At 48.9% G+C, this 115054-nt stretch overlaps 1 protein-coding gene across 6 annotated transcripts; it reads left to right on the forward strand.

Moving 5' to 3' along the window:
• Positions 1-11003: 11003 nt before the first annotated feature.
• Positions 11004-102504, forward strand: PALD1 (phosphatase domain containing paladin 1). Of its 6 annotated transcripts, none has more exons than XM_060199925.1 (21): positions 11009-11457; positions 35984-36086; positions 60961-61159; positions 65073-65175; positions 67739-67918; positions 68697-68861; positions 70419-70579; positions 70764-70839; positions 73473-73624; positions 73959-74058; positions 74227-74331; positions 77050-77145; positions 77572-77700; positions 78430-78546; positions 78639-78794; positions 79307-79489; positions 81425-81565; positions 81808-81879; positions 84068-84208; positions 98655-98810; positions 100709-102504. In XM_060199925.1, exons 3-21 carry the CDS (start codon positions 60975-60977, stop codon positions 100859-100861), a joined length of 2571 nt encoding a protein of 856 aa, XP_060055908.1. In that variant the 5' UTR covers positions 11009-11457; positions 35984-36086; positions 60961-60974; the 3' UTR covers positions 100862-102504. The 6 variants fall into 6 exon arrangements, with proteins under 6 accessions (XP_060056227.1, XP_060056094.1, XP_060056157.1 ...); XM_060199991.1 differs by having other exon boundaries at positions 35987-36086; XM_060200111.1 differs by lacking the exon at positions 67739-67918 and having other exon boundaries at positions 11007-11457.
• The last annotated feature ends 12550 nt before the right edge of the window (positions 102505-115054 follow it).

Below are 115054 nucleotides of genomic sequence, written 5' to 3' on the forward strand. Positions count from 1 at the left end.
CTGCTTCATCCCATGGGGATGGGAGTTCCTGGCAGCACTCAGCTCTGGGGGGACCACGATGGGGAGTACTGAGCCCAAACACCACTCTCCCAGCAGTGGACCAGCAGCCTGCTGTCTTTCCACCAGGCCAAGCAGCGTCACCGGATCCAGAAGGCAGAGCCCCTTCAGTCCTCCTCTGCCACCATCACCACTGCCCAGCTGCTGGCCACCCTGGGGTACTATGGGAGTGTAGTTCTCTCTCTCTCTCTCTCTCTCTCCCCCTTCCTTTCTTTCTCTCTTTCCTTTCCTTTCCTTTCTTTTGTAGTGAGATTTAAAAAGTATTATTTATTAGTGGTTGGATAGAGACAGAGAAATTGAGAAGGAGGAGATAGAGAGGGAACGAGACAATGAGACACCTGCAGTCCTCATCCACCACTCCTGAAGCTTTCCCCCTGCAGGTGGGAACCAGGGGCTTGAACCCTGATCCTTGCACACTATGATGTATATAGCTTAACCAGGTGCACCACTGCCTGGCCCTAGGGGGCAGTGCTTTTCTTTTCTTTTTTACCTTCGGGGTTATTGCTGGGGTTCAGTGCCTGCACCATGAATCCACCGCTCCCAGCAGACATCTTTTTTTCCATTGGTGTTGCTGCTGCTGTTGTTGAATAGGACAGAGAGAAATTGAGAGAGGAGGGCAAGACAGAGAAGGGGAGAGAAAGACACCTGCAGATCCCCTTCACCACTTGTGAAGTGACTCCCCTGCAAGTGGGGAGCAGGGGGCTCAAACTGGGATCTCTGCGGTGGCTCCTGCAGCTTGCACTATGTGTCTTAACTCAGTCCGTTATTGCCAGGCCCCTGAGCTGTACTTTTCTTTTTCTTTTTAAAAAATATTTATTTATTTATTTATTCCCTTTTGTTGCTCTTGTTATTATTATGGTTGTTATTGATGTCTTTGTTGTTGGATAGAACAGAGAGAAATGGAAAGAGGAGAGGAAGACATAGAGGGGAAGAGAAAGATAGACACCTGTATACCTGCCTCACCACTTGTGAAGCGACTTCCCTGTAGATGGGAGCCAGGGGCTCGAACCGCAGTTCTTAGGCCAGTGCTTGTGCTTTGCGCCACGTGTGCTTAACCTGCTGTGCTACCACCCTACTCCTGAGCTGTACTTACCTAGCTCGTTCCTTACTGGCCTGAACTGATGCTTAGAGGCTCTGCAGACTGGGAGACTCCGCAGGTGACATAACATTGAGCCTGGGAATGCAAAGAGACTCTCATGCCTGAAGCTCCAAAGTTCCAGGTTCAGTCCCCTGCATCACCAAAAACCTGAACTGATCAGGGCTCTGGTAAAAATAATAAATAAATAAATAAAAAGCTTAGATGGGTATTTGCATTTTAGTGTGAGTCACTGTCCCCATAAACAAGTGACCATGATGCTAATTTGAAGGGAGGTATGCAGTCCTGTGTTTATTCATAATAGCCAAAGAGTGGAAGCAGCCTAAATGCCCATCCACAGATGACTGTATGAAGAAATGGTAGGGCCTATATTCAATGGAACAGTGCTCCGCAAAAGTAATAAAAAGATTATGTTGTGTTCTACAAAGCAAAATGGGTCTTAAAACAAAAGATTCAGCCCTCAAGTCAACCTGGGGGAGAAAAGGGGTAGGAAGTGCAATTAAAAAGAAGGCGGTAGAAAGTCAGGTGGTAGTGCAGTGGGTTAAGCACAGGTGGCACAAAGCGCAAGGACCAGAGAAGGATCCCAGTTCTAGCCCCTGGCTCCCCAGCTGCAGGGGAGTCACTTCACAGTTGGTGAAGCAGGTCTGCAAGTGTCTGTCTTTCTCTCCCCCGCTCGCTCTGTCTTTCCCTCCTCTCTCCATTTCTCTCTGTCCTATCCAACAACGACGACAACAATAATAACTACAACAACAACAAAAAAAAACAAGGGCAACAAAAGGGAATAAATAAATAAATATTAAAAAAGAAAGCTCTTTATAAAAAAAGAACAAAGGTCAACAAAAAGGGGAAATAAATAAATACAAAAAATGTTAAAAGAAGAAGAAGGAGAAGAAGAAGAAGGGAAAGAAGAAGAAGAATGCGGTTGTAGTGGGCTAATCGCAGTTGGCACAAAGCTCAAGGATAGGCATAAGGATCCCGGTTTGAGCCCCCGACTCCCCACCTGCAGGGGAGTTGCTTTACGAATGGTGAAGCAGGTCTACAGGTGTCTATTTTTCACTCCCTCTCTCTGTCTTCTCCATCTCTCTCCATTTCTCTCTGTCTTATCCAACAATGATGACAACAATAATAACTACAACAATAAAAAACAACAAGGGCAACAAAAGGGAATAAATAAATAAATAAATATTTAAAAAATAAAATAATATAAAAAGAAGGCTGTTAGGGACCTAGTTCAAGCCCCCAGCTCCCCACCTGCAGGGGGGGTCACTTTGCAAGCAGTGAAGCAGGTCTGCGGTGTCTTTCTCTCCCCATCTCTGTCTTCCCCTCCTCTCTCTACTTCTCTCTGTCCTATCCAACAATGACCACAATAAGGGCAACAAAATGGGGAAAATATCCTCCAGGAGCAGTGTATTCGTAGTGCTGGCACCAAGTCCCAGCAATAATCCTGAAGGAAAAAAAAAAAAAAACAAGAAGGAAGTGCCTTGTCATGTGAAGTGGCACATGCACTGAATGAGGGGTTATCCAGAGCAGTCTTGCTGACAGGCCTGGGGACAGGTCAGAGTGACATAGGATGTCTTGTTTGGTTCCTAGAGCATGGTGGGGGAGGGTGCAGCCAAATCTTTTGTTCTGCAGAAAGTTGAGCTTTGAGGTCAGGCTGCCTGGTGGGAGAGTCAGACCTCCCCTTACCTGCCTGAGGCAGGTCAGTGCCAGTCTTCCTGATGTCAGCTTCTTCAGTCGCTAGCTAACAGAGGCTAATACAGTCTGCCTTCACCAAACCCAAGGGGCCAGCAACTGCGGACTAGTTGCACAACGAATGTTTCAGTTTTCAAGAGAAGAAATTCTGCCTCTTGGGGGGAAGGGTGAGGCTTCAGTAAACAAAGTTAAACGGTGGCACCCGAGCTGGGGAGATAGCATAATAATTATGCAAAAAGCATTCTAATGCTTGAGGCTTCAAGGTCCTCCAGTTCAATTTCCAGCACCACCATAAGCCAGAGTTGAGCAGTGCTCTGATCAAAAAACAAAAGCAAAAAACCCTGTGGCACAAAGTAAATGCTGAGTGTGTAAAATGTGGCTCAGCGTGAAAGCTCAGTGTTCTTCCTCTCTTCCCCCTGAAAGAAGGAAAACAGAGCAGGGAAGAGACAACATACTGTCTCTGAATCCTCTGTGTCTAGTCCCGGAAGGCACTCTGCATTTAGGTAGGCTGCATGTGCTGTTCTAAGCCTTTTTTTTTTTTTTAAAGATTTGGGATTCAGCTTTTTAAAAAAATATTTATTTATTCCCTTTTGTTGCCCTTGTTTTTTTTATTGTTGTAATTATTGCTGTTTTTGTTGTTGGATAGGAGAGAGAGAAATGGAGAGGGGAGGGGAAGACAGAGAGGGGGAGAGAAAGACAGACACCTGCAGACCTGCTTCACCGCCTGTGAAGCGACTCCCTTGCAGGTGGGGAGCCGGAGGCTCAAACCAGGATCCTTCCACCAGTCCTTGTGCTTTGCGCCACGTGCGCTTAACCCACTGTGCTACCACCTGACTCCCGAGATTCAGCTTTTTTTAAAAAAAATTTTTTTTTATTGACTTTATTTGTTTATTGGATAGAGACAGTCAGAAATCAAAAAGGTGGGAGGGATAGAGTGAGAGACAGAGAGATATCTGCAGCCCTGCTTCACCACCTGTGAAGCTTACCCCCTGCAGGTGGGGACTGGGGGCTTGAACCTGAGTCCTTGCACATTGTGAGGTGCGCTCAAACAGGTGCGTCACCACCCAGACTCGCAATTCTAAGCCTTAACCAGCTCTCTTAAAAACTATTATTGGAAGTCGGGCTGTAGCGCAGCGGGTTAAGCGCAGGTGGCGCAAAGCACAAGGACCGGCATAAGAATCCCGGTTCGAACCCCGGCTCCCCACCTGCAGGGGATTTGCTTCACAGGCGGTGAAGCAGGTCTGCAGGTGTCTATCTTTCTCTCCTCCTCTCTGTCTTCCCCTCCTCTCTCCATTTCTCTCTGTCCTATCCAACAACGACAACAATAATAATAACTACAACAATAAAACAACAAGGGCAACAAAAAGGAATAAATAAATAAAATAAATATTTTTAAAAAATTATTATGGGAGTTGGGCGGTAGTGCAGTGGGTTAAGTGCATGTGGCACAAAGCATAAGGACCAGACAAGGATCCCGGTTGGAGCCCCTGGCTCCCCACCTGCAGGGGAGTCGATTAACGAGTGGTGAAGCAGGTCTGCAGGTGTCTGTCTTTCTCTCCCCCTCTCTGTCTTCCCCTCCTCTCTCCATTTCTCTCTGTCTTATCCAACAACGATGACAACAATTATAACTACAACAATAAAAACCAACAAGGGCAACAAAAGGGAATAAATAAATAAATAAATATTTTAAAAATAAAATAATATAAAAAAGAAGGCTGTTAGGAGCCTAGTTCGAGCCCCCAGCTCCCCACCTGCAGGGGGGGTCACTTTGTTTCTTCATGCTTGAGAGCTCAGTGCTTTATTCACTGCACCATCTCCCTGACTAAGACTTTGTTTCTTGTTCTTTGCACTTGCTGAAGCCAGGTGGTGGGACACCTGGTAAAGCACATATATTACCATGCAAAAGGACCAGGGTTCAAGTCCCCAGTTTTCACCGGCAGGGGTGTGTGGGGGGCAGGGGAAGCCACACAAGCAGTGGAATAGTGCTCTTTTTTCTCTTTCTCCCTCTCCCTCAGAGCATTGCCACATCTCAGAGGCAGGGTGGGCTTGTTCCCAGGTCACAGCACAATGAAGGGAACAGAGAACATCACACAGATCATTTGAATTCCCAGTGCGTGTAAAAGTTGGCACTATGTTGTTCTGGGGTGTGCAATGTTGCTAGTGCAATCACCTGAGACACTGGAGGCCCCAGTTACAATTCCTGGCACCACCGTAGGCCATGGCTGAGCAGCACCAGCAGTAACAGTAGCAGCAGTTCACATCAGAGAGCGGTGAAGCAGGTCTGCAGGTGTCCATCTCTCTCTGCCCGTCTCCCTTCCCTTTGCAATTTTTTTCTGTCCTATCAAATAGCAAAAAGAAAGGAAAATAAGGGAGTTGGGTGGTGGCACAGCAGATTAAATGCATGTGGTGGAAAACACATTGACCGGCAACAGGATTTTGGTTCGAGCCCTGGCTCCCCACATGCAGGGGAGTCATCGCTTCACAAGCGGTGAAGCAGGTCTGCAGGTGTCTATCTTTCTCTCCCCCTCTCTGTCTTCCCCTCCTCTGTCGGGAAATCGTGTAGATGTGGTTGAGCATGGCAGGGCTCACAAAGCACCCTGCATTCCTGATACTATGGCCTATCTACATAATCATTGTTTTGCCTGAAAGATCCCCACACATTCCATTCCTTTGATCTATCTTCTTTCTACCCTTGAGACCCTCCCTCTCTGCAGGGTAATATTAATCCTACCAGTTAAAACCCTTGCAACAGTTGCTAAGGAAATTTCTACCTTCCCAGCCCCATTTTGCCTTTCTCCGCCCCTTTCCTAGCTATTTCCATTTCTGACTTGCCACTTCTGGTTCTGCCTTTTAAAAGCCTTGGCTCTCTTATCAATAAAGACATTGCATTGCCTTGCCACGAGCTTGGTTCCTGAGTCATCTCCCTCACGTCCCTGAGTAGCAGCCCAGGTTGGCTCCGGTTGAGTTCTCTCCAACCCAGAGAGCACATGCCTGGGAAGAGGCACCCCCACACTAGCCTGGCATCCTCTCTCCATTTCTCTCTGTCCTATCCAACAACAACAACATCAATAACAACAACAATAAAACAACAAGGGCAACAAAAGGGAATAAATAAATATTAAAAAAATAAAAAATGGGAGTTGGGCTGTAATGCAGCAGGTTAAGCGCAGGTGGCACAAAGCACAAGGACCAGAGTAAGGATCCCGGTTCGAGCCCTGGCTCTCCACCTGTAGGGGAGTCGCTTCACAAGGGGTGAAGCAGGTCTGCAGGTGTCTATCTTTCTCTCCCCCTCTGTCTTCCCCTCCTCTCTTCATTTCTCTCTGTCCTATCTAACAACAACGACTACAATACTAACCACAACAATAAAACAACAAGAGCAACAAAAAGAAATAAAGAAAAAAATAAATTCAAAAAAGAAGAAAATAATTTAAAAAATAATTAAGGAAAATAAAAAGGGAAAAAAATGGCCACTGGGTGCAGTGAATTAGTCATACAGACACTGAGCCCCAGCAGTAACACTCCACTACTGTGGACAATATCATCCTATCTTTTTTCTGTATTCCCTTGTGAACCTTATTCCCAACACTAAACACCATCTTTTATCAGTCCACATGTATGTATTGAAGCAGCTGGGCGGCATTTCTAATTACTGTATGTTTTCACCAGAGAAATAACTCACTTGGCTAGTAAGCTGCTTTGCCATGTGTGTGACCCGGGTTTGAACCCGACCCCCACAACATCGATGAAAGTCTTGTTGCTGTAGTTTCTATGACTCTATCCCACTCCAGCTCTATGTTACAAAATTCTAGGTGTTTCCTGGCTTATCTATTCAGCCACCTCTCTATTGACAGATACCTTGGATGTTTCCCACTTTCACCACTGTGATCAATAAATCACCTGGTGCAGCTGTCAATTTGTGCACGGGCTAACATGTCTCTAGGCTGAACCCCTAGAAATGGAATTGCAGAAGCAAAGAGTGTGCATATGCCCCTTGGGCGGATACTGCTAACAAGTGTGAGTGTGTGAGCATGTCTCTTTCCCACTCCTCATCAAAGCCACCTTGTAACATTCATCCTTTAAGCTCAGAGAAAGTGGGTGACCTGGCTGGGAATCACACGGCCTGTGAGTGTTGACTTAGAAGCTAGAATTCAGGATGCTGGGCCTGGGCCAGTGACCTTTCCATGGCACTTTGCCAACTCCCATGTGTCTCAGGACTTCATGGAGTCTGGGCCCATCCCTGTAAAGACGGTTTGGCTCCTCCAGCGATGTTCCTGGTAAGCAAACACTCACTCTGCCTACAGGTCTGCTGAGGAGTGTGCCCTAAGACTCCCCTCATGAATGCTTCTGGGTAGCTGGGAGGGTGCTATGTCAGACCTCCTTCCACCACCCCCTTGACCCCTGGCCCGTCCCCCTCCCCGGCAGCATCTTCATAAATGCTTCTGTTAGAGTGAGACATCCTTGGAAGTCTAAGTGGCGTTGCTTGGAGACCACTGGGCAACAGCTCTGGGTTATTTAAAGGAGAGCTGGGGTGGGTGGGAAGGAGTGACAGCCTGTTTATTCAGGGATGGATACTTTTCCTGCTGTAGGGGTTGGCAAACTCCCTTTCAGCTCCCTTCTCTGCAGCATTATTCCCAGTGTCTGGGGCCTGGGATTCTGTGGTGAGACCAGGCAGAGGGCCATCTTTCTGATAACAGTGGGGGCAGGGATTTTCTGCATGTTCCATAGGGATACGAGACAAGAGCTGGCTGGGGGCGGGGGCAGTGGGAGGTGGGGCAGAGGAACAATGCCTCAGAGGGGCTCATCTCAGGACAGTAGCTGCAACTATCATATCAACTGCATTGAGTATTCTCTTGAACAGCTAGTTAAGAAGGGTTTTATTAATTTTTTTCCTGCCACTAGGATAATCACTGGGCCTTAGTGCAGACATGTTTCCACCATTCCTGGTAGCTATTTCCTTTCCTTTCTTTCTCTCTTCCTTAAAAAAAAAAAAAAAAAAAAAAAAAATATATATATATATATATATATATATATATATATATACACACACTGCTTTTGGAATCAATCAAGGAAAGATTTGATAGGTGCTATGGTCTTTTTTTATATTTTATTTTATTTTTGAGAGAGATTCAGAGAGAGAGAGAGAGAGAGACAGAGAGAAACACCAGAGCATTGCTTAGCTCTGGCTTATGGTGGTGTGGGGGATTGAACTGGGACTTATGAGCCTCAGGCATGAGAGTCTGTTTGCATAATCATTATGCTATCTCCCTTGCCCCCTTTTGTTTTTCCTTTGATAGAAATGAGAGACAAAAAGCGAAAAGAGGAGAGAGACAGAGAGAACAGACAACCGTGGCCCTTCTCTACTTTTTTCAAAGTTTCCTGTGCAAATGGGAATCAGGGGTTTGATCCCACGTCCTACTAAGTGAAGGGTGCAGGTGCTGGAGGTGGGGAGGCAGACCTCGGAGAGCAGGTGGCCACTGCCACATTCGGAAGCAGCCAGCGTAGATGGGGTTGAGTCTGATTAATATTCAGGCAGCAGGAAAGAGATCTTTGAGCTCAGAGACTGCCTGGCTTGGGGAAATTTGAAGAACCCTAGACATCTACCCCCACAGTACTCATATGGGTTCCTGGCAGTAATGTAGCCAGCAGGATTCAGGCCAGGGCAACTCCCTGGCTGCCACTGTCCATTCTTTCCTCTGGCTCAGTGCTGTCCTAGCCTATGGTGGGCTCTGCACAGGTTAAGGAAGACAGAAGAGCAACAGACCTGCTTCTCACTTGTTGTCAAGTTTCTCTTTCTTTCTTTCTTCTTCTTCTTTTTTTTTTCTTTCCTAATTTGAACCAGGTTCTTGTGTTCTGATAAGTCTATTGTGTGTGTCAAGTGAAAATTCTTTGCTTGAGCATATCCACATGTGAATAAGGGTTTGGCCTCTTTCTTTCTTCCTTTTTTTTTTCTTTCTTCTTATTCTTTATTTTTGACTATTTGTTCATTTTTACTTTTTAAAATATTTTATTTTATTTATGAGAAAGCTAGGACAAGAGAGAAAGAACCAGACATCACTCTGGTACATGTGCTGCCAGAACTGGAACTCAGGACCTCATGCTTGAGAGTCCAGTGCTTTACCCACTGCGCCATCTCCCGGACCTGACTATTTATTTTATAGGACAGAGAGAACTCGAGAGGGCAGGGAAGAGAGAGAGAGAGAGACAGACACAGACCTGCAGCACTATTTCAACGCTTGTGAAACTTCCCTTCTGCAGGTGGGGACCAGGGGCTTAAACCTGGGTCCTTGCACATAGTAATGGCCATAAGGGTTCAGTTTCTGTGCAAGGACTGGACTTGGAAGCTTTCTTCCAAGAGCACCAGCGCCTTGCTTGCTTCAGAGGAAGGGACTGTGGACAGTCGAGGGCAGTTCTCTGGAAGAGCAAGCAAGAGGGTGTTTATTATTCTTTGCAATAGCAGCTTGGCTGTGCAGCTATGGTGTGTTGGTTTGTGTGTCCATTACGTGAACCCATGTAACACACTCAATCACTTGCATAACCATACTCCTATCCCCTGGACACTTGTCCACATGTACACACTCTAAGTCACATCTCTGCAAACCTGAGTTCCCACAGGCATAGCATGAACATCTGTGCATGGGTTGATATACCACATGCATAGCATGAACATCTGTGCACGGGTTGATATACCACATGCATCTGTGCAGGGTTACCCATGAGTGTCTGGCTCTTTGGATGATAAAGTAGTATCTTTGGGTGCTCTGGAGATGTGGGTGGTTGTTGGGGGGCTGATGGGCTGCTGAGAGAATGAGGCAGATTGTAAGCCTTCTGGTTTCTGAGACCCTATTCTGGAACCATGGATCCTTTCTCGGGATCCAGTGGCTTTTGGACTTCTTCTCTGAGCTGCAAGTCTTCTCTGGCAATTTGAATGAGTAGCTATCTTCTGCTGGACTCTGGGGAGTAAGAGCAGTGTGTTCGCCTGGGTATCCCCTGGGCTGCTCTGGGCCCCTTCTTTCTTAGAAAAAATTCTAAGAAAACCATCCACTGAAACACATGGGACTCAGGTGCTGGTGAGAGCACTTCAAATGACAGCCAGCCCTGCTGACTTGGTTCCTTCCTATGGTTGACAAGGGCTGTGCACCTACCTGCCCCCTCTCCCAGCCCAGGCCCCTCTGATGGGACCTGCCCTATCTCCTGTGAGGGTGAGTGAGGTAGGGACAGGTGAGGAAGAAGGATTTCTCACTGTGGTTCCAGGAGGGAGGAAGTGACTCACCAAATTCAACCGAGCTTGTCTCCCTCAGAGGAAGCAAGTCCACATGTGTGTCTCTGGGGTAACAGGCTCAGTTAAGGGACCACGGAGTGCAATCCGGGAGGTGGGGACAGCGGGGGGAGGATGGGGATTGTGCGTGTCACTACCCAGCTTGCGGTGGGGGCAGAGGAACCCCCTCCCTTGTCCGTTTCTACCCTGTTCTTTCCCTTTCTGGATGAGAGACAACGTTTCCCTGGGTGTTTGGGAGAACAGACTTTATGGACTAGGTCTCAGAAAGCAATCTCACCTACCTTGGGTTGCACAGCACGGTAAAGCTGGTTCCTGTACGTGGTTGCAGCTTGCCTTGGTCCCGCCAGGTCTGGCTTGGCTTTGGGAAAAAAAAGCAAAGAGGGGGTCAGATAGCGGCATACCAGGTAGAGGGAGCACTTTATGGTGCTCAAGGGCCAGGGGTCTAGCACCCGCCCCCCCCCCCCTTGCAGGGGGAAGCATCACAAGTGATGAAGCAGTGCTGCAGTTCTCTCTCTCTCTCTTCTTTCCCTCTCAGTTTCTGTCTCTAAAAAACAACAACAAACACCAAGCAGAGAGGAGGGAAGGAAGCCTAGGCCCGAGAGCCCCGGGGGCGCTGCAGGCTGGGCGGTGTGTGTGTGTGTGTGTGTGTGTGTGTGTGTGTGTGTGTGTGTGTGTGTGTGTGTGTGTGTGTGTGTGTGTGTGTGTGTGTGTGTGTGTGTGGTGTGTGTGTGTGTGTGTGTGGTGTGTGTGTGTGTGTGTGTGTGTGTGTGTGTGTGTGTGTGTGTGTGTGTGGCATCTTCCAGAGCGAGCAGAGCTAATGACAAGGGAAGAGGAATTGGCAGTCTCCGCGCCCCAAACTTTTCCTCTTGGGGGAGGGTGGGCGGACTGCAGGAGGGAGGAAGCGCGCGGGAAGGTGAGGCCAGCCAAGCTGGGGGCCTGCGAGCTCCGGGACGCTGCTGGGGTGAGTGTGACTTTAAATCCGAGCCCCCCGCCCCCTCGGAGGCAGGGGCCGGGGCTCCCGCGGGCAGAGCCGGGCGGCGGCGGGCGCGGTGATTGGCGGCCGGTCGGGGCCCGCCCCTCAGCGTGGGGGACGCGGGCCCGGGGCGCGCTCGGCCGGGCTGCAGCTCCCACCGCCGGGGCCCGGACTCGTGCTCTCTCGGCCTCGCCCGGCCGCGCCCGCCCGGCCCGCAGCGCCCGGAGCCGCCGGTGCCAGCCGATGAGCTGGGGAAGTTGCGAGGAGCGAGTCCCGCCGCCGCCTGATTCCGCGCCCGCAGTCGGGGGCGCAGCGCGCCGGCCTCTGGAGTGCGGATGCCCCCCCGGAGCCGCGGCTTGGCAGGTACCGACCTGGGGCTGGAGGGGGAAGATCCGGGACTCCCCCCCGCCCCCGACACCCCGAGCCTGAGGCTGCTTCAGTCGCACACTCTGGGTCCCGCGGAGCGTTAGCCTCCTTGGGCGCCCTGGAGAGGAGAGGTCCTGGGTCCCCCACCTGCACCCTCACGAGTTGGGGAAGAAGCGGGACCTCACATAGGAAACATCCAGCAGGACTAAGACTTTGGGCTCGTGGGGCTACCTATTCCCGCCTCTCGGACACGGGTTTCCCTCGGACCCGAGTGTACTGGGCTGCTGATCACGCACTTCATGGTTAGGCTCCTGAGACACGACCCACGAGCTAGTTTTTCTGCAAAGTTGGAGGGAGGAGATCATCTCATGATCCACATGTGAGGTCCCTGAGCTCGTCTCTCGGGGACTTGGGGCTTGTGTAGTACAGAAAAGAGACCGCAGTGAGTGCGAGCTGCGGTTCCAGACCCCTTTTCTCTGTGGGCCTGGGTCTCCCACGGGGAGGTCCCTTTTCATCTTCGGACTTTTTTCCTCAAAGGGCAGTGACGCGTCTCAGCAACCTGTTGTTTAAAGTGGCCAGGTTGTTTGGAGCATACCCTTCCTGCCTATGGCGAACAAAAAGCTTCTCTTCCTGGACTTAGAGAACTTCTATACTTCTCGGCTTTCTCTGCGGGCTTTCTCAGCCAGAGTGCAGGCTCCCAGACCCAGAGAACTAGCATCTCTTAAATGTCAGCCATTGGGTCTCTGCCCATGGAACTGTGGTTATATTGAGAGGATTTGGAAGGTTCTGTTCTCGGGTAACTTAGCTAGTGAAGACTTATCTAGTGAAGACTAGATGAACATACTGATAGTTGACCAATACAATATTTAAAAAAATCTTTCACACATTTATTTTAATGAAAGATACAGAGAAAGACCAGAGCACTGCTCAGCTTTGGCTTATGTTGGTACTGGCGTTTGAACCTGGGCCCTCAGTGCCTCAGGCATTAAAGTCTTTGCAGAACTAATATGCTAGCTTCCCAGCCCACCAGTGCAGCTTTTAATGCCAGTCCTGAACTAGTAGTAACCCTGGAAATACCAAGTGGCTGCCTGTGATTAATTGCTAAGTGAGGGACAGAGGCTGTGATCGCTGGGGCTGCTGAGATCCAGTCTTCATGTGGCCATGCAAATATGTTTCAAATGTTTCAAGCCTCTACTCTTCCTTAGGGACAGGGAGCAGCAGGGGGCTGAGATGTGAGCCTGCTTCCAGGTTGTTTTTTCCTGCCTGAGCATTTCTGAAGAGTCCCATTTGGTTTCTGGTTTAGGCAGAGCTCAGGATTCTCCCAGCCACCCCAGGAGTCCTGAGGCTTGGGGTCTAGAGATAGCTTGCTAGGAGATTCAGAGGCCAGCAGGGAGGAAGCTCACTTCCTTTCTGAGGAGCCTCTCTTGCTGGGGGTTGGGGATGAGGCTGGGAGACTGCAGACCCTGAGCCTGACGCAGCTTCCTGTGAGCACAGACAGGCGCGGTCCCCTCCCTGGTCACCCTCATCACAGCGTATTGGAGGTGGGCAGGCAGGGCTGGGCAGGGCTGCAGTTTCTGGGAATTTGCCCCTTCCCCAGCACCTCTGCAAGAGTTTTGCTTTCCTGGAACACCATGGAGATGATAGAGATGATAGTGTGCTCCCACCTGGGGCCTGCCTGAGGTGCTGAGCTCACCCTTCAGCTCTTGGCTAGCTCTGTGAGCATTTGAGTGAACGCACCCACCCACCTCTGAGCAGGTGGCACCCGCAGGGTCAGCCAGGCACAGGTAAGGGTACTGGTGTGGGCAGGGATATGTGTGCACACTCACAGTACACTCACTTTACATTTTTGTGGGCAGAGACTAAGAGGAACTGGACACAGATGCGCCGAAGACACACAGAAAGACCACAGGCACTTTTGCAGGGATAGACATACGTGAGCATACACACGTGACCCACACGTGGGCTGCAGACCCTGTAGGCAACATTTACACTGTCACAGGAAATGGAACCTCCCAGATGGGAGGAAGGAGAAGTCCAAGTGGACAGACATACGGTGGACCCACTGGAGCAATGACATATGACATTCATGGACACAAGTTATGGAGCCATGTGTAAGTGACTCAAGTACCTGGGCAGACTTGGAGCTGGGCTGTGGGAGCCTGACAGAGATGTGTACTAAGGTGCAGCCTGAGGTGGGAACTGCTGAGTTGACCCTGTCTGCCCCTCTGTGTGGCAGCGGTGTCCAGAGGCTGTCCTATGTGGATAGGGGGTGGTAGTGGTGGTACAGGTTGTGGTACGTGGTGTGCCTTCCTTTCCGGACTCCCACTTTGGGGATCCCAAGACCTAACGAGAGTTGATCTGTTTTTTTTTTGCCTCCCTTGTTATCATTATTGTCGTTATTGCTTTTGTTGTTGTTGGATAGGACAGAGAGAAATCGAGAGAGGAGAGGAAGGCAGAGCAGGGGAGAGAAAGATAGACACCTGCAGACCTGCTTCACCACCTGTGAAGTGACCCCCCTGCAACAGGTGGTGAAGCAGGTCTGCCGGTGTCTATCTGTCTCTCTCCTTCTCTGTCTTCCCCATCTCTCTCGATTTCTCTCAGTCCTATCCAACAGTAATAACAACAGCAAGAAGGGCAACAAAAATGGAAAAAAAAAATAGCCTCCAGGAGCAGTGGATTCAGAGCTCCCAGCAATAACCTTGGAGGCAAAAAAAAAATAATAAGGAAAGGAAAGGAGGAATAAAGGAAGCTTGTCCATTTTACTTTCTCTGAGAAGCCACTGCTTTAATCCTACATAAAATCAGTTCTTTTTTAAAAAAAATTTTAAATATTTGTTTATTTCCCTTTTGTTGCCCTTGTTTTTTATTGTTGTTGTAGTTATTGTTGTTGTTATTGATGTCGTCGTTGTTGGATAGGACAGAGAGAAATGGAGAGAGGAGGGGAAGACAGAGAAGGGGAGAGAAAGATAGACACTTGCAGACCTGCTTCACCACCTGTGAAGCCACTCCAGACTCCCGACTTTCCTGCATGCATGTGGGAGCCAGGTGGGCAGGCGGGCGCTCAAACTGGGATCCTTAAGCCGGTCCTTGGGCTTTGCGCCACATGCGCTTAACCTGCTGTGCTACTGCCCAACTCCCCATAAAGTCAGTTCTTTTTCTGAAGCCCAGGGTTGGGGAGAGAAGCAGTCTACACCAGAGAGCAGCAGTGACAGACATCAAAGATCTCATTGCATAAGGACTCTTTCTCACCTTAGGAACTGTCCTGATGCTGGGAGTTCCCAGCCAGGCACCTCCTCTCCTTGCAGCCCATGGCCCCACTTAGGAAGCTCTGAAGGCCCAGAGAAGGTGAGATTAAAAGGTCCAAGGAGCCCGCATCCAGTCCTGTAACCCAGGGAGTGGGAAAGCCAAAGGTTTATACCACTGAGTGCAAAAACAGGGAATGGGCAATAGCATGTCAGGTTAAGTGCACATAGCACCAAGTGCAAGGACCGGCATAAGGATCCTGGTTCGAGCCCTCCCAACTCCCCTCCCCTGTGGTCCCCCCTCCTTTCCTATCTTTCCTAGAGCTAATGCTGTCAGCTGTTTGCTGAATAGCTCTTGGTATACACAAACTTGTATAGTTTTTGATTTCAGGATGTGAATGGAACTATACTTAACCCCCAGCTCTGGGGTATGCCTTTTCACTTAGCCAGTCATAGGGAGTCTCCCCAGCATTATTATCAGCATTCTAACTACATTCCCTGGGAGCTGTACTCCTGACAGGCTGGGGGATGGGGTGGGCCTGAGCTGGGGCTCAGCAAGCTTCCTGGAGCTGATCAGTTCAGAGCTGGACCTGGGCTAGGAAGGTGGGGCATGGAGGGAGTATTTGGGGCGGGGTGCCTTTTGGCTATGATTATCTCTATTCTGCTCAGCCTGGAGATTGGGGGCTAGCTCAGAGCCTAGATACAGTTTACCACTAATTTGCTATGGGATCTTGAACAGGTCACTTAATATCTCTTAGCTTACTCAGTTTTCTTACCTGTTTATTTATTCTACCCTCACCCCAGTTCTGCTCAGCTCTGGCTTATGATGGTGCTGGGCGGTGGGGGTGAGGGAGACTGAACCTGGAACCTTGGAGCCTCAGGCATGAGAGTCTTATGTATCACAGCTATATTGTCTTCCTGGTCACCTATTATTATTTTTTTCTATGGATCAATAGTGTTTGGAATGGGACAACCCAGGGCTTTTTGCGCATGTGCTCTGTTGTTAAACCACTTCCCTGGACAATTTTTAGATTTTGTACTTTAAATTAAAAAAAAAAATTTTTTTAATATTTATTTTTTTTCCCTTCTGTTGCCCTTGTTGCTTTTTTTTTTTTTTTTTTTTGTTATTGCTGTTGTTGATGTCGGCGTTGTTAGATAGGACAGAGAGAAATGGAGAGAGGAGGGGAAGACAGAGGGGGAGAGAAGGATAGACACCTGCAGACCTGCTTCACCACCTGTGAAGCGACTCCCCTGCAGGTGGGGAGCTGGGGGCTTGAACCAGGATCCTTACGCTGGTCCTTGCTTCGCGCCACGTGTGCTTAACCTGCTGTGCTACCGCCCGACTCCCTAAAAATTTTTATATTTATTTATTTTCCCTTTTTGTTGCCCTTGTTTTTTTTATTGTTGTTGTGGTTGTTATTGTTGTTGTTATTGATGTCGCCATTGTTGAATAGGACAGAGAGAAATGGAGAGAGGAGGGGAAGACAGAGAGGGGGAGAGAAGGATAGACAACTGCAGACCTGCTTCACCACTTGTGAAGCGACTTCCCTGCAGGGGGGGAGCCGGGGGCTCGAACCGGGATCCTTACACTAGTCCTTGCACTCTTTTTTTTTTAAATTTTTATATATTTATTTATATATTTTCCCTTTTTTATTGTTGTTGTTGTAGTTATTATTGTTGATGATGTTGTTGTTATATAGGACAAAGAGAAATGGAGAGAGGAGGGGAAGACAGAGAGGGGAGAGAAAAACACCTGTAGACCTGCTTCACCGCCTGTGAAGCGACTCCCCTGTAGGTGGGGAGCGGGGAGTTGGAACCGGGATCTTTATGTTGGTTCTTGCACTTTGCACCACCTGTGCTTAACCTGTTGCGCTACTGCTCAACTCCCCTAATCTTGTTTTTCTTTTTAAATTTTTAAAAAATATTTATTTATTCCCTTTTGTTGTCCTTGTTGTTTTATTATTGATGTTGCTATTGTTGGATAGGACAGAGAGAAATGGAGAGAGGAGGGAAAGACAGAGGGGGACAGAAAGACACCTGCAGACCTGCTTCACTGCCTGCAGGTGGGGAGCCGGGGCTCGAACCGGGATCCTTGCGCTTAACCCGCTGTGCTACTGCCCAACTCCCTTAATCTTGTTTTTTAACTTATATTTTTTAGATTAAATAAAATTATTTTTATTATTTATTTTCCCTTTTCTTGCCCTTGTTTTATTGTTGTTGTAGTTATTATTGTTGTTGTTGTTTTTCAACTTCTATGAGTGAGACCACTCCATATTCTTCTTTCTCTTTCTGGCTGATCTCGACATGATTTGTTCAAGCTCCATCCAAGAGGAGGTGAAGGTGAATTTATTTTCAATAGCTGAGTAATATATATATGTCACAACTTACTCAGCCACTCATCTGTTGTTGGACACCTGGGTTGCTTCCAGGTTTTGGCTATTACTAATTGTGCTGCTAAGAACATATGTGTACACAGATCTTTTTGGATGGGTGTGTTGGGTTCCTTAGGATCTAACCCCAGGAGAGGAATTGCAGGGTCATAGGGTAGGTCCATTTCTAGCCTTCTGAGAGTTCTCCAGACTGCTCTCCACATGGGTTAGACCTGTTTACATTCCCACCAGCAGTGCAGGAGGGTTCCTTTATCCCCACAACGTCTCCAGCATTTGCTGCTGTTACCTTTTCTGATGTATGACATTCTCACAGGAGTAAAGTGATATCCCATTGTTGTCTTTATTTGCATTTCTCTGACAATCAAAGATTTGGAGCATTTTTTCATGGTTTTTTTTTTTTGTCTTTTGGATCTCTTCCGTGGTGAATATTCTGTTCATATCCTCTCCCCATTTTTGGATGGGGCCATTTGTTTTTCTGTTGCTGAGTTTGGTGAGTTCTTTATACATTTTGGTTATCAGCCTTTTGTCTGATTCTTCTTCTAGCGTTTGCCCTTCTTCCGTAGCCAGTCAACAGCGTCAGGTTGAGCCTGATGTCTGCTTGTTGCTGGCTTTGAAAGTGACTGGGATCCATGTGGATTCAGTCAGCTAGAAAGGATCGTCAGTTTCCCCAATGAATGGGTACTCACGGGATGCACCACGAGAAGGTCGATCCAATGCATCCCTTTTGTCTGATGTTTGGCATGGAAAGATCTTCTCCCATTCTGTAACGGGTCTCTTTGGGAGGTGGTTTCTTTTGCTGTGCAGAAGCATTTTAATATGATGTATGGCTTATTCTTGCCTTAGTCTTCTTCGTAACTGGATTTGTATCATTGAAGATGCCTTCAAAAATTTATATGAAAAAGAGTTCTGCCGTGAGATTATTATTTTTTGCCACTAGGGTTACCTCTGTGGCTGGCAGCCATTTCTTCTTTCTTTTCAGTAGAGACAGAAATTGCAGGAGTGGGAGAGAGCTGTGGAGAGAGAGAGAGAGAGAAAGAGAGAGAGACCTAAAGCACTGCTTCGCTGCTTGTGAAGCTTCCCTGTATGTGAAGACTGGGGTGGGGTGGTGGGTTGAACTGGAGTCCTTGTGCATTGTAATGTGCACCACTGCCTGGCCACTTTAGCTCTTGATTTAAAAACAATTTTTTTTTTGCCTCCATGGTTATCTCTGGGGCTCATTGTGGGCACTACGAATCCACTGCTTCTGGAGGCCACTTTTAATTTTTATTATTTTAATTTTTCTGTAGGATAGGGTAGAGAGAGACTGAGAGAAGAGGGAGAGATAGAGAGGGAGAGAGAAAGATAGACACCTGCAGACCTGTTTCACCATTTGTGAAGTGACCCCCCCTGCAGGTGGGGAACCGGGGACTTGAACCGGGATCATTGCATGAGTCCTTGCACTTTGTACTATGTGCACTTAACGTGGTGCACCACCACCTGGCCCCCACTCCTGATTTTAAAAAAATATTTACTTTCCCTTTTGTTGCTCTTGTTATTTTTTTTATTGTTGTTGTTATTGATGTCGTCTTTGTTAGATAGGACAGAGAGAAATAGAGAGAGGAGGGGAAGATAGAGAGGGGGAGAGAAAGAGAGACACCTGCAGACCTGCTTCACTGCCTGTTAAGTGACTCCCCTGCAGGTGGGGAGCTGGTCCTTGTGCTTCGTGCCACGTGCGCTTGACTGATTTTTTTATTTAATGCTTTTATGAGAAGGCAAAAGGAAGAGACACCAAAGCATTGCTCCCCCATCTGTGGAGTTCCACCTGTCTCTGTCATTTATGTTCCTTTGTGGTGTGGTAGATCAAAGCCAGGGCCTCATGCTTGAAAAGATTGCATTCTGCCCACACAGCCAACTCCCCAACCCCAAACTCCAACTTCAAAATGAATCCTCTAATCTTTAAACTGTGGCCAGTAACCTCCCAGCCTTTGGGGGGTTCTGTGGCAGGGGAGCTGATAAGTGAAGAGCATGTGACTTGGGACCTGGCTCTGCGAGGGCACTCACTCAGCAGGACCATCCTCACAGTGGGCCCATGAGCCCAGCCTGGCCAGGCAGACAAGCAGACAGGCAGGTAGGCAGGCAGACACCTCTGGTTGAAAGCTGGAGGACTTTGTCTTCACACACACACACACACACACACACACACACACACACACACACACACACACACACACACGCCAGCCAGCCAGCCAGCCACCCCTTAGCCATTTAGGACCTCCACACACAGGGTCAGGAAATGGCAGGCAGGGTGTGTGGAAGCTGGGACTACCACCTGCCTGCCTGCTGGGGCTCTGGGAGGGGAGCCAGTGGTTTGCTAAGAATAGCCCCAAATCATGGGTCAACCTCCCAGCGGGCAGCTGTGCGCCTCCCTGGTCCCAGCCGTGGCGCTTGCAGACAGGCCTTTCATGTTTCCTGGAACAGGCACTCAGCATGGGATGGGCCTGGGAGCAGCGAGCTGGGGTAGGAAGATGCCCAGCTGCTCTTCTTCCTCCTTGGCAGGAACTCGGGAAAGAAAAGTCCCAGGAAGCACTGCCTTTGAGGTCTCCGCTGCTTCAGAGTCTGTTTCTCTCTCAGCTTGTCTTGACAACTATCTCCTTGACCAGCTATCCCAGCAGGACCTGTAGTGATTAAAAAACACTCAGCCCTGGAACCACACCACTAGGCCCTGAATTTCAACTCCTCCCTTTCAGAGCTCTGTGCCTCTGGGCAAGGCACTTAAACTCTTTGTGGCCTACTTCCCTGGGTTACAGGCTTAATACTAGTATCTTTATTTCTATTTTATTTTATTTATAAAGAGAAGCATTGACAAAACCATAGGATAAGAGGGGTACAACTCCACACAATTCTCACCACTAGAACTCTGTATCCCATCCCCTCCCCTGATAGCTTTCCTATTCTTTATCCCTCTGGGAGTATGGACCCAGGGCCATTGTGGGATGCAGAAGGTGGAAGGTCTGGCTTCTGTAATTGCTTCCCCGCTGAACATGGGCATTGACAGGTCGATCCATACCCAGCCTGTCTCTCTCTTTCCCTAATAGTGTGGGGCTCTGGGGAACCGGAGCTCCAGGACACATTGGTGGAGTTGTCTGTCCAGGGAAGTCTGGTTGGCATCATGTTAGCATCTGGAACCTGGTGGCTGAAAAGAGAGTTAACATAGAAAGCCAAACTAAGTGTTGAAGCTAGTTTCTTTCTTATACAGTGTCCCAAGGGGATGGGGAGATAGCTTACCTGGTAGAGAGAGTGCCGGCAGATGGGAGCACTACAGCACCTGGGGAGCGAGTACTGTGGTCTCTCTCTCTTCTCTCTCTCTCTCCCCTCCCTCCCTGTACACACACATATACAAATCCTTTACATATGTGAAAATTGACCTGCCAAAGAGAGAGTCATACATCATGAGTGAGGCTCTTATAGTGCAGAAAAACAAAACAAAAACAACAACAACAAAACAAGCAAATACATGTCACAGGGATAAAAGGAGGTGGGAGAATCCTGGGGTAGCATGTGGTTTGTAGTAGAGGCTCAGTGAAGACTACGTCTGCTGTCATATATATATGTATAGCTGGGGCTCAGCGCCTGCACTACTAATCCACAGCTCCTGGAGGTCGTTTTTCCCATTGTTGTTGCCCTTGTTGTTTGCTGCTCTCATCGTAATGCAGTTCTTTCACACCTGAGAGGCCAGGTGCCTCTGGTCTGGAAGCACCAGAAAGGCGGCTTGTGCTGGATTGCTGGCCCTCCTGAGCGCTGGCCCTGCGTTGAGTAGGAGGTCAGAGGCCCAGAGGTGAATGAGGCTCAGCCTCTGCTGGGAGGTGAGAGCAGCTCACCTCCCCATGTCTCCTGGGCCCTTTCCTGGCCTCTGCCAGCTGTGACTGGGGTTGCAGTATGGTTTTTACTTTTAGGTGTTTTTTTGCTTGTTTTTGGTGATATCAGAGAATTACACCTGCTGGCGATTTCATTGCTCAGGGCTCCTTTTTCCTCACTCAATGGTAGATAGATAGGTAGATAGATAGATAGGTAGGTAGATAGGTAGGTAGGTAGGTAGGTAGGTAGGTAGGTAGATAGATAGATAGATAGATAGATAGATAGATAGATAGATAGATAGATATAGGGGGCCGGGCCGGGCAGTGGCGTACTCGGTTAAGCACACATATTACCAAGCTTAAGGACCTGGGTTTGAGCCCCCACTCCCCACTTGCAAGGGAACACTTCACAAGTGGGGAAGTAGGTCTGCAGATGTTTATCTCTCTCTAATTTATTTACTTATTTGTTTGTTTACTTATTTATTTACTTAATTTACCAGAGCACTGTTGAGCTCTGGCTGATGGTGATGCAGGGGACTGAATCTGGGATCAGTGCCTCAGGCGTGAGAGTGTCTTTGCATAACCATTATGCTATGTACCCCGGCCCTCTGATTTACTTATATATTCATGAGAAAGGAGAGAGAGAGAGAGAGAGAGAGAGAGAGAGAAAACCAAACATCCCATCACTCTGGTACATGTACTGCCAGGGATTGAACTTGGGACTTCATGGTTGAGAATCCAGTGCTTTATCCATGAAGCCATCTCCTGGACCACTCTCTCTCTCCCTCTCTCTATCTCCCCATCCTCTCTCAGTTTCTCTCTATCCTGTCTAAAGAAAAGGAAAAAAGAAAGTGGCTAGTGGCGGATTTGTAGTGCTGGCATGATTTGTAGTGGTCAGCTTAGCAGCAATAAAAGAGAGAGAGATAGACACAGAAGGGGAGAGAGAGAGAGAGAGAGAGAAAGAAACTAAGCACATTGGCAAAACAGCTCACTTGAATAGTGTTTCTCTATCTCTCTATTCCTAGATAAAAGAGAGAGAGCGAGACCCCACAACACCACAGCTTCCTCTGTTGCTATGGCACCCCCTATGTGGTGCCAGGGCTTACATAGATGGCAAAGCAGCCCCCCTACTGGAGCTACCTCTCCAGCACCCAGGTAGTTTAAAGGCTGGTTGAGAATTTGCAAGGATGGGGGTGGCTTCCCAAGCAGAGAAATCTGCGCCGAGGGATGTTGGCTTGGTGTGTGTCAGGAACTTGAACAGGCCCACCGTCAGCACCTCCCCGGCCTGTCAAGAAAGACTTTCTGGGAGTCGGGCGGTAGCACAGCAGGTTAAGTGCATGTGGTGTAGGATCTCGGTTCGAGCCCCGGATCCCCACGTGTGGGAGAGTCGCTTCACAGGCGGTGAAGCAGGTCTGCAGGTGTCTGTCTTTCTCTCCCCCCTCTGTCTTTCCCTCCTCTTTCCATTTCTCTCTGTCCTTTCTTTTTTCTTTTCTTTTTCTTTTTTTGCCTCCAGGGTTATTGCTGGGGCTCAGTGCCTGCACTGTGAATCCACTGCTCCTGGAGGCCATCCCCCCCCTCTTTGTTGCCCTTGTTGTTGTAGCCTTGTTGTGGTTATTATTGTTGTTATTGATGTCATTCATTGTTGGATAGGACAGAGAGAAATGGAGAGAGGAGGGGAAGACAGAGAGGGGGAGAGAAAGACAGACAGAGACCTGCTTCACTGCCTGTGAAGTGACTCCCCTCCAGGTGGGGAGCCTGGGGGCTCGAACCAGGATCCTTACTCTGGGTGCGCTTAACCCTCTTTGCTATCGCCCGACCCCCTCTCTCTGTCCTAAGAATGACAACATCAATAACAACAATAATAACTACAACAACAATAAAAAAACAAGGGCAACAAAAGGGAAAATAAATAAATAAAATAAATCAAAAAGAAGAAAGCTCTTCTATACACAGGAGGAGGTGTCTGTCACTCCTACACTGGCTGCAGAGGCAGTCCTGGTTGGTTGCCCTGTCAGAACTCAGAAGCTGGAGGTCTGAGGGATTCCGGTCTCCCTCCTTCTAGGAATCACAGCCTCTGTTTCTCCAGGAACACCCCCAGGTGAGCTGCACCCCTTTGTATTTACTCTCAGCTGGGATGCCTACAGGCTAGCCTTCCCCCTCATCTTGAGTGAACTAAAGCCTGCTAAACCTCCCCTAAGGAATGAATAGCGGATACTGGGATTCCTGGAGCTCCACAGGTGTTTTATGCATTTTCTGTAACTGGCATGGGCTGCCTTTAAGTCCACGAGGAGACCCTGCCTAGAGCTTGGGGCTGGGACAGTAGGATGAGAGGGACATGGGGCATCCATTTTGGGAACTGGGTGTGCCACAGCTAACTGGCCTTGTGGATTCCCACAGAGCTGGGACTTTAGGAAATTCCAGAAAGGGAGTGTGGTGTTAGGAAGGTCCTGTGGCCATGGCTGGGCTTCCTGCCCTCACTGCCACAGGGCAGGGCGGCCACATCTGGGAGAGAGATAGGTGCCCTTAGATGACCTTGACCTTCTGTAGCCTGTTGAGCCCCAAGTCTGCCTGTCTGTAGAGTTAGCGATCTCTATCCAGGCATTTTCCTCTGTGGAGGGCAGTGATATTTGGATATTTTGAATATTCTGCTTTAAAAAAGTTTTTTCTTTAAAGACTTATTTTCCTGGGGTGGCAGTAGGTAGCATACTGGTTATGCAAAGAGACTCTCAAGCCCGAGGTTCCCAAGTCCCAGGTTCAAATCTCCCATACCACCATAAACCAGAGCTGAGCAGGCTCTGGTAAAAAAGAAAGGAAAAAAATTTTTTTTCCTTTTTTCTTTTTTTGCCTCCAGGGTTATCTGTGGGGCTTAGTGCTACAAATTTACTTCTGCAGGTGGGGAGCCGGGGGCGCCAAGCGGGATCCTTACATAGGTCCATGCGCTTTGCTCCATGTGCACTTAACCGGCTGCGCTACTGTGTGGACCCCTCTTTTCTCCTTTCCTTCCTTCCTTCCTTTTTTTTATTTTAATATTTATTTATTCTCTTTTGCTCCCCTTGTTGTTTTATTGTTGTCGTCGTTGGATAGGACAGAGAGAAATGAAGAGAGGAGGGGAAGACAGAGAGGGGGAAAGACAGACACCTGCAGACCTGCTTCACCGCCTGTGAAGCGACTCCCCTGCAGGTGGGGAGCCGGGGGCTCGAACCGGGATCCTTATGCTGGTCCTTGCGCTTTGCACCATGTGTGCTTAACCCGCTGCGCTACCACCCGACTCCCACCTTTCCTTCCTTCTTTCCCCCCTCCCCCCTTTCTTTCTTTCTTTCTTTTTTTTTTTTTTTTAACATTCTCACCCCCCAGCTTGGGTCCATCCATCCTTTTTTTTTTTTTTTTTTTTAGATTTTATTTATTTATTAATGAGAAAGATAAGAGAGAGAGAAAGAACCAGACATCACTCTGGTACGTGTGCTGCCCGGGGATTGAACTCAAGACCTCATGCTTGAGAGCCTAGTGGCTTAGCCACTGTGCCACCTCCGGACCACATCTGTCTTCCTTCCTTCCTTCCTTCCTTCCTCCCTCCCTCCCTCCCTCCCTTCCTTCCTTCCTGCCTTCCAGAACTTGGTTTTGATTTGGGGATTTTCCTTTAGCCATTTTGCTGGGGACACTCCCCAGCACATACCCCTGGGGACTATCTCCTGAGCTGAGGCCTGAGAGGTGGAGGCCTTCATCTGAGCTGGAGTTCAGTCAGGCTTCTTGGAGGTGGGAGGAAGTCTTCCTGGTGGTCATCAGTTCTGAAGAGGCTTCCAGAAAGGAGAGATGCTGTAACAGGCGCGGGGCAGTCTGTCTAGGAGGGTGGTCATGTTGAGAACTGGCTGTCTGGGTAGACTGTGAACCCCACTTCCTGCTGGTTTCACCACCACCTCCCACTCAGAGCCTGGACTTCCTCTTCCTGTCTCCGTGATGTGTGGCTGGCGGGGAGTGGTCCCAAGAGAGAGCCATTTTGTGGGTCCTCCTCGAAACCGATGCTTTGGAGAAGTTGTCAAAGAGTGAGAAACCCTAAAGCATCACACCACCATCCATGGAGTTCAACTTTTCTCTGTCCTTTGTGCTCTTGTGTGGTGCCAGGGATCCAGCCTAGGGCGGCAGGCAGAGTAAAACAGGCGCCCATCAGCCCATCAGCCCATCAGCACCCCCCCCCGCCCCCCCCGCCCCGGCTGACTTTTGCAGCAGTTTCAGGTCTCACTTATGGGATCCCGCCTTGGTGCGGTGTTTGTTTGTGTGTGGAGGCTGGAGATGTCTGCCACATTCCTGGCTTTGCTCTCACCCGCCGCATGGGTCACCGAGGCTGTGAGGCTACACTGTCAGGCTTCTCTCCTTGGCACTGCCATCTGGGGAGAGACGGCTCGTTCATGTTACTGACTTAAGCTGTGTCCATTTTTTTCCAGTTGAGCACTCCAGAGTAGTGGCTTGCTCCTGTCACAGGGAATGGCTTTAAGGAGCTGGGGCCCCTGTGCTGCTCACCCAGGTGGACTTGGCTTGTGACTTAGGACATCACTTCAGCCTCTTTTTCTTGGCTCTTGGGGGCAGTTCAGGGAGAAAACAGAAGCCTGGAAAGGAAGCTGTGCGGGGTAGGAGTGAAGGTGGTTTTATTCATTTCCCAGTGGGATCTCTAGCTTCTTGTTGCTCCCAGGTGGGCAATGCATTAACTTTTTCTTTAAATATTTATTTATTTATTCCCTTTTGTTGCCCTTTTGTTTTATTGTTGTTGTTATTGATGTCATCGTTATGGGATCCTTACGCTGGTCCTTGCGCTTTGCACCATGTGCGCTTAACCCACTGCACCACCGCTCAACTCCCACAGGGGTACAATTTCATACCTTCCCCAAATATGTGCCCTCTACCACAGGGCACAGTGCCCCCTACTTCCTGTTAGCCCCCACCCTCTTGCTCACTGTGACCTCATGTCTGCTGGGAACATGTTTGCTAAAACAGATATACCAACACACACACACACACACACACACACACACACACACACACATTCATTGATGAGAGACAAGGAGATGGAACCAGAGTGTCACCCTCATATATGCATTGCTGGAGATCAATCTCAGGGCCTCATGTCAGGGGATCCAGCACTGTCCACAGCTCTACTTCTCAGGCCACCTTTCCTGTGTTTTGTTTCTTAAATATCATCTGTGAGTGAGATGACCTGGGATCTGTCTCTCACCCTCTGCCTTACTTCTCCTAGCATTATGCTCTCCAGTTCCATCCATGTTATACCTAGTATAAGATAAAAAGTTCATTTTTTCTTTTCTTTTTTTTATTGTTGTAGTTGTTGTTGTTCTTGATGTCATTGTTGTTGGATAGGACAGAGAGAAATGGAGAGAGGAGGAGAAGACAGGGGGGAGAGAAAGACAGACACCTGCACCACCACCTGTGAAGCGACTCCCCTGCAGGTGGGGAGCTGGGGGCTCGAACCTGGATCCTTAAGCTGGTCCTTGCCCTTTGCGCCACCTGTGCTTAACCCGCTGCGCCACCGCCTGACCCCCAAGTTCATCTTTTCTTATGGCTTAATTCCATTGTGTAATACAGTAATTTTTATAACAACTTGATGATGTTTGCTTCATGGACCCTGCCCCTCACTCATATCAAATATATAGTTCAGCAGTTTTTTTTTGTATATTCACAGAGTTGCTCCTCTGTCTCCACAATCTATGTTCACTGTTTCCATTAGCCCCCAAGAGCTTCCTTCACCCATCAGTTGTCACTCCCCCTGAGCCCACTAAAAATGAAAATGTGTACTGATTTAAACCAGAAAGGTTGCTTTTTATAATTATAAAGCAAATATGAAATACTAATAAAACCAGAAAGCCAATCCATCTCAAATGAGCAGTGTGGATTTAGTGGGATGATGGAAGTCACAGCAAACTTGCCAGTGGTGGCTTGGTAGCAAGACTCTGTGTCTTCCTCGTTCCCGGCTCCATCAGTCACATGAGCCAAACTTAACACTGTCAGGCTGCTTGGGTGGTTTGGCTGATTCTGATGACACACACTTGAGCCCCATCTTCCAGTGAGTTACCACCAAGTGTCTGTTTTAGTAGACCACCACTTAACACTGGGCAGGCTGGCCTGTGTACTTGCAGTGTTGGGTAGAATAGTGGTGTTATTGAAATCTGTATGGAGTCGCTCTTAAACCACGCCTAGTAGGAGCCAGGAACCTGGCTTGGATGTCGCCGTCTCTCAGTCCACACAGATGCTATCAATATGAACGCGATTGTTCGCACCGGGCATATCCAGGCTGCTGTGAACTTTGGGGGGGAGGGCTCTGCTCTTCACTCACCCTCTCTCCCGTTTAAACCGCAACCTTTGTGCTGTGGTGATTATGTCACTTGGCCCTCGTGGAGAAGGAACTGGATCATAAATGCAGAACAGAGTTGAGCCTGAAGTTGCATGGCATTCAGATGACCCGGGCGGTGCCTGATCTGATTGTTCTTTTTAAAACTGAGCTGAGATTTCCACAACATAACAGCAACCATTTGACTGGGTATAAGCCAGTGGTATTTAGTAAACCCACGGTGTTGTGCAACCAGCACCAATTTTATTGAGTTCTGACCATTTGAAATGTTTTATTATTATTATTTTTTTTTTATGGTAAGGACACTTGACCTGAAATCTATTCTCACAACAAAATTTTAAATGCACGATGCATGATTATTGGTTACGGGGAGAGTGTTGGTCAAGCAGGTCTTTAGAACTTCACATTTTGCTTAACTGAAAAACTCACACCTGCTGACTAGGGAGTTATTGTGCCCCTCCCCTCCGTCCCCCCAGCTGCTGTCAATCTTTACTCTGAATGTAACTGTTTTGGATACTTCATATACTTGGGGCCATGTGCATGGCACTTAGTGTAATATATTGTAGGTTTATATGTTTTGGAAGGCTGAATAATATCCCATTATAAAGCCCACTAAATTTAATTAATTAACTAGTTAATTAATTAATTAATGAGAAGCAGAGTATATGTGGTGCCCCTCTGGCATATGTGATACCACCTCCTGGGCCACATTTTTCCTTTGTTCATTCCTCTGTTCATGGTCATTTGGGTCGTTTTTACCTCTTGGCTACTGTGAATAGTGCTGCCATGAACACAGGCATGCAGTCTCTGTAAGATCCCTCTGTGTTTTAATTGTCTTGGATAAATACTCACAATTGGGACTTCTGGATCATGCGGTAGTTCTGTTTTTAATTTTGGGAGGAAACCGAACTTTTCCCATAGTATGTCCTTTTATATTTCTGCTAATAGTGTGTAAGGGTTCCAGTTTCTTGCATCCTTGCCAACAATCACTGTCTCTATTTTTTAAATTATTATTACCGTCATTTTTTTAAAAAAATATTAATTTTATTTATTTATTCCCTTTTGTTGCCCTTGTTGTTTTATTGTTGTAGTTATTATTGTTGTTGTCGTTGTTGGATAGGACAGAGAGAAATGGAGAGAGGAGGGGAAGACAGAGAGGAGGAGAGAAAGATAGACACCTGCAGACCTGCTTCACCGCCTGTGAAGCGACTCCCCTGCAGGTGGGGAGCCGGGGTTCGAACCGGGATCCTTATGCCCGTCCTTGTGCTTTGCGCCACCTGCGCTTAACCCGCTGCGCTACAGCCCGACTCCCTACCGTCATTTTTATGACAATCATCCTGACATAACCAGTGCAAAAGCTATGGGGCAGGGCAGCTCAGGGAGCCACAGCTAGGGCTTTCACCCATTAGAACACTTCCTTTCTTTTAGTGCTCACTTGGGCTTCACCATTCCAGACTCACTCTACGAGGTCGAGGCAGAGGGAGAGAGGGAAAGAGACCACAGCGCCAAAGCTTCCTCCAGTGCTGAGCTCAGAGCTACCTGACACAAAAGACAATGCAGATGAGCTGTTTGGCCAACCCCAGCCCAGGGCTCTCCTGCAGAGCGAATATTTCTACCTCCTTCCTGAAACCCTGCTTCTGAGGCCAGCCATGGGACACCCTGTGGGTCTGAGAGTGTCAGGCCCTCTCTCTGTTAGCATGGTAATTGTGGAACTGGCAGTCACTTCTGGGATTTGTTTGAATTTTTTTTTTACCAGAGCACTGCTCAGCTCTGGCTTATGGTGGTGCAGGGGATTGAACCTGGGATTTTGGTGTCTCAGGCATGGGAGCCTTTGCAACCTCTGGGGTTTGAGTGGCAGACAATGTGGCAGCCTGCTTCCACTTGTCCAGTACTCACCCTGTGCTAGAGGGACTTCTCATTTAAAACTCACAGCATTGTGAAGAAGAGCTGCCACCATTTACTCGATTCTGTAAGTTGTTTGTGGGGAGTTTTCATATTGTCAAAACTGACTTCTTGGGAGTCGGGTGTTAGCACAGCAGGTTAAGTGCACATGGCATGAAGCACAAGGACCTGGTACAAGCCCCCCGGCTCCCCACCTGCAGGGGAGTCGCTTCACAAGTGGTGAAGCAGGTCTGCAGGTATCTTTCTGTCCCCCTCTCTGTCTTCCCCTCCTATTTCTCTCTGTCCTATCTAACAAAAGATGACCTCAATAGCACTAACAATAATAACTATAACAACAATAAAAAACAAGGACAACAAAAGGGAAGATAAATAAATATAAAAAAAACAAAACAAAACTGACTTAGATAAGGGGGATGGGGGATGGGCGTGAGACACAGGCCCTCTTAAGCAACTCTGGCTGATGTAAAAAATGCTATAACCTTTTGGAAAAGCATCATGGCATTGTTTCCCACATGTCACTATATTTTATTTGTTTATTTGTCTTTTTATTTTTGCCTCCAGGGTTATTGCTGGTGCTCAGTGCCACTGTAGGAATCCATTGCTCCTGGTGGCCACCCCCCACCTCATTCCATTTTATCTGATAGGACAGAGAAATTGGGACGGGAGAGGAAAGTAGTGAGGGAGAAAGAAAGACACACCTGCAGACCTGCTTTACCACTTGTGAGGTGTCCCTGTTGCAGATGGGGAGTGGGGGATTGAACCCCATCTTGTGTGAGTCCTTACACATAGTACTATGTGCGCTTAGCCAGTTGTGCCACTGCCTGGCCCCCTACTATATCCCCTCTCCCCCCTTTTTTTAAATGCACATGCTTTTTTTTTTTTTGCCTAAGCAGCATACTTTTGGTAGCCTGTCTTTAAGACGCGAACCTGTCAGAATGTGAGACTGTGTGTGTGAGGATTTTGTGGCACCGCCCTGAAGACCACACTGTCTCCTTTCAGTTCCTCTCCTCACACTCCTGGGGCATTTGCCCTGGCCTGGCATGCTTTTGCCACATGCCTGGAGTCTTCTGGTTCTGCAGATACCAGCATAAACCTTCTGTGATTCTTATACTTACATGTGCCCTTGTCCTACCTGACTGACGTTCTTTTAAAATTTTTATTCATTCATTTTTTGGATAGAGAAAGAAACTGAGCTGGAAGGGAGAGGCAGGAAGAGAGAGAGAGAGAGAGAGATTGGTTGATTGATTGATTGATTGATTTACAGCATTGTATCACTGCTTGTGAAGCTTCACCTCTATAGGTAGTGACTGGGCTTGAACCTGGGCCCTTGCATTTTTTTTTGATATTTATTTGTTTATTTATTCCCTTTTGTGGTCCTTGTTGGTTTATTGTTGTAGTTATTATTGTTGTTGTTGTTGGATAGGACAGAGAGAAATGGAGAGAGGAGGGGAAGACAGAGGAGGAGAGAAAGATAGACACCTGCAGACCTGCTTCACCGCCTGTGAAGTGACTTCCCTGTAGGTGGGGAGCTGGGGGCTCGAACTGGGATCCGTATGCTGGTCCTTGTGCTTTGTGCTATGTGCGCTTAACCTGCTGTGCTACTGTCGGACTCTCGCATTTTTAAAAATGATTTATTGATTTATTAATGAGAGAGACAGGGAGAACTAGTGTATCACTCTGGTAAATGCAATGCCAGGAATTAAACTCAGGCCCACTGTACCAGTCTCCAGATCCCTACCTGCCTCACTTGCTCTGTAAGCATGTCAGCCCCTAGTAGTACATTTAACAATATATCCAGTGTCACTCTTTTATTTCTTTGCGGGCCCCTCCCTTCTCTCTCTCATTTCTCTTGTAATACATCCCCTATCAGGGGCCAGGACTCTGCCTGTGTCTTTTACATGGTTGATTCTTAGCACCTACTTGTTGAATAAACAGGAATGCAATGAAATAGCACCATTAAACCAACACACTGGACTGGGGAATTCCTTCACCAGCACACTGGATTGGGGAATTCCTTTACCGAATAGAGCATGTAACTTATCATGTTGGAGGCCCTGGGCTTGAGCTCCAGCACCACGAGAGAGCACCATAGATGGTGTAGCAGTGCTGAAAAGTCTCTCCTCCTTTTGTCTCACAGCCTCCTTTCTTCCCCTGCCCTCCTGCTTGCTCACTCTCTTTACATAAAAAAGAATGGAAACAACTGGGCTTTGCACAAACTGTCGGGCTAGAGTTTTGCGATTAATCGGGAGGGCTGCTTGTGATTAATAAACAAGAACCAGAAAGTAGGAATAGACAGAGCAGATGAGAATAGTAGGAAGAATCTAGGAAATCTATTTTAGACGTGTTGCTAGGGACCTGCAACTTTCGTAGTTTTTGCTGAGCCTGGTAGCTAACATGGAGGTAGACTGAAAATATTGTCTGGGAAGATGGTGTCAGGGTTGAGAATAGGGCTAGAAAGTTGGATTAGGGGAAAGAGTAGCTCCCAAACTTAAAGGAAATCTATAAATAAAAAAAATATAAATATAAATCTATAAATAAAACCATTTACCCCATCCACCTAACCCAGGGTCCATAAAATTGTTATAAAATTATTATAAAATCTATAAATAAAATCGTTTACCCCATCCACCTAACCCAGGGTCCATATATATATATATATATATATATATATATATATATATATATATATGTATTTAACCCAGGGTCCATAAATATATATATATATTTAATTTTAAAAATTATTTATTTTCCCTTTTTGTTGCCCTTGTTTTAACATTGTTGTGGTTATTGATGTTGTTGTTATTGGATAGGACAGAGAGAAATGGAGAGAGGAGGGGAAGAGGGAGAGAGAAAGACAGACACCTGTAGACCTGCTTCACCACTTGTGAAGCTCCCCTACAGGTGGGGAGCCAGGGCTCGAACCGGGATCCTTATGCTAGTCCTTACGCTTTGCGCCACGTGCGCTTAACCCGCTGCACCACTGCCCAACTCCCTACATATTTATATTTAGCACAGGAACCTCTGAGTCCCTGTCAGTTTGAACCCGCAGTCATAGCTGGGAACATTCTAGGCGTTCTCCTTTCAGGCAGGACCAGTCTTCTTGAGTGGCAGAGTAGGATGACCCAGCCTCCCTTTGGAGAGTGGGGGAGTCCTTACCATTGCTTCTTTATAGTGAGGACAAGTTCCTGGAGTGAGCCAAGAGAGGGCTTGTGCTGACGTTCCTGATGGAAATGACCAGTGATGGTGGAAAGAGGGATCTATTAGAGGTCTAGGCCGATCATATCTTTGTGGTAATCCAAGGATTCCCTGACTAGGGCCCTTGATGGTGAGAGGTGGTCTTGTATTAACCAAAAAGGCCATTATTATCTGAGCCACTCTCTTGCAAGGGCTTTTGTAATCTTTTCTTTATCCAATGAGCTTAGACTTTCTTTTTTTTAATATTTATTTATTCCCTTTTTTGTTGCCCTTGTTGTTTTATTGTTATAGTTATTATTGACATCATTGTTGTTGGATAGGACAGAGAGAAATGGAGAGAGGAGGGGAAGACAGAGAGGAGGAGAGAAAGACAGACACCTGCAGACCTGCTTCACCGCCTGTGAAGCGACTCTCCTGTGGGTGGGGAGCCGGGGGGTCGAACTGGGACCCTTAAGCCTGTCCTTGCGCTTTGCGCCACATGCGTATAACCCACTGCACTACCACCCCACTCCCGAGCTTAGACTTTCTACCACTTGCCAAAGTGTTAAGCATCATCTGTTTTATCCAACCGATATTAGGTTTATAAACCCATACTTTAAAAAAGAAAGTTGATGCAAATATACACACCATAAATTTGCCCTTTGAGTCATTAATTTTTAAAACATGTATCTGCCTTAAAATATTTTAATGAGAGAGAGAGAAAGAGAGAGAGAGAGTATGAAATAGAAGAGAAAAAGATTAGACCACTGGTTTATGGTGGTGCTGAACCTGGGATTGAACCTGGGGCCTCAGAATTTCAGGCATGAAAGTCTTTTTGCATAATCATTATGCTGTTTTCCCAGAGCTATTTAAAAAAAAAGCATTTTTACTAATTTGACAGTGATTTAGAATATCCTAAGGTGTTCAGGGGCATAGTTCCACCCCCATGTATGTATATGATTTGTTACAGTGCAGTGACATCTCATTACTGTGTAGTCATCACCTCTGTCCTTATCCAGAACATCTTCATCTTCCCGTGTGGAGCTTCTGTGCCAACTACGCGCTGGGTCCTTGTCCCCCTCAGTCCCTGCTGACTCCTTTAAGGTACCTGATATATCTAGGTTCCTACAATATTTAGCCTTTTGTGTCTGGATTATTTAAACATCTAACATAACCTCTTCCAGGTCCATCCCTGTCTCCAAACTTTCATCCCCTTTCACAGCTATAGTTTGGCTTGTGAGCACATGTTAAAGGCACTTCAGATCTTTCAGTTAGAGTGAGGAGGTCCGCTTGATGGTGAGAGTAGGAATGAGCAGTATTTATTTACACGAAGTTGGCGCTAGCCCTGCCCCTCTGTTGCTGTCGCCTTATGAAGTGTACATACTAGTATCACCCATTTACAGACAAGGGATTAGTTTCAGATGCTCAGTGATGGTCCAGGCCACACAGCAGGCTGTCATGGGTTAGTCAGGACCGAACACCAGGTCTGCTTGATTGCACAGCCCCTGCTGAGTTCCCACCCCAGTTAAGCTTCAAGTTTCCTCCAATCCTCTTTTTTCCCTCCGTAGCTGATTGGAGCTGGTGGATGCCAGCTCCTATTGAGGCAGCCGTGGCAGCAGCCCTTCCTCACTTGCCCCCGATTCCCTCTTCCTGGACCCTGGCTTCTGAGAGCCCTTTTGTAGCTGCCTCCGTGGGCAAGGCGGGAGCTGCGGGGATGTGGGCCTCTGTGCCCCCAGTGCAAGGCTGGTAGGGGCTGCCTGGCCCAGGGTGGCCAATGGCAGGATGTCACTCTTGGCAGCACTTTCCCTGAATAAACAAACTACCAGGAGCTTCTGGATCAAGAGGACAGATAAACAGGAAGAGGGAGAAACTTAAAAATATTTTGCTTTCCCTCCCGTGTTCTGGCATTTTCTCCTTGCCCTTCCCTTTGCCACTGGGTGTTTGGGGGTCCTGGAGCCTTGTGATGCAGGAAAGCATCAAGCCTGGAGAACCACATCTGTCAAGTTTCAGGTGTTAGATTTTTAGATTTTGTTTTGTCTGATGTGCTGGGATGAGCCAGGGTATTGGGCCAGATAGACCTAAGTTAGAATCTTTGATTTGCTGTTTCCTCCTCCTTCTTTGTCCTCCTCCTCCTCCTCCTCTTCCTCCTCCTCTTCTTCCTCCTCTTCCTCCTTTTTACTTTCCCTCCTCCCTTCTTTTTTCCTTCCTTTCTTTCTTTCCCTCTTTCTTTCCTTTTTAATTATCTTTATTTATTTATTGGATAGAGATAGCCAAAAATTGAGAGGGAGGGGGAGATAGAGAGGGAGAGAGACAGAGAAGCACCTGCAGCTCTGCTTTACCAACTGCAAATCTTTCCCCTACAGGCGGGGATCAGGGGCGCAAACCTGGGTCCTTGCACATTGTAATGTCCGCTCAACCAGGTATGCCACTACCTGGCCCCCCCTCTCTTTTTTCCTCTCTCTTCCTCTTTTTCTCTTTTTCCTTTCTTTTCTCTTTCTCTCTTATTAATAATTAATTATTGGATAGATACAAAGAAGTTGAGACGGGTGGGGGAGATAGAGAGGGAAAGAGAGAGACACCTGCAGTCCTACTTCACCACTCATGAAGCTTTTCCCCTTGCAGGTGGGAGCTGGGGGCTGGGGCTTGAACCTGGGTCCTTGCACACTGTAATGTGTGTGATTAACCAGGTGTATCATTGTCTATCTCTCCTTCCTTCCTTCCTCCCTCCCTTCCTTCCTTCCTTCCTTCCTTCCTTCCTTCCTTCCTTCCTTCCTTCCTTTTCCTTTCTCGAGGGTTATTGCTGGGGCTTGGTGTCTGCACAGTGACTCTACCTCTCCCAGGAGCCCTTGTCTCTTTCTCTCCCTCTGTCTCTCTTCTTCTCTGATATAGACAGAGGAAAATTGAGAGGGAAGATGAAGATAGAGAGGAAGAGAGAGACCTGCAACACTATTTTACTGCTTTTGAAGCATGCCCCGTGCAGGTGGGGACCAGGGGCTTGAATCCAAGTCCTGACACACTGTAATTAATGTGTGTGCTCTACCAGTTGTGCCACTGCCTGGGCCTAGATCTACTTCTTCTTTTAATAATAAAAAAGCTTATTTACTTAATTTCACTAAAGAGAGAGACGAACAGAGACAGAGACAGAGACATAGAGACCAGAGCTCTGGCATGTGGTCAGTTTTTATCTGGGTAAGCAGGGCCAGGGTTGAACCTGGGGATTTGTGAGGTGTCAGCCATTTAAGGCTGATGTGCTCTTACTGTGTTGCTTCCCCTGCTGTGTGTTCTGAGTCAGTTCAGTCAGCCTCTGTACTCAGCAAGGCCAGGGGAGCAAGCCCGTGGCAGTGTTGGGAAACAGTATATAGCGCCTAAGAGTCGTTGAACCCTGGATATAGTGCCAAGTGTGTGTGTGTGTGTGTGTTTGTGTTCGTGCAAGGACTTTTCAGCTGCTTCTCCTACAACTCTGAGATGGCTGTGGTCCTTGTCTTCAGGTGACAGATCTTAAAGAGGTCATACACTTCTGTGATGGTCAGTCGCTGGGGGTAGTGGAGCTCAGGCTTGAACCCTGATATCTGGTCCAAAGCCTAGCACAAGGCAGCTCTGGTATTAATGGATTCCTTCCCCTTCTCTTTAGCAGAGATGCCAGTTTTAGCCATGGACAGTGGAGTGGTAGAGTGAAGCCTGCCCCAGTGATGCCAAAATACTAGCTTTTGCTAAGGTGGGTCTCTATACCTTGCGTCTTCCATGTGGCCCTGTTGGGTTGGACTCTGGGCATCATCATGTTTCTCTCCTATTATTCTAGACTGAGCAGCTTATCTTATCCCCCAGAACAAAAGCCTGATTCCCTGGCATAGTCCCCAAGGAATTCACTCACCCCACCCCATCCTGTTTTCTGACCTCCCATGTACTTTAACGCCGCTGGGAGCTCTGCGCAGTGCCAGGCATTTCTCTCTCTGTGCTGTTGCCTCTCTGCCAGATGCTTTCCTTGTCTGTGCAGTGTTGCTCATCCTTCAAGACCCAGCTTAGGGGTCTCCTCTTCCAGGAAGTCTTCCATAAGCTCCAGACCCTGACTTTACCCTTCCTTCCTTAGGAAAGGGCCTCCCCTGTCCTTAAGCTCTCTGAACGTCATTGGGGGGGCAGAGAATAGCTGGATTCTCTTGCCTGGACTGTGAGCAGTTGGTGAGGGCCATGTGAGGCCTCAGGCTTCTGGGGGTTAATTCCCTGCTATGCCAGGGTGGAAATGAGGAGCACACAGTGTGAAATGAAGTCACTTCCCCAGGACCTAGGGTCTGCCGTGTGCTTGGCCTTCCGCAGCTGATCCTGTTTCCTACTTGGCCTCACTGTGCCCACCCACTGCTGGCTCCCATGACCCTGAAGGGCACCAGCAGGTGGGGCTCCCTGTGGGAGGTTGGCCTATCATTCATCCGGCGAGGTCACTTCCTGTCTGGATAAGCTGTCTGCCTTTCCTGCCACAGCCTTTCATGGAAATGAGGGGTGTGGGGTGAGAAGGAGGCAACCCAAGGTCAGGCCTAATGCTCAGGGTGCTGTTTAACCTGGGGCCTATAAGGCCCCGAACAGGCTACAAACCACCCTCCAATTGTAGGGACTGTGTGGTCCATCCTGGAGTCACAGATCTGAGGGGGAGAGGGTGGTGAGGTAAGAACACAGCTAGTCCACTCTGTGCCCCACTTCTTCAGTGAAACCTGGGAGTGCCTGTGTGTCAGATTGGATCACTTTCTTGGTCAGACTGGGTGTTCTTGGCCTCAGTTAACCTTCACTCCACTTTAGGGAAACTGAGGCTCACAGAGACTAAACAACTTGTTGGGCATCTGGAGGACAGCGTGAGGAGTCTCTCCAGGGCTTCTGGACTTCAGTATCCTGGTGGCTTCCACAGGAAGCTCTGTGGCTTTCTGTCAGCAGCAGCTTGGGAACCTCTCACTCCTCCGGCCTTGCCCTGAGGGGTCAAGGGCTCTTTGGGTTGTGCGATTGATACAGAACCCTGATTACTTTAGGGACTGAACTGTGCAGTTCTTTTGTTTGTTTGTTTGTTCATGAGGTACCTGGAATCGAACCCAGGGCTTCTCACATGCAAAGCATGTGTGCTAACACTGAACTATTTCCCTGGCCCATAATGTCATGCCCACTCTCATTTTTCGGTAGATTGTTTTTCAGTAGGGAAGTAAAAATACTGACATGCAGGAAGATGAGAATGTTCATCTGGGATCCCCCTTCCAGTGGCAAACAGTGTCAGTGTTTTGAGGTGTTTCCTTCTAGACATCACTGGTGTGCACTTGTACACGGCAGCACTTTTTCCTTTTTCCTTTTTGTTTTTTGCTACCAGGGATTCACCAGGACTTCACATCTACATAGTTACACCACTCCCGATAGACTCTTATTTTTTAAATGCTTTATTATTATTGTTATTATTTTTAGTTTTTTTAAAAGAGTTATTTACTTATTATTATTATTTTTTGCCTCTAGGGTTATCACTGGGGCTTGGTGCCTGCACTGCTCCTGGAGGTCATTTTTTCCCCTTTCATTGCCCTTGTTGTTTATTGTTGTTGTTATTATTGTTGTCATTGCTGTCACTATTATTGGATAGGACAGAAAGAAATGGAGAGACGAGGGGGAGAGAAAGACAGACACCTGCAGACCTGCTTCACCGCCTATGAAGCGACTCCCCTGCAGGTGGGGAGCCGGGGTCTCGAACCAGGATCCTCACGCTGGTCCTTGCGCTTTGTGCCACCTGCGCTTAACCTGCTACACTACCGCCCGACTCCCTCTCTTTAAGTTTTATTAGTGACTTAATACCGATTTGCAAAATTGTGAGATAGCAGGGTTCCCACCACCAGAGTTCTGCGTCCCCGTTTCCTCCATGGGAAACTATACAAGTTCTCTCACAGTCACAGATATGGGCTGACTGTTATCGCTGTAACTGTCTATATTTATATATATATATATGTGTGTTTATTTTTTCTGTGATCCTGCATTTTTCTTCCTTTCTAAGTCACACCCATACCTGTTACCACTTCTGAATGTTCCTCTTTTTTCCTTCTATTCTCTCTGGTTCATGGTGGAATTGGAGCTCAGAGCCCCTAACAATTCAGTGGGCTAACCTGCCCTATCTTTTTTTTTGTCACCATTCCAGAAACTTTTCAGCTAGAGACAGAGACAGAGACAGACAAAGAGGAAAAGCCGCCACAGTAAGCTCCCCCAGTGTGTGCGGGGAGCTACCCTCACGCGCATGGCGAAGCAGAAGCACTACCCAGTGAGCTGTCTCACCAGTCCTCCTCATTTCTCCTTTGTAATGGGACCGAACTCTAAAATGTTTGGTGCCTTTTTCTTTCTCCTTCCTCCTCCTCCTCTCCTCCTCCTCCTCCTTCTTTCTTCTTTTTAAACAGCTTCTTTTTTTTAAAAAAAAAATTATTATTATCCTTATTTATAGGATAGAGATAGCCAGAAATCAAGGGGGGGGGTGTTAGAGAAGGAGAGAGACAGAGAGACACCTGCAGCCCTGCTTCACCACTTGTAATGCTTTCCCTCTGCAGATGGGGACCGGGGGCTCGGACCTGGGTCCTTGTGCACTGTAACACGTGCGCTCAACCAGGTGCGCCACCCCCCGCCCCCTCTTCTTTTTCTTCTTTTAAAATTAAATGCACAGTAATTATGGATTATTTCCCTTTGTTAATAACTGGCTACTTCTTTATTTTTATTATTTTTAAAGTATTTATTTATTTATTCATGAGAAAGAGAGGAGAGAGAAAGAACCAGACATCACTCTGATACATGTGCTGCCAGGGATTGAACTCAGGACCTCACGCTTGAGAGTCCAATGCTTTATCCACTGTGCCACCTCCTGGACCACAACTACTTTATTTTTTATTTTATTTTATTTTATTTTTTATTTTTTCTACTTCTTTTTTTTTTGTCTCCAGGGTTATCAGTGGGGCTCAGTGCCTGCAGTACGAATCCACTGCTCCTTGAGGCTATTTTTTCCCCTTTTGTTGCCCTTGTTGTTTATCGTTGTTGTTATTATTGTTGTTGTTGCCATTATTGCTGTCGTCGTTGTTGGATAGGAGAGAGAAATGGAGAGAGGAGGGTAAGACAGAGAGGGAGAGAAAGACAGACACCTGCAGATCTACTTCAGTGCTTGCGAAGTGACCCCCCTCCCGCAGGTGTGGAGCCGGGCTCGAACTGGGATCCTTACGTCGGTCCATGTGCTTTGCACCATGTGCGCTTAACTCACTGCGTTACCGCCTGGCCCCCTCTTTTGAAACTTTTAAATTGAAGGTTAACATGCACAGAAGAGTCTGTGTGTGACAAAGCGTGGTGATTGCACAGAGTGAGCCCAGCCTCCTGAAACTCACCCTGGTGGGGGTGGTAGTGAGGGAAGGAGGGAGTTCTTCTGGTGTTCAGGATCCGCAGGTCCCATCCTCATTCCTCCCACCCCTCTCTTGCTTGACTTCCAACACCCCAGACTAGCTTGGCCTGCCCCTGAGTTTTCACTGAATAGAACCGCCCAGCACTTACTTTTACGGAGTCCTCATTTACACCACCTTCTGTTGGTGACCATTCCACATGATGCGGCTCATGGTACCTTCCACTTAGGCCAGTGTTCATGTAAAAGATGTTCCCGGTCCTTGGCTGCTGTAAACAGTGCTGCCTGAGCACTTTTTTAAAATATAATTTTTAAAATTATCTTTATTGGATAGAAACAGCCAGAAATCGAGAGGCATAGGGAGAGAGAGGGAGAGAGAGACAGAGACACCTGCAGTCCTACTTTACCACTCGTGAAGCTTTCCCTGTGCAGGTGGGGACTGGGGGCTTTAACCTGCCTGGGTCCCTGTGCACTGTAACACATGTGTTCAACCACATCTTTGTTTCCTTTAATTAAGAGCATGCAGGAGGCGGGCAGTAGTGCAACCGATTAAGTGTACACATTACCAAACGGAAGGACCCAGGTTCAAGCCCCACTCCCCACCGGTGGGAGGAGGCTTCATAAGTGGTGGAGTAGGTCTGCAGGTGTCTGTCTTTCTCCTCTGTCTCTTCCTTTCCTCTCTCTCTTGTCATTCTTTAAAAAAATATTTTATTTATTCATTTTCCCTTTTGTTGCCCTGTTGTCTTTTTTGTTGTTGTTATTGTTGTAGTCATTATTGTTGTTGTTATTGATGCTGTCATTATTAGATAGGACAGAGAGAAATGGAGAGAGGAGGGGAAGACAGAGAGGGGGAGAGAAAGACACCTGCAGACCTACTTCACCGCCTTTGAAGTGACTGCCCTGCAGGTGGGGAGCCGGGGGCTCGAACCGGGATCCTTATGCAGGTCCATGTGCTTTGCGCCACGTGCGCTTAACCCACTGCACTACCGCCGGACTCCCTCTTTTCATTCTTTTAAAAAACTGTATTAATTGGATAGAGATAGTCAGAAATCGAGAGAAAAGGGGATGATAGAGAGGGAGAGAGACAGAGAGACACCTGCAGCCCTTCTTCACCACTCGCAAAACTTTCCCCCTGCAGGTGGGGACTGGAGGCTTGAAGCTGGGTCCTTGAGCATTGTAACATCTGCACTCAACCAGGTGCACCACCACCCAGCCCCTCCCCCTCTCTTCTCCATTTCTCTTTGTCCTAGCAAAACAAAAGAGAAAGAAAAGGCAAAAACAAACAAACAAATAAACAAAAAGCCTCCAGGAGCTGTGGATTCATAGTGCTGGCTGGCACTGAGCCCCAGCGATAACCCTGGTGGTAATGAAAAAAAAATTAAAACTAAAATCAGTCAATTAATCAATCAATAATTCAAAGCACTCACCTAGTTCCCTGTGTGCTGTAGGGCATATTGCCTCAATCCTCTGTCCCACTGTATGAATGTGCTTGAAAATGGGAAAGATGCCAGTCTAATCACCAGCTCCTGAAAGGGTCCAATCATAGCCACCACACGCTTTTTCATTTCAGTATTCTCATCTTTTAAAGTATTAAAGTATCCTGGGGATATTTTTATCTAATTAATCATTTTTGTTGTTGTTGTTGTTTTTTTAACTTTGTGGTTTTGTTAAATGCTGACCTTTTACTTTTTCTTTTTGTCACCAGAGTTTCCTCTGGGAGTTTTCTGCTCCCAGAAGTCTGCAGACTTTTTTTTTTTTTTGAGGGGAGGGGTGCATAGAGGCTACCATGGTAGAGGGAAACAGAGAGACAGACACAGCACTGCCCCACTACTCATGAAACTTCCCCTATCTATGTGTGTTGTTCCCACGTGGTGAGCGGTGGCTCCCTCGGGCCTGTGGTTGGTAATGTGTGTGCTCTACCATGTGGCCCCTCTTCTGCCTCCAGATCATGATCACTTAGTAAGTAGTTTGAGCTATTGAGAGGAAACGCTATGTCTTCTCTTAGGATTATAGCTTTTCTTATATTCTCTTCTTTTCCATCTATGTTCTTTTTTTCCTCGTCACATGCTATCGTTCATCCTTCTGGGAGGATAATGTTGGGTGGCGGACAGTTTAGGATGAAGAGCGAACGTCTGGGGAGCCAGGCAGTAGTTTAGCGGTGGCGCGCAAAGCACAAGGACTGGCATAAGGATCCCAGTTTGAGCTCTGGGCTCCCTACCTACAGGGGCGTCAATTCACAAGTAGTGAAGCAGGTCTGCAGGTGTCTTCTGTCTTTCTCTTCCCCTCTCTGTCTTCCCCTCCTTTCTTCACTTCTTTCTGTCCTATCCAACAACAACGACGTCAATAATAACAATAAAACAACAAGGGCAACAAAAGGGAATAAATAAAATAAAAAAAAAATAAAAAAGAGCAAGCGTCTGGTTTCCTGTGTGCTCTGGGGCCGGTCACTTAGATCCTCTGCCTCCTTGCCTTATTGAAAATGGAAATAATGTGAATACATAGTCACCATATACGGGGTCAAGTCAGAGCTACCGTATGCTTTTTAGTATTAAGACTCCATTCTTTATACTCGTTTTTTCTTTTTTTCTTTTTGCCTCCAAGGTTATTGCTGGGGCTTAGTGCGTGCACTACAAATCCACTGCTCCTGGTAGCCACATTTTTTCATTTTGTTGTTGTTATTATTGTTATAGGACAGAGAGAAATTGAGAGAGGAGGGGAAGACAGAGAGGGGGAGAGAAAAGATAGTAGAAAAAATAAAATAGTTGTGGTCAAGGAGGTGGTTCAGAGGATAAAGCACTGGACTCTCAAGCGTGAGGTCCTGAGTTCAGTCCCCAGCAGCACATGTACCAAGAGTGATGTCTAGTTTTTTCTGTCTCCTATCTTTCTCATGAATAAATAAATAAATTCTTTAAATAAAGAAGATAAAATAAAATAAAAAAGATTAATAAATAAAGGGAGTTGGGCGGTAGTGCAACGAGTTAAGCGTGTGCAGGTGGCGCCAAGTGCAAGGACTGATGGAAGGATCTGGGTTGGAGCCCCTGGCTCCCCACCTGCTTCACACAGGTGGTGAAGCAGGTTTGCAGGTGTCTATCTTTCTCTCCCCCTCTCTGTCTTCCCCTCCTCTCTCCATTTCTCTATCCTATCTAACAACAACTACATCAATAACAACAACAATAATAACTAAAACAAAAATAAAAGACAACAAAGGCAACAAAAGGGAAAATAAATATTAAAAATTAAAAATAATAATAAAAGTTCAACACATAGTTGCTTCTTAAAGATTCATTAAGATGTGGAATTTGGGGGTCGGGTGGTAGCTCAGAGAGTTAAGCGCACATGGAGTGAAGCTCAAGGACCAGCGTAAGGATCCTGGTTCAAGCCCCCAGCTCCTCACCTGTAGGGGAGTCGCTTCACAAGCGGTGAAGCAGGTCTGCAGGTGTCTGTCTTTCTCTCCCCCTCTCTGTCTTCCCCATCTCTCTCAACTTTTCTCGTCCTATCCAACAACAAAGACATCAATAACAACATCAGTAATAACCACCACAACAATAAAACAACAAGGACAACAAAAGGGAAAATAAACAAATAAATGTTTAAAAAAAAAGAGATGTGGAATCTGAAAACATCGGAGTGAACTCGTGTCACTGCTGTATTTTGTCACAGTGAAGTCCATTGGGCAGTTTTTGCGCTAGGATTGAATCTTGGACCCAGGCATGACATGGGAACACCGCATGTAAAGCAGGAAAAATTGTGTCTGCTGTTTGGGAAGCTGTCAGAATCACAGTGTCGGATGCACATGTTCCAAAAATTCCAACCTCCCTATGCTGTCAGTTGTTTCCACTCAAGGGAAAGCTCGCTTTGTCCGTTGCTTTGAGGAGCTGGCTCGAAACTTTACATCAGGCTCAACCTGACGCTGTTGACTGGCTACGGAAGAAGGGCAAATGCTAGAAGAAGAAGAAGGAGCTGGCTGCCAGATTCCACTTGTGAGTCCCTATCTTTATCGCTGTTGCTCTGAGCGGCTCAGTTCAGCCAAAGCCGAGGCAGGCTCACCAGTGCTCTTCCAGAGACTGCCCTACCTAGTAGGCAGCCCAGATCACACTGCATGCTGCTGCACATTGCAAAATATATACATATATTAAACTTCTGTTTATTTTATTCAGGAAAGAGGAAAGTCAAGAGGGAAGGGAGGATAGAGAGGGAAGGAGAAACAGACACTTGTTCATCAAGCTTCCCCCCTGCAAGTGGAGATCAAGAATTTAAACCCAGGTCCTTGGGTATGGTAACACCTGTGCTTAAGCAGATGTGCCACCACCTGCCTCCCTTAAAAAACAAAAAAACATTTTCTTGTATTTTAATAAGAAAGAGAGAAATTCAGAGAGAGAGACCAGGGCGCTGCTCAACTCTGGCTTATAGTGGTGGTGGGGATTGAACCTGAGTCCTTGGAGCCTCCGGCATGAAGGTCTTTTGCATAGCCATTAAGTTGTCTCTCTAGCCTTCACTGGGAACCTGGGAGTCCGGCGGTAGCGCAGCAGGTTAGGGTTAAGCGCATGTGGTGCAAAGTGCAAGGACCAGAGAAGGATCCTGATTGGAGCCCCCGGCTCCCCACCCGCAGGGGAGTCGCTTCACAGGCGGTGAAGCAGGTCTGCAGGTGTCTTTATCTTCCCCTCTCTGTCTTCCTCTCCTCTCTCCATTTCTCTCTGTCCTATCTTACTACAGTGACATCAACAATGAAAAACAACAAGGGCAGCAAAAAGGGAAAATAAATAAATATAAAAAGAATAAAAAAACAAAGATGGGAACTCAAGGACTGATATTCAGTGGAATTGTTTTTATGGCTTTGTCAAGGATATTCTTTTTTTAAAATTTCTTTATTGGGGAATTAATGCTTTACATTCAACAGTAAATACAACAGTTTGTACATACATAACATTTCCCAGATTTCCATATAACAGTACAACCCCCACTAGGTCCTCTGTCATCCTTTTTGGACCTGTATTCTCCCCCCCCCCCCCACCAGAGTCTTTTACTTTGGTGCGATATGCCAATTCCAGTTCAGGTTCTACTTCTGTTTTCTCTTCTGATCTTGTTTTTCAACTTCTGTCTGAGAGTGAGATCATCCCATATTCATCCTTCTGTTTCTGACTTATTTCACTTAATGTGATTTCTTCAAGTTTCATCCAAGATGGGCTGCAAACAGTGAATTCACCATTTTTAATAGCTGAGCAGTATTCCATTGTGTATATATGCCACAACTTGCTCAGCCACTCATCTGTTGTTGGACACCTGGGTTGCTTCCAGGTTTTGGCTATTATTAATTGTGCTGCTAAGAACATATGTGTACACAGATCTTTTTGGACGGGTGTGTTGGGTTCCTTAGGATATATCCCTAGGATAGGAATTGCAGGATCATAGGGTAGGTCCATTTCTAGCCATCTGAGAGTTCTCCAGACTGTTCTCCACAGAGGTTGGATCTGTTTACATTCCCAACAGCAGTGTAGGAGGGTTCCTTTATCCCCATAACTTCTCCAGCATTTGTTGCTGCTACCTTTTCTGTTGTATGACATTCTCACAGGAGTGAAGTGGTATCTCATTGTAGTCTTGATTTGCATTTCTCTGATAAAGATTTGGAACATTTTTTCATATGTTTCTCGCCTGTCAAGGACTTTCTTTCTAACTTCCCCTTTCTTTCTTTCTTTCTTTCTTTCTTTCTTTCTTTCTTTCTTTCTTTCTTTCTTTCTTTCTTTCAGGAGACATTAACAAAACCGTAGGATAGGAGGGGTACAACTCCTCACAATTCCCACCACCCGATCTCCATATTCCATCCCCTCTCCTGATAGCTTTCCCATTCTCTATCCCTCTGGGAGTATGGACCCAGGGTCATTGTGGGTTGCAGAGGTGGAAGGTCTGGCTTCTGTAATTGCTTCCCCACTGAACATGGGCATTGACTGGTCGATCCATACTCCCAGTCTGCCTCTCTCTTTCCCTAGTAGGGTGGGTCTCTGGGGAAGCAGAGCTCCAGGACACATTTGTGGGGTCGTCAGTCCAGCGAAGCCTGTTCAGCATTGTGCTGGCATCCAGAACCTGGTGGCTGAAAAGAGAGTTAACATACAAAGCCAAAAAAATTGTTGAACAATCATGGACATAAAGGCTGGAATAGTGCAGATGAAGTGTTGGTGGTACTCACTGCAGACTATCGTGTACTTCTGCTTTCAGGTATATATTTGCCCTGGTTTATGGATACATGTGAACGTATGCTTTATCTCAGGGGACCTGGTCTATATCTAGGTTTTGGGACTTTGTTAGGAAATGAACCACCTGGGATGGAATTAGAGAATACTATGAAAGGAAAGGTCTCACCTGAGTAATGAAGCTGAAGTGTTGTCATTCCACACCTGAAGTCTCTAGACACAGCATAAAGTGAAGCATGCTGAGGTGGCACTCGTTGTGTTGATTAGGTTGTGATCGGCGGATGCAATATTATTTCGTATGAATTGAGAAAAGCATGCAGGAAAGTGGGCCCCATCCTAAGGTTCCAGTACTGGGGGAAATATAGGCTCTATATTGGAAATGTGAGGTTCCTGCTGTCTTAGGGTTCAAGAAGACAATGGATAGTTATTGTTATCATCACATTATTTGGTAATTGGGTTAACTTTGAAAAGTCCCTTTGTTAGGGTTTGCTGTATATATCAAGGACATTCTTAAGTGACATTGGCAGATCTTATCTCTGGGAGTGCCCAGCACCCAGTGGGGGACCATTACTTCTGCCCTGTGACTTTTGCACCTTGAAATATCCTCATGGCAAGAAAGACAATGATACTTTGTATTGCCCTTAACGTTTTTTTTTTTTTTTTAATTGTTTTTATATAGAGACAGAGAACTAAAGAGATCACTGAAACTTCTTTTCATGCCTTGGAGACCAGGCTGGAAGCTGGGTTCCTTCCATGACCAAAGAGCGCACTATGCTTGTGAGCTGTTTAGCTGGCCCGTAAAGTAGTTTTATCCTTGTAGGCCCCTGGAAGATGCTGGGAATCCTTGGTCTCTGCAGAGCTCGTTGTCTCTGAGAACTGTGGATTCGATGCTAGGTGTGTGGCTTTGGCATGGGCGCCTGGGCTTCTCATGCTTAGGGCATTTGTCCTGTGGGCAAGCTATTCCTCACTTCATAGTACAACACGGGGAAGTTGTGCTATCAGCTGCCTAGGGCTATAAAGGAAGACTGCCCAGTAACTGGAATGGGAGTAAACTGGATAGAGGGAGCAGGCAGGACCAGGTGAAACGAATAACTGTGGGTCTGGCATACGGCTCTGAAACTTCATTTGCTTCTTGGCAGAAGAGCCCATGGTGCTAGTTTTATTAGCACCATGGGAAAACTGATTAGGTTGGACTGATTGAGAGATGGCTTAGCCTTGCCCTTCATGGACTTTTTTTTAAAAAAAATTGCCACTAGATGACCTCACTAATGTATCCTGGAACCCCACTTCCCCAGAGTCCTGCCCTACTAGGGAAAGATAGAAACAGGCCGGGGGTATGGGTCGACCCGTCAATTCCCATGTCCAGCAGAGAAGCAGTACCAGGATCCAGACCTTCTATCTTCTGTACCCCATAGAGATCTTTGGTCTATACTCTCAGAGGGATAAAGAATAGGGAATGAGATTTGGAACTCTGGTGGTGAGAATTGTGTAGAATTGTACCCCTCTTATCCAACAGTCTTGTCTATCACTATTAAATCACTAATAATAATAAGAAAAAAAAACAAGCTGAAAAATAAGAAAACACAAAGCAGAACTTGGTCTGGGTTTGGTATATATTGCACCAAAGTAAAAGACTCTGGGGTGTGGGGGCGAGGGTTCAGGTCCTGGAATATGATGGCAGAGGAGGACCTAGAGGGGGTGGAAGTGCTATGTGGAAAACAAAAAAAGTTACACATGTACCAATGACTGTGGTTTTTTAAAAAATTTATTTTTCTTTTTGTTGCCCTTGTTGTTATAGTTATTATTGTTGCTGTCATTGTTAGATAGGACAGAGAGTAATGGAGAGAGGAGGGGAAGACAGAGAGGGGGAGAGAAAGACAGACACCTGCAGACATGCCTCACCGCCTGTGAAGCGACTCCCCTGCAGGTGGGGAGCCGGAGCTTGAACCGGGATCCTTAAGCTGGTCCTTGTGCTTTGTGCCATGTGCGCTTAACCCGCTGCACTACCACCGGACTCCCGCAATGACTGTATTTTACTATTGACCATAAACCATTAATTCCCCCAATAAAGAAAAAAAATTTGCCACCAGGATTATTTATTGCCGGGGCTTGGTGCTAGCATGGCAACTACCATTCCTGATGATGTATATATTTTTCTTTTTCTTTGTTTTCTGATAGAGGCAGAGGAACTGGGGGGGGGGGGGAACAGAAGGAAAGAGACTCCGCAGCACTTCTCTGCTGCTTGTGGAGCTTTTGCCCTGCAGCTAGGGACCAGGTCTTTGTGCATGGTGGGGTGCGCTCCACTGGGTGTGTCACCACCTGGCCTCTGTGGGCTGGGGGCCATGCTTATTTATTTTTGATAGAGACAGGGAGAAACTGAGAGGGGAGGGGGAGGGGAGGGAGAAAGAGCGAGAGCGCGAGAGAGAGAGAGAGAGAGAGAGAGAGACTTATAGCACTGCTTTACAACTTGTGAAATTCACACCCCCCCATCCGCCCCGTAGGTGGGGAGTTGGGCCTTGAACCCTGGTCCTTGTGCATGATAAAATGTGTGTTCAACCTGGTGCACCAGCACCCGGTCCCCTTCTATGGGCTTTTTGGAGGACATTCAAAAAACACAATTTCTCTTTCTGATAGAGACCTCTAGGAAAACTGCCCTGTGCTTTATTGTTTGTGTTATTTTGTCCTTTTTAATTATTTGCAGGGGTTTACTGATAGATATTTTTGCAAAGGTCTCTTGAGATGTCTGTTGTAGGCACTATAAAAAGTCCTGGGGAGTTGGGCGGTAGCGCAGTGGGTTAAGCGCATGTGGTGCAAAGCGCAAGGACTAGCATAAGGATCCTGGTTCGAGCCCCTGGCTCCCCACCTGCAGGTGGGTTGATTCATGGGTGGTGAAGCAGGTCTGCAGATGTCTATCTTTCTCTCCTCTCTGTCTTCCCCATCTCTCTCTATTTCTCTCTGTCCTATCCAACAACAACAACTATAACAACAATAATAGTAACAACCACAACAAGGGCAACAAAATGGGAAAAATAGCCTCCACGAGCAGTGGATTTGTAGTGCTGGCACTGAGCCCAAGTGGTAACCCTGGAGGCAAAAAATAAAATAAAATAAAATGTCCTTTTCGGTTCCTTTAGAGTAGGGAGCAAACAGTTGGCAGGAGAGTCTGGACCTGCTGGAGGGGACTTATCTCCTGTTTTGCTGGTTCCACTGAGGTCTTAATACTGGAATTGTCTCCCCTGCTCCATGCTCTTCACTCTCTGCAGCAGAACAGTTCTTCCTGGCCCTCAGGGAAGGAGATGAGCAGGGAGTTGTGAGTGGAGAGATGGGAGACTCCTGGCCTCACGCTGCTGTGATGGTGGGCAGGTTTCTGGCCCACCTTGGACTCTAGTTTCCTCTCCTATAAAATGAGAAGAGTGGGGCCGGGTGGTGGCACACCTGGCTGAGTGCACGTTACAATATGCAGGGACCCAGGTTCGAGCTCCCAGTCCCCACTTACGGGGGAAGCTTTGCGAGTGTTGCAGGTGCCTCTCTGTCTCTCTCCTCCTCTCTCTCCGCCTTCCCTCTTGCTTTCTGGTTGTCTCTAGCCAATAAATAAATAAAGATAATAAAATAAAATGAGAGGAGTAGACTAGGGCCTTAAAGGAGTTACTCTTTTTAAAAAAGTTTTTTAAAAAAATATTTATTTATTCCTTTTTGTTGCCCTTGTTTTATTGTTGTAATTATTATTGTTGTTGTTGTTGGATAGGACAGAGAGAAATGGAGAGAGAAGGGGAAGACAGAGGGGGAGAGAAAGATAGACACCTACAGACCTGCTTCACTGCTTGTGAAGTGGGGAGCAGGGGGAGTGTATGGGGGGGGTGGGGGCTCGAACCGGGATCCTTATGACACCAGTCCGTGTGCTTCCGGCCACATGCACTTAACCTGCTGTGCTACCGCACTCCCTAAAGGAGTTACTCTTAATCTATGTTAGTGTCTAGGAAGAGGATGCTGACTCTGCTGTGTGTGTGTGTGTGTGTGTGTGTGTGTGGCACTCAAGTCATAGGGTGAGGCCAGGGCAGGGGCTCACACCAGCCCCCATGTACTAGAGAGTTTTTGTCCCTGTCTGTCCCCAGCCTCCCAACCCCCCTAGGCCCCACTCCTGGGCCCCTCAGTAGGGGAACCCTGCTGTGGGGTGACTTCCTCCATGTTTGTTCTGCAGCTGTGGCAGATGTTTCCTGCAGCTGGTCACTCAGCCTCCCGCCCTATTTTTAGCTCCATTGTTACTCTTCCCAGGCATCTGGCTGCCAGGGGCCCTCCTTCCCCATGCCCAGCTGGTTCTCTGCCTTCTGCCAGGCCTCTGGTTTGAGTGTCCTGCTGTCACACGGGAGAGGGAGGTGACTTCTGGAGAAGGGGAAGAGTGCTGGTGTGTGATGCAGATGGAGGGATTGTGGAAGGCAAGGCCCTGCTCAGTCCTTCTGGTGTGTAATGAAGGTGGCGCGCCCCAGTTTCCTCAGCTGCTGAAGGCTCACTGCTGAAACTCTGCCTTCCTCATGGGGCTGTTCTGAGGCTTAACATGAGATTTGAGTTGGAGCCTACAACTACAGTGGGCTGCAGAGGGGCAGAGGGACAAGCTAAATGCCACTGTAGTGGGCCCAGAGTCTGGCGGTGGGCACAGGTTACAAATGGAAGGCTTGGAGTGGGAGGGGGCATGTCCCCTGGACTTTGCTGGGTGGAGTGAAGGGGTGAGAGTGGGCATTGAATGTGGCTGAGAGAGGACAGAGGCGGTGGAGGACTGGCTGTGTCCTGGGAGGTCCAGGCACTCTGAGCAGAAAAGGGCCTTAAGTCCTTTGGGGGGGGCTGAGGGAGATTCTAGGGACCAGAGAGACTCTGCACCCCCTTTCCTGAGCTGTCAGCAAGTGCACAACTCTGGTTTTGGCTCTTTCACACATTGAGCTCCCAGGAATGATTTATTTCATATCAAGGTTCCAGCTGCTAAAATACCTCTTGGCCAGCTCCTGCCTCCCCAGGTGGAAAGGAAGTGGGGCCCAGAGAGGGCTGAGCTGATTCCCCAGGCCCCCTGAGGTGTCCATTGTCTGCTGGGCTCTTCCTACTTCACATCCCAGGGGAGCCAGGCCTGGGTTTGCCTGGAATGCTGGGGGTGTGGGGCGCAAACAGGGGCTGCTAAGGGGCTAGGGGGGGTTGTCTTAAAGGACAGGCATCAGCAGCAGCTAGTCTGGTGACCACAGGGGTGGCAGACCTGAGGATTGGGTCGTGGTTTCCCCAGCACCTTGAAATTATGCTTCAGGTCTCAGGGACATTGCTGGAGACTGGAAGTGGGGTTCAAGCCTGAGTTGCTTTTGACCCTTTGGGACCTGGCCTGTGGAGCAGCTAGGAGAGTGCGGCCAGGGCTGGGTCCCAGGCACTGTAGGTTTCTACTGACCTGCAAGTGCCCCAAAGGCCCAATTTTTTGGAGTCAAGCAGGTGAGCGGATTCTCTTAACCCTGACTTCCCTGGGGTCCTCCCCAACAGTACTTTCCCCCCTTGTGAATCCCGGGCTGCACAGAACCTGGAGGTGGACAGGAGCTCTGGGCTCTTCAGGAGCAAAATGACTGTCCCTTCCTGTGTTTCCAGGAAATAGCCACTCAGACAGTAGCTTTGTGCTTTCCCGGGAGTTCCCTGCTCAGAAACTCCCTCCGCTCCCCCCACTGGGGACACAGAGAAATTCAGGTAAGGGCTGTTGTAGTCTCTCTGCTTTGCTAGACACCCTCTGCTATATCCTGAAACAAGCATCTATTGGAATGTTGGAAACATCACTGTGCATTTTTTTTTCCATGCAGAAATGCATCATGATTTTTCTGACAGCCCAGGATGTAGCCAGTTGAGACGTTCTCATTTTCTGTAGTTCCCTCCGGGCAGCTCAAACTGTCCACCTGGTGCTCTGATGATGTCCTGAGGTCCCTCCCCTCCCACACTGTCCTAAGGTCCCTATGTCACTTCGTTCTGTGTTAGCCCAGGCTGGGTTCACAGGAGCCTGGCCTTGCTTTGCCTGAGCACAGAGCCCCAGCCCACAGTGAGCCTGGCTTCACCCAGCAGGGAAGCTGTGTAGTAAAAGTAAGTTCAGTCCTGTTGCTATGTGGCATGTGGTCACTGTGGGTCAAACCCCCAAATAATCTTGCATTAGTCAGGATTAGATTGGACAACGGTAATAGGAAAAGCCAAGAAGCAGTGGTTTACACAAAGCTGGAAGTTTATTTTTCTGTCCTGTCCAAGCTCAGAACTTTGCAGTCGTCCAGGCCCACAACTTTGTTGTGCGGAGTCCACTCACATTCCTCAGAGGACTTGATCTCCACCATGCCTAGGGTGTGGCATCCTGTACTCATGGCTCAAGATGGCTGCAGAAGTCAGCCATCACGTCTGAGTTCCAAGCAGCGGGAGGGAGGAGGGGGAGGGAATGGGGTTCATGAGAAGGATTTTTTTTTTTTTATGGAGCTTGCCACTTGCCCCCAGGTAGTTGCCAGGGAGACTGAGAAGGCCATGCCATGTTGTCTTTGGAAAGTCATGTGTCTGTATTGTTTAACTGACAACAGGAGGGAGGGGGGAATGATGGTCTGATGAGTGTTTAGATCTGATGTAATGACTTTCTCAGGTTGAACAGCTGGGCCACAGTTTTGGGGATGGCAGAGTCTCACTCTGGGGGACTTTCCAGGGGAAAACCAGTCCTGCTGTCGAACTTGAAAGCCATGTGGCCCCGGATAGGAAGGGGAGCCAGGATAGGCTCGAGGGGGAGTGGTGAGGGTGGGAGCTCTTGGGGGAGGCTAGGTGTCAGCTCAGTGGCAGCATTAGACCAAAGGAGGGAAGCCTGGCCTTTCTGGGCTGCTGGGCCCGAGGGGACCCTTACAGGAGAGTCACATCAGCTTTCACTGGGCCAGGGGCATCACTGCAATGCCTGGAGGCAGCAGGACAGGGGCAGGGCAGGGGCCAAGGCAGCTGGCAGGCATGTGTGTTCCTGGGCAGGCTAGGTGGTGAATATATCCTGTTCCTTTGATCAGAAAGCTGTCACTTTTTTCCCAACAAAAGAGTGATGACAAATTGCTGGTGCTTAAAAAAAACTTTCTTGCGCAAAGTGCAAGGACCGGCGTGAAGATCTAACTACAAGGCTACAACAACAAAGGCAACAAAAGGGAGGGGGGAAGGCCTCCAGGACCAGTGGTTTCATGGTGCAGGCACTGAACCCCAGCAATAACCTGCAGACAAAAAAAAAAAACCTTTCCTGAAGGGAGTTGGGCGGTAGCGCAGCAGGTTAAGTGCAGGTGGCACAAAGTGCAAGGACCAGAGAAGGATCCTAGTTCGAGCCCCCGGCTCCCCACCTGCAGGGGAGTCGCTTCACAAGCAGTGAAGCAGGTGTCTATCTTTCTCTCCCCCTCCGTCTTCCCCTCCTCTTTCCATTTCTCTCTGTCCTATCCATCAATGAAGACAACAGTAACTACAACAATAAAACAACAAGGGTAACAAAAGGGAATAAATAAATAGATAATTTAAAAAATAAAAAAAAAAACTTTCCTGAGGGATTGTGCCGTGCCACTGTAGGAAAGTCAGAAGCACCAACTAACCTAGAAAGAGCCAATTAGGGCTCCATTCAGCACCGAGCATCCTAAGGTGTAAGGAAGCATCTCCCCAGTCTTTTGTGCCTAATTACGAGTTGAGTGCCCTCCTTGGGCCCATCTGCTAGGAGCCAGGCAGGGTGGGATGGGGAGCTAAAGGGGAGGGGTCAGCTCATTCCATCTGTAAATATGTGTCCAGCTACCCCTTCCTCCCCCAGGAGCCAGACTGGCCCCTGCTGGGAACAGCGTGCAGCCAGAAGGGAATGGAATGTCCCATTTTTGTGATGCTCATCACAGGCTGTGGGAGTTGAGAGGTGTTTGTGTGTGTGTGTGTGTGGGGGGGTGTGGGTTGTGTGGGTGTGTAGACAGGGAGGGCTTCCTGGAGGAACTGAACTTTAACCTCCAAGGACAGATGGAATGTGAGAGGGTTGGGGACAGAAGGTGAGAACTCAGCACTGCGCTGAGACCTGCTCCTGGCGTTGCCGTCCACTCCTTGGTGGCCCTCACACTGGTTGTTCACGTAAAAAGACTTACTGGGCACCTGCTGGTCCCAGGGGACCATCCTGCTGTTGGGGCCACAGAGCAGACGTCAACACTGTCCCTGTTTTGAGGGCGTGGGGAGCGACTGACACTGCAGTGCTGTGGTCAAGAGACCAGAGGGCTCCTGCAGTGCAGCACTGTAGGGGCACTGTGAGTAGTACTGGGACCTCACAGATGCCCCCTGGGAAGAGGGAGCAAGATGACAGGAAGGGGGAATGTCCCAGAGGGGTGCAGGTGTGAGGCCTTCTACAGGAGGAGTGGGCCTGGGCTGGAGGCCTCAATGAGAGGAGGGGGTGTGTTCTGAGAGATGGACCCTGTAAACTGTGGAGAGACCCCTGGGTGTTCCAGTGTGATGGAAGGAAGGTTTTAAAAGAGCCTTCTGGTTGCTGCATGGAGGATGCTATGTTTTTTTTTTTTTTTGGTGGGGGGGCTGGGGGCATGTTGGGGGACAGGAGGGGAGCAGACAGACTGGCTGGAGGCCACTGCAGTGAGTTTAGTCAGGAGCTGCTGGGTGGTGGCAGAAGAGTTAGAACTGGTCCCACAGAGGGAGGACAGGACTTACCTCAGACCCCAGAGCAGAACTGGGCTCTGCCCAGTCTCGATTCACACAGGAGCAGATGGAAACCTCCCTACGTGGCTCCAGGGACTGAGGGCAGTGGGCAGGGTGCTAAGTTGATGCTTCTAGACGGGCAGCTGCTGTGGCCCGCCCCTTCTGTCCAGTTGTTTTCCAGGATTAGTGCCAGAGAGCTGCTGGGGCCCACCGCTCCTCCAGACGCTCTGACTCTGGTCAGGGAGGGGGCAGATCTGGGAGCACTGACCGCTGGCATGGGGTGTGGCAGAGAAGGGCCGGGGAGCTGGGTCCAGCTGAGATGGAGGGCACTGGGGGGTTTGGTCTGGGTAAGTGTTGCTCTGTGTACACTCGCTCACTCACTGCACTGTAGTACAAGCCACCCAGGGGAGATGCAGTTGTGCTCTTCAGTTTACAAGAACCCCCCCCCCCCCAATTCTCCAGACATGTTGAGTTAAACTCAGTTGTCAGAATCTGAGATCCTGTTTGGTCGGGAGAAGGCCATTGTCCACAGGCCCAGAGTTACCCCAGTTGATCTGTCTGGCCACCCTGGTGTCTGGGAGCAGGGCCTCCAGCTTGTGGCCCCGTGGAAGCCTCTCTGGTTTGAGAGGAGTGACGTGTGAAACAAATCACACTTGCAGAGACCCCTGTACAACTGCAGTGTCATCTCTGGTGACCCCCGCCCCTGCTCCTTGCTCTGCTGACATCACAGGGGTGACCTTCACTTGTGATTGAAGGAAGTTCTAACTTGTAGTTAGAAATTAGGAAAATGCAGGCATGATTGTTTGCCAAATATCAGGCTCCCAGCCTCTCCACCATTCAGTCTAGTCTCATTCTGGCCCCCTCTCCCCCTAGTAGAGGTTTGAGCGCTGGGAATCCCAACTACACTTCTGTCCTTGATGGCCGTGGCCGCTGTCCTTGATGGTGGACAGCAGTGGCGCATCCATTGGACCTGCTGAACTCAGGAGCCGGATTCTTCTGAAGCTGGAAGGACTTTCAGGTCACCGCATCCCTCACTGTCATTTCCAGATGAGGACATTGGCATTCAAGGCCCTGCAGGCAGGATGAAGGTTCTGTGTGGTGACACTTGCTCTGGGCAGGATCCAGAGGGTTTTTGGGGTGATGGCGAGAAAACGGGGGGACCCTGAGCTTGCTCACTCCTCCAGACATTTTGGAAGCAGGTCAGCGTTCAAAGGCTGTTGTCCCTGGTGTACATCTGCATGGTCTCCTGGCTGCTCAGGTGGGGCCTGGTGGGGTTCCTCATCACTGCCTCTTCTCTCTCTTTCTTTTAAAAAATATTTTATTTATTTATTGGGTATAGTCAGAGATACTGTGAGAGGAGGGAAATAGGGAGATCGAGAGACACCTGCAGCATTGCCTCACCACTTGTGAGCTTCCTCCCTGCAGGGGGAGACGGGGGCTTGAACCCAGGACCTTGTGCAACTTGTGCCACTGAACTGGGTGCACCACCACTGGCTCCTTCTCTCTCTCTCGTTTAAAAATATATTTTATGGGGGTCGGGCGGTAGTGCAGCGGGTTAAGCACATGTGGTGCGAAACACAAGGACCGGTGGCAGGATCCTGGTTCGAGCCCCCAGCTCCCCACCAGCAGAGGAGTCGCTTCACAACCCATGAAGCAGGTCTGAGGTGTCTATCTTTCTCTCCCCCTCTTTGTCTTCCCCTCCTCTTTCCATTTCTCTGTCCTATCCAACAACAATGACATCAGTAACAATAATAATAATAATAACCACAACAATGGTAAAACAACCAGGTTAACAAAAAGGAAAAAAATGGCCTCCAGGAGCAGTGGATTCATGGTGCAGGCTCCAAGCCCTGGCAATAACCCTGGAGGCAAAATATATAATTTGTTTTATCTTAACCAGTGAGAGAAAGATACAGAGAAGATGACAGATAGGCAGGCAGACAGACAGACAGACAGACAGACAGACAGACAGACAGATAAGGGTAGCCTAAGCTCAAGCTGTGAGGGAGGAGGTGGGGGGCAGAGGGCTGGAGCTGTCTGGTCCATCCCAGCCAGGGGGAACAGGACAGCTATGGCCAGCTGTGCCCTTCACTTTCCTGCTTGTCACATCCTTCTCTGGGACAGCCGCACCTGCTCCCAGTTCCTGGCTCAGGCTGCTGAGAGGGGCCTTGGAGAGCTTTGGGGAACTGTGTTGAGGATCTGCCAAGTCTCCACCTGAAGTGGAGAGCCGGTTCTGGCTCTGCTGACAGTCCACTGTCTCTGTTTGGGAATATTCTTTCCACCTTGGCCAGAAGGCAGATTTGGAGAGAGCTATTGGACCGGCTGTCGAGTCGTGATAGAGCTCTTGTAAACACAAGGTGTGTATGTTAACAGAGCTGGCGTGAGAATTCCCTGGGGATTCTCAAGGATGACAAGACTGGATGGGAGGGAGAGAAGGAGCCCTTTCCAGACCTAAGAGTGACAAGAGGGCCGGTGGTGACTCAGGGAGACTCTGAAGGGGCGCTGAGTGGGGTGGTCAGTCATTCTGTCTTGGAGTGCTTAGGACGTGCACAGCCATCGGGAGAGGCCTGGGAAGTAAGTGCTGCTGCCTGGGGCCAGGAGCTCTGACATGGATCTGAAGGAGAGCTCACACTCTAATCTCAATCTTCAGTCTGACCTGCTGTACCATCTGCTTCCCCAGGTGTCGTGTCGCTGTGGGTTAGAGCGGGCTTGGATGTGGGGGCATGCCGACGGTGTGGCAGGCCAGTCCCAGAGTGATTGCTGTTCTCTCTGGCTGCAGGCAGCTGGGGGTGGGGGGCGCGGGGCGCGGGGTGTGTTAAGAAGACAGCCTGCTGTCCCAGCACCTGTGCAGAGAGGACCAGTCCTAGGCTATAGGTGGAGCTGGGGCCAGCAACACAGGTTGCTGCTTCTCCCTTTGGATCCTGCACGGGCAGTTAGTTATGCGGGACCTCTCGCTCTTGGCCTACTGGGAAAGTCCCTGGGTCTCTGTATCTTAGTTCTGTTGCCCCGTCTCTCTCCCCTCACCCCTTTTCCACTAGGGTAATCACGGGGGCTTGATCCCTATATGAAGAATCCGTAGCTCCTAGCAGCCTCCCCCCACCCTACCCCTGCCTTTTCACAGAGACAGAGTAATTGAGAGGGGAAGGGCGGGTACAGAGGGAGAGATAAAAAGACACCGCAGCACTGTTTTCACTGCTCGCTCGGGAAGCCTGCCCTCTGCAGGTGAGGGAGGACTGGGAGCTTGAACATGGCAGTGTGTCTGCTCTACCAGCTACATGGCAGTGTGTCTGCTCTACCAGCTACATGGCAGTGTGTCTGCTCTACCAGCTACATGGCAGTGTGTCTGCTCTACCAGCTACATGGCAGTGTGTCTGCTCTACCAGCTACATGGCAGTGTGTCTGCTCTACCAGCTACATGGCAGTGTGTCTGCTCTACCAGCTACATGGCAGTGTGTCTGCTCTACCAGCTACATGGCAGTGTGTCTGCTCTACCAGCTACATGGCAGTGTGTCTGCTCTACCAGCTACATGGCAGTGTGTCTGCTCTACCAGCTACATGGCAGTGTGTCTGCTCTACCAGCTACATGGCAGTGTGTCTGCTCTACCAGCTACATGGCAGTGTGTCTGCTCTACCAGCTACATGGCAGTGTGTCTGCTCTACCAGCTACATGGCAGTGTGTCTGCTCTACCAGCTACATGGCAGTGTGTCTGCTCTACCAGCTACATGGCAGTGTGTCTGCTCTACCAGCTACATGGCAGTGTGTCTGCTCTACCAGCTACAAACCCGTCCTGTCCTTGTCCTATCTCTTTTCTCTCTCTTTAAAAATGTTTTATTTATTTATTGGGTATAGTCAGAGAAACTGTGAGAGGAGGGAAATAGGGAGATCGAGAGACACCTGCAGCATTGCCTCACCACTTGTGAGCTTCCTCCCTGCAGGGGGAGACAGGGGTTTGAACCCCGATCCTTGTGCAACTTGTGCCACTGAACTGGGTGCACCACCACTGGCTCCTTCTCTCTCTCTCTCTCTCTGTCTCTCATTTAAAAGTGTATTTTATTTGCTTTATTTTAACCAGTGAGAGAAAGATACAGAGAAGATGATAGATAAGTTCTGGCTTGTGGTGAAAAGGGTTGAACCTGTGACCTTGGAGCCTCAGGCTTGACAGTCTTTTTGCATAACCGCTATGCTATCTCCCAAGCCCCCTCCTATCCTCTTTTTCTAAAGCCCCTGCTCTCAGACCCCCAGCCAGTCCTCCCACAGGTGCTCGACAGTCTCCCAATCACCTTGTCCAGCTTTAAATAGGTTTATAACTTTATTACTTAAGTCCTCAGAAGGAAGGAACTCAGAAAAGGCAGATGAAGAAAACGGAGAAGATAAACTGTTTAGAACCTTATCGCAGCCCGTGCTTGCTTTGTCCTGCTTCAGGCCCCTCCTCCCACTCCTGTCTCCAGATATCTGTCCACATCTGTCAGTCTGATCTTTTTTTTTTTAATATATGTATATTTATTTATTCCCTTTTGTTGCCCCTGCTGTTTTATTGTTGTAGTCATTACTGATGTCGTTGTTGTTGGATAGGACAGAGAGAAATGGAGAGAGGAAGGGAAGACAGAGAGGGGGAGAGAAAGATAGACACCTGCAGACCTGCTTCACCTCTTGTGAAGCGACCCCCCTGTAGGTGGGGAGCTGGGGGCTCGAACTGGGGTCCTTGCACTTTGCACCACCTGCGCTTAACTCACTGCGTTACAGCCCGACTCCCAAGTCTGATATTTTTACTGGCTCTCTAGCACTCCTATCATTTAGTCATCGCTTTTCCTGTGGTTGGCTGGAGGCTGTTTCCAGAATTTTGCTATTAGAAACAGCACCAAAAATCAAAAAAACACCCTTCATGTTTTTGCGTGCACCCTTCCGCAAGAGGACTCACAGGATGCTGGGCGAGCTTTATGTGTGGTGTTGGATGGCTTTGCCTGTTGACACTTCAGTGTTGATGTTGAGGTTGATGTTGAGTTGAGGCCCCTGGGACCGCCCCCAAGCCCTTGGTCTGTTGAGAGCTCACATATGCTTCCCTGTCCTGTGACTTCCGAGATTAGAATACTCTCTTGTGGGGCCGGGTGGAGCGCAGTGGGTTAAGCACAGGACCAGCGTTAAGGATCCCAGTTCGAGCCTCTGACTCCCCACCTGCAGGAGGTTACTTCACAAGTGGCGAAGCAGGTCTGCAGGTGTTTATCTTTCTCTCCCCTTCTCTGTCTTCCCCTCCTCTCTTGATATTTCTTTGTCCTATCCAGCAACAACAGTAGCAATAACACCAATAACAACAAGGGCAACAAAATGGGATAAATGGCTCAGGAGCAGTGGAACGGTTCATAGGGCAGGCACTGAGCCCCAGCGATAACCCTGGAGGAGGCAAAAAAAAAAAAAAAAAAAAAGAATACCCTCTTGTACTGTGTCCTGTTGGGATCCTTCAGGTTCATACTTGTCTTCTCTGCGTCTGGCCCTGGCTCTCCCTTGGGTGATGGTTTCCCAGTTCTCCCCTCATGGGGGTGGGGGGGGTGGCCTCCGTGTGACCTGATGCTGCCACTAAGTCCTGACCTGGTATAGAGGGTTAATGACTTATTTTTGCTGGAGGGAGATGGATTATGGATTATAAGGGCTTGAGCTATGTCTTTTTGACTTTTTTTTTCAATTCTTTAAAAATTTTTTTTTGCATTTATTTATTTATTGGATAGAGACAGCTAGAAATCGAGAGGGAAGGGGGTGATAGAGAGGAAGAGAGACACCTGCACTGCTTCACCGCTTGCAAAGCTTTCCTGTGCAGGTGGGGTTGGGGGCTCAGATCTGGGTCCTTGTGCATTGTAACGTGCGCTCAACCAGGTGCACCACCACCCGGCCCCTCTTTTTGTCTATGTCCATGCTTCCCCCCACCCCCCAGATGTCAGTGAAGGGCCAGAAACAGTAGGCACTGTGGGAGGTGGTATGCGTTCTCTGTTTTCCCGCACGCTGGGCTTGCTGATTTTCACGGGGCCTCGGATTTGGCGTCTGTGGACATGGGTGGGAAGGTGAGAGTGGGTTGGGTCCTGTGGCTTCTTCTTCCATTTTTTTTCTGGGGCTCAGTGCCTGCATGTCAAGTCCACTCTTCACAGTGGCCATTTCCCCTCTTTTATTTCTTTTTTGATAAAGACTGAGGGAAATGGGAGAGGAGGGAAAAGGAGAGGAAGAGAGTTACCCACAGCCCTGCTCCACCGCTCATGAGGCTTCCCTACGGAGGTGGGGACTAGGTGTTTGAACCTGGGTCCTCAGGTGTGGTGACGTGTGCTTCACTGGGTGTGTTACCACCTGACCTGACCCTTCCCATGCCCTCTCTCCCACAGGTCTCAGGTCCTGAGGCTGCCAGCAGACTATGGGTACGACGGCCAGCACAGCCCAGCACTCAGTTTCCACGGGCTCCTCCTTGGAGGGCCTCCAGGGCAGTGGCAGCATGGATGGTCGGCACTCGCTTAGCGTCCACTCCTTCCAGACCGCGAGCTTGCACAACAGCAAGGCCAAGTCCATCATCCCCAACAAAGTGGCCCCTGTCGTGATCACGTGAGTGTAAGGGGGGGATTGTGGTTGTGGGTGCTGTCTGGTGTGGTGGCGGCAGACGGCACTCAGTGCCTCCAAATTGCCTTCGCAGTGGAAGACAGCGAGGCCCAGAGAGCATGAGCCACTCGTCCAGAGCCACACAGCAAGGTCTGGTTCGAGGTTCATTTAGATGTTTACTTACGTGTCCACAGTGCCAGGGAGCCTGGAAGGGGTCAGATAACTGGGGGAATGCCCCTTCTGAAAATAATTTTTGGTTAAATATTTTCAAAGGGAGTTTAGGTGAATAAAATTTAGATAGATAAAATTCAGAGAGTATTTTCTTTCTATCTATCTATCTACCTACCTATCTATCTATCTGTCTAATTTGTTTATTTATTTTAATGAGAGATACAGAGAGAGGGAGGGGGAGAGAGCCCTGAGCATTGCTCAGCTCTGGCTTATGGTGGTGCTGGGGATTGAACCTGAGACCATAGAGCCTCATGCATGAAAGTCTTGGGGCCAGGCAGTGACGCACTTGGTTGAGTGCATATGTTACAGTCCTCAAGGATGCGAGTTCAAGCCCCTGGTCCTCACCTGCAGTGGGGGAAGGTTTACAGGTGGTGGAGGAGGCCTGCAGGCTCTCTCCCTCTCTGTCTTCCCCTGCCTTTTTAATTTCTCTCTGTCTCTAGCCAGTAAATAATAAACATATATATGAATGGTTACAAACTGAGGTTAGCAGAAGGCTAAGGATCTTGGATTGGGGAAACTGGAAGTTGTTGGATGATTTCTCTAATTAGGTCCTTCAGTGTCGTTCTAGAGGAGCTTGGGGCACCATGTTTGTTTTTTTTTTTCTGTGTTTTAGATTTTATTTATTTCTTTTAAAGATTTTTGTTTATTTGTTAGAAGGGGTGGAGGAGGAAGAGAAAGAATCAGATATCACTCTGGTACATGTGCTGCCAGGGATCGAACTCAAGACCTCATGCTTGAGAGTCTAGTGCCTTAGCCACTGCACCACCTCCTGGACCACTATGTTTTAGATTTTTTTTTTAATCTAAAAGATTTAGAGATATAAGAGAGGTAGAGTTAAGAGAGATAGAGAGGGAGCCAGAGCATGAATGGACATGCCATGCTGAAGATCTAAGTCAGGGCCTCATGCTTTTAAGTCCAGTGTTCCAGCAACAGTGTTACCTCCTGAACCTCCTGGCACCATGTTTTGAGAGAGCTGGGAGAGGGGAGGAAAGAGGTCTTTGAGAGCCTGCCTGTTGAAAGGGCAGGTGCTGGGGAAACTGCTGCTCGGACGACGGAAGGAGCATGAGACCATCTCTTGGTGAGCCGGGCAGCCTTGTGTTACTTTGCTTTTCCTGCCATACTCCTCGGAGCAGAGGAAATAGGACAGGTTGAGCTAAGAGTCCAGTATGTTCCACACACAAGTTTGGCAGAGGCCAAGGAGAGGGGACTTTCTGTGGAAGGAAGCTTGAGAGATGAGAATGATAAATCCAGCCTTCTGACTTTGGGGTCTGAGGAAATGGTGATCTTAATACATTGTGTGCTCCTAAAAAAGAGAAGGGTGGTTTAGGAGGAGGAAAAGGAAGTTCTATATAAGAGACTTAACATGGTGTCTCTCTCTGCTGGCAAATGACAAAACCAGGTTTGGACCTGGAGGGCAGTAATGGAGAGGAGACATGTCCCAGGCCTGGTCCCTGCTATTCCTGGTTCTGTAACCTTGGTGAATCGAATAGTTGTTGCAAAGATTCAGTGGCCCCCAAAGCCTAAAACACTTACTTTTTGGTCCTTTATATAAAAATTTTATCAGTGGGGCTGGGTGGTGGCACACCTGTTTGAGCACATGTTAACAATAGTCAAGGACCCAGGTTCAAACCCCAAGTCCCTACCTGAAGAGGGAAAGCTTCACGACTGGTGAAGCTGTCTCTCTCCATTCCTTTCAATTACTGGCTATTTCTATCCAATTGATAAAGATAATAAAAAATTAAAAAAAATTATCAGTTCCTCTTCTTTTTTTTTTTTTTTGCCTCCAGGGTTATTGGTGGGGCTTGGTGCCTGCACCATGAATCCACTACTCCAGGAGGCTGTTTTTTTTCCCCTTTTGTTGCCTTTGTTGTTTTATTGTTGTGGCTATTATTATAGTTGTTATTGATGTCATTGTTGTTGGATAAGACAGAGAGAAATTTAAGACAGAGAGAAAGGGGGGAGAGAAAGACAGACACCTGCAGACCTGCTTCACCATCTGTGAAGCGACTCCCCTGCAGGTGGGGAGCTGGGGGCTCGAACCAGGATCCTTCTGCCAGTCCTTGCGCTTCGCGCCATGTGAGTTTTTAACCTGTTGCGCTACGGCCCGGCCCTCTGTCAGCTCCTCTTCTAATACCTTTTATTTTTATTAATTTGTTTTGATATCTTTAAATAAGATGTGATAACTAATCTGGACTTAAAAATACTGAGTTTAGGGAAGTAGGGGGGTTGCCCACCACAGTTCACGTGGTGAGACAGAAGCACAGCTGGCAGCAGTCACCAAGGTTTCTCCTTTCCTCCTCTCTATTTGCCTCTCCTCCCTCCCTGCCTCCCTTTTCTTTTTCTTTCTTTTTTTTTTTTCTGATAGAGACAGAGAAATAGGGAGAGAGAGAGGGAGAGAGGGAGAGAGAAAGAGAGAGAAAGATTCAGCACTGCTTCACTACTTGTGAAGCTTCCTCCTGTAGGTGGGGACTGGGGGCTTGAACCCAGGTCCTTGCACATCTAACATGTGTGCTCTACCAGGTGTGCTACTGCCCAGCCCCATTCCCTTGACTTCTTATTGAGACTTCCCCAGCCACCCTCCATCCCACCACCTTGCTCTTTCTAATGGCAGATCGTTCTTCTGTAAAGAGGGTCAGACGCCAGATCAGACTGTGAACTCGGGAAGACTGTGTCTTCTTCATAGTTAGCATCAGCACAGTAGCTTTTTGGCATCCTGACCCCCCCACTTCTGCAGGAGTTGAACCTGTTCAGAAATATAGTTTTATGCCTGTGGGCTATGTCTGAAATGGCCCTTTGTAGAGGTAGAACTTCTAGTGCTAGTAATGAGGTTCCCAAGTGCTTCCTAGGCCCAAGCAGTTGGGCTCAGTTTATGTTTATTGAATTCTCCCAGTCGCTCCAGGACATGTGAATTACTGGAAACTGAGCCTCAAAGCCACTTCTCCAAGTGCCCAGCCCATGGAGCTGGATTCCCACCTAGCCTCTCAGCCCCTAAAGCCTGTGCTCCAAGCCACCTCGCTGTGCTGTGAGGCTGCCAGTGTGGAGCATCCTGGAAATGAGCTGGAACCAGAGTAACCCCTCCCTGCACAGAAGATCTCAACTAAGACAGAAACACCTCTCTCTTCCTTTCTCTCTCCTTCTCTCCCCTCCCCTCTCCTCCCCTCCCCCTTTCCCTCCCCTCCACACACACACACACACACACACACACACACACACACACACACACACACACACACACACACACACACACACAGTAGGTGCTGCTTCAGGCTGGTATGACCACTGCATGATGAGAGTCAGACTCGTCTCCTGTGGCCCCCGCAGCAGCAGCTACCTCCCACTGAGCCATCTGGATTAGTCAGCAGGGCAGGTGGAGAGGAGACTATAGAAGGCCTGTACTTTCCCCCAGGGAGCGGCATCTGCTCTTCTCCTCACACACTGGCCATCACAGGACTACTCTAGCTGCAAGGGAGTCTGGGAAATGCAGTCTTCAGCTGGATGGCCCGGCCACAATTCTAGGGTTTTGTAGAAGAAGGAGGGGGAAAATGGAGAATGGGGGCAAAGGGAAATCTGCCACCAGTGGGTAGCTGTCTGGGCGGGTGCTGGTTGGCCCTGCAGTGGCGTCTGGTGAGAGGGGAGGTGGGGGCTACCATAGAGGTTGTCTGACGTGCCTGCCTTCCGCCTCCGGCAGGTACAACTGCAAGGAGGAGTTCCAGATTCACGATGAGCTGCTGAAGGCTCATTACACACGGGGGCGGCTCTCAGATGCCACTCCGGAGCATTACCTGGTGCAGGTAAGACCAGGTCAGGCCCTTCCCGCCTCTCCCCGTTCTCCTTCCTCCGGGGCTTCTTCCCGAGGTCAAGCCCTCTTCGTGCCGCCTCCCTCTGCCCTCTGAGGATCTGATCCCCGTTTCTGCACATACCCCCTCTCCTGCTGTCCCTCCTGTCCTCATCTGTCCCGTCTGCCCCAGCAGAGCACCAGGGAGAAGAAATGGCCTCAAATCTCCAGCTCATTCTCTTTTGAAGTTTCAGAACTTTTCTCACTGAGCTTTTTTTTTTTCCTTTTTAATCTTTTTACCTGAAACGTCCCCTAGAAAGAAAAAGCTCCTGGGGACAGATGTCTCTTCATCTCTCCTGTTCACTGCAGACCTTAACCCAGGGCTTGGGCAGTGTAGATGCTCAGTGAGTGTTCCGTGAATGCACAATCATCATGGTGACTGTGCTCGCTGAAAGAGTAGCTGGGAGTATCCAGCGTCCCACAGTTTCCCACCCAGCAATGCCAGTGCGGGTCCTCCCGGGAGCAGCGGGTGGGCAGGTGCCCTGAAGATTCCTTTCTGCTCACAAATGGCCTTGCTGGCCCTCCTGCTCTCACCTGCTTCCTGAGCCTCGTTTTCCTTCTTGCCACTTGTTGTTATGTCTGTCCATCTCAGCTGGGGGGGGAGAGGCTGAACCATCCCCAGAATGGCAGTGCGCTAGACAACAGCTCGCAGTTTCCCTTTGAGGAATGCCTACAGTCCTACAGTCTCAGCTGTGACTCCCTCCTCCACCCCTTCTCGGTCATTCTCAGAGGCCACCTTTGGTCCTTTTTCTTTCTTTTGATGGGAGAAGAGAGAGAAGGGGAGGGAGAGGGAGAGAGATAAGAGAGACACAGACTCCTGCAGTATTGCTCTATTGCTCATGAAGCTTCCTCCTTGTGTGTGGTAACGTGTACACTCTACCAAGTATGCTGCCACCTACTCGCTCTCTTTCTTTTTTAAAAATTTATTTTGCCACCAAGTTGATGCCTGCAGAACAAATCCACTGCTCTCAGTGGCCATTCCCCCCCCACCCCCTTATTTGAAAGGATGGAGAGGAAGCTGGCTGGTGGCGTGCTCAGTTAAGTGCACATATCATCATGCACATAAAGATTTGGGTTTGACGGGGCTGGGTAGTGGCGCACCAGGTTAAATGCGAACAGTACTAAGCGCAAGGACCCCGTGCAAGAATTCCGGTACAAGCCCCTGGCTCCTTCACAATCAGTGGAGCAGGTCTGCAGGTGTCTTATCTTTCTCTCTCCCTCTCTGTGCTTCCTGTCTCTATCCTATTAAAAAAATGGCTATCAGGAGCAGTGGATTTGTAGTGCAGACACCGAGCCCCAGTGATAACTGGGTTTGAGTACCCACTCCCACCTGCAGGGAGGATGCTAAGAGTGGTGAACAAGGTCTGCAGTTATCTTTCTCTCTCTCCCTCTCTATCTACCTTTCCCTCTCAGTTTTATCTGTCCTGTCAAAAAAAAAAAGTTAAAAAAAAAAAGAAAAAAGAGAGAAAGAGAAAATTCTCCACCAGGTGGGGACTGGCGATAGGAATATGGGTCCTTGCATGTGATAATGTGTTTACTAAACTGGATGTGACACCAAGCCCCTATTCCTTTTTTGTACTTTTTATTATCTTTATTTATTTATTGGATAGAGACAGCCGGAAATCAAGAGAAAAGGGGGTGATAGAGAGGGAGAGAGACAGCGTGCAGCCCTGCTTCACTACTCACAAAGCTTTCCCACCCTCCTGCATGTGGGGACAGGGATCTCAGATCCCAGTCCTTGCACACTGTAATGTGTGCCCAACCTGGTGCACCACCACCTGGCCCTCTTATTCCTTTTTTTTAAAAAAAGATTTGTTACCTGTGAGAGAGAATTTTGCATTAGATAGAGGGGAGAGACACACGCCAGAGCACCACTCTGGTACAGGTGTTGGGGGACTGAACAGGGAGCCTCAGGCATGAAAGTCTATCATCGAGTTATTTCTCTAGTTGTTTACTGTGCCCCCCCCCCTCCAGACCAGCTTCTTCAGATAGAGAGAAAGACGTCAGCCCCAACTGGTGTTTTTATTTTGTTTGTTTGTTTTTTTAACCAGAGTACTGCTCAGCTCTGGCTTACAGTGGTGCGAGGGGTTGAACCTGGGACTTCAACGCCTCAGGCAGGAGTCTCCTTGCATGAATTTCCCCTGCCCACCCCCCAATGTTTTTTTCAATAAGGTGGGGGCTCAGGCTAGAACCTGGGTTGTGTCTTTGGCAAAGCAAGTACACTATCCATGTGAGCTGCTGTTGTGCTGGCCCTAGAATGCCTTTCTGTGCTCTTTCAAGAGCTGGCTCAGATGCCTCCTCCTACAGGAAGCCTTCTCTGATATCTCCTTAGGACTTATCTTTCATTTTTGCACACTCTGTGACATAGTCCCTGGGATCACAGATGGCCATATGTCTTTCGCTCCCCCATGAGCCCGCAAACAACTTGAAGTCCATGACCCCCCCCCTGCCTCCATCTTACCATTCCCTGTCCCCTGTAGACAGTGTCCTTGAGAGGCCCCGTGGCTCTCTCCTGACAGGGCCGCTACTTCCTGGTGCGGGATGTTACTGAGAAGATGGACTTACTGGGCACGGGGCAGAGCTGTGGGGCCCCCAACTTCCGGCAGGTGCGGGGCGGATTAGCCGTGTTTGGCATGGGACAGCCCAGCCTCTCAGGGTTCAAACAGGTCCTCCAGAAACTCCAGAAGGATGGACACAAGGTAAGCATGGCCCCTGTCCAGGCAGGGGTAAGCCCCCCAGATCTGGGGAGATGGGCAGCTGGGAGAGGCATCTCCTCAGGTTCTTGCAGGCCTGCCCTGTGTTGAGCGTGCAGCCTGGAGCTAAGGTGGGGTGTCCCCTGTGTGGCAGAGTGGGCTGGGGTCGGCTGTGCACAGGACCAATCCTCCTGGCCTGACTGCAGGTCTTCAGGGGACGAGGTCCTCCCTCTGCCCATGCAGTGCTCAGCGAATGAAACATTGCCTGGTGCTGGAGGGCCTCCATTCCTTTTTTTTCTTTTATTTATTTTATTATCTTTATTCATTGGATAGAGACAGCCAGCAATGGAGAGGGAATGGGATGACAGGGAGGGAGACAGAGAGACCCTTGTAACACTTGTAAAGTGCAGGTGGGGAGCAGGGGCTCAAACCGGGTCTTTGTGCATTGTAACATGTGCACTCAACCAGGTGCGCCACCCCCTGGCCCCGGGCATCCATTTCTCTATCTGATGTCTGCTGAGCCCCCCGATTTATCCATTTATCCACAGCTCTATGCTAGGGATGGTAGGAACATGGGAAAGACCAGGACCTGCTTTTATCTGTGAGAAACTTGTGGGACATGATGGGAGCAAAGATGTGTTTATTGAAAGTAAGGACACAGTGGGAATTAGCAGCTTGACGTTCAGGTGGAGAGCTGCTGCCTGCGAGGAGGGGTCCGGAGGAGGTGGCATTTAGGCCGAGCTGTGTTCTGTGGGCCGATCTTTCCCTCCGCTCTGGCCGGCAGGAGTGTCTCATCTTCTGTGTGCGGGAGGAGCCCGTGCTGTTTCTTCGCACTGACGAGGACTTCCTGCCCTACACACCCCGTGAGAAGCAGAACCTGCACGAGAACCTCCGCGGCCTTGGGCCTGCCAGCCAGGCCGAGAGCTGGGAGTTGGCCATCCGGAAGGAGGTGGGGTTGGTGTTGGTGGGAGAGCTTGGGAGGGCAGCTGATCTGAGACCCGGCCTGCAGGCTAGTCTGCTTTCTCTTTCCTGGCCCTGGCTGTCCTCCAGTCCCCGGCTTTGCTGCCCTGCTGGGTGACAGTTGAATGCAAGGCCCGCTCATGTGCGGACAACAAAGGGATTGTCTGCTCCTAGCTCTGCCCCCTTTCCACTCCGCTCTTCTCCCCCACACTTCTTACTAACGGAGAGATCTGGTCGAGGTTGCCTGGGGGTGGGGTGGGGTGGGGGCGGCGCGCCACTCGAGAGGAACTGGGTCTGTGCTCTTGCTCCCCATCCGCAAGGGAAAATCTTCATAAGTGGTGAAGCATGTCTGCAGGTGTCTGTCTTTCTCTCTCTCTAGCTTCCCCTCCTCTCAATTTTTTTTGTCTATCCTATCAAATAAAATAAAAAGAAAAAAATAAAGGGAAGAAAAATGTCCCCCCAGTAGTTGTGGATTCATAGTGCCGGCACTGAAGCCCAGTGATAATCTTGTTGGCAAGTACAAAAAAAGAGAGAGAGAAAGGAAGATAGGCAGAAAGAGGGGTCGGGCAGTAGCACAGTGGGTTAAGTGCACATGGCACAAAGCGCAAGGACTGGCCTTAGGATCCTGGTTCGAGCCCCCGGCTCCCCACTTGCAGGGGAGTCGCTTCACAGGTGGTGAAGCAGGTCTGCAGGTGTCTATCTTTATCTCCCCCTCTCTGTCTTTCCCTCCTCTCTCCATTTCTCTCTGTCCTATCCAACAACAATGACATCAATAACAACAATAATAACCACAACAACGATAAAACAACAAGGGCAACAAAAGGGAAAAAATAGACTCCAGGAGCATAGGACTTATGATGCAGGACCCGAGCCCCAGCAATAACCCTGGAGGCAAAATAATATATATATATATATATATATATATATATATATATATAAAGAAAGAGAGAGGGAGAGAGGGAGAGAGAGAGAGAGAGAGAGAGAGAGAGGGAGAGAGAAATAAAGATCTAGTAGGGTGGAAAGAGGACCATGAGTCCTTGAACTACAATCTAGCCCCTCATGAGCTGTGTGGCCTAGGATGTCACTTTGCTCCTTGGTCCTCTGTTTTAGAGCTTCCTGTCTTCCCTGAGGTTCGCTGACACGGCAGAAAGAAATATAAATTAAGTGCAGAGGTCACAGTGTCCGCAGAGGCTTGTGGACAGGAATGATGGCCACTGGTCATTTTTCTCCGCCATTTTCCTTTTTCTGCCACCAGAGTTACTGCTGGCGGCTACCACCCAGCCCCTTCCCATGTTCCCTTTAGACTTACTCTCTTGTAGCATCATTCTGGCCAAGCCATGCCCCATCCTGAGGTCTGGTGGCCCCAGAGGGAGCCATGTCAGCTTCTGCACGAGTGACTGCCTGTCCCCTTTAGATTCTGTGGGTATAGAGTGCAGCCCCTGTCTTGCTGTCTTCTGTGGCCTGGTCTCTCCAGAGCTCTACCAGGAAGACGGCAAGGGCCCCAAAACCCATCATGGTCCCCTGATCCTTCTGCTCCTCCATCCAGGTCCACGACTTTGCCCAGCTGAGCGAGAACACCTACCATGTCTACCACGACACAGAGGACCTGCGGGGAGAGCCCCACGCTGTAGCCATCCAGGGCGAAGATGATGTGCACGTCACTGAGGAAGTGTACAAACGACCCCTGTTTTTGCAGCCTACCTGCAGGTACCGAGGACCAGCCCTGCCTGGCTGATCACAGTCTTACCTGAGACCCCCTGGAACTCTGGGTGCTGGGACTTGTATGCTCTCTGCCATCTCAGTCTTGCTACTCTTAGACTGAGCTGAGTTCTCCCCTGGGGAGAGGCGGGTGTCGGGTCTGCCTGATGGCCTTCTCCCCCTCACCTGGCAGGTATCATCGCCTTCCCCTGCCTGAGCAAGGAGCCCCTCTGGAAGCCCAGTTGGATGCCTTTGTCAGTGTCCTTCGGGTAAGCAGGGGCAGAGCAGGGCAATGCCTGGACCCTGTCTCTGTGGAGATGCCTGCGGTGGCCGTGGCCTTTGGCTTCCCTCGGAGGAAGACCTCATTTGGTGTGTGAGGGATGGAGTGTGTCAGGGGTGCTGGTGTGTCTGTGTGGGTGTCTGCATGTTCCTTGATGACAGAGGTGAGCACCGACAACCTCCTTGTCTTGGCTGCCAACTTGCTGTTCAATCTTGAACAAATCTCGGTCTCTTTTTTCATTTTTTTTCTTTCTTTTTCCTTTTGTTGCCCTTGTTGTTTTATTGTTGTAGTTATTATTGTTATTGATGTCGTCGTTAGATAGGACAGAGAAAAATGGAGAGAGGAGGGAATGACAGAGAGGGGGAGAGAAAGACAGACACCTGCAGACCTGCTTTACCACCTGTGAAGCGACTCCCCTGCAGGTGGGGAGCCGGGGGCTCAAACTGGGATCCTTACGCGGGTCCTTGCGCTTCATGCCACATGCTCTTAACCCACTGCACTACCGCCCAACTCCTGGTCTCTCTTTTTTCTTTGCCTCCAGGGTTATCACCAGAGCTCAGCTACGAACCCACCACTCCCAGCAGCCATTTTTTCTTTTTTAGACAGGATTGAGAGAGATAGAGAGAGGGGGAGAGAAAGATAGACACCTGCAGACCTGCTTCACTGCTCGTGAAGTGTCCTCCCTGCAGGTGGGGAACACAGGCTTGAACCTGGGTCTCTGTGCTTGGTAATATGTGCACTTAAATGAGTGCTCTACTGCCTGGCCTCTCTTGGACAAATCTCTCTCTGTCTCTTTTATAATTAAAAAAGAATTTAGGGGGTGGGAAATTAAAATAAAAGAATTAAAAATTATTTATTAATGAGAAAGATAGGAGAAGAGAAAGAAAGAACCAGACATCACTCTGGAACATGTGCTGCCAGAGATTGAACTCAGAACCTCATGCATGAGAGTCTAATGCTTTATCCATTGTGCCACCTCCCAGACTACTAAAAAATAATTTTTTTAAAAAGATAGATAGTGGAGTCGGGCAGTAGCACAGAGGGTTAAGCACACATGATGCGAAGCACAAAAGCACAAGGACCGGCATAAGGATCCCGGTTAGAGGCCCTGGCTCCCCACCTGCAGGGGAGTCGCTTCACAGGTGGTGAAGCAGGTCTGCAGGTGTCTATCTTTGTCTCCCCCTCTCTGTCTTCCCCTCCTCTCTCCATTTCTGTCTGTCCTATCCAACAACGACGACATCAATAACAACAACAATAATAACCACAACAATAAAAGACAATAAGGGCAACAAAAGGGAAATAAATAAAGAAATGTAAAAAATTTAAAAAAAGATAGATAGATAGATAGATAGATAGATAGGGACTGAGGCCCCAGCAAAGAAGCTTCCTTGAGTACAGTGGGTACCAGGCACATGGCAAAACAGTGCACTATCCAAGTGAGCTATTTTTCTTTTCTTTCTTTCTTCTTTCTTTCTTTCTTTCTCTCATCCCTCCTTCTTTCTTTCCTTTTTAATGCTTCTTAAAATTTATTTTGGATAGAGACAGAGAAATTAAGAAGAGGATATATATAGAGTGAGAGAGAGAGAGAGAGAGAGAGAGAGAAAGAGAGAGAGAAAGAGAGACCTGCAACCCTACTTCACCACTTGTGAAGTTTTTCTTCCTGCAGGTGAAGACCAGGGGCTTGAACCTGAGTCCTTGTGCACTGTAATGTGTGGGCTCAACCAGGTGTGCCACTATCCAGTCCCCCCTCCCAACAGATATTTTTCTAGCCCAGGCAACACCATTCCCCCCCCCCTCTTTACTAGGGGGTTCGTGGTTTTACAGTACAGTTGTTGACACACAGCTGCAATTTCTCCTCTTCCCATGAGGGCGCTGTCCCCCAGCCTAGGCCTTTCACCACCATCATGCACCAGGACCCCAGTGTCCCTCCATCCCCTCCTGTCCCTGCCTTCCCCGGAGCCCTTCTTTGGTGAAACATAGCACACCCAGCCCAAGTTTCACCTTCTGTTTTCCGTGAACTGTCCTTGCTTCTTTGAGGTTCCATCTGTGAGTGAGATCATCTAACATTCATTCTCTTTCTGGCTTATTTTTACTCAGCATGATACTTTCAAGTTTTGTTTTGGACAGATCTCTTATCTCTCTGGACCTTTGGCTCCTTATCTGTCTCCCAGAGCTAAACACTCTTACTCTATTATAGACTCAGCTGATGTTTCCACAGAAAACTGGTGGTGATTGTAGGAGGTTGCCTTGTTTAATTTGCATCTCGTACGTGTGTGTGTGTGTGTGTGTGTGTGTGTGTGTGTGTGTGTGTGTTTGTTTGTGTGTGTGTCTGGTCTGTCCGTCCGTCTATCGTGTGTGTGTGTGTGTGTCTGGTCTGTCCGTCTGTCTATCTGTCCTTGTCTCCTCTGAGTGACTCTCACATCCTGGGCTTTGCTGGGCCTGGGAGAGAGGCAGGGTGGACAGTGATGTTGGTCAAAAAAGCAGGGCCTCCTTTCTGACCCCACCTCCTCCAGAATGGTGGATGGAAGTGGGCCAACATCATGACCTCTTTCTCTGAGTAGGTCCCCACCAAGGAGTTTCTGGGACCCATCGCTGATGCCTTTCCTGGTCTCCCCTCTTCAGGCGACTCCCAGCCTCCTGCAGCTTCAAGACACCCCTGGGCATCCCCCTGCGCTCCTCTTCAACTGCCAGACAGGGGTGGGCAGGACCAACCTGGGCATGGTTTTGGGAACCCTCATTCTATTTCACCACCATGGGACTGCCTTGAGGTCCGAGTAAGTGGTCTTAGGGCCCACCTTTCCCAAGATAAAGGTCACAGCAGGAGCCCATAACCAGAGCTGGAAATGGGGCTTCTGGGGCTCCTTTCTGGGCTGGCCACAGACTTGCTGGATGACCTAGAGGAATTCATTTTGATCTTTCTGCGCTTCAGCTTTCCTGGGAGGGGGGGTTTGGGAGATGTCTCTTGCCTCCTACTGCCTGACTTGGCAGGGGGCTGTGGAGCCTGTGGGTTAGTGCCCTCCGTAGCCACATGGACAGGGGAGGGTTGTAGTCAGGACATCCTGGAGGCCACTGGGAGCATTGATGATGCGAGCACCCGCTTCTTGTCAGGGCTGCGCCCCCACAGGGCAAGCCGCTGCCCATGGAGCAACTCCAGCTGATCCAGAGCTTTCTCCTCATGGTGCCCCAAGGCAGGAAGATCGTGGAGGAGGTGAGAGGGGCTGGGCAAGCATCCGAGGGCAGGGCTGCATATCACTCCTCCGTGGTGGCTTTGCTCCTCCCACAAAGCCCTCCCAGTTCTTGGCTGGTCATTCTCCTTCCCTCTTCTCTGTCTCTTACCATCTCCCCACGGCTCTCTCTTCCCCCCACCTGTGACCAGGTGGACAGAGCCATTGCTGCCTGTGCAGAGCTGCACGACCTGAAGGAAGTGGCCCTGGAGAACCAGAGGAAGTTGGCAGGACCCCTGGTGGAGAGCTCAGCCCAGGTCAGATGGGACGCTTCTGCCTCCACTCAGGCCCCACAGCCTGGTTTTGTGAGGCCTGGGGCTGACTTCTTGCAGGCTGACTTTTCCTGGTGGCTTCTCCCAGGAGAAGAGCAGAATGCAGAATAAAGGGAGAGGGAGGAGCTGCAGGAAGGACAGACAGATGAGAGAAGGGTGGGCGTGGGGGTGGGGGTTAGTCTCCTTGGCCAGGTCCCCTTGGCTTCAGAATAAACAGGATGGAGGAAGGGGCTGCTGGCAGGGTGCCAGAGTTTCCTGGAGCTGGATATTCCCCAGACTCCCCCCTACAAATAAGGCCTCGGTGTTTCTCTGGACAGGCTGTGGTTCCGCCCAGCCCACTGCTCCTGGAAGCATGCTGGGCTCTGGGTTGTCTCTCCCACTCCAGAGAGAAAGGGCCTGCTTGACAGTGTTTGCTCACAGTTCATGGAAAGAATCTAAAGCCTGCAAATCCCGTTGCTTCCTTACCATTTAAAAATGCCTTTTAACAGTAGTACAATGTAACAAAAGATTTGAGAAATGAGAGGAGGGAACAAGTTCATCCGTAATCCCAGCACAGCTGTTGTGAGGGTTGGGGATGATTGTGTGTTTTGTGACATCTTTGTGTGCTGTGTGCCAGTGTGTGGTGTGTGTCTGCGTCCTGCTTGCTCTGTTTTTTTTTTTTTTTTTTTTGCCTCCAGGGTTATTGCTGGGGCTCGGTGCCAGCACTATGAATCCACTGCTCCTGGAGGCCATTTTTTCCCGTTTGTTACCCTTGTTGTTTATTGTTGTTGTTATTGCTGTCGTTGGATAGGAGAGAGAGAAATCAAGGAAGAGGGGAAGACAGAGAGGGGGAGAGAAAGACAGACACCTGCAGACCTGTTTCACCGATTGTGAAGTGACCCCCCTGCAGGTGGGGAGCTGGGGGTTTGAACCAGGATCCTTAAGCTGGTCCTTGTGCTTCGCACCATGTGTGCTTAACCTGCTGCCCTACTGCCCGGCCCCCACTCTGCTTTTTTTCCTTTTTTTAAGAATTTATTTATTTGTTCATAAGAAAGATAGGTGGAGAGAGATAGATAGATAGAGAGAGAGAGAGAGAGAGAGAGAACTCCAGACATCACTCTGGGACATGTGTTCCCAGGGATCGAACTCTCATGGTTGAGAGTCCAGTGCTTTATCTGCTGTACCGCCACCTCCTAGGCCACCTGCCTGCTCTGTTTACCCTCACCTTTCTGGGGTCACAGCTGGTACCTGCCATTGCTGTTCTTGAGACTTTGACTGGCTAGGTGTTGCCAGCCCAGTGTGTGGGTCAGTCATCACTGGTTAAGAGAGTGGCCTGTAGCCCCCTGCCTGGGCTCTGATCCTAACCCTGCCACCTACAGGTCTGCATGTGGACACCCACCCTGTCTCCCCACTTGTACAGTGGGACCACTGCTAGTCACTGCCCTACAAGGACGCTGTGAGGTTAGGTGAGCTGTTTTGCATGGAGCACTGAGGAGGAAGCTTGACAAAGTGCAGGTGTTCTTGAAGTGTCACCGACCATGATGTACTCCACAGGCCCCTTCTCACTGCGGAGTGGAGTGGCTTCCGTTTCTCGTCAGTATAAACACTTCCACATTAAGCAGAGTCCTGGAAGTCAGACTTGCATGTGTTGAGATTCTTTTCCTCCCATAGAGGTTGGCAAACTCTTGCCCATGGGCCAAACACGTCATATAAACGGTCTTAGTAACTAAGTGTCCTTGTCCCACAGCCCTGCCCCGGTGCAGTGGCAGAGCCGAGCAATTGCCAGAGACCTTGGTGTGTGTGAGCCGAGGCTACCGCCTGACCCCTTAGAGAAAGCTGGCCAACCCCAGGCTTCAATCCCTACAGACAGGATTGAATTCCGTCAAAGGGCATGAACTTGACTTCTGGTCTTAAAATCTCTCTTGCTCTCCAGAGGGTGGTACTGATCCAACAGGAAAACCTTAGGCCTGAAGGTTCAGACAAGGACCTTTGGAGGCTTTCTGTCTGACAGGTGGACTTGGGCCAGGATACTTATTTGGGGAGCCAGCTCTGCTTGTTGTCAGCAATGTGACTTTTTGAACAAGTTGCTTCATTTTTCCAAATGAACTTTCCCTTTTCTGTAGTCGGGTTATAATAAAGGTCCCCTTGGAACACTGTTGTGAGGGTCTCTTTGCCTCCTGGTGGAAGGGTCACAGTTTTATTTATTTACTTATTTATGAGAGAGGGAGAGAGAGAGACAGAGAGAGGAAAAGAGAGAAGGAGGAGGAGGAAGAAGCAGAGGAGGAGGAAGGAGAATAAGCAGAGCATAGCACTGGTACATGTACCATCAGGAACTGAACTCAGGTCCTCATGCTTGAGAGTTCACCCCTTTATTCACTATACCACCGCCTGGCCACGGGGCTCACCGTTCTTAAGTGACAATGTCTGGCTTGGGGGAGTGTTCCTTTACATGCTGTTTGACTCTGAGAGTTCACTGTGCAAAGGGGGGTGCCCCCGTCTCTGGGTTCAAAGCTGGTGGGGGAAGCGGCCCCGGCACCCAGAATTCCTATTCCTGGTTGCCATCACGAATAGTTTTCTTGCACCATGATGAACTGTAGCAGGTGGTGTAGATGGTCACTGGGGGGGAGGTGTAGGTTTGACTCTTGCCCTGCCGGGGATGGGAGAGCCGATCCGGAGTGGCCTAAGCCTTCTTAGCCGTCTCATCCTTCATGCTGCCCTTTTCAGGGAAGCGTCAATCAGCACAGTGTCCAGCAGAGGGCGATGCAGAGCCTGGAGCGATATTTCTACCTGATCCTGTTTAATTATTATCTCCACGAGCAGGTGGGACTGGGGAGTGAGCAGAGTCATGCTCCATTTTCTGGGGACCCCTTCTGCTCCCCCCCCCCATGATGGCATGGGAGTAACAGGGACCCTAGTGAAGCTGGGGGCTGGGGAGGAAAATGATGACTGTGTGTGAGTAAATATATATATTACAAGGGAAGGGCAGTTTGGGGGAGACCAGAAGATACCCAGATAGAGAAGTGGCCCCTTAACAGGTCTGTCCAGCAAAGGGAGGCCCCACTTCCCTCTGTTTCTTAATCCACGCCATTTGGGCCTGGAAGCACGTCACTTTATGTCCTCTCTGCCCTCCCACTCACACCTGCCCTGGATCATGATGCATGTCTCAGGGCTCCCCCACAGGGCAGGCAGTGGGAGCCTGGGTGAGCCTGCGTCCCTGAACTCCTGTCTCTCTGCCTTGGACCATAGTACCCGCTGGCCTTCGCGCTCAGTTTCAGCCGCTGGCTGTGTGTCCACGCCGAGCTGTACCGTCTCCCTGTGACACTGAGCTCAGCGGGGCCTGTGGCCCCTGGAGACCTCCTGGCCAAGGCCTCCCTGGTGAGTGTGTCTGCCTAGGGGTGGGGCAAGAACTGACCCTGTGAACCCCCGATTCCAGTGGGGCTCAGTTAAGCATTGACCTATAAGGGGGCAAAAGGGTGGCAGTCTATTGGGTGCTAGATCCTCCCGTAGATGAAATTGGGGATGTTCTCTGTCCCCAAATCTGGCTACTGCTCTGGTACCTTCTCATTCTGAAACCCAAGAGGTCTGGGTAGGTGTAGAGAACAGATTCTTTTTTTTTTTTTCTGCCTCCAGGGTTTTTGCTGGGGCTTGGTGCCTGCACTATGAATCCATTGCTCCTGGAGGCTGTTTTTCCCATTTTTGTTGCCTTTATTATTGTTATTGCTATTGTTGCTGGATAGGACAGGGAGAAATGGAGAGAGGAGGGAAAGACAGATAGGGGGAGAGAAAGATAGACACCTGCAGACCTGCTTCACCGCTTGTGAAGCAACCCCCCTGCAGGTGGGGATCCTGGGGCTTGAACTAGGGTCCCTACGCCATGTGCCCTTAACCCTCTGCGCTACTGCCTGGCCCCTGCAGATTCTAATAATACTGCTTTGAGCTTCTCAGCTCTGAGCCTCAGCTACCCCATCTGGAGGCTGGGTACCCCTCCTCCTCTGCTTGTCAGGGCATTGCTGAAGCATCTGGTGTGCAGAAGTGCCTTGGAAACTGTGCTGTGCTGGTCGCTTGGGCTCGACTCTGTCCACAGACTTGCTGCTTTCCCCGCAGGGGCCAGATGACCTCGTCTCTGCAGATGCGCTTGGCACCCTCAGAGAGATGGATGTGGCCAACTTCCGGCGCGTGCCCCGCATGTCCATCTATGGCACCGCCCAGCCCAGCGCCAAGGTGACCATGGCGGGGGGGGGGTTCTTGGGACACCTCGTGGGTGGGGGGAGTGCACACACTGACCACCACCCTGGCTCCCTCCTCCCCTCTAGGCCCTGGGGACCATTCTGGCCTACCTGACAGACGCCAAGAGGAAGCTGCGGCAGGTGGTGTGGGTGAACCTGAGGGAAGAGGCGGTGCTGGAGTGTGATGGGCACACCCACAGCCTGCAGCATCCAGGGCCCCCGCTGGCCTCTGAGCAGCTGGAGGTGAGGCCCTCCTGTCTTCCGCACACCCCTCCTGCCTTGGAGACATTCTTGGGATTGGCCTGGGAGGGTCTTCAGGGTCCCAGCTCCTACTATACAGACGGAGAGACAGCCCTGAGAGTGACTTGAGCTGACTCAGAACTCTCACTTTGACCACTCCCCTGACTTCATGTCTGCTGACGACGGGAAGCTTGGGAAGGGCAGGGATGGACCCCACCCCAAGACTGCTCTTGACCAGAGCAGGCTCTGCTCGTTCAATACTGGTGGGGAGGCCATGCCTCAGTGGCCGGTGTCCTCTGCTCGTTCAATACTGGCGGGGAGGCCATGCCTCAGTGGCCGGTGTCCTCTGCTCGTTCAATACTGGTGGGGAGGCCATGCCTCAGTGGCTGGTGTCCTCTGCTCGTTCAATACTGGCGGGGAGGCCATGCCTCAGTGGCCGGTGTCCTCTGCTCGTTCAATACTGGTGGGGAGGCCATGCCTCAGTGGCCGGTGTCCTCTGTCCCACCCTCCCCTAGAACCTGGAGACCCAGCTGAAGACCCACCTGAACATGCTTCCCCCAGGTGCGGAGGGCCCACGCACGCACAGGTTCCAGACGTGCCTCACCATGCGGGAGGTCTTCAGCCAGCACCGTGGGGCCTGCCCTGGCCTCACCTATCACCGCATCCCCATGCCTGACTTCTGTGCCCCCCGAGAGGAGGTGAGGGGACTGGGCAGGCTGAGGCCTCTGGGGAGCCCTTCCTCTCTGACCTGATTACCAGCTCTAGGATCTGCTCCCCCCGGGGACTGGGAGTTTGCTCTGCAAGATTTCGGCCTTGGCCCAGGCAGTCTGTCCGAATCCCTGCCAAGCTTCCTGTTTGCATGTGTGTGTCCATGTGCTTACTGCGTGTTGTAGAGGTGTGCGTGGGTGCTGAGCATGTCCTTGGTGTTACTGGCGTAGAGGTGTCTTGAGGAAGTGAATTTGGAGTGGGTGTGAGTGTCCCTGTGGACTGCATGTGTGTAGTGTCTGTGTGTTGTGGATTCTTAACACACATCTTGGCTTTACTGGGGTGTGTGTGCCCCCCCCCCCCCCACTTTGTGTGCATGCCATTGACCTTACCTGCTTCTTTCTTTCTTTCTGTTTTTTTTTTTTTTTTTTTCCCTTTTTTCCTCCAGGGTTATTGCTGGGGCTTGGTGCCTGCACTGTGAATCCACTGCTGGCGGCCATCTCCTTCCATTGTTATTGTTGTTGCTGTTGTTGTTGCTGCTGCTGCTGCTGCTGTTGTTGGATAGGACAGAGAGAAATTGAGAGAGGGAGGGGGAGACAGAAAGAGGGAGAGAAAGACAGCTGCAGACCTGTTTTTCTGCTTGCACAGTGACCTCCCTGCAGGTGGGGAGCTGGGGCCTTGAATCAGGATCCTTGCGCTGGTCCTTGTGCTTCACACTATGTGCACTTAACCTGGTGTGCTACCATTTGGCTTTCTACCTACTTTTCCTTAACATTTATTTATTTGATAGGACAGAGAGAAATTGCTAGGGAAGGGGTTGAGAAAGAGAGACAGAGAGACGTCTGCAGTACTGCTCCACTGCTTGTGAAAGCTACCCCCTGCGGGTGGGAACTGGGACTTTGAACCTTGTTGGTTCTTGCGGGTCATGTGTGTGTTCAACCTGGTGTGCCACCGCCCAGCCCAGTGTTGTTTTGGGGGAGTTGTGTAGTGTGTGCCTGTGAGAGTAGTGTGTGTACTTGCGGGTCTCTTATTTTATTTGTTTTTATTTTTGCTTTTTTTGCCCTTGTTGTTTTTTATTGTTGTTGTAGTTATTATTGTTGTTGTTGATGTCATTGTTAGATAGAAATGGAGAGAGGAGGGGAAGACAGAGGGGGAGAGAAAGACAGACACCTGCAGACCTGCTTCACCGCCTGTGAAGCGACTCCCCTGCAGGTGGGGAGCCGGACTCGAACCGGGATCCTTACGCTGGTCCTTAAGCTTGGCGCCACCTACGCTTAACCCGCTGTGCTACCTTCCAACTCCCAACAGGTCTCTTATTTTTAAGGTCATGGCATACTGGGTGGGATTGCTGTGATTGGCTGGTTGTTGTGGTGACGTGTCTGTTAGGGCTGTGTGTCTGTGCATCATCCGCTGTGCGTCTGTGCATCATCCACGGTGTGGGATGTTGACTGAGCTTGTTTCCTGCTCGCTTAGCCCCATGGGCCTGGTTGCTTGGAGTTTGCTGCCCTCTGGTGGCCATGAGTTGCAGTAACAGACTAATGACGACCCTGCTCTCCCACTGGGACGGGGGTTGGGCTCTGCTTCTTGGACCAAAAGGGGGTGAAGGTGGAAGGGTAATCCATGTGCAGACCTGGGGGCACCGCAAACAGGATTGTGTGTGTGTGTATATTATGCTTGCTGGATGGTGGGCAGCACAGTCCCTGGGATGTGTGTGTGTGTGTGGGGGGGGCTGAGGCCTGTATATTGGGGCACAGCTGTTTACACACCTGCAGCCTTGTGTGTACCCCCAGTTCACTGAGTAGCCACACACCAGGTGGGACACCTGGCCCGGGGTGGGGGGAACCCAGCCACGGCAGCTGCTGTGTTGCCATCTGGAGGATGAACTGCCTCGAGAGCCCCCACAGACTCAGCTTGGTCTCCCCATGCAGGATTTTGACTGGCTTCTGCAGGCGCTGCGGACAGCTCTCACCAAGGACCCGGGCGCTGGCTTTGTGTTCAGCTGCCTCAGTGGCCGGGGCAGGACCACCACTGCCATGGTGCTGGCTGTGCTCGCAGTCTGGCACATCCAGGTGAGCATAGCCTCTCCAGAGAGGATGGGGTCATCGGGGGCAGAGTGGGCACTGGCTGTGACAGGACAGGAGTGTGTGTGTGTGTGTGGGGGGGGGCATGTGGAGATGGCACCTGGTATGGTCTTGGAGGCTCCTTCCCCAATCCTGTGCAGAGAATGGATGGGGTTGGTAGAGCTCTGTCAAGGCGCATGTGTGTCCTGGGGAGAGGTCCTCCCCATTCCAGCAGCTGTCCCCACCCCCAGGGCTTCCCCGAGATGGGCGAAGAGGAGCTTGTGAGCGTACCTGATGCTAAGTTCACCAAGGGCGAGTTTGAGGTGAGCATGTCCTGTGGGGACCCGGGTGGGGAAGTGGAACACCTGGGTCAGGGGAGAGGGTGAGTCCTGCTGGTGGGCCCAGGGGCAGCTTCTGCCTGCTGAGGTTAGTGCTCTCCACATCCCAGGCCACAGGGAAGCAAAGGAAGGCAAGGGCTGTCTTGGCTTTGGGCCCCTGGCAGGTGGCCACTGGAGGTGGAGCGGGATGGCTCCTCCCTTCACCTCACCTGCTGAGCCGTCTCCCTGACCCTCTGGGCTTAGATTTTGAGAAACTCACTCTTTTTCTTTTCTTTTTTTAATTTTTGATATATTTTATTTATTAATGGGAAAGGAGGAGAGAGAGAGAGAGAAAGAAAGAACCAGACATCATTCTGGTACATGTGCTGCCGGGGATTGAACTTAGGACCTCGTGCTTGAGAGTTCAGTGCTTTACCCGCTGCGCCACCTCTTGGACCACAGAAACTCATTTTTTTCCTACAGCAATGGCAACATTTTGTGTTGCTGTGAGCAAAGCACAGGGTTCCTTGCTAATCCTTGCTTCCTGACATTCTAGGGGGTATGAAACACTTCGCAGTGTGACTCAGATTTGAATTTTCCTGATGGCTAGTGGTGTCGAGGATGGTTTCCTGTGCTTACCAGCATTGCCGTGTCTTCTCTGGAGAAATGTCTTTCAAGTCTTTACCTATTTTGATTTGGTTGCTGTTGAGATGTGGGAATTCCTTATTTGTTCTAGCTATCAGTCTCTGAGATATCTAGAGTTTGCAAATGTTTGCTCCCATTCTTATTTCTTTCTTTCTTCTTTATTTATTATTATTATTATTATTATTAATTATCTTACCAGAGCACTGCTCAGCTCTGGTTTTTGGTGGTGCAGGGGATTGAACCTGGGACTTTGGAGCCTCAGGCATTAGAGTCTCTTTGCATAACCATTATGCTACCTCCCCCGCCCAACTGTTTGTTCCTATTCTATAAGTTGCCTTTTTAGAAAAGATTTGTTTGTTTTACTAATTTATAAATAGCCAGAAAAACAGGAACAAGAGCATCATTCAGGGACTAAACTCAGGACAGCCGTGTAGAGAGAACTGCACTAGATTCGTGTGTCCATCTCCTCTCCCTGGGTGGGTGTGCAGAGGACACCTTCTGGGTGGAAAGCTCTGACTTGGGTGGGGGCGTTGCTGAGGGAGTGCCTTGCTTGTTGGTGGTGGCAGATGTGAAGCGAGTGGGTGGCTAGGCAGGTGGCTGTGGGCTGGGGCCATGCAGCTGCGGGGCAGTGATCTGAGCGCGAACACCTCCTTTAGGAAGGCAGTGAAGCCGTGGGCAAGGCTGGTGGCTGGTGAGGGCTGTGCAGGTCCGCCACTTCTGGACTTCTGGTAGATTCTTATTTTCCTTCCTTGTCAATGTCAGGAAGGGAGGAGCAGGCAGAGAGAGAAGAGACACCAAAGCTCCACTGTTTATTAAGTGTCCTGTGAACATGGTGGTCCCGTTTGCTGGCTGGGGCGGGGGGGGGGGGGCCTCTCTAGTCCAGGTCCTTGTGTATGGCGGAGAGTACACTTTACTGGGTGAACTATTTCTCGGCCCTGAGCTCTGGAGTTTCTGTGGAGAGCAAAGGACAGGATTACAGTTCTCCTTTGAGCAGACCACTTTGGGAGGGAGAGGAAGGAGGTGGGTGGCTGAAGTGGAGGTGAGATGCCACAGGGGCCTGGATAGGTGCTGGCAGTGAGAGTCGTGGTGTAGACACACTCAGGAAAGGATTCATGGGAGTGGGTAAATGGTGGAGGGAAAGCCCTGCCCTGCAGAATGACCAACCTTCACTAGCCTCGACGTCTCCAGGAACAAAAGGGGACTGAGATCAGATGAATGGACTCAGCGCTAAAGTCCCCAGAGCTAGATGACCCCAAATGCCTGGGGGTCACTGAGGGGTAAAAAGAGAACCATGGCAGGCGGGGTGGTGGTGGTGGTGGTGGTCCCTTGTTTTGGTTACACCCCAGCTCTCTGTAAGATCGGAGTTTTGGATAGGCTTTGTTGACAGCCAGGTTTCTGTTGCTTGAACTGGGAAGCCTCTTGGCGACTCTGACCTCAGAGCTGTCCAGGACATCCCTCTGTCCCCACCTCCTGTCCGAGAGCTGAGGAGTAGACCGTGAGAGGCTCGGTGTGGGGTGTCTTCTGCGCTCACCTCTTCCTCTGGTCCCAGGTGGTGATGAAGGTGGTGCAGCTGCTGCCCGACGGGCACAGGGTGAAGAAGGAGGTGGACTCGGCGCTGGACACTGTCAGTGAGACCATGACACCCATGCACTACCACCTGCGAGAAGTCATCATCAGCACCTACCGCCAGGTCAGCCCTGCCTGTGCCCCACACCTGCTGTGGCTGAGTCCTGGGTCACACTGCCGCCTGTGCGGGAAGTGGAAACCCACCCAGCCTTCCCTCACCCTGGCTCCGTGCTGGAGGCTGGGTGGGGCATGTGCAGGGGTGCTGCTCAGTGCATGGGAACAGGTGCATGGGTGCCCTGGCCTGGCACTAGGGGAGGATGTGGCCAGTCACAGTGAGCACCCGGGTTGGACCCCTGGGGGACCCGGGGGAGGAGTCTAGGAGATGGATGATGCTACTTTTTTTTCTTTAATATTCTTTTATTAGTGACTGAATATTGATTTAGGTATATAATATATAGCAATAATTCATTAAGTTTCAAAATTATGAAAAACAGATCCCCAACCCAGGCTTCATGCAAAAACCCAAAATTTCAGCTGATCTAGACAATATGTACCCTCCTGTCAGCTGTGGTCCCCTATGCCCTGCCGCATGCGGCCCTCCAGGCTCGTCAGTGACCTGCGGGCTGAGCATGGGACTCTGTGTGGAGCCCGCTGGCATGCCTGGCTCAGGGAGTTTGGCTGGTGGTTGGCACAGAGGACAGTGCCAGAGCCTGTGGTGTGGTAGGAGCAGAGGCCTATTGCCCACAGTGAAGGGCAGCTCACAGGCGTGAGCCTCGTGTCCTCTGCTGCTGAGGGCAGCTTCAGCTTGGGGTCCCTGTGGAGAGTGACCACCCGAGCCACCCCATACTCAGTCCCCTGGCAAGATGGTGGACTCAGGCCAGCCTTCACTCATGGTCACAAATCAGACCAGGACAGGACCAGAGGGTGGGTACTTGACTGGACCAGTCAGAGGTCAGTTTTAAGGGGATTTTCAAGAGATTAGGAGGATGGAAATGTGAGTGGGGAAGGTAGAGAAGGAATTTCAGAAAATGGATTTAACTAACTTTGGAAGCTAAACCATGGGGGGGGGGGGCGCGGAGCTGTGCACGGTGATATCATTTGCTGCCACCAGGCGGCAGCAGCACACTGACCCAGAGCTCCTGCTACACTGAGGCTTCTGGGAGGGCAGAGAACTGAAACTTCCAGCTCTCTCTGTAACTGGAGCTCCAAGTCTTAAAAAAAAAAAAAAAAAGCTTCTCTCTGCTTCAAAGCACCATAGGGCCTTCATCTTTCTCCTCCCTGAGCTCTGCAGCCAGAGATCCTCACCAAGGGGCACACCAGGTTGGGTGGGAAAGCAGAGAGAGGAGCCCCGTCAGAGTTAGCATGAGACTCCCCATACAGGCGTGAGGGGGATCAGTGCACAGCCCAAGGCTGAGAGGCCAAATGGTGCAAAGTGAATTCAGAGGCTGGGGAGATGCTCTCTCCCACAAACACAGTTGTTTGTCAGAGATAAGGGTGGATGAGTAGGTTGACTGCTTGATTGGCTGGGTGGGGGAGAGAAGAATGTGCAGAGAAGGGGTTGCTTTGGCTGCCTTTGGGATGCCGGTGTTTTGTTTTTTAATATTTATTTATTCCCTTTTGTTGCCCTTGTTGTTTTATTGTTGTAATTATTGATGTCGTTGTTAGATAGGACAGAGAGAAATGGAGAGAGGAGGGGAAGACAGAGAGGGGGAGAGAAAGAGAGACACCTGCAGACTTGTTTCACCTCCTGTGAAGCGACTCCCCTGCAGGTGGCGAGCCGGGGGCTCGAACCAGGATCCTTGCACTGGTCCTTGTGCTTTGTGCTATGTGTGCTTAACCGGCTGCGCTACCACCCAACTTCCGGGATACGGGTGCTTTAATGAAGAAGGGGGAGACAGCATCAGCAAAGGACTCTTCCCCTCTCTCCACGCCAGGCCTCCCCCTCCCACCTCCCTCTCCCCCAGCCCCCAGTTCCCAGGCTAGGATACTGCTGGCCTCCACACTTCTCCTGGAGCATAGGTGTCCCTTTGAATGAGTATTTTCACGTCCTTTGAATAAATGCTAAGAGTGGTATTGCTATATCATAAGGGATTTCCTTTTTTATTTGTTTGAAGGTCTACATATTGTTTTTCTTTTCTTTTTTTTTAAACATTTTATTTATTTATTAATGATAAGGATAGGAGGAGAGAAAGAACCAGACGTCACTCTGGTACATGTGCTGCCGGGAATCAAACTCAGCACCTCGTGCTTGAGAGTCCAATGCTTTATCCACTGTGCCCCCTCCTGGACCACCTACATACTGTTTGTATAGAGGCTGTACCAGTTTGCATCCCTGCCAACAGTATGCCAGGATTCCTTTTTCTCCGTGTCCTCGCTAACACCAATTTCTGTTTTGTTGACGTGAGCTATTCTTCCAGGTGTGAAGTGAAGTCTCAAGGATGCGTGAAGAGTGGCGTTTCTCTCATATGTCCATGGTGCCATATCTTCTTTAGAAAACTGTCTGCTCAGGGAGTCGGGCGGTAGCACAGTGGGTTAAGCACACATGGCACAAAGCGCAAGAACCAGCAGAAGGATCCCAGTTCGAGCCCCCGGCTCCCCACCTGCAGGGGAGTCGCTTCACAGGAGGTGAAACAAGTCTGCAGGTGTCTATCTTTCTCTCCCCCTCTCTGTCTTCCTCCTCTCTCCATTTCTCTCTGTCCTATCCAACGACAACAACAATAATAACTACAACAATAATAAAAAGACAGCAAGGGCAACACAAGGGAAAATAAATAAAATTAAAAAAAAAAGAAAACTGTTTAGATCTTTCACCCACTTTTTTTGCTGGGCTATTATTATGCTTTTGTAATTGAGATGTATGATTTTTTAAAAATGCGTATTTGATACCAATCCCTTATAAGATACGTTTTGTGTAAATATCTTCTCCCAATTACTGAGTTGCCTTGTTATCCTTGTGGAATTTTCTTTCAATGTGTAGAAATTTTTAAATTTGATGTAGTCCCGTTGATTCAATCTTGTTTTTGTTTCCCTTGCCAGTAGGGATGAGTCTCTGAATATATCTTTTTTCCTTTTACCTCCCGGGTTATCTCTGTGGCTCGCTGCTGGCACTGAGAATCCACTGCTCCTGGAGGCCATTTTTGTTTTTAATAGGATAGGACAGAGAGAAATTGAGAGAGGAGGGGAAGACAGAGAGGGAGAGAGAAAGATAGACACCTGCAGACCTGCTTCACTGCTTGTGAAGTGACCTCCTGCAGGTGGGGATCCGGGGGTTTGAACTGGGATCCTTGAGCTTCATACTATGTGTGCTTAACCTGGTGTGCCCCCTCTGAATATGTCTTTGAGGTGGGACTCACTGCTTTTTGGTGACAGTAAAGGTGTCTCCTTTAGCCAGGAAGCAGAATGTTTTCTTCACGGTCACTCTGACTTGATCTTGTCTGACTAAGCCGGGAGGCCAGAACTTGCTTAAAGCCAGAATGGGCCGAGATGTCCCAGCTGCCTCTAGAGGAAGGGGCTTCTAGCCAGCTTGGCCCGTGTGGTGCGCACTGGAGCAGACTTGAGTGTAGCGGACATGCTCTTCTGTAGATGAACAGGATGCAGATTAGATTGTTCTAGGCTGACAGGCAGAGGGCATACTACAGCTGTGGGCGCTGGAGGGAGCTGGGTTCTGCCAGGGCCTTCTTCATCTTCTCTGGCTGTCAGTGCCCCACCTGCCAGGCTGGAATCACACTGCTTCCTGGCAGGACTAGAAGCACAGGGCTTGGTGACCGACGCATAGTACTTGCTTAATGAACAGGAGGGTTCTGAGGATCACTGTTTGGGTCAGAATGTCCTGTTTCCTGTGCCTTCAGAGCTCCCATGGAGACTCTTATGCTTTACTGTAACGTAAGAAGGCATCTGGGGCCTCTGTTTACAGGGGAGTGGCTGTCTGCATTTGAGTGGAGGCGTTCCAGTGTTGCGTGGGTGGGCGGGTGGTACTGCGGTGCCTGTCACTGTGAGTGCTGCTCTTGCCTCCCATTAGAGACTCACTGAACGATTTGTGAATCGGGCAGCAGGCAGCATCCTGTCAGGCAGGCGAAAAGCTGCCTCCTTGCACTGCTCCTTCACCCGTGTGGGTCCCTTCTGGGGCTGTCTCAGAAGTAGGATTCTTGACTGAGTTGAATGGTAGGAACTTAAAAAGCACTTATGGAAAATTTCAAAGTTTCTTTATTATTATTTTATTATTTTTAAAAATATTCTGTTTTGTTGCCCTTGTTTTCTTGTTGTAGTTATTATTGTTGTTGTTATTGATATCATCATTGTTAGGACAGAGAGAAATGGAGAGAGGAGGGGAAGACAGGGGGAAGAGAAAGATAGACACCTGCAGACCTGCTTCACCGTCTGTGAAGCGACTCCCCTGCAGGTGGGAAGCCGGGGGCTCGAACCGGGATCCTTACACTGGTCCTAGCGCTTTGCACCATGTGAGCTTAACCTGCTGCGCTACCGCCCAACTCCCTCAAACAAAATTTCTCCTTATGGCAAGTGCTTTCATAAGCCCTTGCATGCCTAGCTCCAAACTTCAGGAATTCCCCCATGATGTGCAGTTTTATTTCATTTGGGCTTCCTCTCACAACAACCCCTCCCCCAACACACACACACACACACACACACACACACACACACTCAATAAAAAAAAAAGTGCTTGCATCCCATTTACAAAATCTTTTCTCCTGAATCAATTTTTTTTTTGCCTCCAGGCTGCCTGTGTGATGGAGGGTGGGCTTTGCATCTGGTAAAGGAAGCACTGGTCTTGCCCATGAATTTGCCCAGTTGATGGAGGGCTGAGGAAAACTAAAGATGGCTGCTAACCCTCAGTGGTGACTCCACCTGGAACTAGTTGTTTCCTGTTGGGCCTATAAAGGGAAAATATTTGTTACAGAAAGCAAGGTCCGGGATCCTGGGAGTATCCCTGCTAGAATCATTAATGCTAGGGGCACTTTTCCTTAGCCTTGGCCGGTGATATTAATGCTTACAGTTCTTATTGAAAACACTTTAGTGTGTCTCTTCTCTGTTCCTTCAGAAAGAGTTTTCAGAAAAGTTGAGGCAAAGGGAGCCACATGGCTTCCTTGGGCCTCAAACTGAGATTTATCTTGTTTTATTGCCACCAGGGTTTATTGATAGGGCTCCATGCCTGCATGACAAATCTATTATTCCTGGTGGCCATTTTTACCTCTTTCTACATCTTTTTTTTCTCTTTTTCTTCTTTTTAATTTTTTTAATAGAGACATAGAGTAATCTAGAAGAGATGGGAGATAGAGAAGGGGGGGAGAGAGAGAGAGAGAGAGAGACCGACTGACTCATAGCACTGCTTCACTATTTGTGAAACTGGTCTCCATGCAGATGGTGACCTGGGGCTCGAACCCGGGTCCTTGCGCATAGCAGTGTGTGCACTGTACTGGGTGTACCACTGCCTGGCTCCTGAAATTGAGGTTTATTTTATAAAGAAAGTGGTACTTCTGTTTTCATCTGTGCTTGGTGTGTTTTCTAGTATTTTGGCTTCTGTTTCCTCTGACCTTCAGTGTAGCTTGTGAGATGAGGGTGGGCTTTTGGCTGAGGAAGAAACAGAAGCTAATGAACTTTTGTGACCGCCTGTGCTTCTTGAATTATTCTGTCACAGCCACTAGGGGACAGTTGTGGCAAGAAAAGGAGGAGTTGGCAAGGAAGCCACTACCGCCTACTGCATATATGGCCTGGTTCATGCAGAGCTGCTGAGAGACCCAAGAGGTCCAGTTTGCTGCCCTGAGGACAGAAGTCACTTCTTGTGGAAAATAGAAAACCAGCCAGCTTTGGCTCTGAGCTCAAGGTGGGGTCTCTCTCATCGTCTCCAGGGCCCTGTCTTGGCGAAAGTCGTTCCCTGGGGACCTCACTCTAGGAGGTAATATGTCACCAGGGCCTGGGCCATGCAATTAGAACAGTTTTGGAATGCTGTGAACTATCACAGGAAATGTGAAGGAAGGAAACGGGTACTTCTCAAAGCTTTTTCACACCTTCCTCAAAATAGAGCTATGGGCTGGCTTTTGACTCCCAGACTGGAGAGAGAGAGACAGAGAGAGAGAGAGAGAGAGGGAGAGAGAGAGAGGTGTTTCCTCTTACTTTGCCTTCCTTTCCATCATGTCTGGGCTACAGCCATTTCTGCCTACCAACCTCTGTCTTATGGTGGTGCAGGGGACTGAACCTGGGACTTTGGGTCCTCAGGCACGACAGTCTTTTTATATAACGATTATGTGCCCATCTGAAGCTCACACCTAGAAAGGCTGTCTTTTAAAAAATATATTTATTTTTATGTATAGAGACAAAGAAATTGAAGAGGAAGGGAAGAAATATAAAGAGGGAAGGGGAGGGGCCTAGCAATGGTGCACCTGTTTAAAGCTCACATTACAGTGCACAAGGACCCCAGGTTCAAACACCCGGTCCCCACCTGCAGGGGGAAAGCTTCATGAGTGGTACAACAGGGCTTCAGATGTCTCTCTGTCTCTTTCCCTCTCTACCTCTCCTTCCCCTCACAATTACTCTCTGTCTCTATTCAATAATAATAAAAGAGAGGGGGGGAGACACTGTTTCACCAGGTGGGGACCAGGGCCTTGAACCTGGGTCCTTGCATACTGCAGTGTGTGCTATCAACCAGGTGAGCCAGCACCTAGCCTCTCCCACACTTGATTTCATTCTATCTATTTATTTTAATTAAAAAAATGTATTTTCCCTTTTGTTGCCCTTGTTTTTTATTGTTGTTGTAGTTATTGTTGTTGTTGTTGATGTCGTCATTGTTAAATAGGACAGAGAGAAATGGAGAGAGGAGGGGAAGACAGAGAGGGGGAGAGAAAGATAGACACCTGCAGACCTGCTTCACCACCTGTCTAATAGTTTTAGTTTATCTCCTCATTTAGCTCCCTCATGTCTGTATTGATTTTCTGCCTGGATGATCTGTCAAGTTGAGAGAGTGGGGTGTTGAAGTCCCCTATTATTACTGTGTTGCTGTTAATATATTGCTGTTGCTCTTTATGTAGATGCTTGATGTATTTAGATGACCTCTCCTTGGGTGCATAGATGTTAGTAATTGTTAAGTCCTCTTGATTGACTGATCCTCTGAGCATTAAGTAATGACCATCCCTATCTTTTTTATTTATTTTAAAGTCTATTGTGTCAGATATGAGAATAGCTGTTCCTGCCCTTTTTTTGTGGGCCATTGGCTTGTATGATAGTTTTCCATCCTTTCACTTTGGGTCTGTGTTTGTCTTGTTGAGTTAGGTGGGTTTCCTGTAGACAGCATAGTGTTGGGTTGTGTTTTCTGATCCATCTGCCTACTCTGTACCTCTTAATAGGTGAATTCAGGCCACTGACATTTGTTGATATCATAGATCGAACATGTTTTAACGCCATTACTGTAGATTGTTTATAGGAAACCTTTCAGAACTCCTTTCAGGGGCAGGCTTGATGATAGTTGATTCTTTCAACTGTTGCTTGTCTGAGGTTTTTATGCCTCCATCTAGTCTGAATGACAGTCTGGCAGGATATAGTATTCTTGGTTGAAAGCCTTTCTCACTGAGCACTCGATAGATATCTTGCCATTCTCTTCTGGCCTGTAATGCTTGTGTGAGAAGTCTGCTGCTAATCTTACAGGTTTTCCTCTGTAGGTGACTGTTTGTTTTTCTCTTATAGCCTTCAGGATCCTTCCTTTCTCCTTATTCCTTTGCATTCTAAATATGATGTGTCTTGAAGTCTGGGTTAATTCTGTTTGGGACCCTCTGGGCTTCTTGAACCTTTATGTCTTTTATGTTGTCTAGATTAGAGAAGTCCTCAGCTCTTATGTCCTGTAGAATGCTTTCTTCCCCTCCCTCTCTTTCTTCCTCTGGTAAACCAATAATGCATATATTATTTCTTTTGAAGTCATCCCATATGTCTCTGTTGTTATTTTCAGTATCTCTTAATCTTTTTTTGAGATCTCTTATTTCTTTCTTAGTTTTCTCTTATTCATCCTCGATCTTGCTAATTCTATTTTTAGCCTAATTTATTCGATTCTCTCTCCCCTCTCTTGTTTTCTGGAGTTCATCTATTTTGTTACCCTGTTCTGATACTGTTTAGCTTGTCCAGCTAGTTGTGGTCTTAGTTGAGCTATTTCAGCTTTCAGCTCACCAATGACCTTGAGATAATTAGTGTTTTCTTCCAGAGTCTCATTTGTTGTTTCTGCATTTCTGCTGACAATTCTTTCAAACTCTTTACTCACTCCTGTGACTATTACTTTAACTAGCATTGGATGTTGACCTCATTGTTCTGTGCTTCAACCTTTGGGGGGGTATTTTAGCTAGACTTTTGTCCTGGTTCATTTCTCCAATATTCTTGTTGGTTTAACCATTCTATATAGTATGTTATGAGGTTCCCTTCTCAGTACTTTTCAAATTACTGATCTCTTGCCTGGACTGACTTGTGTCTAAGTAAGGTACTTAAAGAGTTCACAGTTGTGGAAATTAACAGTTGTTTCAGTGTTATCTCAATCCCTGAGTTGAAGCACAGTGGCTGTTAAAACCTCTTTTGTTCTTTTTCTTCACTGTACGCTATGGGAGCCTGAGGGCTCTTAAACTATAAGGCTTTTTAGCTCAGTCACTCACTCCTGACCAAGAGATAAATCAGGGTGTGAGAGAGATAACATAGTGGTTATGCGTAGAGATTCCCACGCTCAATTCAGCTGTTCTTCCAGCAGCCAGAGCCAAGCTGAAAGTACTTGGTACTGTGAGGTTCCAAACAAGTCACATTTATATTCTGGGTTCTGTGGCAGTTATTCACCATGTCTCCCTAAGTCATCAGGAGAACAGTGTGGAAAGGTTCTCACTATACAGCCCCACCAGGGTATAGATCTTCTCCTGAGTTTCTGGGCCAGTTCTCTGCCCCCCAATGTCAGCACAGGGCCTCCTGGCTGCTGTTCAGCCTCTGAGGAGCAGTAGTGATGGAGACTCACAGTTGCAATTGGTGAGCCTTAGGGGAGTCCTCTCCTCCCTTCAGCCATCTTTTTACTAGTAAAACAGACTGGAGGTGGCGCCTCAACTGGTAAACTGTTACCAGTCACTTAGGAGTAGATATGGGCTTTCGCCCCAGGGATCTCTAGGCTCCTCTCTGTCCACGAGCCACACATGTTTGCACTCACCGGTGATTTGGTGGGTTCTCAAAGTCGTTCTAATCCTGTCATGTTGTGGTCGCAGGTGGTCTCCTCAGATGTTCCTAGTTGACCTGGAAGGTGATATTTGAATTCATATCTGGAGGAGGTGAGGTGGTAACAAGGCTGGCATCCGGGGCAAGAATATTCCAGGCTGAGGGAATGACAGGTGCAGAGGCTCTGAGAGGGGAGCTGCCTTGAGGAGCAGAGGGAAGGGGCAGGGAGGGGCAGCAGAGGTGGTCACACAGGATGGAGCATGGGTTTCTACTAATAATTTGGGCACTGGGGTTGAGGGGAAGTGTGGACTGTTGAGCAGAAGGGCCCAGTCGCTGCTGTGGCAGAGCTACCTTGATGTGTTGAGTCTAGACGGTCGGTGGGAGTGAGAAAGGCAGCCAGAAACCCCACAGCTCAGGTGTCATGGAGCAGAAGAGGGTGGCACCAGAGTGGTGAGAAGTGGGTGGCTTCTTGGAGTATTCTGAGGTCGAGTCAATGAGATGCAGCACGTGGTTGGCTGTGGGTGGAGAAATGGGTGTGGGTTGAGAAGCCCCGGGGGGAATGCCAGATTTGGGCCTGAGCAGCAGGGAGGAAGGCCCGTATTTGACCTGTTTGTGAGTTGGAGAAGCCTGATTGTTCTCTGCCCTTTGGTACAGTTTTGTGTCTCAGTCTGGAATCCCGGGCGGAGGAGCCCAAGTGGGAGTCCCACAAGCCTTGTCTAGGATCTGGATCCTGCATGATTTTGAGAGTGGGAGACAGGATGAGGTGGTCCAGGGATTTAGTGCTCCTTGAGCCAGCAGCCCTGCTGCCTACCAAGTCCAAGGGCAGAAGGGGAGATAAAGACCTGCTTAGCATCTAGGACCTACTTCTGGGCTTAACATGATTTGGGATGGGTTGAGCACACTTTGGCAGAACAGCCAGAAACCCACAGACTTGAATAAAATGGTTCAGGGTGAGAGAAGGGGGTGGGCTATGGGGCTGTAGTGCGGAGAGTCTCAGGAGTGTGGGACTGGAGGGCCAGGTGAAAGGGCCAGGTGGGGCAGAAGAGGGTGCTCCAGGCCAGGTGGGGCAGAAGAGGGTGCTCCAGGCAAGAGGAAGCCCAAGTGCAGAGGCAGAGAGCGCTCTTGGCCGACCGTGATGCGAGATCTCAGGAAGTGGCAGAGCTAGGGGTTCCTGTCTAAGCACAGTGCTGTGTGAGCCTCCCCCTGCAAAGTGCAATGTCCTTCTTTCCTTCCTTTTGGATACCAGCATATTAGAATCCACTAATGGATTGTGGTAGAGGACACATGTTACCACCAGGTTCAAGCCCACCCCCCCCCATCTGCGGGAATTACGCTTCAGGTATGGTGAAGCAGTGCTGCAGGCGTATCTCTTCGCCTTTTCTTCTCTATCTTCCCTTCACCTCTCTATGTTTCTCCATAAAAAAAAGAGAATCCACATGGTTCGGGAAGTGGCGCACTGATAAGGCTTTGGACTCTCAAGCATGAGGTCCTGAGTTCAATCCCCGGCAGCACATGTGCCAGAGTGATATCTGGTTCTTTCTTCTCCTGTCTTTCTCATTAATAAATAATTTTTTTAAAAAAAAGGCACCAATTCCTCATTTGAAAAAAAGAGGGGCCGGGTGGTGGCGCACCTAGTTGAGCGCACATGTTACAATGCACTAGGACCCGGGTTTGAGTCCCCAGTCCCCACCTGCAGGGGGGAAGCTTCACAAGTGGTGAAGCAGTGTTTCAGGTGTCTCTCTGTCTCTTATCCCATCCTTCCCTCTCAATTTCTGGCTGTCTCTATCCAATAAATAAATAAAGATAATGAAAAAAAATAAAAAGAGAGAATCCACTAAGTGGATTTGGTTATGTCACGCTCAGCCCAGCACCTGCCACACAGTAGGCCCTGGACACTTCTGGGAAGGCTCGCCAGCTTCAGTGGACCTGTCCCCGGCAGCCCAGCAAGGAGCAGAGCTTCACTCTGCCGATCACGCTGGGCCTGCCTTGAGAGGAGGCACTGCCAGCAGCCTGGCCACCTTACCCAGGCCGCTTCTATTTCAGGGCTCAGTCTGTGCAGATGAGGAAGACATGTCTAGCTCCGCCACAGTAATGACAGCCTGGCCTGCCAGGCCATTTAAAAACAGTTCTGCTATTTTTATCCACGAGAGGTGGCCGGCCTGCCCCCCTTGCAGATGGGGCCAACATGGGGCTTTAGGAAACCGGGGTCTTGATAGGATATGTGCCACTGTCTGAAATCATAGACTGTGATTGGGCAGGATATAGCACAGAAGCTTTTGAAGGGTGTCCGGTTTGAATTTAGAGATGACTCTACCCTGCCTCGCCCCCTAGTGCTCCTCAGACCCAGTTCTTGCTCGTGTCCCTGGGCCCTGCAGGCCTCTGTCCCTACAAGAGTTGGTAGAGGGGAGACACATGCTGGTGTTTTGTGTCTTGCATCCCATAAGACCTTTCTGAGCTCTTTGAAAGTTTTTTTTTTCTTTAAATAAGCAATGGGACAAAGGTTGGCTACTCCTTATGCCCAGAGAGGTGTGAGTCTTTTTTTTTTTAATTTAAAAAAATATTTATTAATTCATTTTCTCTTTTTGTTGCCCTGTTGTTTTATTGCTGTAGTTATTATTGTTGTTGTTATTGATGTCATCGTTGTTGGATAGGACAGAGAGAAATGGAGAGAGGAGAGGGAGAGAAAGTCGCTTGTGAAGCGACTCCCCTGCAGGTGGGGAGCTGGGGGCTTGAACCCCGGGATCCTTATGCTGGTCCTTGCACTTTGTGCCACCTGCACTCAACCACTGTGCTACCGCCCGACTCCCCAAAGCTTTTTAAAAAATATTTATTTATGTGATCTGGGAGGTGGCGCAATGGATAAAGCACTAAACTTAAGCATGAGGTCCCGAGTTCAACCCCTGGCAGCACATATACTGGTGTGATGTCTGGTTCTTTCTCTCTCTTCTCCTATCATTCTCATTAATAAATAAAATATTTAAAAAATATTTATTTGTTATTTATTTTCCCTTTTGTTGCCCTTGTTGTTTTACTGTTGTAGTTATTATTGTTGTTATTGATGTTATTGTTGTTGGTTAGGATAGAGAGAAATGGAGAGAGATGGGGAAGACATAGGGGGGAGAGAAAGATAGACACCTGCAGATCTGCTTCACCACCTGTGAAGCGACTCCCCTGCAGATGAGGAGCCGGGGGCTCGAACTGGGATCCTTATGCTGGTCCTTGTGCTTCGCACCATGTGCACTTAACCCACTGTGCTATCACCCAACTCTCCTTTGAAAGTTTTTTTTTTTTTTTTTTTTTAACATAGCTCTTGCCCACTGGGGCCTTAGATGATTTCCTTTCCTTCTAAGAAAGAATTAAAAAAAATATTTTATTTATTTATTTCTTTATTTTCTGTTTTTGTTGCCCTTGTTTTTATCATTGTTGTAGTTAATATTATTATTGTTATTGATGTTGTGCTGGATAAGACAGAGAAATGGAGAAAGGAGGGGAAGACAGAGATGGGAAGAGAAAGACAGACACCTGCAGACCTGCTTCACCGCCTGTGAAGCGGGGGTATGGAACTCTGGTGGTGGTGGGAAATGTATGGAATTTCACTCCTCTTATTCTATGGTTTTGTTGATATTTTCTATTTTTTATTTTATAAATTAAATTAAAAATGATAAAAGCTATGCTAATAAATTTTAATTTTTTTTCCAAACTGGCTACTAATGGCATTACTCAAGTAATTAATGAGACATTAGGTTTGATAGCACAGAAAATAAAATAAAATAACTCTAAAAAAATTAGCTGTTAGCAACCAAACTATATAAATCTTGTGGGAGTCGGGCTGTAGTGCAGCGGGCTAAGCGCAGGTGGCGCAAAGCACAAAGACCGGTATACGGATCCCGGTTCGAACCCCAGCTCCCCAACCTGCAGGGGAGTTGCTTCACAGGCGGTGAAGCAGGTCTGCAGGTGTCTATCTTTCTCTCCTCCTCTCTGTCTTCCCCTCCCTCTCTCCATTTCTCTCTGTCCTATCCAACAACAACAACAACAATAATAACTACAACAATAAAACAACAAGGGCAACAAAAGGGAAAAAATAAATAAAATAAATATTTAAAAAATTAAAAAAAAAAGATTTTAAAAAAATTTGTGAGAACTGTGGTGGTTATCATTGGGGGTGGGGTGGGGGCTCAGAATTGTGATCTTCTCTTATAAACCATTATTAAATCACTAATAAAAATGTTAATTAAAACAAGGAGGAGGAAATTAAGCAGTGGGACTGGAAAGACAGGATAATAGTTATACAGACGACTTTCATGCCTGAGGCTCTGAGATCTCAGATTCAATCCCCTGTACCACTATGAGCCAGAGCTGAGCAGTATCTCTCTTTTAAGCCAGAGGTTTATACCACTGAGTGCAAAAAACGGATCAGCTGGGGAATGGGCGATAGCACAGCAGGTTAAGCACACATGGTGCCAAGTGCAAGGACCGGCATAAGGATCCCAGTTTGAGCCCCTCATCACCACAGAGAGGACGTCTTATGTCTCTTTCCTCTTGAGCATCATTTCTGACAGGTCAAATAACAGATCATGTCTTCCAAATCTTTAATGGCTCCCTAGCACCAAACCCTGGCTCAAGTGTGCACAGTAAGCTGTTCTCTGTCCTGGTGGCCTTTCTGTGATCTGCTGCCAGCCTTGAAGAGGAGCCAGGGTCAGGCCTGGAGGCCTGTGTGCCCCTGATTCTGAACCCTGTGAGAAGCAGACAGGGATGTGAGTCAGGGAGCACTCAGCATCCGAAGCCCGGCTGGGGATTCTCTCCCTTCCCAGGCAAAGATGAGCTCAGCGTCTGAGCAGCTGATGGCCACGGAGGTCGGAGCCAAGGAGGGGAGAGGGTCCCCACTGCAGCCACAGGCCACAGAGGTCCCCCACAGCTTGTCCTTGGCTGACCCTTCCCAGGCTACTTACTGGAGTCTTTACCTCCCTCCCAGAGAGGCCTGAGGGGTCTGGAGAGAGGAGTGAGAGTCTTCCCTTCAGCCCTGGGAAGCTGGGGGCTGGCTGAGAAGATACCCCATCAGGACTGACAGCAGTTGGCAGGAAAGTCCTTTCTGGTGGCTGGAGATGGGTGTCAAGTCCTGCCCCGCACCTCTGTGTGGACTTTCTTGTCTAGTTGCCCCTCAGGGTAGAGCAATGGTTACCATTTCATGAGGGAACGGGGGTCCAGGGAGGTGGGGTGGCCTGCCCTGCCTCTCAGGTAGGAAGTGGCACCCGTCTGCCCACATGGTCTCTCCTGTAACCCAGGTGGCCACACTCTCAACCTTGTCACTGAGCTCTTCTCCTTGGGCTGACGCTGAGTGCAGTAGGGGTGTGGGTGGGTGTGGCCCCCTGGCTGATGCCCGCCCTCTCCTCCAGGCGAAGGCCGCCAAAGTGGAGCAGGAGGCACTGAGGCTGCAGCTGCGGAGCCTGCAGTACCTGGAGCGCTACATCTTCCTGGTTCTCTTCAATGCTTACCTGCACCTGGAGAAGGCCGGCTCCTGGCAGAGGCCCTTCAGCACCTGGATGCGGGAGGTGAGAGCAGGGATGCTGGGTCACCCGCAGCACCAGCTCCCCAGTGAGCAGGAAGAGCTGTCACCACTCAAGCCCCAGGGAGCATCTGTGTAGTTAAGATTCCTGTTCTCCCCTGCGTCTGAGACAGTGTCTGTGCCTGGCAAGCAGAATTTAGAATGAGGGAGTGAGTGAGTGAGTGAGTGAGTGAGTGAGTGAATGAATGAATGGATGGATGAATGAATGAGGAGGGAGATGGCTATGTGGTATGTAGGGGACAGAGCACGGCCGTGTGCCTGGCGGGGATCTTGTCCACTTGTCCCTGCAGCCGGCATGACCGGTTGCGTGGCCCGTTGCTGTGTTCAGCCCCCATCAGGGCCTTACAAAGGCAGGACGGTGTGGCAGGAAGAAGCTGCCACCATCTGTCTGTGACCTGGGTGAGTTAGGTGGCCCCTCCCTCTAACCTGCTGCCTTCAGCATCAGTGTGGCTGTGCTATTGATATGCCAGCACCCCCACCCCAAGGTTTGGTGGGGATTCCCTGAGATACCAACCAGGCCATTGGCCGGATCACATGTTGGGCAGGTCTGCCTTACCTGGAGACTGAGTTCAGAGTGGTTCAGTGCCCTGATCACCATTAGAAGCAAGAGCTACTTGGATGACTGCAAAACCCAGCATGTTTCCCACAATGCAGCCTCAAGCTCCCCTGCCACTATCCCCCCCCCCCCAGCTGGGAGACAGAGTGACCTCTGGGCACCTCTGGGTCAGGGGAAAGGCCACCTGCCCTCCTTGGCAAAGCTGCCTGTAATTACCCTCTACCAGGAAGCCTGCCTCGCTTGACTCACAGCCCAACCCTGCTGCTTGTAATTTGGACTCCAGGCTGGAATTAGCTCCCAGGGGTGAGGAGCTCGTGACCCCAGTCACAGGGTCAAGTGTAGGAGGGTTGTGGAGCCCCAGCAGATATGCCTGTGGGTTCAGAGCTGCACGGGGCCAGTGCTCTGCTGGCTTCTGGAACAGAGCTGCTGGGTGCTGTGCTGAAGGCAGGCCTCTAAGGATATCCTGGGGGTGAGGGAGGAGTCAGGAGACCTGTTGTGGAGGGAGGGGGTCACATCACATCAAGGCCACGTCTGCACCACCCTCCTGAGCAGCCAGGCTGAGTCTCCTCTTTGAGCCTCCTGGTGAGTGGAGGTAGTGGGGAAATTCTGCTTGGAGAGTGGAGATGAGGATCCAGGGAGTACTGCCCTCCCCACTAGGTGGCCAGTACTGGGGGACACAAAAGAGGGAGGGAACTGTTGGTCCACGTAGCAGGGGAGTGGCTTCCAGCCTCAAGGGCTCAGCTTTATTCCCCTAGGGATGAGTGGTAGGTAGGTGGGCAAGAGGTTTGCTGTGTGTAAAGGCTGCATGTTACCCATCTCCGGGGGTGATGGGGTGAGAAGGAGCTGGGATGTTGGGTGATTTGAGTCTGGTGTCAGATCTGGGGCTGTGGGCATCAGGACTTAGTGGGGAGTGTCCAGCGAGGCTTCAGCTCACCCCACGGGTGGAGGACTAATCTGCAATCTGAATTTCCAGGGGGTTCTTGCTGGCCTTTGTATTGTCTTTCCTCCCTGAGGGCCAGCCATAACCAGAGCGGTTGGGTCACCTCCCAAGTGCCCATGAGACAGTGTCCCATGTCTAAGCTGTGCAAAGCACAGGGTGCTCCCCCCCTGCACCCCCCCCCCCACCGTGGCTCTCCAGAAAGCCTGTTCCCTCCCTTATAAGGGACTGCAACTTAGCACAGTTACTAGGAGTACACTAAGCTGGTGCAGGCGGCCCTGGGCGCCAGGCTCACCTGTGTGCCCCAAGAGCCCAATAGGGAGAGGGCAGAGGGGGTCAGAACGACACATTTCTACCCCCGAGTCAGGGCCCATCTCTGCTCTTCCTCCAGGTAGCAGCTGAGGCTGGCATCTACGAGATCCTCAACCAGCTGGGCTTCCCTGAGTTGGAGCACATGGAGGAGCAGCCCTTCTCCAGGCTGCGCTACCGCTGGCAGGAGCAGAACCACAGTCCAGAGACGTCAGCTTCGGGGGACTTCCCGTAGGAGGTGCCCCTGCCCCTAACCCTGCCCTTCTTGCAGGACCCCATGCAGGCTCCGCCCACCCCCAGACACTTAGGTGCTCTTCATTTAGGAGTGGCCGTGAGGAAGTGGTTTCCCAGCTTCCTGAGGGACACTGGCTTTTATGAAAGAACTTGTGTGGGACCCTCAGCACAAGTCAGACTTGGGGATGGCAGGCCCCAGGAAGGCCTGCTGAGTGGTGGTGGTGGGAGGCTGCTCTCAGCCCTCTAAGGAGCTCACTCCCCAGTGGAATAGCCAAACAGAGCCACTTGCTGCCCTGCCCTCCCTTGACCCCTCAGCACAGTCCTGACAGCCTAGAGCAGAGCGGGCAGCCGGTTACTGACCAGCCACTCACCCCCACTGCTCTGCCCCTGGCTCCCTTCCTGCCTGAGCAGGGCCTGGGGGCCTCCTGGCTTCCCGGGAAGCAAACACAGCTCTGGGGAGGACGTGCTACCTTAAAGGCAGCTTCACCAGGTTTTCTTGCCTCTCCTGCTCCAGCTCCAGCTCCAGCTCCAGCTCCAGCTCCAGCCTAGAGACTTCTGGAAGAAATGACGGCCACATGGCCTCAGAGGCCCACAGAGGTCTTTCTCCCACCCCAGCCCCCTGCTGGCAGGACTGTGGAGGTTTCCAAGGATTTGGGGATATCTGGGAGTTCTCTGGGGGGGGGAGGAGGAGAGAGCTTCCAGAAGAGAGAGGGTGCTGCCCTGAAGACTGCTGGGTTTTCCATAAGCCCGTGGGGCTTGCTGAGAAGCCAAAGGCCACACTGGGGGCCTCTTCTTCCCTCTTCCCCCCATCAGACCAGCTTTACCCAGGACCCCTACTTGTTGCAGGACCCCAAGTACTACAGATGGCTCTCGGTGAACTTGGAGTGTGTTCAGCTGGGCTCAGGAGCGTGTGGGGGATTTACCTGGGCCCCAGGCCATCGTGGCTGAGCTCCCTTGAGCTCCCTTGAGCTGCCTTCGTGAGCATCAGACACAGTCAAGTGCTGGGCCAAGTTAGAGGCGCAGGAAACCAGCTGTCCAGGGGACATCACGGCCCTTCCTCTGAGGCCCAGTATCATTGGGGATGCAGGGCCTGGCAGTGGGGGGCTGTCCTCCTGCCTGACTTCATGGGGAGCAGGGGCCAGTCTGTGGTTGGGTGCCACACTTCTGCAGAGAAGCAGGTGGGGGTGACTGGTCATGGGATTTAGAAAGGGGAGAAGAGGCTGACATTTGTATCTGCCAGTGACGGGGAAATGTTTGACCATCTTGACTGACTTCTTTTGCAAAACTACTGTACATCTGTTCACTGCCTTTTCAGATTTGTTTTTTGTTGCTTCTGGTTTTTTTTTTTTCTTCATTTTTGCATGTTCAGAAAGGCTCAATTTTTTGTAGGAAAGGTCCAGATGAAGGGCCAGAGATCAGGGCTGAGCTGGGAGGGCTCTTTTGTGCTCTTGTGACTGGTTCTAAATTTCAACTGTGCTGGGACCACTGGCTGGTCATGGCACTTCTCTGCCTCAGTTTCCCCATCTGTAAAATGGGAGAATAATACTTGCTACCTACCTCACAGGGGTGTTGTGAGGATTCATTTGTGATTTCTTTCTTTCTTTTGTACAAAGCTTTTGAGCATTAAAACCAGAAAAATGGGAAGTGTGCCTGGCTGCCTGTGTGTCTACAGAGTGGGCCAGACCCTTGGGTCCTTGTTCACTCAGATCAGGGTGGCGGGCAGACTGGCTCAGAGCACTGGCCCCTAGCACTTGTCACCAGAGCTCTGTTTTCCCGACTTCTCTCTACCCCCTCACATCCCCAGTTTGCATTCTGGTCTCACCGACGTTGCGGTGCTGAGCCTGTCCTTGGAGAAAGCAGCCGGACAGCTGAGTTCACACTGAAGTATGAAGAGTACACAGTGACATAGCAGAGACAGGATGGAACCTGCACAATGAACCCACTCCTTCTGGTGATCATTTCTCTCTCTCTCTCTCTCTCTTTCTCTCTCTCTTTTAATTAGGACAGATAGAAAATTGAGAGGGGAGGGGAGAGGAAGCTAGAGAGAAAGAAAGAGACACCTGCAGCTCTGCTTCACCACTCGTGAAGCTTCTCCTCCACCCCTGCAGGCGAGGAGAGGGGGCTTGAGCTGGGTCCTCAAGCATGGTGATGCGTCTGCTCAATGAATGGCGCCCTGACCCAGCCCTGAGGGCCCCTTTCCAAATGCTGCTCTGCCCGGTGTGTCTGCAGGTGCTCCCCCAGCTTAGCCTTCAGCATACAGAGTGCATGGGGGACCCAAACCCTGGCTTAGCTGTCAGTAGGTCCAGGTGACAGTTGAGGAATTGGGAGATTGGAAACCACAGGCTACAGGTCACTAAGCAAGTAAGGGTGAGATTAGGCCCCCCTCCCCCACACTCATCCCTTATAGAAAGCTGTGGGAGTGTGCTTCATTCCAGATGGAAACACCAAGGGCTCGTTTTGCCCAGTTCAGTGGATACAACAAAGACAGAAACAAATGCCTATTGAAAATAGTTTGGGGACATTGACCAGATCATCTAAATCATTACTCTTTCTAGAAACAACCTTGGTGCTGTTTTCAGACAAACTGCAGATGAAAGCCCAGAATTAGCTACTGAGTGATCCATCTGGAGTCCCTGGAACACCTGCTTAAAGTGCCAGAGAAAACCCCCAAGGGCTCTTCACGGCTCATTGGCTCACTTGTGTGCTTTGCTTAGTAAACACACTTAGTAAGTGGTTTAAATGGTTTCCAAAGGACTGAAGGCCATTTGAGTTATTTATTTTTTTTAATTCTTTTTTTGCAAGATTTTTAAATTTTTTAAAATATTTATTCCCTTTTGTATGTTTTATTGTTGTAGTTATTACTGTTGTTGTTATTGATGTTATTGTTGTTGGATAGGACAGAGAGAAATGGAGAGAGGAGGGGAAGACAGAGAGGGGGAGAGAAAGACAGACACCTGCAGACCTGCTTCACCACCTGTGAAGCGACTCCCCTGCAGGTGGGAAGCCGGGGCCTCGAACCAGGATCCTTATGCCAGTCCTTGCATTTTGCGCGCCACGTGTGCTTAACCCACTGCGCTACCGCCCTCCTCCTGGCCATTTGAGTTCTTAGCAAAGTTATATAATTCCATGCCGTGTCATCTGCCCTGTGAATTTGTACCGGAAGCCGTGTTCTTGTTTTGCACTTGAAGCCCCCAGCAGCTGTCTGTGTTTATTTAGACTGCTGGCTCCAGCTTGAGCACAGCTTCACCTCTGCGCAGCTTGCTCTGTAGGAGCGGCTTGTAGCCAGGCTGATGTCCTGTCCCCAGGCCTGGCCCTGACCTGCCTCCCTCTCTGCCTCCTGTGAGGTGAGGCCCTTGAGAAGGGAAGGGACTCACTAAGGAGGGGCCTCTGGGCCAGTCTGCGTGACCCTGAACAAGCCCCCGTGTGTCCTGCTGCCAGCTGAGTGGTGAGAGACAGACAGAAGTGGCATCTGGTGCAGGGGGTGCTCAGTAAACGCCTGCTCCCCACTCTCTCTTGCTCCCTGGATTTCCTGAATCCAGCCTCCACACTCTCTTCTGGTCAGAGGGTGGGTGTGGGGACTGAGTGCCTCAGGGGGGGACAAAGTGCACCCCTAGTTCGACCCCCCCCCCAAGCTCTGTGTAGCCTGTGGGAGTCATTTCCAAGAGAACAGAGGACAATGGCCATGGTGGGCTAAGCACCTTCTAGGAGGGAGGCAGAGAGAAGGGAGGGGCTTGGCAAACCCTCTTCCCTTGCAGGGAGGAGAGGGGAGACTTGGGGCACCCGGGGACCACGTTTGGCCAGCAGAGCCGGGGAGTGGACACCAAGGACAGACACACATGGTGCTGACTGGGCAGCAAGACTGGGACACATTGCCGAGCCTGTGGCAGCAGAGCCCTGCTTGAAGTCTCAGCTTTCCCCGTGAAGCGCAGCTGGGGAACTTCGCGGAACTTATGAGGCCTTCCTTAGCCTCAACTTCTTCAACAGAAACGTGGGGCTTTTATGAGAAGTTCAGGAGATAATACATATTACTTGGGCCTGTTTCCTGCACAGTCGGTACTTAAATGCTAGATCGGGCTGGGGAGACGGCATAATGGTTATGTAAGGCTTTCATGGGGTGGGGGGGTTGGGCGGTGGCGCAGCGGGTTAAGCGCACGTGGCGCAAAGCGCAAGGACCAGCGTAAGGATCCTGGTTCGAGCCCCCGGCTCCCCACCTGCAGGGGAGTCGCTTCACAGGTGGTGAAGCAGGTCTGCAGGTGTCTATCTTTCTCTCCCCCTCTCTGTCTTCCCCTCCTCTCTCCATTTCTGTCCTATCCAACAACAAACAACATCAACAATGGTAATAATAATAACTACAATGAGGCTACAACAACAAGGGCAACAAAAGGGGGGAAAAATGGCCTCCAGGATCGGTGGATTCATGGTGCAGGCACCGAGCCCAGCAATAACCCTGGAGGAAAAAAACAAAAAAAGAAGGCTTTCATGCCTGAGGCTCTGAATTCCCAGGTTCAATCTACAGCACCACCATAAGCCAGAACTGAGCAGTGCCCTGGTAAAAAGAAAGCAAAACAAACTAACAAACAAAAAACAAAGCTTGGTAAAGGTGAAAAAACAAACACTTCCTGCAGCCCAGCCCTTTCTTGACCTGGCTGTGTGTGGCTCTTGGTCACCTGTGCAGAGGGCAGGACACCCTGGCTGGTATTGGTTACAAGTTCCCTTCACATGCGTGGGCTCCCCTAGCTGTGAGTCTCAAGTTGTTTTGTGCTCAAAGGGGGAAGAATTGGCCTTTTGGGTAACAGAGGGAGTGTGTGTGTGCGTGTGTGCGTGTGTGTGTGTGTGTGTGTGTGTTTCTCTGCAAGGGGAGCCCCAGCAGTAATAGAGGATGTGTGTGAGAGAGGAGGAGGGGGAGGGAGAGGGAGGGGGAGAGAGAGAGAGAGAGAGAGAGAGAGAGAGAGTGTTCCTCTGCACGGGGAGCCCCAGCATGTCAGGAGGAAGCTTTTTGTCCAGCCTCACTGCAGCACCTCTTAGCTCCCTTTCTTAGGAACAGGATCCAGGCCTCCTCCTCTCTTGCCCTCAGGTCTCAGGGTGAAAATATCTGTCTTCTGTGTCTGACTTCCAGCCTAAGTCCCTGATTTCACTTCTTTAAAAAAATTTTTTTTTAAATTTTATTTAAAAGGAGACATTAACAAAACCATAGGATAAGAGGGGTACAACTCCACACAATTCCCGCCACCAGATCTCCATATCCCATCCCCTCCCCTGATAGCTTTCCTATTCTTTATCCCTCTGGGAGTATGGACCCAAGGTCATTGTGGGTTGCAGAAGGTGAGGGTCTGGCTTCTGTAATTGCTTCCCCACTGAACATGGGTGTTGACAGGTCGACCCATACTCCCAGCCTGTCTCTCTGTTTCCCTAGTGGGGAAGGGCTCTGGGGAAGAGGAGCTCCAGGACACATTGGTGGGGTCCTCTGTCCAGGGAAGTCTGGTCAGCATCATGCTGGCATCTGGAACCTGGTGGCTGAAAAGAGACTTAACATACAAAGTCAAACATATTGTTGAACAACTATGGACCTAAAGGCTGGAATAGAGCAGATGAAGTGTTGGGGGGTACTCACTGCAGAGTCTTGTGTACTTTTGCTTTCAGGTATGTATTTTGCCCTAGTTTATGGATACGTGTGAACATATGCTCTATCTCAGGGGACCTGGTCTATATCTAGGTTTTGGGACTTCGTTAGAAAGTGAACCGCCTGGAATGGAATTAGAGATTACTATGAAAGGAAAGGTCTCACCCGAGTAATGAAGCTGAAAGTTTGTCATTCCACACCTGAAGTCTCTGGACACAGTCTGAAGTGAAGCATGCTGAGGTGGTACTTGTTGCGTTGATTAGGCTGTGATCGGCGGATGCAATATTATTTGGTATGAATTGAGAGAAGCATGCAGGAAAGTGCATCCCAACCTAAGGTTCCAGTACTGGGGGAAATATAGGCTTTATTGTGGAAATGTGAGGTTCCTGCTGTTTTAGGGTTTAAGAAGACATTAGATAGTTACTGCTATAATCACATTATTTGGTAATTGGGTTAACTTTGAAAAATCCCTGTTAGGATTTGCTGTATAATACCCAACATCTTGTATATAGCTGTGCCACCAGTTGCTTCTGTTCTCCCTGGTCTAGGCTTTTGACAGAGTCAACATATCAAAGACTCAGCCTATGTATTAAAAAGACTCAGTCTGTGCTTTAAAAAGTTTGAGACATACAATCAATTTTCCCTTCTCATATTAATTAAAGTGATTTATATGACTACAAATTATTAGGAGTATACATAAACACAATGGTGTACATAAACACCATTCCCACCACCAAAAGACTGTGTCCCATCCCACCTCCCCCCCCCCCCCCGCCACCCTCACCCTCATCCCAGGGTTTTTTACTTTGGTGACCATCTCCAGATTTAGTCAAATCCTGCTTTTAGTTTCCCTTTCTGTTCTTCTTTCTTAACTTCTGTTGATGAGTGGGATCATCCCATACTCATCTTTATCTTTCTGACTTAGCTCACTTAACATAATTCCTTCTAGCTCTGTCCAAGATGGGTCAGAGAAGGTGGGTTCATTGTTCTTAATAGCTGCATAGTATTCCATTGTGTATATATACCACAGCTTTCTCAGCCACTCATCTGTTGGGCACCTGGGTTTCTTCCAGGATTTAGCTATTATGAATTGTGCTGCTATGAACACAGGTGTACACATATCTTTTTGATTGGTTGTTATGGAGTCCTTGGGGTATATCCCCAAGAGAGGAGTTACTGGGTCATATGGAAGGTCCATGTCTAGCCTTGTGAGAGTTCTCCAGACTGCTCTCCACAGAGGCTGGACCAGTTTACATACCCACCAGCAGTGCAGAAGGGTTCCTCTGTCCCCACAGCCTCTCCAGCATTTGTTGCTGCTGTCCTTTTTGATGTATGCCATTCTCACATGGGTGAGGTGGCATCTCAATGTTGTCTTTGCATTTCTCTGACAATCAGCAACCTGGAGCGATTTTTCATGTGCTTGTTAGTCTTTTGGATCTCTTCTGTAGTGAATGTTCTATTCATATCCTTCACCGCCTATGAAGCAACTTTCCTGCAGATAGGGAGCTGGGGGCTCAAACTGTGATCCTTATGCCAGTCCTTGCACTTTGCGCCACGTGCACTTGACCTGCTGCTCTACCACCCGACTCCCTTGATTAGTCTCTTGTCTGATGTATGGCATGTGAAGATCTTCTCCCATTCTGTGAGGGGTCTCCATGTTTGTGTGATAGTTTCTTTGGCTGTGCAGAAGCTTTTCAACTTGATGTAGTTCCATTGGTTTGTTTCTGCTTTCGTCTTCCTTGCAATTGGGTTTGTATCATCAAAGATGTCCTTGAGGTTTAGGTTGGAAAGTGTTCCACCAATGTTTTCCTCTAAGTATTTGATAGTTTCTGGTCTAACATCCAGGTCCTTGATCCATTTGGAGTTGACTTTTGTTTCTGGTCAGATAAAGTGGTTCAGTTTCATTCTTCTGCATGTTTCAACCCAGTTTTCTCAGCACCATTTATTGAAGAGAGCCTCCTTCCTCCATTTAATACTTTGGGCCCCCTTATCAAAGATTAGATGTCCATAGGTGAAGGGGTTTAGTTCTGGGCTTTCAATTCTGTTCCACTGGTCTGTGTGCCTATTTTTGTTCCAGTACCAGGCTGTTTTGATGATGATGGCCTTATAATATAGTTTGAGATCTGGGAGTGTGATGCCTCTATTTCTGCTTCTTCTCCTCAAGATTGTTTTGGCAATTCTGGGTGTTTTCTGGTTCCAGATAAATGATTGCAGTTTATGTTCTATTCTCTTAAAGAAGCTTGGTGGAACTTTGATGGGTACCGTGTTAAATTTGTATATGGCTCTGGGGAGAATATTCATTTTATGATATTAATTCTTCCAATCCATGAGCATGGGATGTCTTTCCATTTCTTGGTATCATTTTCTATTTCCTTGAATAGTGACTCATAGTTTTCAGTATACAAGGTGGGGTCATGTGGGATGCGTGTGATTTCATTTTGTAAAGCATTACTCCAGCTTGAGGTCATTGAGAGATAATTTGCTGCTTTTTCTCATCTCTTTGCTTCCATGAGGGAACTCAAATGAGTTCATTAATTACAGTTTACTTACTGTGGAGGGGTCTGTTTCTTTGTTGTTTGTTTTTAATGTGGTGGGTTTGTTGTTATTTTAACCAGAACACTGCTCAGCTCTGGCTTACGGTGGTGCCGGGGATTGAATGAGGAGCCTCTAGGGCCTCAGGCATGAAGTCTTTCTGCATAATCATACTGTCTTCTCTGTCCTTTTAATGTATTTTTTATATTTTATTTATTAGTGAATAGAGACAGAAAAATTGAGAGGAGGGGGGAGATAGAGAAGGAAAGAGACAAAGAGATACCTACAGCCCTGCTTCACCACTCTTTCCCCCTGTAGGTGGGGACCAGGGTCCTGAACCTGGGTCCTTGTGCCCGATGATGTGTGTACTTAACCAGGTGCACCACCGCCTGGCCCCTTAGTGTAGTGCTTTAAGGACTGTTCTTGGATGTATTCCTTCAGTCTCCAACCCAGAGGCAGATGGATTTATTCCACTCAGAAAGCCCAGCCCTCTGCACATCCATTCTGAACCCACTGTCCACTTCTCAAGTGTCACCTTAATAGTCCTCACAACAATGTCCCTAACTTTAGTGGGTCCTCTCACCAGGAGCAACCTCCTCGTGCCACCTGCCATATGCTCCCTTGAATAGCTGCTAACATGCACAGGGGATGATAAAAGCACTTTAACCACCTGTAAATATGGAATTCAGTTGCACTAATACACTCTTAATATTGTGTAAACATCAACCTACACCTGAAGCTTTTTCATCATCCCCCCCCAAAAAAAAAAACCCCTCTGTATTCATTAAATAACAACTTTCCCCTTCTTCCCTCCCCCCAGCTTCAGGTAATCTTTATTCTATTTTCTCTCTCCATGAAGAGCTTGTTTTAGATACTTTATAAAAGTAGAAAATACCTGGAGGGGCAGGCTGAGGTACACCTGGTTAAGTGCCCATAGTACTAAGTGTAGGGACCTGCTCGAGGATCCTGGTTCAAGCCTCCAGTAGGTGGGGCACTTCACAAGTAGTGAAACAAGTCTGCAGATGTCTTTTTCCCTCCATATCTATCTCCCCCTCCTCTAATTTCTCTGAGAAATTAGAAGCCAATGATAGGCCTTAAAGAGTTTGGTGATTTTTCAGAAGTTGTAGGACTACCAGATGACCCAGTGATTTCACTGCTAGGCATATATCTAAAAGAAGTGAAATCAGGGGAATCGGGCGGTAGTGCAGCGGGTTAAGTGCAGGTGGCGCAAAGTGCCAAGGACTGCCGTAAGCATCCCGGTTCAAGCTCCTGGCTCCCCACCTGCAGGGGATTTGCTTCACAAGTGGTGAAGCAGGTCTGCAGGTGTCTGTTTTTCTCTCCCCCCCTCTTTCTTCCCCTCCTCTCTCCAATTTTCTCTGTCCTATCCAACAATGACAACAATAACAATAACTACAACAATAAAACAACAAGGGCAACAAAAGGGAATATATATATATGTATATATATAAAGAGAAGTGGAGGGGCGGAGCCAAGATGGCGACTTTGGAGCCACAGTTGCCATGAGCTCCAAGAGGCAGCAGCTTGCAATCCGGAATCCGCTGGATCTGGTAGGATATTGGGTGTCTGTAGGAGGGTTAACACAGGCTTGTCAAAGTGATACCAAAATACAGTCCCATAACTCTCTCTTGGGCTGACAAATGGAGGTCAGGGGAACAAAGGAAAATCCTTTGATTATTTCTGAGCTCACGCCCCAACCCCAGTACCAGCCCCCAGGGGCAGCTCAGCTGCTCCTAGCAGGCTCCCTGCTGACCTATTTTCTTTAACAAGATTCCTGGCTCTCCAGGGGTGTCATTCTAAGCCTCTTCCTTTAACTTCTCTCTCTCTCTTTTTTAAGTGGCTGGAGCTCTATTTGAATGACAAAATACCTGACCAATCAGAGCCTCATCTCTGCTTGGGAAAGACTACCTGGAGGGTTTTTGTTCTTTTTTTTTGATACTTTTTGAAATTGGCTGTTTTTGCTCAGGCCACCTGCAGCCAATCAAGCAGTCCAAGCTGCAGACTGACTGTAAGGGGTTTTCTACTTTATTTTATTTTATTTTATTACTACTATTATATACACATGTCCCTTTCCCATCCACCTTCTTCAGGTTGATCAAAATTAACCCTGTTTTTTCCATTGCTAGGTGACTGGGTGTCCTACCCATTGTGAGAGGAACTTGTTTCTCTCTACCTCTTTTCTCCACTCTCATTTTGTCCTTCCTCCTAGATAATTAAAAAAAACAAACTCCTTTCACTGCTCTTCCTTTTTTCTTCTTCTTTCTTTCTTTATTCTTTTCTTCCTTCCTCCTTTTGTTTTCTGAATTCACTGATATTCGCTTGTGAATTATTTAAGGGAAGAAATTTGACTTGGAGTGGGACTTGTGTGTGTTTCTTCTCTACTTCCCCTTCTCCCCTTTCTATCCCTAGAATTTATAGTGGAAAGTAGATTTGCATAATTGTTGATTCTTGTTTTCCTTTTTTTCCTGTCTTTTTATTTTTCTTTTGTTTGGTTGCTATTTTTTCTTGGACTGGAGGTGTTTGGCTAAATGGTATTGGTTGAATTGCATCAATCCTTGCCTCAGTTACTATTGTTGTAATTTCTGAGGATGGTGACTCCACTTGTCATAAAGGTCTTTAGTATATTGTGGCTTGTACTCAAAACACAACAACTGAAGAACAACAGAACAGAAAAATTAAAACCACATCAATTAAAAAAAAAGGTTAACAACAAGGGCAACAAAAGGGAACAAATAAATAAATAAAATTAAATTTAAAAATGGTTAAATCAAGAGCAAATAAAACTGCTAACACAATGAATCAGGACAGGAGCCCAGAAGAAACCTTTCATTAGTCAGAAGTAACCATAGATAAGAAAAGTATGCAAGCAATAGTAAACCTAATAATCACAGAAATGAAGACAACTATGGAGGAAAGGATTATCAGAATAAGGGAAACAACAGAGGAGAACCTCAAAGAAAATACAAGCTACCTTGAGGTAATTAGAGAAATGAAGTCTGAAATAGCTGAGCTAAAAGGCCAACTAGCAGAACATGCTAATACTATAACTGAACTGAAGAAAGAAGCTCAGGGAAGGGAAAGCAGACTAACAGAAGCAGAAAACAGAATTATCCAGACAGAGGATGAGCTAGAGAAAACAAAGAAAAGGGTAAAAGAGCTCAAAAAGAGACTGAGAGACACTGAAAATAACAACAGAGACATATGGGATGATCTCAAAAGAAGTAACATTCATATAATTGGCCTACCAGAGGAAGAAAGAGAGGAAGTGGAAGTAAATATTCTAGAGGAAGAAAATGTCCCAGATTTAAACAACAGAAAGGACATTAAGATTCAAGAGGCCCAGAGAGTCCCAAACAGAATCAGCCCAGATCTGAAGACACCAAGACACATCATAGTTACAATGAAAAGAAGCAAGCATAAAGAAATGATCCTAAAGGTTGCAAGAGAAAAACAAAAAGTCACATACAGGGGAAAACCCATAAGACTATCAGCCGACTTCTCCACTCAAGCTCTAAAAGTCAGAAGAGAATGGCAAGATATCTGTCGAGCAATGAATGAAAAAGGGTTTCAACCAAGGATAATATATCCTGCTAGACTTTTATTCAAACCAGATGGAGGGATCAAGACCTTCTCAGACAGACAACAGTTAAAGGAGGCAACCATCACCAAGCCTGCCCTGAAAGAGGTTCTGAAAGACCTTTTATAAACAAGAACATCACCATAATGCTTGCCACTTATCAGAGCAAATAAAAAATTGTTGAATAATGGCACTACAATACATTCAATCCATAATATCAATAAATGTCAGTGGATTAAATTTATCCATTAAAAGGCACAGAGTGGGAGGATGGATCAGAAAACAAAACCCAACTATATGCTTCTTGCAAGAATTCCAAATGACCCAACAAGACAAACACAGACAAAGTGAAAGAATGCAAAAAATTATCATACAGGCTAGTGGACCACAAAAAAGGCAGGAACAGCCATTCTCATCTCTGACACAATAGACTTTAAATTAAATAAAGTAATAAAAGATAGGTAAAGCCACTACATAATGATTAGAGGATCAATCAACCAAGAACATTTAACAATTATTAACATCTATGCACCCAATGAGGGACCATCTAAATACATCAAACACCTACTGAAAGAACTACAAAAATACATCAATAGTAATACAATAATAGTGGGAGACTTCAACACCTCACTCTCACACTTAGAGGAACCAACAAAGGAACAAGAGAATTTAATGAAAAGACGGACAGACTAGACCTCCTGGACATTTTCAGAGTCCTTTACCCCAAAAAACTGGAATACATATTCTTTTCAAATCCACACAGCACATCCTCAAGGATAGAGAACATGGTAGGCCACAAAGACAGTATCAACAAATTCAAGATCACTGAAATCGCAAGTATCTTCTCAGACCACAGTGGAGTAAAGCTAACATTCAACAACATACTGAAAATTACTAAAAGTCACAGAATTTGGAAACTCAACAACATACTGCTTAAGAACTGCTGGGTCAGAGAGGCATACAAGCAACAAATTCAAATGTTCCTGGAAACAAATGAAAACGACACAAGTTACCAAAATATTTGGGACACAGCTAAAGCAGTACTGAGAGGGAAACTCATAGCCATACAATCACATATTAGAGAACAAGAAAAAGCTCAAATAAATGACCTTTCTACACACCTTAAGGACTTAGAGGAAGAAGGACAAAGGGACCCTAAAGCAACCAGAAGGACAGAAATCACTAAAATTAGAGCAGAAATAAACAATATCGAAAATAAAGAACCATACAAAAGATCAATGAAGACAAATGTTGGTTCTTTGAAAAATTAAACAAGATTGACAAACCCTGAGTCAGACTCATTTAAAAAAAAAAGGGGAGAAGACCCAAATTAATAGAATTGTAAACAATAGAGGAGATATCACAACTGACACCACAGAAATTCAGAAAATCATGCAAGACTTCTACGAAGAACTATACGCCACCAAGCTAAAGAATCTGGAAGAAATGGAAGAATTCCTAGAAACATATACCCTTCCAAAACTGAACCAAGAAGAACTACAAAACCTAAATGCACCAGTCACAGACAAAGAAGTGGTGGAGGTTAATTGTGAGCCATTTGTACGGTGGGAGTTGCCTGGTAAACAAGTTATAGTTCTCCCCTGGAAAATAACAGTGGCTGTTCTGGCTTGGCCTGGCTGTGCCTGTCTGAGACTTGGAGAGAAAAAGGCAGAGGGAGCAGGTCCTCCCAGGCATCAGGATGAGAGCTCCTGGGAGATGCTCACTCAGCAGACCTAGGGGAGGGTACTGTAGGCCCCAAGTGCCACCCCTGTTGGGTGTCAGGGACTAGACGGTTATAGAATTGGGGCCCAGCTGCAAAGGGGTGTGGAAGCCATGGTTCTAGAACCTCATTTTACAGCTGGGCCCTGGGGTCTGCAGAGGGGTTTGAGGTGACTGATAGACTCTGGGAGAACTCATTAAGATGGTGGTGCATCTGGTTAAGTGCACACATTACAGTGTGCAAGGACCTGAGTTCGAGCCCCCTGGTTCCCACCTGTAGGGGAAGAGCCTCTCGAGTGGTGAAGCAGGTCTGCAGGTGACTCTCTCTCCCTCCCTCTCTGTCACCCTCTTCCTCTCAATTTCTGGTTGTCTCTATTCAATAATTTTTTTTAAAGGAAGAGCTGAAAAAATAAAAGAACTCATTGAGCTCAGGGTTCAGTCTCACATGAAAATAAGGTTCAGATGGTCAGTCTCCATGGCTGTGTATGGTGGGTGTGTGACCGGGTCATATTATCTCTCTGCCCTCCTGTCCCTCCACCCACAGCCACAGTGGAGCCACCACCTGACTATATCCCCTCAGACCCCATTCAGAGAGACCCTGCTACTCTGGGCACATGTCTGCCCTTGGTTGCTGGGGTTGGGGAGGTATCTGACTGATTGATCTTATCTCTTCCCCTGTGAGGTGAATGCTAAGTACCTATTGAGAACCTCACCTGTGACCCTGGTCT

Source organism: Erinaceus europaeus, chromosome 1 (assembly GCF_950295315.1).
Source record: "Erinaceus europaeus chromosome 1, mEriEur2.1, whole genome shotgun sequence".
NCBI lineage: Eukaryota > Metazoa > Chordata > Mammalia > Eulipotyphla > Erinaceidae > Erinaceus > Erinaceus europaeus.

Bases quoted from the DNA above. Each gene is read 5' to 3' on its own strand.
- PALD1 (XM_060199925.1), top strand. From the start codon at position 60,975: ATGGGTACGACGGCCAGCACAGCCCAGCACTCAGTTTCCACGGGCTCC. The intron at 73,625-73,958 runs GTAAGTGGTCTT...GCTTCTTGTCAG, and splicing joins GGGACTGCCTTGAGGTCCGA to GGCTGCGCCCCCACAGGGCA. The intron at 74,332-77,049 runs GTCAGATGGGAC...TGCCCTTTTCAG, and splicing joins TGGTGGAGAGCTCAGCCCAG to GGAAGCGTCAATCAGCACAG.